General features: G+C 38.3%; 4 protein-coding genes across 10 annotated transcripts; 2 read left to right on the top strand and 2 right to left on the bottom strand.

The window, feature by feature from the left end:
- Window positions 1-3779: 3779 nt before the first annotated feature.
- Window positions 3780-39827, bottom strand: SMC6 (structural maintenance of chromosomes 6). 5 transcript variants are annotated; one of them, XM_068937125.1, is made up of 29 exons: window positions 39645-39827; window positions 36721-36872; window positions 34148-34296; window positions 32893-33010; window positions 32114-32219; window positions 31440-31576; window positions 30825-30886; window positions 29915-29995; window positions 29357-29458; window positions 29043-29162; window positions 28828-28926; window positions 27521-27667; window positions 26998-27086; window positions 26277-26441; window positions 25878-26056; window positions 23873-24074; window positions 23623-23737; window positions 22045-22199; window positions 20233-20368; window positions 19110-19190; window positions 18086-18256; window positions 16367-16504; window positions 15423-15568; window positions 14625-14750; window positions 11266-11371; window positions 9286-9438; window positions 7641-7738; window positions 6112-6230; window positions 3780-5106 (listed from the first exon to the last, which is right to left on the bottom strand). In XM_068937125.1, the coding sequence occupies exons 3-28, from the start codon at window positions 34289-34291 to the stop codon at window positions 6122-6124; spliced, it is 3285 nt and encodes a 1094-aa protein (XP_068793226.1). In that variant the 5' UTR covers window positions 34292-34296; window positions 36721-36872; window positions 39645-39827; the 3' UTR covers window positions 3780-5106; window positions 6112-6121. The 5 variants fall into 5 exon arrangements, 4 of the variants coding, with proteins under 4 accessions (XP_068793226.1, XP_068793227.1, XP_068793228.1 ...); XM_068937126.1 differs by lacking the exon at window positions 3780-5106 and adding an exon at window positions 38747-38977 and having other exon boundaries at window positions 5737-6230; window positions 39645-39812; XM_068937127.1 differs by lacking the exon at window positions 3780-5106 and adding an exon at window positions 38747-38801 and having other exon boundaries at window positions 5737-6230; window positions 39645-39800.
- Window positions 39828-39838: 11 nt separating this feature from the next.
- Window positions 39839-63118, top strand: GEN1 (GEN1 Holliday junction 5' flap endonuclease). Of its 3 annotated transcripts, XM_068937129.1 has the most exons (15): window positions 39929-40155; window positions 43585-43758; window positions 44197-44394; window positions 45904-46090; window positions 48013-48189; window positions 49808-49918; window positions 51731-51804; window positions 52322-52416; window positions 53187-53337; window positions 53454-53490; window positions 53591-53671; window positions 55632-55762; window positions 58575-58636; window positions 59278-59421; window positions 59697-63118. In XM_068937129.1, exons 3-15 carry the CDS (start codon window positions 44234-44236, stop codon window positions 61154-61156), a joined length of 2871 nt encoding a protein of 956 aa, XP_068793230.1. In that variant the 5' UTR covers window positions 39929-40155; window positions 43585-43758; window positions 44197-44233; the 3' UTR covers window positions 61157-63118. The 3 variants fall into 3 exon arrangements, with proteins under 3 accessions (XP_068793229.1, XP_068793231.1, XP_068793230.1); XM_068937128.1 differs by lacking the exon at window positions 43585-43758 and having other exon boundaries at window positions 39839-39945; XM_068937130.1 differs by lacking the exons at window positions 43585-43758; window positions 45904-46090 and having other exon boundaries at window positions 39867-39945.
- A 15557-nt stretch (window positions 63119-78675) lies between these two features.
- On the top strand, window positions 78676-79948 carry MSGN1 (mesogenin 1). The gene has a single exon (XM_009680534.2). It carries the CDS (start codon window positions 78721-78723, stop codon window positions 79240-79242), a length of 522 nt encoding a protein of 173 aa, XP_009678829.2. The 5' UTR covers window positions 78676-78720; the 3' UTR covers window positions 79243-79948.
- A 7137-nt stretch (window positions 79949-87085) lies between these two features.
- On the bottom strand, window positions 87086-100778 carry LOC104147731 (uncharacterized). The gene is made up of 22 exons (XM_009680554.2): window positions 100756-100778; window positions 100448-100500; window positions 98919-99011; window positions 97457-97584; window positions 96620-96763; window positions 95901-95984; window positions 95097-95264; window positions 94932-95028; window positions 94613-94836; window positions 93613-93766; window positions 93329-93537; window positions 93132-93249; window positions 92754-92959; window positions 92196-92313; window positions 91420-91589; window positions 90590-90663; window positions 90378-90505; window positions 89459-89648; window positions 88934-89075; window positions 88562-88658; window positions 88346-88426; window positions 87086-88254 (listed from the first exon to the last, which is right to left on the bottom strand). The coding sequence occupies exons 1-22, from the start codon at window positions 100776-100778 to the stop codon at window positions 88214-88216; spliced, it is 2742 nt and encodes a 913-aa protein (XP_009678849.2). The 3' UTR covers window positions 87086-88213.
- Window positions 100779-113684: the final 12906 nt, after the last annotated feature.

Here is a 113684-nt window from a genome sequence, read left to right as displayed (position 1 = left end):
AGTGTAGATTAAAAAAAAAAAACAAAATCTTTCCTATAGCAGGTTTCCCAGGTGCTTTAAACAAAGTAGAAGGATTACCAAAAAAAAAAAAAAAAAAGCTGAGAGTATCTTACAGTTGCATGTTTGATATTTCTTCTTTGCCTTATGAAGAAATTAGACAGTTCTACTAGCTATAAATAAGACAATAAAGCATGACACAAGTCATTCTGTGTATTCACAAATCTAAAAGTAATACTCGTTTTACACATTTTTGCCAGACACTTCCAAAAGGGGAGAGGGAAGAATTTAAAAAAATACCTTTTCCCTTAATTCTTATTTCATGTCTTTAGCATAGTAATAGAGGAGGAGGAAAAAAAAGAAAAGAAAAAAGATTTCAAGCTCTCTTTTTACCAGAATTTTATTTAGACTAGACAACTAATATTCTTAAGAAGTGTAACACTTAGTTTGGCAAGTCCTACTGTAAATTAGACATGTTCTGAAAAAGCAATATACTTCTGGAATATCTATGCTTTAGGTGCAGATATGTCCAAGGTTTCAATTTAGGCTTAAATTACGAGCTGTAGACAGGATGTTGGATATTCCTGGGATTTTATGCCCCTTTCAGCAAGTGCATGCAGCCAGGAGAGACAGCATGGAACATGGCTATGGAAGGTCCTTTTGCGCCCCTCCTGAGAAACCTGCATACTCAACTGGCTCTCTGAAATGCCTGTACACCAATGCGTGCAGCATGGGGAATAAGCAGGAAGAGTTAGAGATCTGTGTGCGGTCGCAGGGCCATGGTCTCGTTGCAGTTACGGAGACATGGTGGGATAGTTCACATGACTGGGATGCTGTCATGGATGGCTACGTGCTTTTTAGGAAAGACAGGCCAGGAAGGCGAGGTGGTGGAGTTGCCTTTTATGTGAGGGAGCAACTGGAATGTGTGGAGCTCTGCCTCGGGGTGGATGAAGAGCAAGTGGAGAGGCTGTGGGTAAGGATGAAAGGGCAGGCTAACATGGGTGACACTGTTGTGGGGGTCTACCACAGGCCACCTGATCAGGAGGAAGTCGTCGATGAGGCCTTCTACAGACAGCTGGAAGTCGCATCACAATCACAGGCCCTGGTTCTCACGGGGGACTTCCACCACCCTGACATCTGTTGGGAAGACAGCACAGCTAGGCACAAAGAGTCGAGGAGGTTCCTGCAGAGCATTGAGGATAACTTCTTGACCTAGGTGGTGGAGACGCCAACGAGGAGAGGTGTGCTGCTGGACCTTGTACTAACAAACAACGAAGGTCTGGTTGGAGATGTGAAGGTTGGGGGCAGCCTTGCCTGTAGTGACCATGAGATGGTGGAGTGACCATGAGACAAGGAGGAAGCAGGGCAGTAAGTAGGATTGCAACCCTGAACTTCAGGAGAGCTAACTTGGGCCTCTTGAGGGACCTACTTAGGGGAATCTCATGGGTTAGGGCCCTAGAAGGAAGAGGGGTCCAAGAAAGCTGGTTAATATTCAAGTATCACCTCCTCCAGGCTCAAGATGGGTGCATCCCCCTGAGGAAGAAGTCCAGCAAAGCGGGCAGGAGACCTGCATGGATGAGCAAGGAACTGCTGGCAAAACTCCAGCAGAAGAAGGAAGTACACAGAATGTGGAAAAGGGCACAGGCCACTTGGGAGGAATGCAGGGACATTGTCAGAGTGTGCAGGGATGCGACAAGGAAGGCTAAGGCCCATTTGGAATTAAATGTGGCAAGGGATGTCAAGGACAAGAAGAAGGGCTTCTTCAAATACATCAGTAGCAAAAGGAAGACTAGGGAAAACGTGGGCCCACTGCTGAATGGGGCGGGTGCCCTGGTAACAAAGGATACAGAGAAGACAGAGTTATTGAATGCTGCCTTTGCTTCCGTCTTCACTGCTAAGGCCAGTCCTCAGGAATTCCAGACCCTGGGGACAAGAGAGGAAGGCTGGAGAAAGGAAGACTCTCCCATGGTCGAGGACTATTGGGTTAGAGATCTTTTGTCCAAACTCGACATCCACAAATCCGTGGGCCCCGATGGGATGCACCCACGAGTGCTGAGGGAGCTGGCGGATGTTGTTGCTAGGCCACTCTCCATCCTCTTGGAAAGGTCCTGGAGATCAGGAGAGGTGCCTGAGGACTGGAAGAAAGCCAATGTCACGGCAGTCTTCCAAAAGGGCAAGAAGGAGGAGCCAGGAAACTCCAGGCCTGTCAGCCTCACCTCCATCCCGGGAAAGCTGATGGAACAGCTCATCCTGGAGGTCCTCCCTAAGCATGTGGAGGACAAGAAGGGGATCAGGAGTAGTCAGCATGGATTCACCAGAGGGAAATCATGCTTGGCCAATCTGATAGCCTTTTCTGATTGGAATGCGTGGCTGGGTAGATGAGGGCAGAGCAGTGGATGTTGTCTCCCTGGACTTCAGCCAGGCTTTGGACACTGTCTCCCATCACATCCTCCTAGGTAAGCTCAGGAAGCATGGGCTAGATGAGTGGACGGTGAGGTGTCTTGAGAACTGTCTAGATGGCTGAGCTCCGAGGGTTGTGGTGAATGGCGCAGAGTCAAGTTGGAGGCCTGTAGTTAGCAGTGTCCCCCAGGGGTCAGTCCTGGGTCCAGTCTTGTTCAACGTATTCATCACTGACCTGGAGGAAGGGACAGAGTGAACCCTCAGCAAGTTTGCTGGTGAGACTAAACTGGGAGGAGAGGCTGACACACCAGAAGACTGTGCTGCCATTCCGAGGGACGTGGACAGGCTGGAGAGGTGGGCGGAGAGGAACCTCGTGAAGTTCAACCAAGGCAAGTGCAAGGTCCTGCACCTGGGGAAGGAATAACCCCATGCAGCAGTACAGGTTGGGGGTTGACCTGCTGGAAAGTAGCTCTGCCGAGAAGGCCCTGGGAGTGCTGGTGGACAACAAGTGGAGCATGAGGCAGCAGTGTGCCCTTGTGGCCAAGAAGGCCAGTGGGATCCTGGGGTGCATTAGGCAGAGTGTTGCCAGCAGGTGGAGGCAGGTGATCCTGCCCCTCTCCTCAGCCCTGGGGAGGCCTCACCTGGAGTAGTGTCCAATTCTGGGCTCCCCAGCGAGACATAGCACTGCTGGAGAGAGTCCAGCAGAGGGCTCCAAAGATGAAGAGGGGACTGGAGCATCTCTCCTCTGAAGAAAGACTGCGAGAGCTGGGCCTGTTGAGCCTGGAGAAGAGAAGACTGAGAGGTGATCTGATCAATGTGTACAAGTATCTGAGGATGAGGCCAGACTCTTCTCCGTGGTGCCCAGCAACAGGACAAGAAGCAACAGGCACAAACTGAACCACAGGAAGTTCCACCTGAACATGAGGAAAAACGTCTTTACTGTGAGGGTGACTGAGCACTGGAATAGACTACCCAGAGAGGTAGTGGAGTCTCCTTCTCTGGAGATATCTCCAGATATACGGACACGATCCTGTGCAACATGCTCTAGATGACGCTGCTTGAGCAGGGGTGTTGGACTAGATGATCTCCGTAGGTCCCTTCCAACGCTATTCTGTGATTCACTTACACATGCTTATTAGAGAAGCAGTACATCTTTCTACATTTCCTCAAAGTTAAATACCTCTAAATACCTTAATGCAACATTAAGCAATCCACTGCCATCTTAAATGGTCAACAGTCACAAATGTAACATCATGATCACAACTGTTTCTGTCTAGGTAGCTGGTATAAACAAACTCCTTATCTAAAGTACCAAGAATAGGACAGCTTTGAGACCTTAGTAGAATCACTGCAAAAATAAATGTATCCAAGCAACTGCTTCAGTAACTGTTTATTCAGAAGTAATCCTCTACCATGAAAACAGTTGCTTATCATAATCACAGTCAGGCACACATTTTCATTAAGTACAGTGATAGATTAGAATAAATACATCATATGATTTGGGATCAGACTAAAAGATCAGAAGTGCTGCTAACTGCTCCAATATTTCAAGTAGGACTTATTCCAGCAGTCTGTGGAAAGCTTGGGAGAAAGTTAAAGTGTTAGTCCAGTAGGAAAGTGATTTTTCCTTCTTTTCTCCACACAACTATGAAAGTACTAATGGAGATAAAAACACTTTTCTCTCCCCTGCCTCTGCACTCTTGCTTTAATTTCTTGGATGCTGAACAAAATAGGAGAAACTGATACTACATCATTGTATAAATTCATATATGGTAAATTCATATTCTAGTTTTACCAAACTTAAAATGTGGTTGAAGATCATGTAACAGTACCCAGAAAAACAAGCTAAATTGAATTTTGCATTCCAGAAAAGTTTTGCAAAGTATGCAGTTTGCATGTTCCCTCCCCACCCCAATACTTCACATAACCCTAAAAAATTTGCAAGTTTCTTTAGTATATACTTCACAAAAACCATAGGAGTACAGAATTGTTTAGTTTGGTAGAGACTTCCGGAGGTCTCTAGTCCAACCTCCTGCTCAAAGCAGGAGCAACCCTGAATCCTCCAAGGACAGATTCTACAGCCTCTGCGGGCAAACTGCTCTGATATTTACGATACTCATCATGAACTCTTCTTCCTCCCTCCCCTCCATCCTTTCAAAACTTACCCACTTCATTTTATGACCACTGTCTCTTGTTCTCCTGCCACGTGCTTCAGTAAAAAACCTGGCTCTATTTTCCAAGTAACCTCTTCTCAGACACGGGGAGGCTGCTATGAGTTTGTTGGCCATTACTCTAGCCTTTCGGAAGTAAACTTCTGAAGTCTTTAAAAAAGTCACTAGATGCAATTCCTAAAGTTAGAATACAGTAAGGAATCTACGGCAGTGCTACTGTATTTCTTTCAATTCTTCACTAACTTCTGTATCTTAAAAACACCTACAAACTTAATACATGCTTGTGTAAAAACTAAATGTTAACACATATCACCATGCAATGGCAAAAAAAAAAGTAGCTATCACGACAATTTAGAATTTGAACTGTAAAGAAATTTTATTGAGGAACTGCTATTTGGTAAATAACTGTAGCAATTTTAGAACTGTTCTCTGAAAAGTCTTAATTGTTCCTGAGACCCTGTAATGTCAAGAAAATGTATGCCTAATGGCTGAACTTTAAACTGATTGTTTTTGAAGAGCTCCCAACAATTTCAAGTTCCTGGAGGGAGAAGAACAGGAGAGAAGAAAGTTAATATGGAGCAATTTGAAAGACCTACTTTTTCTTTCTCCCTCCATCCCCGATAAATGTTTGCATTTTTTAATAAATGCAAAGGTCACTCTTATTTTAACTGCCTTTACTGTGGTTTAGCCCCGGAACAAAAACAGAAAGCCTTCAATGCTATAAAAAAACTTACTGTATCATTTCTCAAAATTCTATTCTACTCCATTCCTATATATTGAACATCTCTACTTCAATAAGGACTTTTGTCACTTTCATTTATTTTAGTTTATATTAAAAAAAAAAACCAACATGATTCGCTATAGTTTTTGTAAGCTCATGTCCAAAGACACTCAAACTCTTCTCTACAAACTCTTTAGGAAGGAAGACAAGACATTCTCCCCTACCCAGGGAACATACTGCAAGGGAATTTTCACTTTTCTAATAATGCAAGTATACACTGTAAGTAAAAATTAGTTGTGTTCAGCAGCTGTAGTTCCATGGGAAAAATGAAAACACATTTACTGCACATGTTAATTAGCGTATGTTCAACAAATAAAGCAAGAGTTAGGAAGACATACCTTAAGATCAGTTTTTAAGTGTGTAGGGACACTAAAGCATTACTACAAGTGTCAGTTCTCAGAGTTTATTAAAATATTACGTCACAGTTATACAAAATATATTTCATATTTTTAGGAAAAAACAGAACAATTGATTAAAAGATCTAATAATTAGGAGTTAAAAATATCCATCAGCTGAACAGTTAGGATTTTCCCATCATCAAAACTGTGTATTAAGTTTACACATTGTGCTTAAATCCTTTGTCTGTACAAACACATACAGTAGTTCTAAAAAAAAAAATATTTATATATATATAAAAGAACCTTTTCTTTTCCTGCAGGTATCTAATGAAAGGTCCTCCTATCCAGCAACAGGAAGTAATAACCTTGTATACATCAATACACATTTATACTGTAACAATCCTCAAAACTGTTACATTCATACACAGATATACTTATTGATTTTCCTCCTCTTCATTCCTATTTCGGAAATTCAGTGTTGTTTGGCCTCTTTCAGGGTCTTGCAGTCGGAGGATTCGAATAAGGGTACTTGTAGGTAGAGAACTAAAAATAAAACATACATCATTTAAATAGTGTTTTCCTCTACACAAATTTCAGTATTTCTTCTTTCCACTGTATATTTGCCTTTACATAATTCTATCTTTTTTCTTAGACAGTTTTAAACAGTAACATGGGGCGAAGTTTTGGCTTCATTGAACTATACCACAGCAAGATTTAGGCCAAAGCTTGAGGTAAAGACAACAACTGATTTCATTCACATGACTTCTAACAATTAGACTGCCAGAATTATGAAAAGGGTACTTTGAAGTGAAATTGCAAAAGAAATAGTTATCAAATATGGTTCATATTTGCCTTATAGACCCTGAAGCGGCACATGCTTTATATACGCATAATCACTCACATCATACATATGAACACAGTTACTAAAGATATACTTAGGTTAGAGTTTTTCCATTGATTGCTCTACCTGTACTTTCACTGAGGCTGCCTTTGTGCTTTTGTTTCTGTTACACTGTTTGCATATTATTACTGAACATGCGATATGGTAACAGGATACAACAAAATCAAAACCAAATTACACTTCAATATTTAAACTTTTAAACAGTTACCATTCAGGAAATTCCTACATCTCTATTAAATAGAGTTGCAGAAATTTATCCAAAAGCACTTCCACTTACATAACAGAATACTCTTCTACTTTTTTAAATTTTAGGAAGGCAAGACAGTTATACAAAATGAACCTCATCTTAAAGACTGCTTAAACTTCCTGTATAGTCAGCTGAGAGAAGAAAGTTCTTAGGTGATGTGAATTATCCTCCGCAGGTTTCACTGATTATATTTGGCTAGAGAAAACAGTTGCATGCATAAGGTTTGACAGTGACTGTACCCTTGGCTGGGCATAGTTTTACCAGGGAATTATACGGAACTTTAAGAACAGTGGACTACTTGATCAAAACAAGGAAACAAGGGGTAAGTTACCCCTAGTAAGTTCTAGCTTAGTGAGTGAAAAAAAAAAAAAAAAAAGTCTACTCAGATAACACAAACCACTTAAAAGTTCATTAGTATTAAAGGGGAAAAAAGGGGAAAAAAATGCAGTATCTTTTGTCAATTTTGGGAGGGGGGGGTGGGGAAGGTGACTCTGGTAACTACTGGGCTAAAAGCTTCTGGAGCCAACTTTCAACAAAGAAAAATTTCAAAAAGCTGATGCACTAGAGATGATATTCTGATTCAAGTCCCACTGATTTACCATAGTAAGAAACATTTCTTAAGAAAGAGTGAAAAAATCCTGCTATTAACTTATAGAATCACAGTGATGAACTGCTTAGGTGTTGATATTATACCACTACAAATAGCCAAGTTTCTTTCCCCTCACATTTACTTTTTTTCAGATTATACTCCTTGCAATACAACTTCCTTGTACTTCTTGTACTAGGAAATATAACACATCATTACCTCATACTTTGTGGGGTGAGCAAAATGAACTGTCGATGACGCTGAGAGTCAGCCACCTTGAGCATCATATCCATTGCAATTCTTCTGTTAACCATATCCTAAAGACAGAAGATTCATCATACTCATACTGACCCTCTACTTTACTAACTTACTATTATACAAATTAAGATAACTACCCGAGGGGAAAAAAAAAAAAACAATTAGAAAATATCTTAATAGGAAAACCTGCCAAAATTACCAAAGTTTTACTGTATATGAACTAAAGAGAAGTCCTGTAAAAACTGTGCTGGAGAATATTACAGTTAAATTCTAAAAAGCTGCAAACTACAGTCAAGGACAGATTCAGAATAAAAGTTTAAGAATAAATTCCTTTCAGTATATGTGCACTATGGAAAGCTTCTATCTGAAGAACCACACACACTTACGCCAATCTTTTTTTCTACCAACTTTAATATAGCCATGTAGTATCTTTTACTTAATTGGTATGCTAAGATGCATTGTATTTTAGTAAAATGATGTTTCCTATAAAACCCTGTCTCAACTTTACATGAAAGCATTGAAGGGTTGCATAAGACATACATATGTATGTACCTGATTTAAAAAAGATTAATGTATAAGATGGTATAAAACATGTAGAATGGGATACTATTATTAGCAGGGTTAAACAAAGCTCTGCTTCCACATACTATTATGCATGAGTCTATGCATCTCCGTTGCAAATAGGCTGACAGAGTCCTCTTGTGGTAGGTCTCCAGGATTACAGTCAAAGTAGCTACAGAACTTAAGAACTGTGTCATTGATTTATGACATATATATCTTAACGCACACTGAAAAATGGCTGCTTGACCAGGTTAGATGCACCCTTTCCTCCAAAATTCTTTATGTGTACAGTATATTCTCTTTTTCCTTTCCAGGTCTGCAATTTGCAGTCAATAGATCACTGATAGTGGAGAGACACTGAAGGCAAGATAAAAAACAAAATCTAGTATCTACTTATTATTTCTGTCACCTGGAATTAATTCTTCTCCCAAATCATACCACACTGATTAGTAGTAAGTAGGAAAGTAAAAGAGATTTTTGAATTGGTTAATCGCCCATCCAGAGAAGCCATGTACAAAGAGGAGCTTTGTCAGTTTTAGCTGACATTGGTATTTGCTGTTCATTATTCTGCATTTCAGTCTCTTTGAAAGGAGCTACTGAGTGAAGGTACAAGGCTTGGTCTACCTTCAAGTTTCTGAACAGCAACACTGAACTCAACTGCTAGACTAGCCCGGGGGGGGGGGGGGCGCCGCGGAATCAATCCTGAATTTGGTAAAAGTCAACATGTGGGCCAAGCCCAGGACTGTCACAGTATTCTATAAAGGCAATTTGTGATAGGCAGAATAGCAACTGCTTGAGGAAGTAACAGAAACTTCCATTTCATGAATCGCGTGCTTAACTAAGGTTTAAGCATGCAGTTTAAACAGATACACTCAGAACTCTTGGTACCAACTTCAAAAACAGAGTGAGCTTCAAAAACCACTAAGCTAAGTGAACAAGCTCCCTGGTAAGTATTATTTACAGTTACTATAATATTTTAAATTCTAACTGCTTCACTAATCTATACAAATCAGAAAGGAAAATACAATGTAAGTTTAAACTATACCATGTAGACATCAAATTCATCCAAGCATCTGAAAGGAGATTCAGTAATGGACCACAGAGAAAGAATGAAACAAACTGTTGAGAAGGAACGTTCACCTCCTGACAACGATCTCACATCATTAAGGGAAGCTTTGTCTCCCTCTCCAGGCTGGACCTTGAAATAAAATGGAGCAATTTTTAAACTTAGGATGGAGACTTACTAACAGAATCATAGTTTTAACTGGAAACACATTACACACATGTACAGATACAGATCACTTGAGAACAAGCTTATGTATTTCAGTGCTATGTATCTGAAATGAAACTAAAACAGAATGGCTCCTAAACTTTTTAAAATATATTTCCAGAATCATTGCAATCTTCCCCCTCACTAGAAAACAAATAGAACAGAGTAAACAAATGACTTTGCCAGTATTTTCTTAGCTGATTCTCTATTTTTTATAGCCATTAAACAATGTTTAACAGCTGTCAACCAGGATTCTTTTATTATTGTAAAATCCCAAATGTTAACAACTATAATAGAATAGCAGGTAATTGAATCACGCCAGTATTTTAAAGGAACAGTTTCTGTGGAAAAAATAAGTGAAGTGTTGTAAACAGTCCTTTGTTCCATGGATTATGATGACACTTTGTGGCACTCACTAAGATTAAATTTAAGCATTTTGGCCTGTCAATTATAGTACATTTAAACTAAGCAAGAAAATTAAAATTATTTTGTAAACTTTTTTTTTTTCCAGTTTACCTTCCTTGATTAAATTTAGATCTCTTGTATGATATTAACTCTTGCAAGGAAAAGACAAAACATCAGCTATAAATATTAAACTGATAATGCCAGGTAATGACTAGACTTGCTGATTGAGCTGGAAGTTACTTCTCCCAATTAATTAGCACTATATCAAAGAATATTTACGCTGTCACTACATATTTTTTCCCCTAAATTCCTAAAACCCAAGTCTCCTACAGAAACAAAAGCAAGTACTCTGTGACTGGAGAGAAATTTTAGCATTAATACGCTAGCTATCTCTGGGACTCTTGAAATTCAAGAGCATGACTCAAGGAGATGTAGTGTACTAAGATGAAACCCATAAACACTAAATATGAAAGTTATCAGGGAATATAGGCCAAGAATCTTGCAGGGTTCAGATTTATGCACGGATCTCTTTAGGCCCTTTCTTTTTGCTGAAACTACTGCATCTACTGCACTACTAGTAGTAGTACTGCACTACTACTGCACTACTACTGGTGTTAACAAATAGAATTCATTACTATATCTGAAGAAATCTCAAAGTATTATCTAATGAATTTTAGCTTATTTCAAAGCTCACAACTTGAAGCTCTAAACTTTGGGTAGCATAGTCGTGTTTTACTGTGAACTGACAGAAGTCTATAATACTTAACTATTTAAAGAGAAGGAAAATTTAAAAAAAAAAAAGAAAAAACCTATTAGGAACATTTCATAACAAAGGTGAAAGTAATAAAGCATCAAAACTGCAACTGAGCAGAAAAAATGTTCTTGCAATGTTTTTAAAAGCACCTACTAACATTTTTGGGGAGGCACATTAAAAGATAAACTTACAGAACGCACAGAAAATGCATAATATTGAAGCTATCAGCCTTTAAAAGGAAATAGCTAACAAAATAATACTGATATCCATTAAATAATCACACGAATAAAATAAAGCCTCCTGTAACTGAAATAGGAACTGAAATAACCTTGAAAGACTAGGAATTTGTCCACTGTGCAGGAAAAAAAATCCAAATTTATTCCATGCTTTCTAGCAGCCCAATCATAAGATGAGGATATGGTTTGTTTTTGTTGTTGCTTGTTTTCAACTGATGCGCTACAATTGAGGACACTGTATTTTGTGGAGGGGAGAGTGATTCATTATCCTTTGCAACGCATGCTCCAGCGACTGATATAAAGAAATCTATCTATTTATATTCAATATTATGATAATTGAAGAAACAGAAAATAACTTACTGTTATTGAAAGTGTCTCATTCTTATGATCAAAAAGTATTTTTCCACAATAAGCTCGAATACGTAATAAATGGTCAAAGTAGAGCTTGCATCGTAAAGAAAGGAGCCTTAAATCAGTTAAATTATGCAAATAAATATTAGGTCAGTGAGTTTTAAAACATGCAAATAAGTGACAGCAGATTTTTTTTTTTTTTTTTTTTTTTTAAATCAGCAGTACCACATCATAATCTCAAACATTAAGCACTACACCATTAATAACACTTCCCCAAATCAAGTACACTCTGCAGGAGTTAGCGTTAGAAACCCAACATATTCAAGAGAATCATACAAGTACAGTAACAAAATAATAAACCTAGAAGTATATGCTTGGTATTTCTCAATCAAGACTAATTTCTAGAAGTCTGTGCTTCAATCAGCTGGAAACAACAACTCTCTCCTCTCTCTCTCTCTCTTTTTCTCTCTCTTTTTTTTTTTTTTTTTTTTTTAAATACCCTCTTTTTCCACAGCTTGAGCAGAAAAATAACCAGACTCCATTTCCTTTTTACCATCCAGTATTCACACTGTACAGTAAGCATAGGAAAGAACTTGTGAACTCTGTTAGACTGCAGGAATTGGACAGTGTTGAATACTCCTTTCTTACCCCTTTTATCCCCCATCCCACTATATAATTCCCCAGTGGACAACACATCACAGTTCCTTCAAGGAAGGACTACAGAACTTTAAGATATACTATACTTGAACTCAAATTTGTACTCTAGAAACAAGTTTCAGTTTGAGATCAAAAGATTCAAAGTATACACCCAGAGATAAGACAACTAAGTATCCATTATAGTCAGTGGAGATCTACAAAAGAAGAGCCAACAGAGGGCAAATCAACACATCTTTAAGTAGACACTTAGCAGCTGGTCTACAGAATCACTCTATAGGCTGTAAAGATGATATCAATTTAGGACTAATGGGAGCTAAATAACCTACTGTGCCTACAGACATACCTATAGGCACCAAAAGGCAAGTATCTGATTGTGCATGTAAATTTTATCCACTAGTATTTCTGCATCTCCACTGCACAGAATACGGCTCTAATAGATAATAATGATCAGGAGAACCTATTGACATCCACTTAAAAAACACAGACTGAAAAGTATGAAGAAGAGGGCCAACACTACTGTCCCTCAATTTTTCCTGAAGAGAACGATAAAGGGGAAGGACTGCATTGGAGAAGAGCAGAACATCAGTCACAATTTAGTGCAGTGCTTAAAAGGCAGCACAACTAGAACCGCAGATACAGCATGGTAATTATTCCAAGTTATTCCTCGCATCTAACACTAGCTTTACAGCAGCTTAAGTGTCCAAATCTAAGATCATCACCTATGCTCCCTCGGTAGCCCGTCAAGAGCAAGAAATTAATCTGATTCTAAGATAGCATATTAACCTACTTAAAAAAAATCTCTCAATCTACTGAGCTTCACTAGCTACAAAAGGAACCAAGATATTTAACTTAAAGCAGATCCCTAATTTTTCTAAGTATCCAAGAGGTAAAAGAAAATTACCTCCCACCAACAATAAGGATTTGGGATTTCAAGTGAGATCCATCACAGACATTTTTCAAACAGGCAGATGAGATCTCAGAGTTTTGCGAGTAGCAGTTTCATGAATTGTTGGATATAATCCAACTATTATAGTCTAAAATCCTTGTAGAGAGGTTTATTGTTACAAGCACCATAGCTTCATTTCCCAAATCACCTTTCGATCTTTGAGGAACTCGGGACTTTCGAACTTGGGATGAGGCCAAGGAATGATCGCACACCCTTATGAAACGCTCCACAGGGTAATCTGCTGTATCTTTTGAAGAGAGGCCACCAAAACTAATCTTCATTGATAGGTAGAGGATACTAAGGGATTGAAACAAGAAGAAGGGGTGCCTTCCTAATAAAACAGAGGTTCTGTGAGACAGGAAGCTTTCAAATTGCAAAATCTGAACAAAGATCTGAAAACTTTTTCAGTATAGGGCAGAGGAAAGAAGTGCTTGGCCCATTATGAAATTATGTGAGGATATTTCAGCTAATTTGACTCAATGAAAAAATCAATGGAAGTCCAGATTATTTCAATACTAGTATGGTGAGGACATTTTGCTGTCTAAAACAAGTATTGAAACAGAACCGTCTTTGATTAAGTCAGGACAGTTGAGACCTTTCCTGGTGTGGAAGCGTGGCGCTCCCACTGATCACATTCTTTTTGCAAATGTCAGTCCAGGCTGCGCTAAACCATTAGACATTATGGTATTGGATCTGGGAGCAAGATGAAGTTAAACAGCTATGCAAGACGAAAGTGAGGTAAGGATTGGAAGTTATGTTGAAACACTAATCACAAGAACTGTCTGGAATTAAAATAATCAATCGTGCCATTGTCTCACTCGAGAAGTATCACAGGATTCAACAGAAACGTGTACCAGTTTTGTCGAAGCTTTGTTCAATATCAGGTAATCTAAAAGACAAAATAAAATCAAGTGCAACAGGGCACTCGCTAGACCTTATCCAAATTCTCTCATACCTGCTGGTTTAGTTCACAGCAAACATGAACTAGAGTCTACTTTGGAGACTCTTTAATGAAAAATCCACATAAAAACATACCGTCAAAATGAATCTCAAGTATACTTAGACAGATGTTTGTCAGGCATAGTCTACCACCTTTTTAAGAGCTTCCAGTGATAGGGATCTACAACTTTAACCTATTTCAGGACCTAACTGTTAATTGCTTACCCCTCATTTTTAAATCCCCAGCTGAGGGAGCCATTGCTGCGAGTGCCACCCATCAAAACCTCATTCTCTTGCATCTGCTCTATAATTTAGACCTTAAAGTACAGGTACAATCCACACATCACCCTAGTATATTTCGCTGGCCAAAGAAAGCAGTCTCCCACATCAAGGAAGCAGCAAAGAACTATGTACCTCTGCCAGTAAACCTCAAGAGTTGCCAAAATCCAACAGTTTAATTATTTATAATGTTATAATCACAGCGTTTGTGGAATAGCTGCATTGTATTCTATGAAGTTCTACTCAACACTTGAAAAGCTGTCAGATTTAGGTGATGACGAGGTTTCTTCTGCTCCTATCTACTTAAGTAGAAGCTGTGCAGACCTTTCTCATTAAAAGAAATCCATATAGTCGCTTTAGAAAAGGTAAAATAATGTGCTGCTAGATCAACTGAATTCAGCACATACAGTATGGAGACCTAACAGCCTCATTTGCTGGTATTACTCACAACACTTCCCGGAAACAACTGCATTTTTATATTCTTCAGAAAATACTTATTTGTACATATAAGTTATTTGACAGCTGAAGTTACATAAAAATGACTCACCTTAAGAACTGACGATATATTTTGAATCTTTGTGTCATTATTTCTTCCAGCAGCTTAATAAACTTCTTTAAATTCTTTACTTTACTGTTTGCATCTTCATATTTTTCCTTTGCATCAAAAAATTGCCTGTTTTATCAGAGAGCCTACCATCAACACGCATAAAGACCAAGCAATTGTTTTAACTACTTAAAAACATTTTGATGACTAAAATTCTTCATCCAGATGAAAGCTTTATTTTGAAGCCAAAAGCATTCTGACAAGTAAGGTAAGCCACTAGCTACAAATGAAGAGGTCAAAAAATTAATTTTACTTCTGCTTTTCCCCCTTATAAGGGGAAACCGACACCAAAGAGAACTAACGATTAAGCTGCTCATGTTTAAGAATATCCAAGGTGAGCGACTTTTAAAAATACATTGCAGTCAAAACCTCAAATAATTGCCTAACTTCTACGTTAGTTTTTTCAGACTAGAATTACACCTCATGCTCAATGGATCCCACAGCATCTGGGGTCCATTCACACCACTTGGTCACCATGGGGTTACCTCGAAACATTACGAGCGGTTGACCACTGATAATTTCAGAGTACAGAACCAATCTAAAAATCACTAGAGGGCAGTTCAACACACACAAGTCTGTTTAGTATTGACTGACTGAGCAATCGGCACAGCATGTTTTCATACTGTCATATATAGTTGAAGTATTAAAACCGCATATCCTCATCATGAGCCAATAAGAAAACTATCCTTTGCTTACCTCTTCCGTCATACCTGAACTACGCAGGCATGAAAAGTTACTCACTGTATGATTTCTTCTCTGTTTCCATGGCGATCTTTTTCTGAGTTTATCCTCTCTCTCAAGCGATTCATTTCTGCATCAAGACTCTTAACAGTTCTGCTAACTTCAATGCGCTCCGAGTATATTTGCCTAGCCTGTGCAATTTTTTCCTAAAGTTTGAAATTAAATAAACTGTTAGATTTTCAAAAGTTTGTTAGTCCTTGCAACGAATGTTTTATGCTATGCAAAATCAAGGTCTCTAAGCAAGAATAAAGTCTTTGTTTTGTTGTGCATCACTCCTTACAGCAAAATTACTGGCATCATCAACAATTTTACTAAAAACAGTTAGAAGCAGGTCATCATCCCAGCAATAAGAACTGTATCCATCCATGAACTCTAACGTATTTACAGTTATTTATCTAATTAGACAAATGAGGGACCAAATTCACCATAGCTCGATAGGACTAAGTCTCTCAAAAGCCTCTGTGAATATGATTTCAGAGTTATTTAATCAAGTCCAATCAGATAAGCCTCTGACAGACCAGGTATGAAATCTGCACAGGGGAGGAAAAAAGAACCTTACCGTCTAAAAACCAAAGCAATATTAAATGTATGCAATTTAACCTAAAATACAAGTTTTCGGGTTAAGTCGTTCCAATCTTCTCATTGCATAAATCCCGAAGAGTCCTAGCTGGATAACACTGAAGAATTATGTTATCTGTCAAGACTAAAAGGTGCTATGCCAGACAATGAAAAGTCTCTATTTATACGTACAAAGTTACTTGTATTTGATTTACACATGAACAGCTTAGAATAAGTTAAAAATCTGAATATTAACGTGGTCTATATGTCATATAAGCAGAACAACTGAGTATCTAAGTACTAAAAGGATCCTGATTATTTGATTTGAACTGCTAAAAATCAACCAACCAACCAACCAAAAAAGAGAAAGGAAAAAGAGATACTACCTCTAATTCTTTTTCTTTGGCAGCTAGTAATTCTTTACGTCTTTGTATACAAGCCAAGTGTTCTTTCTTTTTGTCTTCATAATGCTGCAAACGGCGTTTACTATTTTCTACTTCTGAGTCAGCTTGGTTTAATTCATCCTGTTTGGAATAAACGAGGATACGAAGAGTGAACTGTTTGTGGTAGATTCCAAAGCACCTCTCTACCACAGGTAGCTTTGTTGTTTTCAATACCATCTACTTGTTTGCATTTAGCGTGATCGTTCTTTCTAAAGTCCAGGTGGTTTAACAGCAATTGATCAAAAAGTCTTACTCATTCCCAACAAGAACATAGTAAGTGTTTACACTGCTTCCCAAACTTGAATTGATAACGATTAGGTATCGTATCCTGAGGGGAGTATTATGTTTTAATCTTTAAAAACAGATATCTGTTCTCTTAAAAACTACCTTTATTTTGTACACTACACTCCAGTCAGAATGTTTGATGACTGGAATGTAGTTTCCATAAGAAAACTGAGTGTCCTACTACATCCCATTATAATTATAGATATAGGAACTTCTAGACTGTATCAGTGTCTTAATGCAGTGAAAGTGCTATCATAGCTCTGCAAAGATTTTTTTATGTTCAGAAGAGGAAAGAGGTACAATGATGTAAGTTAGCTGGAAGATGACTTTCTTCTTCATTCCTGTCAACTAGTAGCTAGCTTACCAAAAGTTTTATTACATGAATTAAAAAAACCCATCGCCAATAATGGATGCTCTCCCATCCCACCTTTAAACCACAGCTTGATACGTGTGAACAGCTTATTGAAAAACTGCATAGAAGTATCTCCAATCTAAAATACCCTTTCAGAAATGTAAGTCACCTTTCATTGCGCTTAGCCCCCTTACTATCTAGCAATAGCGTTCTAATATTCTGAATACATCTACTCTAGTTAAAAAGAATTTTGTAAGAAAAGAGAACAAATATACCTATTGTGGCAGTACTATAGCTATATCAGTTTTTTTCCTTACCTGTTTCATTCCTCTTTGTTTGCTTTTGCTTTTTTTAAATTGGGCTGACTACACATCACTCTACAGTTCCAGTGAGTCACACAAGAGACCTAGTCACAATGAGTGATAGTTCTGAGTTTTTCTTATTTCATACTTTCACTGTTTTAGAGTACTGTTTATCTGCCCAACTTCATCACTTCCACTTTCAAACCCATTAGTTATTTCTGGCAACATGAGACATCTTCTACTTCTCAATACCAAACTTGGCATGTCACCACACTGCTCTGCCCTTTATCTTCAGTCTTGTTAATTCCCTGTGGTTCCCAGCTGTTTTCTGTAGTCTTGAACAATCAAAAATACGTCTTATCATCTTTTGTGATTATGCCATTTTGCAGAACAGACATTCCATACATAACTCCAAATGCCATTTTGAAAATGGCCACTTATTCATATTTTCAGTCAGGCCTCAGCAGAAGGAAAAAAAGTCCAATTCATGACGCTTGGTAACAAACTAAATTCTCTTCAAACTTAATAGTAGCAGCTATTACGATGAACATCATCTTCCAGGTATTTCCCCTCATGCTTCTTGACATGCTCTGGACAGAACGGCCTATTTCCATTTTCATATGCAAGGATCAAGAGGAGCACACTCTTCTCCTGCCTCCTTCTAACACCATCTCCCTCACCAAAGATGAATAAAGGAAAAATACAATATAAAGTCATTGCTACCTTAACAGGACCAGCAATTTCTTCTACTTGGTGAATTTTTTCTTTCATTTCTTCAAATCTTTTTTCAGCTGCCTGTAGAATATTTTTCAGCTCTTCCATTTTCCCACTTTGTTGCAGCATGTCCTGCTTTACAGACTCCATCTTATTCTTGTTTTCTTCAGCTTCATCTTCCTATCAAAATATATCGAAATGATAAAGAAAGAGGATACACATTTGCATATCGTTGTACAAGATTTTTATTTTATTATCACTTCGAAGAGTACAAGATTACACACATTACACTAAGTTCTCTAATAAGAATATAAATGGCTCAACATAATTGCTCGTAAAACCCAGAAGAAGAGCTTGACAGAGCTTGCTGGAGACCACTAAATCAAATCATAAAACAAAAAGAGTAATTTCCCAATTACCTGCCTGAAAGTTAACTGGATTTAATTTGGGAGTTGTGATGAAAGACTTCAGTGACTATAATAGCCAAGTCCAAGCAAAATCCTAATGTTTTACTGCAGTGATTTTCTAAGCAAAGAACAAGGTAACTTCCTCTTGGATCTGTGACAACATATACTCTTCCTCTGTTCTGTTTATACTGAATGTAAGTGGGCCATCTCTGTTCACTAGACAATTACACCAATCCTAAGCGATTATCATCAAACATACTTTCTGTGTTCAAAAAAAAAAAAAAAAAAAAAAAGGACAAAAAAATCCCCAAATTTGAGAAAAAGATGGGAGTGAAAAAGTTCGAAGAAGGGCAAAAGCAACATTGCATGTCCAGGAAAGAAGGTGGAGCTAATGAGGCAACGAAAAGAGAAAAAACAGCAACTAAAAGACACACCAGAAAAAGAAAAAGTGACCATAATTATAGACATTATTCATAAAGTACAGCGTTTTTCACTACTTATGCAACCTGTATCCCAGTTGATACTGTGCATACAGTATTTGTTTATTTCCTGTTTAAAAATACTGCCAACGTGAAAAGAGATAATTTCATATCTTTATTAGAAAGAACTTGATAATCCAATCTTACTAATGTGCGGATGTCCACTGAATGGTGTTCTTCTGTATTTTCAAGATCTGATATTTCTGCATTTGTTGTTCTTATTTTTATCTGGGAAAAAAAAAAAAACATCAAATATTCTTAAGTTTATCTAAAAAGAAAAGTTATCAGTTGTTCAATGAAGTTAACACAGAAGCCAAATATGTTTGGGTTTTTAATTCCATTAATACCTCCAAAAGGGGTCTCATTCCATCCTTCCCAAAATATACTTAACTACGGAGTCTGTTTCCATAACTTGTTCCAAATGCAACATGCACTCTAAACCATTACTGCATTTCCATTCAACATCAAAGGATTTCTATATTTTATTTTCTCCTCAAATATTACTCTTCAGCAATTTAACAGCGGTTCAGTTGTTTGCTGGTCCTAACTCGCAATTCACTGAAACCTTAGCCTTATATAGTCTAAGTTACCTTATACTGTGCAATTGGAACGTTAACCACCATAAACACATACCTGTCTTACTATTACTAGAAATCATGTGGGAAAAGACTAAGCAGTTGTAAAATGATTTATGAAGGAATTCAAGTTAAGTAAAACTTAAAGGAGAAAACAGATCTATTTAGCAACAGATAAAGAACAGAAATGAAAATGATGAATAGAAATAAGATTCTTGGAGCAAACAGGCAAGGCTCAATGGAAAGAGACAGAGAAGAGGAAAAAAAAAAAAAGAGAAAAGAAAAGCAGGGAAAAGACACACACATCAGATATTGCAACAAGTTCCTACACGTGCCACAAAGAAAGCAGTAGAGATTTTACCTGTAAAACTTGCACAAAAAAGGTTGTATTCAGAGTAAAACAAACAACGAACCCCCAACCTAGCAACCACTCACTCTCCAGTCCCCCAAAACACACAGAACAGCAGCAGTATCTTCGGACTACCGTGACTTCTATAGTTCTATCCTAAATGATGAAAGTGTATTATTGACACTAGCACACAGAATCTCTTGTGTTTTATGACAAAGGCCAATACAACAAAAATAAACATAAGTACTAAAAGAAATTATCATTCACTCAAAATATATTGCAGACGTTCAACGAAGTAGGTAACACCTGACCAGGTTCTGTGAATTAACAGCGTATCTCTTTTTACCTGTAATTCTTTTTGGTGTCGTCGATGACGATGAAGATGATCTTCATTCTGCCTGATCTCACTCTCAATGCAATGCAGACGTTGCTGAGATGTTGTCAACTGTGCCTTTTTGTTTTCAATTTCTTTCTCCAAGTGACTTAAAGAAACGTGTTATTTTTACATACATATGCACACACACATTACATATATGCACACAGAAAAAGATACACACAAATAAAAAAATGAAACACATAACAAAACTAAAGGGTACAAAAGGACCAAGAAATGTCTAAAAAAAAAAAATCAGGTACTGTCGTGCACTGGATGGTTTTAATGACCAATAAAGAAATACCAAAGGTACACAGTAGAACTCGTAGTTGATAACCAGCAGATAGTTGTTTGATGGACTCAGTTCAGTCTCTAGTGGGTAAAGCAGTCACAGAATTTCAACCATGTGTGACCTTTGTTAGCAATTTCGCAACCCGCCCAAATATTTGAACTAAATAGTGCTATTACTTTTAAAAATAGTACTGCATGTGGAGGAAAAAATACATACTTTAACTAGAGCAAAATACTTCCCATTAGAGATAAAAATACATTAACAGAGATGTAGAAAATTTTATTTTATTACTTATACTTCTCCTTCAAAAAGGCATTCCGTCTCCGTATTAAATTCTTTCAATTTGTGATATTTTGCATTTCAAATGGATGTAAAGGTATTTATGATTAGTATTATTATTTATAGGCAGCAAAACTCTGATAAAGTCTTTTATTGCTGGGAAAAAAAGAGACTTAACTAATATTACAGTAAAAAGCCTTTAGGTAAGTGTTAAATGCAGTCTGGTACAGATAAGTGAAATGGACTGATTAAGTCTGATCCCCAAAATCAGTGTTTTGTAAATTGCATATATCACTTCAAATAAATATGTCGTTCCTTCAGTTTAAGTTCTGAAAAAAATATTTTTCCCTTTAAACGGACCAACATCATTTTCCCATTCCAATATTGGTAAGGAAATCAGTGTAACACTTTGGAAGTTATCAAAATAATCTTCAAATGACTTCCATTACATACTGACATGAATAAAATACAGCTGGCTGACACATTTAAAGCTTTCAGGTTTACAGAAACAAGGTTTTAACACTCAGTCTACGCTATCAGCTATTAACGTTGAAAACAAAATACTTCCTTGCTGCGTCTGTAATACAAACTGTGCCTCAAAATAAAAGTATTCTAGTGGCATTAATTTGCTTGGTGAAGGCTCAAGTTTCTGTCTTTGAAATCTGCTAGTTTTTTTCAAACTACCATTTTAAAAGTAAGCAGACAAAAACAAACTGGCTTATCAAAGACACTTACCATTAGTGCCAGGGTAATTTGGTTTGAATAAATACGTTCCCTTTGCAGTAAATTAAGGTACCACTCTTCAGTTCTCAGACTTTTAAAGAAATAGCTTTGATTCCACAGCACTCTTAGTAGGTGTAAAATAGATAGCTAGACTTTCTGAGTATTCAGCCCAACAAATCTCAACTCTGGAGAGCATTTACAGGCATTAAGTTGAAACACATCTATGAAAAACTCAGGCTTATACTATCACAGAAAGACATTGAAATAAAGAAGTTTTCCAAAATTCTCAACAGGGGAAAAAAAAAAAAAAAAAAGTAAAACTTAAAGAAAATGGAGACAGAGGAAAGTCCTGTCAATATATAAGATTACAGGGTGGGTGGGTCGGTCTGTGTTTCTCATGCACATATATCCAAACAGACATATAACCTATTCTAATATTAACTTTAACAAACGTATTTTTTTCAAATAAATACAGCATTACAAATGCTAACCTTATTTCTGCTTCAACATCCTTGCTCAGGTACTTGGGTCTGAGGTAGTCAGAGGAGTAATATCGTCTTTCAAATACCTGATCGCCTTCAGCAGTGAAAGCTTCTCTACAATTTTTGGGGGGCCTCCGCATTACTTCACGGGCTTTACAGCTACTCTGAAAAATACAATGACCTTATTATATCTATAGAAAAATAACCATAATTAAAGATTCCCATCAAAAATTTATTTTAAAATGCTCACTTAGAAAATATGTGCATTCCTATTGAAAAATAATAAATACAGCGATGAAAGAGCAATGGGAAACAGCTTAACATGTAAAGAATTTACATTTCTTTGTTGAGTAAGACATTTACGTTCTCAAAAAAACCCACCACTCAGTTTAGCTGCCGTTTTCTTTCATTTTCTTTAAATGTTACAAAACTATATAAATTGTAAATTCCATAGTCTGATCAGACTTTCATAACTTCTCACTGGAAAAACTACCAGCCAAAGGTCACTAAGCACTAGGTACATTTAACTATCAAAAAATGGAATACATGTACAGGAAATACTTCACAGCCTGCTTTTAGAGATTATATCAAACAACATTCAACTAAAGTTTGGGGAAATCTGCTGCTGAAAACCACTGCCAGCGCTGGATCAAGTGGTCACAAGTGCCACTGTCTAAGGAAATTAGTTTTTATACAATCACGCTGCCCATTCAGAAGTCTCATTTCTTCCAGGCAATACTTGTTCCACATTTTTCAGACACGGTTCAAATTGTTATGGTAAGTCGCAAAGATAATTAAAACAGTGAGTGTTATGAAAGTCAGTATATTAGGTAATATAATAGTATGAATACATGTAGTATATAATAATAGAAATATAATAACTAAAGATAATAAATTAGAAGGCAGAGAGGGTATAAACAAAAGTAGCACTGCTACTATGAGAAGAGCATGGGGACGGATCCTGGAAACGGGCACAGATCCTGGAAACGGGGTTCCAGAGAGACAAATTTTGGGGGATACCCAGCGACCTTAGACAGTAACACCCGAAACAAGGAACGGCAAGTAGCTGCACAGCAAGAACCAACGCTTTGCCCCTGACCATCCTGGAACAGCAGCAATCTTTCGCCGGAGAGGGAAGCTGACACCTAGTGAACGCAATGCTGTGGGGAGGGAGCAAGCACTTGTGTGAAATAATCAAAGTAGAATAAAAGCTCTAACCTTGCTGTTTCTTAAATAAACCCCCAAATCCACTGCCGGTTGTCATTTTACTCTATCTTAACTGCGACAGAAGTCAGTATCCTACTTCGGACACTGCTAATTCACTGAATCTCAAGACCATAGCCTCAAACGTAGCCCTCTGGTAGGAGCGTATGTAGCTGTGCGCTCCATTATAATACTGTTACAGTCAGGGTTTATTGAGCCAGTGAGAGTCTCACTTCACCACAGTGTCTAACTATTACTCTTCTGGGGCAAAAACTCTCCTTTACTTCTTTTGTCAATTGCAGGCACTATCAATGAAGGTATTTTATAAGCCTCATACACAAAAACAATATCCTTTAAAGGCCAGTAGGGAGCAGGGAGTCTTACTTTAATTAGCAGGACTGTTTCAATGCTCCTTATGTCGATCAAACAATTGGCAACCACTGCATCATCTATTTCCAATGCTGTGAGAACCGACGGGAATTCTGGATGATGAACTCCTCTGAAGAAAGAAGTAAAAGTAACCATTTATAAAGTTCACGTGAAATTCTTTAAAACAAGATTATAGATATTTCCTTCCAACTGATAATAATTTGAACCACTGTGCCTAAGCAATAAAACTTAAAATATAGCTTACCTGTGTCTAACATCATAAACTTTATCCTGAAATTTATTTACAATTATTTGCGGTCGAAACCCATGTGGATAATATTTTGACATCAGTATCTGAAGATTTCTTTCATCATTATGATTATCACAGCAAAATGCCTGAACTAGGCTCTTTAAACAAGATTCAACAGCCAAAGTAAGTTCAGGATCTTTCAGATGAATGAAAGCACCTGAAGAAACATAAAAGACAAAGCTTTAAGGAGCTGTATTCCATAATATAAGTCCAATAGTCATTTTAACACTTTTTTTTGTTTTGTTTTTTTTTAAATAAAAAAATCCTTAAACAGTCCTTCCTCGCAGAGAGGAAAAATAAAAATTTAAAATTACCTGGCCGGGGGCGGGGGGGCACCTTGCACATTCTCACTACACAGTAAATACATGGTTCTTTGCCTTTTACATTTACATCTACATTATGCTGAAACTCCCATTCCCATCACCAACTGAAAATAGCATTCAGAGCTGGTCAAAGTAGTAATGCAACCAGATTTTCCAGGAAAATTTCAATTTGTTCAGCTGAAGCTGCTCCAGATGAAGCATCTTAAAGTTGACCAGTCCCTAAGACAGCCACTGGATACTTTGAATAAAAGTGTGTCAAAATGCAGGACAGTGCTATCCCACCTAGCAATGATCAGCTAATGCACAGTAGTCTGATGCCCAATTTAAACCTATTACATGTAAGTAACTGTCTATGTACAGATACAGAGCTCTGTTATAACATGCACAGGACGCTTGCATCACAGAATGAATTGTAACTGTTGTGCACTGAAACGATAAAAAAAAATTCACCTTAGATCGTACACAGTCACAGCCACCTACGTGGCCACCTCTTTCAATTGTATTGTTTCAATAACTAAATTGAAATTTGTAACAGTTCTTTGTAGAACACAACAAGCAGAAAACATCAGGATTTTCCGTTTGCCTGATCTGCATCAGAACCATGAACTAGAAACACTGCTTCTTCTAATAACTCTATTTGCCAGTCTCCTGAATCTCTTAGAAGTTCTCTACATTACAATGCTTCACCGCGAGACCCCATACATCCTCTTCATAAACCATTCCCCTACTGCTAAGGGAAATGCTTTTCAGGAAAGAGGCCTTTCTGCATCGTGTCTCACCAAGCAGGTTGCGCCAAGAGCTTACAATCAGATTTGACACGGCAGTCAGTGAAGTAGCACGGCCTAATCAAACAGCAAGATCTTCAGCTATGTAACTTTTCTACGAGAGACTTTACAAACCCTTTCAAGCATCAGAATTCCGTTCAAAGCACTCTTTTTCTGTGGGACCATTTAAAAACATATGTTACGTTATCTCTGGAAAATAGACCACGAGAAAGGTGACTTGAAAGCCATACTATTACTGGAGAATTCTTCAGAAGAAGATTCCTCAGACTCAGAGGAGAATAACTTCTTGAAGATAACACAATCTTCTCCAAGTCCTACAGCCTTCTCCCAGAAGCCATACAAATATCACACACCATTTAGCTACATGCCCTTCCACTAGTATAAGAGTGCCTTTTATGTCGCCTAAATTCAGGAACAGAGAACATTAAATCCCCTAAACTCAGTTTTCCTAAATAGGGGAAAGCCTAGAGGGCTGAAAGAAAGCAAGAACTGTAATGAGTCGTGAAACCACATCAAAGCTGTGAGGAGTGAGGTGCAGGCAGGAAGTTCACTGTTGTGACTACTTAATAAGTAAACACCTGGACAAACAGCTGCAAAAAATGAGGAAGATCAGATGCTAGCTGGTTCACATGATTAAAAAGAACAGAGGCAACGGATAACTTACCTAGATAAAAACTTCAGGCCAGGAAATACAAGAGAAAAGAGCCTGAGATATATTTTTCCTTAAATGACCTCTCTCCCCCTCCACCCCCCCCCACCCGTAAGTTTACTGTTCACTGCAACAAACCTCATGAGGGAGTATTCCAAAAAAAAAAAAAAAAAAAAAAAATCATTTTCAGCTGTCATTCTTACCTAAAGGTCCGACAGGTTTGTATTTAAAGCGCCCTTGCCTATAGGCCATTTCAACTGCTTCAAGAAATGATGGCACATGTGGTCCAAATCTTTTCAAGGTATTTGTTTTACTATCTTTCAGCTCTCTCAGCTGTTTCAGCTTGGCATCCAGTGCTTGTTTCACATCATGTTCTTCTTTCCTAAGAAAAGAGAATGTTCACCACTAGCAACAGCTTATGATGCCTTAATTTAATAGAAATAATTACAGATAAACTATGTTTCTAAATTCAGCCATGCTTTGCCAAAGAGAAAGGGTTATCAAGTCCTAAGATATATTAGAAAAAAAATATATAGAAACTGACGCTCAATACCTCAAGGAATGCAAGGAAATGCATATATACTCAAAAAAATGTAACCTACCTCAGTGTAGCCTGTTCTTCCTTGTACTTGTATATGGCCTGCTGAAACTGATCCATCTGTTGACCAATCATTATTTCTTGATCATGGAACACCTTTAAATGCTCTTTTAACTGTGCAATTTTCCTTTGTCTTTCCAACTTTTCAGGCTCCGAAACCTGATTAGCACTAGAACAGACCACACTTCAGTGTTTTCAAACCACACTGGTGATATTTATAAGTGAGAACTTTGCTTTAGAAACTGTATCATAAAGAGATCTATGCATCAGAAAGTTATATTTAAGATTCAGTGCATTTACAAGCTCTACACAACATAAAGCCTACTGCACCCTACTGCCCTTTTTTTTTTTTATTTTTATTTTTTATTTTTAACCACACATAGCTCTCCCAGTCTAGTATTCTTATCACATATTTAGGTTGAGGAATACTTGTTCTGTAACATCACAGAAGTTAGAAAATGTACACCATCACCAAATGAAATAAAAGCTTTTTTTTTTTTTTTTTTTTTCCTCCCCTGCCCCATCACCTCATCGCCCTCTGGTCAAAATCTTGGCATGCAAAGAAACAGGGCCAGAGATATTTGACGGGACCTTGCTAAAAATTACATAAGTATTTTCTGTTACTGCACAAGTATTGTCAAATTTTCTCATTAATCAGAAGAGCTCAGTTCCTGCATACCTATACCTAAATAAATGTACACAAGAATCACTATATCCATATTCACCTGTTTTTCAGTTCTTCAATTCGTTTACACAGCTGTTCATCATCTCTACCCAGACGTTTTAACTCAGTTCTGAAACGATTATAAAGGGCCTATGAAGGAAGTCGGACATATTAGTTCAATTAACAGAAATAAGAATTATTTCAGAAAAGAACTGATATAACTACAATTTTGAGGAAATAATTGTTGAACTCTATCTGAACAACAAGTAATTTCCTAAATTTAAGAAAAACAGAACCTGAAGTTAACTGTATTGCTTGTTCCTTTTACAATTCTTGAACCATTTATGTTGGCCTAAGCTGTCCTTTGTTTAACACCTGTGTAAAGATGCAAACCCTATGGCCCCAAGGAGAAGCTACTTGCAACTCAAGCAGAAAGTTGCATCTGTTTTGAATTGCACTGAACTGCACAATGCATTCAGGAATCCTAAACACAGATGCAAAAAAAAAAAAAAAAGCATATGGATAAAACACGAACAGAAGTAAGGCTTTAAATCAGTACAATCTTCAAAAGTTCTTTTGCTTACCTCAGCTTCATTGAATGCTTTTCTTCCTGCCTGCACATCATTTTTTGAAGAAATACACTGCGGATGTAGGGCTTGTGCTTCTTCACTTATCTTTACTAACTTGTCTTGTATCGTTTTGTACTTTTCTTCTGCTTCATTTACTTTTACCTTCATAGCAAAAAGATAACAAATCACAAGCAGCAATGAAGCATTTTTTCCCCAAACTTCTTAACGCTAAAGAAGAAAGCTATCATTCAAAATTATCTATCTGCTGATATCTGTCTCTCTCTTTTTTTGTAAAGCATTTCACTACCGTTACGGATCTACAAAGCAAAAAATTAATATAGGAACACATTCAGGAGACTGATGAACTATCAAATCCATAATATAAACAGCAACCTTCTTCACTCTTACTCATAGTTTAATCAAATGCGGGACTCTCACTGCAGTAAGGCCAATTAAGCAACACGGAAAGATGTGAAACCAGTATCTGGACAATGCTGCTTTAACAGACATGTTTTCGCAATACAGTAAATCAATTATAGCGCAAATATACATATTTTATATATATGTATACACACACACACACACATATATATGTATGCACGTACACACATATACTTCAGCGAGAAATGAATACCTCCCTTTGGAGAGGGAGTTTTAATGGACCAAAATTTAGTATTTCTCTGTAAAAAACACATTTCTTAAGTAAATCTGAACACTTAGAAAAATTAACCTACCTGACTACATCCAGAAGTCTTAGTACTATTAAAAGAATCTGTTTTAATTCTAGACGCCTCTTGGAATTAGATATTGATCTTTCCTATGAGTAATGATATCCAAGGAAGCCTACACAGCAGATTTCTGAGAAATGCTTTAATGTTTACAGAAATAGGTATTGCCTAACTACTCTCAACAATAAAACTAAAAGAAATGTTTTAAATGTTCGTTCACCGGTATAGGAAATACTAGCCACCTCAGACTCCCAGTCAACACAAAATAACCCTTACATGAGTCAGAAGTATCAGCACGATAACCACACACACACCACCCCTCTTCTGAACAACAGGAAACAAAACACCCTAACATTATTCTCCAAGGAAATATACAATGCAAGTGTTACAACTAAGTTTTAGATAACTAAAGAAGCGTATAGAAGCTAACCACTAATATTTATAACATTCTTTAGGCTGCACAGCTTGTGAAAAAGCTGACAAGGCCAGTATCAATAGCTTACACACAAAAGGAGAATCAGTTTTAAAAAATATTTTATTCTTGAGTCAAGGAATCAGAACTAAATTGAAATATGGTTTAAAATATGCACGTACCTGACATTCTTCTAGCTTTTGAAGGAACTTTGCTGTACGTTCTTCTTCAACTCTGATGCATTCTCTGATTGGCTGTATTTCTCTTTCCATTTCACTCACCTAAGCATAAGGCATTTTTGAGCATGCATCAGAATGTCCACAACAGATAAAGAACAATTTAAGTGGGTTTCTTATTAGGAAACATATTTTAAGAACATATTAGGAAACAAATTTACCACTGCCCATGCCATTTTATGTTTCAAATCTTCGAGATGCTTTCGCATTTCATTCACAAACCCAATGCTTTTGTAACGTTCCTTTTTCTCGCAATAATGAAGCTTAAGTTCTCGAAGACGCTAACAAAAAAAAAAAAAAAAAAAAAGGTTCAACTGTAAGTGAGCGCACAGAGCTGTGATACAATATGAAATTTTGGAAAGACTTATTTTTTGAAGCCTAATATCACCGAAACTCAGACAAATCAAAACTATGCATACTAACTATTATTCATTCAGTGCTCTGCTGTGTAATACTTACTGAAACTGAAACATACCTCTACTCCTTGCTCTATCTGAAGACGTGTATTTTCTTTTGTTTTCATAATATATGAATAATCTTCTTTCATTTGTTCCAGCTGAGTTGCCTTCATAAAAAACTAAAAAGGAACAGAGGTGCAGACGTCAGATGCTGCAGTTTACCTAAATGAACCCTAATTGATTACAAGAGACAGACCACTCATCCCAACCTCTATGCACGCTAAATTATACCCAAAGTACAGTAAGTGCTGGAATATCTCTGAATGATGAACTAACTCAGCAATATCCTACGTATAAGAATTTAGCAACCTCTTCAGAGAAAGGGGACTTCAAAAAATTCTTTTTGCAAGTACCTGGATGGCTGCTATAATAACATAATTAAAACTAAGGATTCTGATATTTTTTCTCCAAATGCCTCTTACTAAAATTTGAAGCCAAGTATTTTGACTTCAATGATTTTTTTTTCCCCCCCAATTGCTAGGTTTCATTTTTTTAAAAGAATAACTGAAACAAATTGATTAATTCTAAAAATTACATTTCAATACTTAATCAAAATGTCAAATGATTTTTCTTACCTTGTACTTGTCACCTTCATTTTTAGACTGTAAGAAGTGTTTACTCATCTCTTGGGTCAAAACAGACACAGGATTATCTACCTATAATAGTAAAATACTTGCTTGCCAAAAGTGTTTTCACTTAATCCCTGAAAGTGCGCAAACTACCTCCCTGTGCCTTTTCCAGCAATTCAGCAATAAGCAGAGAAAAACAGATCTAGAAATTAAATCACTTCACTTATCTTTTAAATTCTACAAACTTGAATCACAACAAGGACAAACGAAGAAATGATTTTCAGGAGTATAACTGACTCCTAGGAAGAAAGGGCCTGCTTTGTTCGTTTATTTTTAACAAGATTAGGAATTTTGTCCAGTGTAGTTTAATTTCTCTCGACACAATTGATCAAAGTATTACATTCAATTCGATGAACTGCCCAATATATTCTTATGGAAATTTGCATAAAATTAAAATCAGTATTTACTAGCAGAGACTGACACTATTTGACACATTGAATACATTGTTTTAAAGCTTTATGTGCGCTACCTGATCTTTCCTAAATCACTCAAGCAGCGAAACACACACACGCAAACTTAAATTTCTCTAACACAGAAAATTTCTAAGATGAGAATAAGCAGGAGGAAAAAAAAAAAAAAAAAGAGGTCTGAAAGAAATTAAAGTAAGCTAAGACTTCCATTAACAAGATATATGACTCATAGCTCAGAGATTGTATCTTACACTTCATTATTGGGACAGAGCCATATTATGCATTGAGTTGAATTAAAGCTTTCTTTTGTCGTTGTGTGTGCTCACGAAAGAATTAACATGACTTCTCTCATTTAACAAAATGGAGCACTGCTTTTTATTTAAAGAACTGTAACATTATAAGCTATTGTCTTAAATTTCACAGAATTCAATCACTGCAGCAGTTACCTGTATATTAAAATGATCCAGTATTGCTACAAGTTCCTCTTTCTTGGAAGAAATTAAGTTCCCTAATGGTCCAAAAAGGAAAGAAAAAAAAAAAATCAATAGGTCCAAAGTAAAAGCACACACAAAATCCCAGCCTTCGGTCCAATTTAGTGCCTCAAAGTAAACATGCTTTTTTTTTTTTTTTTTTTTTTTTTTTTTTTTTTTTTTTTAAGAGCACTGCCTCTGTCTTGAGCTAGAAACGCCATTTCACGTATTTCCAGTATTGTATTGGCATTTATATAGAAAGATTTAATTAAAAGTTACTCCTTGCCTCTTAAATTCCCTGTGAGAATTTAGGTAAATTAGCAAACTCAGCAAAAATTCAAAGACTAGTAACTACGTTCAGCCTCATCACACAAGCAGACAAAAATAAAGCAAAATAATGCATCAGGTTCTGCATGATGTGAAGCCGTACAACTGCTTAGGAACATGTTAAAGTGTGACATGCTAAGGTAAACGTAAAAAAGCTCACCTTAATAGGAAAAACATCACCCTTTACTAACATCAAGGCAATTAACGCAATATACACATTTTAAGAGCTTTTAAAATTGAGAGCAAAACAAAACTACCACTAACCCGATTTGCTTTTCAGTCTGTAACTTCTGCTTCCATCGAGATTAATGTGCTGATTCACAATAATAGAGTCACCATACACTTCTCGTTTAAATGCATCTCTACCTTGGTTTTGCAACGTTATTGAAATATCTGCAGAACTAAAGAATTCAGACAACTGATATTAATTCCAAAACCAGAAATTCAAAACATTTCAACTTTCCACAAAATTTTTCCAAGTCTTGTCCAGGTCACAAACGTAGGTCAGTCATGATACAAGTCAAAACAAGATACACTGATGTTGTTTGACTCAAACCAGCATCACATATGCCTGGCCAGACAAACTGCCATATACTGGGTGTTTGCTCTTTTTACACTCCAAATAGATCATTAGCTAAAAGTAAGTAGTTGTGACAGCAGGAAGCAGAACACAGATCCTCCTTCCCCTCCCATCTGACTGCCCTCATCTTTAGGCTGCAGAATCTAGTTCCCTCTTGCTTGTTTGTTTCCAGCCTTGGGCCTCTTTGGTAAACAGCTTCTTAACTTCCACAGGCATCCCTAACCAAAGCAATCTATAGCCTGCGGATTAAGATATTCTTCTAGAAAAGACGGGATGTGGTTTGAATTCTGACTTTAAAAAATTCATCAGTTAACCTGAAAAACACAGTCAACCTTAAGACCGAAAAAGTGTTACTTACGACTCTCCATCTTTTACAAACACTTTTAAAGAGGAACCTCTATTAGTTGCAGTAGCTTTTCCACCGAGTCCAACAATAAGAGCTGTTAATACAGAACTCTTTCCACCTGCAATGAGAAGTGCTGAAGTCGTTTAAAAAGAAATTCTCATAGGTCTTTCTACCCAGTTCACTCATGTTTTAGATTTTCAGATGTTTGATTGCTTATGTACTCAAGCACTTAAATTCTACGTTCTGTCTTTACCGGACAGATGCATAAAATAGCAATGGTTCCAGCTCTAGGAAAAATAGGCGTTTCCAAGGTCCTCTCCCCAAAAAAAAGATGCTGAGCCAAAGGTAACATTCAAACTTCTGTTATTTCATCTCAGCATCTTAGGTTCCACGAGATGTTCTAACTCAGGAGGAAAAGTTACCCTCTCCCCACCTAGATCATACAGAAAACATTCAAACAATCAAAGAAATCAAATGTACCTTACTGTTTAAATAAATATCTGAATGTCTTTAAACTCTCAACTTTTTTATTTTATTAAATATAAATCTATGCATGATTTAGCTATGGAAAGATATATATTATCTTTTGCAAGTCTCTGTATAAGACCTAGCTTTTTGACCAGCTTGGAACTACTGGGGTAGACCTGTGCTTACTGAGTCCAAAACTGAATCAGTCCCCATTCCTAAAAGATACAAAGATGAGATAGCTATTCATTTCAAACAAAAATGAGATGTTTTAAGTTATTAACAGAAACGTTATTTGATAGAGAAATGATGCAATTAATACTTACTTCCGTTGTTTCCAACCACAAAATTGAGATTTGATCCAAACTGAAAAGGCCCCAACATTGAATGGCACATAAAGTTCTTCAGCTGGATACTTTCAATTATCCCAACTTCCCCTACAGTCTAAAGAATTAGCTATTAAATTTGGTGCTTATGTGTGCATTTTAATTAAATACAGTTTATTTTAGATGTACAGTTAGGTTAAAAAAACAAAACAAAACAAAACACCAAAACAGTTACCAAGGCTCATCACTCAATGGTAACTTTCATTCCCCCCCATAACTAGCTTATCACTAGTACAGTATACACGATTAAGATTATTATTAATCATACAGAATCTATAATCATTCCAGTAACAAAGAAGTCTTTTTAAGATGCTCTTTATTTATTGATCTATTTTTGCCAAATTCCAAGAACAGGTTAGCAAGAAGGGAATGAAAATAAAAGTTGAAAGGATAGCCCATTGGAAAACCAGTGAGGTACTGAGGTTTTGAAATAGAATTTGAGCTTTATAAAAGCAGGGTTTTCTGGGAAAGCAATGCTCTAAGGAGTACTAAACACAACAATGACAACGTCTGCTGCTCGAGAAAACGAAGCGAGGAATAACGCCTCCAAGTATCGAAGATCAGCTGTAATGTCCTACAACACGTAGTACTGTATTTGCATGCTCAAAAGCTATTTTAATAATTCTAATCATCAAATTGGAATTCAACCATTACAGAAAAGCAGAAAAACATAACATTCTTCCATTTTGTTTTAAGGTTTCAATTACATGAAAATATGAGTTTCAAAGATTAAAACTTATTACAATCATTTGAAAACATTACCTACTGAAAACAAGCAACTAGTTAGTACTTTTTCAGTAATTTACTTCCCCCCCCGCAATATTTTCTCTTTTACCACAACTCTAAGCCAAACACATTAAACTCCTATCAACAAAATTTTTCCTTTTATTTAGTGGATTCCTTATTTTGATTACTTTAACTTCAGTACTACGTATTCTGTAAAATCAGAATGCTGCTGTTAGATGACCAACTGCTGCAGCCATACAATCCAAAAGCACTAAGTTTCAAAGGTAAGAATGCATTCCTGCAAAAGTCCTTATCACAGACACATTACCACTAGCTTTTTTTGTATTGTTCTCGTTGAATCCTACATGCAAAACACTTATTTCAATGTCAACTAAAAATCAGAGACCATTGTTTTGATATCAACTTTTTCTGGTATCTTATTTTCTTCCAGACTTTTCAAATAGCTTACCGATGGGGAAGAGAAATTACTATCAGCCAACAACTGCGAATTTTCCTCTTCGTTGGACTCATCACTAGGTTCACCCGCGTATTCTTGTCTCCGTCTTTTGTGGGACCCAGGCTGTGAAATGCTTTCCTCTTTCCTCTTACCCATGAGTACTTGTAGGGAAGAAGTAGACACAGTTACATATTTATTTAATACTGCAAAAGAAGTATTAAGGATCACAGCAAAATGTTGCAACAAACTGAAATATTTCATTTTTCAGAACTGAAATTTGAGTGAACACAAGCCTAGGCTTAAAATTATAGAAAAAGAAAGAACTTTCATTACTCTATCCAGATGAAATTGCTGATTAATAGAGAAACTAAATATGATTCTATTTTCCTTGTAACATCAGACTTCATGATATTTGCTAGAATTGCTTTCAGTTAGTATTGCAGTTCAAGCTTAAGTTGTAAAAACAGAATCACAGAACGGTTGAGGTTGGAAGGGACCTCTGGAGATCATCTAGTCCAACCCCCCTGCTCAAGCAGGGTCACCTAAAGCACGTTGCCCAGGATCGCGTCCAGACGGGTTTTGAATATCTCCAAGGATGCATATTCCAAACCCTCTCTGGGCAATCTATTCCAGGGTTCAGTCAGCCTCGCAGTAAAAAAATTTCTTCCTTAGATTCAGATGGAACTTCCTGCGTTTCAGTTGGTGCCCACTGCCTCTTGTCTCGTCACTGGGCAACACTGAAAATATACCGGAAGGTGGAGCCAAACTTTAAGTGTTGATACAATTTCAATCAGAGCGATTTGTACAGCCAAAAAGAAAATATTAATTATATATATTTAAGAAATACCTAGAAAACGAATATGCAGAATCAATTAATGCAGAATAAAGGAAAATTTAGATTCGCTATGTCGTTCCTGTGCTGTTTCTGCATACCGCCAACCTGCTTCTGCAAAGTCATGTAATGTAATCAAGGTAAACCAGATGCTTTTATTTTACTAATAAGGGATAACAACATCAACAATTTTGGACGTCCAGACTTGATACCACATACCACAGTTTGAGACTGCACTGATAGTGTGGAAACTAAAGAGGCTTGGATAGCAAAGCACTTCTAGTCCCAGATATTTTAACGTTAACAAGTGATTTGACTTCCCTGTCCTGTGGGAGAGACAGCACAGTCCAGGAGAAAAGCCAGTTGGGTCAAGGTAACAGTTCCTTAAGTGATTTCGCTGTCCTGCACGGTTGGCGACGAGGCCCAGGAGAAATTCAGGCCAGGAGAAAGTTGGAGGAGGGCAGCATAGCTGTTCCAGCTGTGCACCGTGCAGTCCTGGGGCAGGGCCGCAGGGTCACCTCTGTTAGAGCCCTCAGGCACTCCTGGAGCCTCTCTGAGTCTTTGGGGGTGGAGGGGGGGGGGGGGGGCTGTTAGGGCTCTAGCTCCCACAAGGCCTTTGCTGGGTCTCTCCCAGCCAAAGCTTCCAGAAGGAGGTCAGTTAGGGAGGGGGACTTGGTGGAGAACGCCCGATTCCGATTGGCTCAGACTCCCGCAGCACCGACCTGATGATTGGCTGTTGCCAGCACTGGCGGCAACCTGCCCCTCCGCAAAGCTCTGCGCACCTGGGCGGTGGCATAGTTACTAATATGTCGGTTATAGGGGAGCAATCTGAGGGTAAGCAAAGTTTAACTTGGCCCAACCCATGCCAAACTACCACATCACAGCCTTATGGAACAAAGGCAAGTATTTCCAGTAAGTTTTAAAGATTATTTCATCGAGATTCTTTAAATTCATAAATTAATTACAGCTTTAGTAATAAAAGACACTTTAAACTAGCACTACAACTACAAGTATTCTCTCCTGTCTCTGCCTGTTCTGTTCCTGTCTCATCCTTGAGCTCAAACAATTCTTTATGCAGTAAAATAACAAATGGACTCAAGGCACTGAATCTACTGAAAGCTGATACAGAGAGAAAATATATTTCCCGCACATTCACTTTTTCTTTTTTTTTTTTTTTTTAAATGAGATTAGTTCCCCAACTCCGTTCACCATGCAGATCTGCGTGTTTGGGCCAAGGTAGAGAAAGAGTCTGAGCAGAATCTCTCACTTTTGCCATGCGTTTTTTCAAACAAGAGCCTGATTTCAGGAGACAAAAGGTCAGAAAACTCATACTATCAAGGAACACAGACAAAAGCATTTATTATATTAGACACAACATATTAAAATGAGTTACATAATTGCAAATGGTATTTAATTTCTATTTTAGACATTGATTGCTTTATGAAAAATAGGGTCTAGCATTTCCTTCATTAATTCTTTGACGGAGCATGAGAAAGATTAAAAAAAAAAATTATTTCCATTAAATGCAATGAACAAACTTAAATGGAAAGATAGAAGATGGAAAGATAGAAGCGTAATAAACTTTCCATCTATCCTTCTTGGAATAATTTTGTACAGCAGGGATTTCAAAATAAATTATTATTATGTCCATTAAATATTAAAATGAAAATATGGTATTTCCTGTAACATTGTGCAGTTTAACATGATAAACACAAACACACAAGCAGATACATTTCACCCTTTACTTACATACCTTTTTGTTATGCTGCTTGTAGTCTCCTACAGAAACATGCCTTTATAGTTAAATTCCTCAGTTCAGGAAAGTGTCGCTTGTATGCTCTTGGAATTTCTTCATCTCACAAACACGAAGATAGGCATCCATTCAATCTGTTGTTACACTGAAATCTGAGAAGAAAAAATGGAAGATTTAAATGCCTTAATTTCTAAGGTCCAAACTAAAGATCAGGGCTATGACTTCAATTGCTATACCACCTGGACATCCAAGAAAAAGTGAGTAACAGAATGGAAAATGTAACAAAAAATTAAGTAGAAAACTCTTACACCATACTGAAATCAAGTATCAGCAGAGTCTTCAGAATTCTTGAGTAACTTGTACATGAAAGTTCCAATCAACTTTAGCAGAATATCCTCAGAAGTCCTTAGGGTAAGCATCAGCATAGGTGATACCGACACGAAATGCAAAAATACCAGGGAGGTAGTAGAAACTAACTTCAGCAACAAGAAGCACATTCATCAGCTGTCACAATAAACAAAGCTTTAAAAGCTAAAGGGAAAAATACTTTAAAGATTATCAAAAAAAAAAAAAGACAGACAGACAGACATGAGCTATACAGCACCTGAGCTTTACCTTTAAATCATCGTGATACTTTTGACAAAAAGTTATTTTCTACGTTAATCAATCCTAAAAATTTTGCACCAACGTATCCTCCAAAATTTTATTCAAAAGATTTTAACGAAGTAGTAGTAAGTTTCACAGTCTCGGCATAACTTAATCATGACTTTAACAACAACTTGGGAATCACTATTGCAGACAGAGGAAAAACAGCAGGTCTGACCTATTTGAATGTCATTAAGATGTAGAAGTATCATACATGAAACTATTCATTAAACTAGTGAAGGTAAAGATTAAAGTATTTCAAGATATGGAATAGACTAATGGAAATAGACTAATGGAGTTACTATTGAAACTATTAATAGAACTTTGTTTAAAGGCTCAGACATCAAATTTAACATCTGAAGTTTATATTGCAACATAAAGTAGGACCATGTTAAGAGAGGTTTGTCATAACAAAGTCAGGAACATAATATTACGGAGAATCTGACTGTCATTCAGAAAGACAAAAATAAGTGCTGAGTTAACAGAAAAATGACCTTTATTAGCAGAGAATGAACGAACATGTAATTAGGGATAAAAACGGGGAAGAAGTAAAGACACAATAGATCTAATAATGAAAAACATCACAAGATCACTACAAGATATTATTTGTAATTGTTATGCATATTGTGAGGGTGTTAAAAAAACCTAATCTCAATATGTATCACATAACACAGCATTCAAGTATTAGGACTATTATACATTACAAGTAGAAAAGGGTTTACAGTATTAAGATTGAGGTACAGGAAAACAGATGCTGCATCCACTGAAGTGATACTTTATGCGCTGTTGTCCACTGAAGTCCCAACTTAAGCAATAGCATTCATTTCCAGAGTTCTGATTGCAATGTACTTCTGCAATTTCCTTTCTTAACTGGTCACAACTGACCTCATCCAAAGCAGACACAACCTACTGCAACGAAAATCACTTCATTGGCTTTCTAGCAGCCTTACGCTGGGCCTGTCACTCCCATACGCTGTGACCACTCAAACGCTACTACAACTTGCTTTAACCACTCTGCACCCAGACCAGCCGCGGTCTGTGGCTTTTGTTCAATGAGCAAAACAAACACAGATAGATAGAAGACTAAGCTGCAGACCTAGGGTAGGATGAATGACAAACTATGGGAGGAAGTGAGGGCAAAGAGCGGAGGAAGGAGAAGAAGGCAAGAGTTGTGGTTTTCTGTTGATAATCTAAAATCTTTAATAGCTCATGCATGTCTGTGAGCTAAGTATCTCCCTCCGTTTTGGACGAAGGGAACCACAGCACACCACGCTTGTTTTCACAGACACAAAGACACTAATGAATAAGTTACAAATTACCTCTTGCAGCTTATAATAATGAAGAAAGTAAGCATACATAATTTATTTTATTTAAAACATACATGTTTTAGAGAACTGAAGTTATTAGTCCAGTTTCTTCTGCAGCAGTGGGGAGTCCTATTTTTAAGGGATATGCAAGTCAGACGTCCGAGTTGAACTATGCAAATCTCCAGCATTCACATCGATACTCAAACATATTCACAGACTACGCGTAAAAGTCTACGCCATGCCATCTGTACGCCGAAAGACCAGGTACTCGATGAGAGGCAACAGAGAGCGTAGCTCTACCTCGTCTAAGGGGAAGAGCAGAGGAAAGGGCAGAAGTTTCCTCCTCCCATCCCTCCAGTCCTACAACTTATTCCTTGTTTGGCCCAAAGCTCTCTCGGGATGACCTGAAAGAAGGCTTTCGTTTCCCTGCCCGGTTTCTAGGCTTTTGCCGGCTGATGCACCAGACAACTGAGAAATGACATCAATTCTGCGCTTTCCCCACAACTGGAAGACCAGGGAGGAAGGCATTCCCGATCACCCGTTTCTCCCTCTGCCTTTACAACGTCGGCTGCCACCGGCCAAAGCCCGAGCCGTTTTCCTTAAGCGGCCAGCGCCGGCACACAGGCACACAGGCGCCCAGCGAGCAAATCCTCACAGGAGGCGCAGCAGCCATGCCTGGCAGCGAGGGACACACAGGGCGGCTCGGCCCGCCTCGCGCTACTGCTGCGCCCCGCAGTTGCTCCTGCGAAACCATCCCAGTCCTCCCCGCTCGTCCCCCTGAAGGCACCAGTCCCGAACTGGGCAGCAAGAGCTTTAGCAGGGCGCCCTGCTCTCGCCCCGACGCGGAGCCTCACCCCCCTCAGCGCTGCCCTGACAGAGCTTCCCCTCAGCACCGGCGGGAAGCACACAGCTCTGCCGCGCCCGCCACCACCCCTTCCCGGCGCGGAGAGCGGGGCGCGCCCCCCGCCCTACCTCTGCTCAGCGCCGCCCGCCCGGCGGGGCCGTTGCAACCGCCGGCGATTCAAATCCCCCCTCGCAGGTTGCGAGCCCGGCGCGGCGCGGCAAGGCCCCGCCCGACCCACGGCCCCGCGCCCAGCCGGCCGCGAACGGAAGCGCCCCCGCAGGCGCGGCGCTGCGCCTGCGCGCTCCCGCCCTTTCGCCGGAGGGAACCGCTTCCCTGTCGCCCGCCATTTTGGGGAGGGGGGGGCGGAGCCCGGGGAGGTGCGCGGCGAGTCCGGCCGTTGGGGCTGAGGAGCGCGGCGGGGCTGAGCGGGTGAGCGGCCTGGGCTGCGGCGGCGTTTGTTTGTTTGTTTGTTTTTTTACCCCCTCACCCCTTCCTCTACTGCGAGGGCTCTAGGAACTCGTGGCTAGGCCTGGCCGCGTCCTGAGGATCCCGAGGTTCCTACCCTGAAGACGAATTCTCGTTACCGCAGGGCTACAGACCAGCCCTCGGACTCGTGAGCGGGAAGGAGAGATCGTTATGGTGCGGGCTGGGGGGTGGGGGGGGGTCCCTGTCCGAAATCTGGAGTCAGGACGTTAGGTTTGTAGGTGTGCGGTAATTGTTCTGGATATCCCCTTAAGTGGGCTCGAGTGGAGACCTCCAGAAAGTGAGTCGTCTCGCTGCCAGAAAGCAGCTGAGGGAAACGCCTCTTTCCGTGCGCCGCGTTCAGGATCGCTGGTTCGGATCAAGGCGGGAATTTTAAATGTTTAAATTCAAGACGCTCTTGCCTTCGCTTATTCCGCTTTCATGAAACTTTTCGCTTTTGTTTTCGTCTAGGGAACAACAACAACAAAAAAGCTTTTTGGGGGAGGAAAAAAAAACTTCCTGTAGGAAATTGTGGAGGAAATTTCAGATGTGCTAGTGGCGACTGCTGTGCTGCAGGTGCTCGTGGTCATTGGCAAGGCTGTGCGAGGGGCTTGGGTACTGCAGCAGTGAAGTTCCGCAGACTGGTTTAAAAAGCGTCTTGGGCTTTCTTTTGAAAGGGGTCTGCCTTACAAATAAAGCATGTCCCCGGCAGTCTCAGCGAATTACCTTAGCAATCAGTGAAAGTGTGTCTGTATGAATTAAATCTTAGCTTTAAATGTCTTCAGCAGCTATTTTCAAGTAGCTGGCTTACATTAGCAGTGTAAAAACGTTTGTAAGTTAAAATATTCAGTATTAAAGGATGATTTGTCAAGTAGAGTTTGGTTATAGTCCATATTGGCTCAATGAGAAATTGAGAGTTTTGCGGGGGGGAGGGTTATATTTTATTTATTGTGAATGATCTTATAGCAGCACTCTGGGGTCTTCTTCAGTGGTTTGCAAGTGTGTGGAAAAACTCTCTGATTTGAAAGTTAACTACTTTCTAAGAGCATGGGAGACTTGGGATGAACAAACAGCCTTGGTAAAATCTGAATGAACAGACCACTCCTGTTTATAGTAGTAGGTCTATCTGTAAGCAGGATCTAGATCTAAATAACTTACAGAATACACTCAAAAAAGAAAACAAAAATACAAACAAAAAACCTAAAGATATGGTAGGTCTCAGATCTAGTATTGGCTTAGGAAAAGGTATACTTTGACTACCTTGTGGTAAAGTTCTGTCCTCAATAACAGTACTTTATTATCTCATTAAGGACAATGTTGATGCTGGGTTTTCTTTTGTTGTTGTTGTTTCATATTTTTCTTTTTTAGCTCTCCATTTTTAACTGTCTTTTTTTTTAATCTCTTCATTTGTACTCTTACAGTGTTAAGTATTTCTAGTGTATTTGTCTTTCCTGTTTATTAAATACCGTCTGACAGTCCGTAAGAACACTGATAAACCAACTAACAGAGTTCCCAAAACTGTGTATGGATAATGGAGGCTGATAGGTACCAAAGGATAACGTCAAAAAGCCATACTCTCCCCCCACGCACCCTTTTGTGTGTGTGTGTTGCTAGATGTTATCTCATTAAAGCCCTTAAAGCTGAATGTCGTATTTAGCTTTTGAGAGGGTTTGAATGCCCTTTGTAGTCCCTTGCTCTCCCCCGCTTTTCCCCAGTCGTCTTATATTTTATAGATAGAGCTTAGAAAAAGCCTGTTAGTGACAGGAAAGGAAAAAAAAATAATTATTTGCAATTGTAAGGCACGTGTATTGCAAGAATAGAACGACTGGCCATCTTAGATGATGCAGTCGCTCAGCTGCCCGTTGCTAATGTTTTTAGCTGTTGTGGTTTTTTTGATTTGGTTGGGGTGGATTTTTTTCTTTTTTTGGGGGGAGGAGGGGAGACGACTGCACAAACAGTGCCATGACTTCTCTCTTATACTATAGTGGTGTTTAGATATTTATAGGGATATGCAGGTTGAAGCTCTACAGAGTTTCCATAGAATATGTGCACTGTTGCTAGCCAGGAATGCTCCATTTCTCAAGATTTACCTTTAATGACTTGTTTTTCACTGCAGTACACAAGCCTTTGAGAAAAGGAACCCTAGCGTGCTACTAAGGAGAACGCTTGTGGGTTTTTTTGTTTATTTGTTTTGTCTGTGAAATATCGTGCTGTAATCCAGCAGCAGTGTATTCCCTTCCTTCCCTCATCATTAAAATATTCCTATTGCATGGATCTGTGGCACCTATTTGCCTTAAACTTTTATGAAATGAACGGAAATATATTCAACAACAAAAGCTGTTTTGCCCTAAATTGGAATGAAATTCATTTTTATAGGCTGAGCTGGAACACTTCAAATATGGTAGCTTATTTCAAATAGGTTCCCATGTGAACCTTCTCTGGTTCTTCTTCCCCTGCCCCACCAGAAGCACTTCAACCACTGCTGATACCAGTTAATAAGAACCTTAACGTGAAAGAGATCATCATCCTGCACTTTGAGAAATTAGGCCACTTATTTTCATGCTTTAACATAGATCTAGGTAACTCATTTTATGTGCCCGAGACGTAATAACAATAAAATCAATACTTTATTTCATTATGTCCTAAACGTGCAAGACTGAAACCAGGTTGCGTTATTAAAGGAGTTAAAGGAATCTAGAGAAAAGTAATCTCTGTTGAAAGTAAGTTTCCCTGAGAACCAACAGGAAAAAAAAAAAAGTCTTGCTGATTAAAAACAACCTGCAATTCCTGCAATGGCAGAAACGATGTATGTTATTGGTTTAGCTGCATTGTTTTAAAACAGTTCTTGAGTACTGAACATAAAGCACCATGCAAACCCAGGCTGCTGTTCTCTGTGATGGTGTTAGATGTGGAATGTTCATGAGTTTTGCATCGCCATGTTCGCAAGAAGCCGCGAGGTGGCATAGCTCCTCACCTGTCCTAGGCAGATCTCAGAGCACAGGAAGCTCGTCTGGTTGCGATTTCCTCAAAGGAGGAGGGCTTTTTTTGTCTGGAGCATACAGTAATTTCAAATTCAAAGTGCAAGAAATGCAAGAAGTTCCCCGATTTTATTTGATTTTTATCCTCTAATTTTGAGAGGGGAGAGGTAAAAGTCGAGAAATAATCACAAGGCAAGCTTTGTGTAATGAGATAATGTAGGAGTAGAGTTATGGGGGAGAGGGCACACAAAGAACATCAGAAAGAAAGTAGGATATGTTAACACATGTTAACACACATGCTAGAGGCTTTATACAGAAGTGCCAAGGTGTGAAAGCCAGAAGAATAACAGAAAAGGAAAGAGAAGAGAAGGAAGAAAAGCTGATAGTGGGGTAGGCATGGGGAATAAATAAAGTTGCATAAGAGACAAAGAAATATACCATCTAGTGGGTGTACATTATTAGCTGGCATATGTTATAGGCTTTATAGCACAAGTCATGCAGAACCAAAATTAAAAACGGTAAAAACAGATGCACTGGCATGTTTCTGGAATCACACACACTGTTATAAGTATGCAAGTGTTTGTTGGAAGGGTTGTTCAGAGGTCGTCTGTTACGATTTCTTCCTCAGAGTGGGTTAAACTAGCAAGCTAACATCGTGAACCTCCGAGAATGAAGGTTCCACAACCTCTGTGGGCAACAGTGCTGCGCTACCCTCTACCGTTTTTTCTTAATGTCCAACTTGAATTTCCCAGGAGACAATCTGTGGCCGCTGTCCCTTGTTGCATTATTTTGGACTACCAAGGCGAGTTTGATTCTGTCATGTTTGTAAATATCCTTCAAGTAGCTGTAGGCTACTATTATTTGAACAGAAATATTTTTAATGTGAGTCCGATAGCTTCAGAAGGAGGAATAATTCTCTTGAGGTTTTTTTTTTTTTTTTTAATTAAAGACTTGGATTGGGGATATGTATGGAACACAAGAATTTTTTTTTAAATGAATTTGTTTTCATTATTTCTGTTCAGGCTAATTACAATAAAAACATACCCTCCAAAGAGGGTATTCAGTAATAAACCATCTGTGAACTAGAGTCAGTAGATGCTTATAAGGTTTGACTGCAAGTGTTCTTGGCTCTTAAAAGTAAACACAATAGTGAGTGTTTATTTTCAGATTAACATTCATAAATAAATGCCATACTTCATGTTATATTCTGAAACTATTTTATTTTACTTGATCTTTACAGCTAAAACCTTCATGTTGACAACAAAGAAGCTAGAACAATGGGAGTGACAAATCTGTGGCAGATCCTTGAGCCTGTGAAACAACCTGTCAGCTTGAGCAGTCTCAGGGGAAAAACACTTGCTGTTGATTTAAGTCTGTGGGTTTGTGAAGCACAGACTGTTAAAAAGATGGTTGGAGTAGTTACCAAACCTCATCTCAGGTATAGTATCTATACAACTTTGTGTAGCCAAAAATGTTGATGCTGTGCAATTTAGCCTTAACACTTCTTCCAGAGTTATGACCTCATGAGTTAAGACTCTAAAATTCATAAGACTATTTGTTTCGATTCTTTTACATCACTTGTGCCGTTACCTTAAAGGAAGATACTATGGGAATTTCAGCAATGAATTTACTAGGATCCAAACTGCTGTGATACAGAACACATCAATAATCATGCTGTTCTGTAGCCTGATGTGGCTTTTAAATCCAAATTCTAGTTAGACCCTACAATGAAGTCGGTATGTTTAAAGGGTTCTTCAGGCTTATGAATTGAAGAATATACCGTCTTTAATACGTATGTTTTTAATTTAAATGAATCAGATGCTTAAGGATTGAGCCAGTATAAACAGCTGTAAATTCTAAGTACTGGTTTCTGCAAATGATGTTGACAAAAATGAAACTATATGTAAATTGGCAAAAATGAACACTGCATTTTCAAAAATGAACACTAGCTGTTGCTAGATGTTTCTGTGGCTTCATTGATATCAGTTTATGTGGACTATCAGCATCTTCTGAGAATCATCTCTTAAGATGTCGTACCGATGACCCCAGATGGATAACTAACTTACAGTTGAAGCTTAACGTGACCAAAGTCGTTACTTCGCTATGATATGATGTCTTGTGTTCAGTGGACAGCGTCAGTCCAGGTCTCTTATGCAGTCTTTCCAGAGCAAGACACAGGGATGAACAGATTTCTACCAGAAAAACAAATGCTTTCAGGCAGTAGGAGTTTAAATTGTATTGAACTTACTTATCTTTTCTTTTATGAGTAATAAATACACAAAATTCATTCTGGAGTAAATGATCTTTCTGTGCCAGTTGAACCGATCCAAATGTTTGATTCTACTGTTTTTGAAATATTGATCAATGAACTACTGGAAATAGCATGTTTTCTGATCACTTTCAGTATTACTAGTATAGACCAAATATTTGTTGTTCCCTTGTAAAGTTCTCCTTGGCAATGATGCAAACCTTGCATGTGAAATAAATTAGCAAGACAATGGTTTCTGTGAACCTGTCTTATGCTGTAGCATTCACTTCAGCATCCAAAGTAACCCTATTGATAGATTTGGAATTAAAATGTAATATAAAAGAATGACTATTAGTATGGATATATGTTTGGAAGCAGACTTTGAACACAGAATAGTTTTTTTTTTTTTTTCAGCCTTTTAAATGTGTTGATGTTATTACTCTAAAAAAAGTCTTTTTTGTCATCTATGGTATTTTCTTGTGAATTTTGTAAAGCTGTTACAAATCTATAGTACTTCAACATCAAAAGAGGATGGGGAAATAGATAAAAGATTAGTCTGGGGGTGAGGGGCTGATCATAAAAGGTGAAGAGAAAGCTGAGATTGTCTTTGGGATAGTCTTGAGTGATATAAAGAAAACATCTGAAGAAAATCAGGCTTTATTAGTCCTGCGCCTTAAAGAAATGCTTGCTTTATTGCAGAAACCTATTTTTTCGGTTCTCTTTCTTAACCTCAATGGGAATTAAACTAGTATTTGTCATGGAAGGAGAGGCCCCTAAGTTGAAAGCAGACACTATGAGTAAGAGGAACGAGATGCGCTATGGATCTTCCAAGCAACCTAGGGCTTCAAGAACAGGGAGATCCTATTTTAAATCCATTTTAAAAGAGGTGAGTGACTGAGGCGGGTGTTTCAGTATTTTTTTTTTTTTTTCAATTGCGGTAGGAAGAAATTTTAACTAAATTAAAGCCAATAATTTGAAAGAACTAATAGATTTTTTTTTTACACAAAAAAGTTAAACAGTATCCTCAGTTAGAGGAAATACTTACACCCCTTTGAAACTGGGCATTATGTCAACGGTTAACTATTGTGGCAGTAGAGGGACAGTGCCAGTTAATATAAAACTCGCTTGATGTGTTTCTGTGCCTGTTAGGCTGCAGTGAACCACAATCACAGATGAGTGCTTATTACAGAAATTCAAATTTCTCATTCTTTAAAAATGTTAGTATTTGTACCCTCTCTTAGATGGTATATACACTGATGATTAATTTTACTTCTCTGACTAGTTCTAGATTAACAGTAATAGTAGCAGAATCCTTGCTAAATATAGAAAAAGTATAGTCACGTGCTTTTTCCAATAGCATCCTTGACTATTCATTGAATGCACCATAATGAAACCTAAAATGTATTCTCCGTCCTCGATCGTGTGGTGATGATCTATTTTGGCTTTTCGCAGGGACAATCTTTGAAAGTAAACACATCAGAAAGTCATTCGAAAGGAGACACATTTTCACTGCCTAATTATTCCTGCTGCCTTTACTAAGCTCTGGTGGTTGAAGACCAGTGATTATGAATTAAAAGGCTCCGTACTTCGTTATAATCAACTACCTTAAGACTTCTAGCTCCTCTTAAGCTTCAGTCTTCATCAATTGGAGTATTATATGAAAATAGCAATGTGTTGTATACCAGTGTAGGCTAAGCTCATGTGTTTTTCAGAGGTGCACAGATACTGCAGTAGAACTGTTTTGTAACCTAGCTTTATAATTTTGTGAACTAGCTATATCGCTAAGGGGAAATAGTTGTTAGAAATCTACAGAGTTAGGCTGAAACAAAGGTTGTGTAATCCTCTTAATGTGGATGGCTGAGGCCACTCTGGCTGCAAAAAACACCTAATGAGTAATTTAAATTCTCAATCATTGTGGCAGTTATTTTACCAATTCAGTCTATTCAGAATTTTATGAAATAGAACATATAGATGATCGTGGCTTGAGCAGAATGAACGTGTTTTGTGATTCGTGTTTTGTTTTTGAATCTAAAGCCATAATATTTGGAGGGGTAAAGTTACCATTAAAAAAAAAAGAGTTGGAGTTAACATTATTTGCGGTATACAGAGACTCTGAAGCCTAAGAATGCCAGAAAACCGCTCTTAATGAACTAAGTGTTCTGAATTCAGTATCTTTTTTCTTTGTTCCTCTATCGAGGTATGACCTGTAGCCAGATAAAGAAAATAAGAGACTTTTATTATTTCTGACGATTTTGGATCTAGTACTAGAGAAACAATTTACAAGAAGTATGTGTGAGATCTCAGTACGTCTTATAATGGGATCAGGCCGTACTATGCCAACCGTTCTTAAAATGCTGTACTATAGTGCTCGATGTTCTTAGAGAGTCTGGCAGTCTGTTGATAGATCTCTGTACTAGCCCGTTTTTAGTACTTGAGTAAACAATGTTGCTCAGCAAAGATAAATATTCTCTTTTGCTGCTCTCTTTTTGAAAACATCCCACAAGTCTATTTAAAGCACAGAGATTTTTGTGAAGAAATAACCATTAATCATGCTGTATTCAATTCCTGTAACTAATACTTTGCTCTTATTCATAAGACTTTGAGTTGCAGATTTCTTTTGACTATTATTGTATTTGACTGTTACTTTCTTACAAAGCAGTACTTACACTGATATAGTGTTCTGTAGGTGGTACAACAGCAGCTCTTTTCCAGAATCACTGTATATACTTGCATCTGAGAAAACACATGCTAATAAGTTGGCCTTGCTGAATATTAAATCTCTATTTCGTATTGGATTCTTTCTTTCAGTGCCTGGCACTGCTGGAGTGCTTGGGTGTCCCATGGGTTCAAGCAGCTGGGGAAGCAGAGGCAATGTGTGCTTACCTGAATGCAAATGGACATGTTGATGGCTGTATTACCAATGATGGCGATGTCTTTTTATATGGAGCTCAAACAGTTTATAGGAACTTTGCTATGAATGCTAAGGTAGTGTACTTCATTTGGGGGAAGGGGGGAGTTGTTCACCCACTTTTTAGTCTTCCCAAAAATATAAATAGAAAGGACCATAAGGACTTGAAAAAGTGACTTAGGTATTATATTTATACTCTTGTATTTGGATTTCTTTAAAATAGTACATGAAGACGGCATCATTTTGTTTGATTCACTGGCAACGTAAGTGCTAAATGCAAGAGCAAAACACCTTTAAATGAAGAACGTTTGTGGTCCTGTAGCTTGTGTTTGTAGAGTCCTGTGATGTGTAATAAATTATAAGGAGCCAATTTTTTTCTTTCCTCTGCGGTGGACAATTTGCGTAAAATAATTATTTTCCGTAAATTTACAGTTAGGGCATGTGGAAGCGTTGAGCTTCCTGGGTCTCATACTACTCGTCACATACTTGTATCCTACATGTTTATCTTATTATGGATATATTTGCAGTTAGTACTGACTAGTGGTCTCAAATTGAGCGTGAATGGGGCAGGGACTGTACATCTGCATAATAATCTACTGTTGTGATTGTTCGAACAACAAATCAATTCATGACCTTGAGCTGAAAACGTTCATTTGTTAGGAATGTAGTTTTCCAGAACTGGAAGAAGGTAAACCAAATCTCTTTAATTTGTTCCTTCTCTGTAATTAAAAAGATAATTTATCTTCTGCCTAGTGAAAAAATGGAGAGAGGGGAACGGTATTAGGTCTGCAATTTTAACGAATGTTCATCCAAAAAACTTGTTGAGAAAGTACGTCAGTAAGAGGGGAAAATTATTAGAACAACAAAAGAGCTATGAACAACTAAGGATTTGTTTTTAAGCTGATGGAGGATGATTTGCTTTGATGCCACCATCCTTGGGTTTTCTATTTCTATTTTTTTTTTTTTTTCTTTTTCCATTAAATGTACTTGTCACTTATTAGCAAGGGTGAAGGTGAACTCGATTTTTCGGGGAAACTTTATTACATGTCTAAGTCGGCATAAAAAAATAACTAAAGCGAGTGTGTCTGTCAGGGCATCCTTTCCAGAAAACTGGATTTTTTTTTTTTCAGATTATAGATCTTTGAATTCATATTAATCTCAATTTCATATTATATTTGAGTCTCTTTACCTTCTAGCTCTAGGTCTAGGTAGCTCATAAATCTAATATGCCAGGTAACGCTGTAATTGTTTTACTCAAGTAACACATAAAAAATTATTATGTGGTTTTTGAAATCTGCAGTTCCTGAAATCACTTACACAGTAACTAGTAGTAGTAGTTAGTTTCATCACACTTTTTCTACAGATATTAAAGAATAAACAAAGCAACCTTTGGCTTAGCGTTTAATTACTTTAATTACTTTCAGCAGTTGATCCCCATACTGATAACTCAAAATTCCAGAACTGTCATTGCCCACATGGTCTTAATTCAACTTCTGTTTTTAACATCTTGTTTATGCATGATATTTTACATTTTAATTACTGCTTTCTGTTTTTTTGCTCTCGGACTTTTCTCAGGCTCATTCCCTGCAGAGGAGGGTGAATTGTGGTGGGTGAGCAAGGTGATTGTGATTCACTGGGCTGTTTATTCCTTAGTGTAACAGAAATAAAACCGTATGTAATACATTTCTCTTGCAGGAGCCTCATCTTGACTGTTACACAATGTCCTCTATTAAGAAGAAGCTTGGTTGTGATAGAGAGTCTTTGATTGGGCTAGCTGTTCTTCTGGGTTGTGATTATCTTCCAAAAGTAAGCAACGTTTTTTATTAAATACTTGCTTTCAAGACAGAAGGGAGAGATATGCATGCTGACAAAACCGTACACAACGGCCGATTACTGAGATCCAGTTGAAGAGGCTGCTTAATAAGTCACTGCAATTTTTATTTGCAAAGCCCATAATGATAATCAAAATAGTTTGCAGATATTCGTCTTTCTAAAACTGAACCACCTAAGTATTATTCCAGACTTCACATATTGGAGGCGAAGACGAAAATTTAGGTGATGTTGAATACGTTGAGCAACTGCATCTCTATGCTGTTTGGAATAGTTAGCAGTGATGGTTTTGAACTGTAGTTGTTAGTAGCACAGTTCTGAATGGACTTGGGGTATTGTTTTGAACTGCAGTTATTAGTAGCATCAGTTCTCGATGCAGTTTGGATATACAGCTTTTTAGTTCTATCATTTGTAAACGCGTGATTTGTAAAGAAGGAGGAGTCACTTACTGGAGAGTTTGCCTAATGAATGAGGTGGGAGGGAATTTCACTCATTGGTCTCTGCAGTTGGACAACTGGTGGTATTTCTTCTGATATTTCCTTGGAAGACGGTGAGAATGTAAAATGATTTACTTTCTGCTGAGGTCATCAGTATTTGAAAGAAACTGTTACTCTTGACTATGAATAGTCTTTTTTTTTTTTTGAAAGCCGGATTGTTGTTACCGTTTTTGAGACTTTGAGCAGAAGTTGTTTCAAAGGCTATTTGAACTGGAAGGGAAGTGAGATGAAATTTGATTTCTGTACAGTTCACCATACTGTAACCTCAAGCAACTATTGCAAGCCTGAATAAGAGCAGTAGATACTTAGTTACTCTTAAATCTAAATGTTTCAGTTTTGTCAAAACTGTCCTTTTAAACAGCTGATGCTACGCTGGACGACAGAACGAGTAGCTCTTAGTCTTTCTTCCACCGAAACACTTTTTTCTGTTATAGGAATCTTTAATAGTTTCTTATTAAGAAATTTACTGTAGTAGACAAAAATGCACTCTGTTTTTCCTTTCTTTTTTTCCTCCTTTGGTAGTGCTTCGTTTCATTTCAGTAATTTTATGCTATTTCTTCCTCTGCTTTGCTATGAAAATATCTTCTGAAATGCTCTAGATTCACATGAAAGTATGAGTGTACCAACATACAGTGAAAGACATGTACCGTGAAGTATCTTTCAGTCTACCATCTTTCACTATCAGCAGTTACCTTTTTTTTAACTATCAATTTCATGCAAATCTAGGCAAAGTTGTCTCTGTTGGCATAAAGCATCTCCCTTCCCTGTGAGTGAAAGCTTTGTGCCGAGTTTCATCCGTTAAACTCAACCTCCTATGTCCCAGCTTTTAGATTCCAAAAGCCATTTGCATCATCTTTCCAAGAGAATTCTGAAAAGTTTCACCTCTCCAGCAGTTAGCTGTCAAAAATGTTACCAGTGTTTTTTTATACGGTTGTCTTGTTGAAATTGCTGCTTTCGCTATTTCAGTTAGCAAAAAACCAACGAACCAACCAAAAAAACTCACTCTTTTCTTATTGCTTCCTACTACCTTCTCTCTGTTCTTTCCATTATTTGGGCTGCCATTGGGTGTTAGACTATTTTATGTAGTTTATCTGTCACGCTAGTAGCGCAGCTGTAATCTGTCGCCTTCTCTGGCTTCAGAACTCGATTATATATATATATTTTTTCAGTTTAGCTCAATATCTGTATCGTTTCTTTCTGTTATGAAAATCAGTTTTATGAAAATGTGTATGCCTTCAGTGTTTCATTAAATAAATAAGACTTATTGTGTTTCATGTTTCTGTCTCAAAAGGGTATTCCAGGAGTTGGGAAAGAACAAGCTTTAAAGTTAATTGAGACTTTGCAAGGTCAAAACTTACTGCAAAGGTAAAGTTAAAGTTTGCTTTGTATGCTAAAGGACTTTGATTTTATTCAAAGAGTTGTTGCTGCATGCTTCACCTCCAAGTCAACTGTCCTCTAATTTTTTTTGAGAGCGATTCCTTACATTTTTGCTAAATGAATTGTGTTTGCTAGGCAAGCAGCCTCTAATTGCTTTAAACATTATCTACCCCCAAGTGCCTGAGTCAGCAACTGTATGCAGTTGTCCTGGAATGGAAATTACAAGGACTGATGAAAGACACTTGCCCATTTAATTGGGATGTAGCTCAGAACATGAACTACTGAATATTTACTGTATTTGTTATCCTAATGTTAGTGTCAATACTAGAAACCCCAGCAATCACATAATGCACTTAAAAATATATATATATATAATATTTCAAAAAATAGAAAACTCACTTCTCAGGCAGATGGTTAAGGAGTATAGTGGGAATGTGTTTTGATGTTTTACTTTAAGTCTAAAAGTTAAAAATATGTTTTAATCATTTTAATATCTTCATTTTAGGTTTGAGCAGTGGGGAGAACAACTTCAGTATAGTAATACTAGTCCACCTTTAGTAGTTAAGAAGGTAACTCACTGTTCTGAATGCCATCATCCAGGTCAGTGTGAAAAGGGGTAAATTTTTATTTTTGGCCTAGTCATTTGTTTGCTTTTTATTCTGATATAGCTTCAATTTGTTCTATTTCGTTTTTATGACCAGCATTAAAAACTGCTTTTCTGTTATTCAGCTTCTGGAGTATATTCAGATTTTCAACATTGTATGTGTGAATTTTTTTCAGATGTGAAACTTGTTGATAGCAGATGGAATGTTATCAAAGTGCTGTTGTATGATCCAGATATTTATCTTTTTAATAGTATCAGTAAAGAAGGCATAAGCAACTTATTTATTTGCCTGAATGGGCCTTGCATCGAGAAGACTGACTCCATTAGCAGAGGCTTTTTATATTGCTGGATTTTGATGTATCTGTTTCTTTAAAAATAATTAATCTTAAGGAGCCTCATCTTGGTGTCACTTTCAAACAGTGAAGTCATTCAAACCCATCACTCCTAAATGGAAAAACTTTCTTCGAATATCCATTACTTATATATGTTTGTAAAGATGTCAGAAACTGCTGCTGTAGTTTTTTAGGTAATGTTTCTCAGCATAATGTCTGAAACTGCTGGAAGAAAGCTTAAAAAAAAAAAAAAGCAGGGAATGGGGCAGGGAGAAAGCTTGTATTTGTCTGTTTTTTCTGTAGGTATATACAGCTAATACGTTCGGATCTGTTTACAGCTACCATTCATGCCAGATTAATATGTGTTCTGAGCTTTATGTTTGTATAGTGTTGGAAAACTCTTTTCTCCTCACACTATGCATCTTCTTCTGTAGGGTCTTATAAGGAACATGAGCACAATGGATGTAAATTCTGTGAAAGCATTAGGTCCTGCAAACCCCATGACTCCAAATACTGCTGCCCTTGTGAATGGCATCAGTTAGAGCGAGAGAAACAAGCAAGTGCAGTGGAGGACAATATCAGAAAGTAGGAATGTCTTGAAAATGAATTGCTCTTCCCTGCTTTTATGTGCAGGGTGAGCATTTAAATTCTGCATTTTTCCCGTTTGTTTTCGGTTCCTAACTCATTTGTTTTACCTGCAGAAGAGCTAACAGTTGTGAGGGCTTTCCATTCTCTGAGGTAACAAACAAGCCTATCTAAAGATTATTTTTAAATCAATTGAAATTTTAGTTTTCAGCTTTCTGTTAAACTGCCTGTCCTTTTTCTGTTTTATTTCAAGGTTATCCAAGAATTTCTTGTAAACAAGAACAAATTGAACAAGATAATGGAATACCAAAGACCTAGTTTATTGTCCTTTCAGGTATAGAACAAAATACTGGGAATTCAGCTCTGAAGGGTTTTTTTTTTTTTTTTATGTTCTTATTAAGGAAGGCACCTGTGATAATGTTGATCTTCACTCGTAGTTCTACTGGAAATAAGAATTAAAGAACCTTGCTACTTTTTAATATAGCTCATCTCTTGGAAACCTGAAATTAAAGACTCTGAAAAATTAATTGATGTAAATAGACCCGTAGAAAAGAGGAAATAAGAGATCTCAGAAAAGCAGTCACATGCCATTGTTGCATTTTTTATTGCAGCAAGTCATAATTGGAGACTTTTTTTTTTTTTTTTTTACTTTCCGCTGTGGGTTTTTTGGTGTGTGGTGTTTTTTTTTGTTTGTTGTCGGGGTTTTTTTTTGTATCTGTAAAAAACTGGCATCTGTATATAACCAACAAAAGTGGCTTTTAACCTGAATACTGCATATTTTCTGAGCAACAGGTAGCAGACCTTCAGTAATGAGCACAACACTGCCAGCTTCTATGTTCAGAGGCCATTTGATTCCAAGGGTACAAAGCTCATAAGTGGCCTAGTTTATTTCTCCACCGGTATAAGATGAGTATTGTACCCGTATCACATCCTTTGTGTGCATACATGCCTGTGCATTTATTCACATGCTGATGCAAGTTTCATGAGAGTTTTCAGTCAATATAATATGACTTATGCCAGGGAAGCTAGAACCACCTCAGCTGGAGAATGATTGTTTTATGAATTTGCTGAACATCAAACCCTTAGATTTTTGCTACCTTTAGTTTATTCCTACCATTTTCCCCAGAAGGCCAGAAAAATTCAAACTCTGTGTCATTATGCTGCTAACATCACTCTCAGCTTTATTCCCTGATGGTATTTCAGATAAATCTCTTCCTTCTACCTGGCTCCCCTTCATCCCATCTTATATAAAACTGTTCAGTCCCTGCATTGCCATCTTACTATCATCATAAGACGATTGAGACCTTTCACACAGGTTACTGCAGCTTTCAGTTTCCAAAAAATGACATTACTCTTTGTTTACATGGATCAAATACATCTTAATGTTTTTGTGGAGATAGTAGTATTTCTCTGAACTCTGCGGGGAAGAAATCTTGTCATTAAATGCAGTAGATACTCACTGAAGCTTGTCATTATCAACAGATTGTTTCATGAGCAGCATAAAAATTGAAGACCAGTTTTCTGTGCTCTGGTGCTATACATTCATCTAATCACATGCCACTGCACAAACCCTAGTCTTTCATGCTTCCAGTGATTTCCAGCATAAAACTCTTGTGTCACCCTATGTGTTCCTTGACCCACCCTTAGCTTATGCTAAATCCCCCAAATACTATCTGTATAAATAGCTGCACGTTTTGTGACCAGTTCTGATCTGGGCGAACTGGCTAGCGAACATAAACCGTTATACAGGTCATTGGTTTCAAAAGTGATCGGTGAGATCACAGATGTACAGAGTGACAAAATGCGAGTTGTTTTCTAAGAGGTGTTTTATTATATATTTTTACTGGTGACGGCAGCTTTTACGATGTTTCGTTTTCAGGGATTGGTAACGCTGTTGGTGAGGATTACATATAATGTAGTGGACAACTAATGCATAACGTAGCAAGCTGTAGTGAAAATCTGTGTTCATCCTTCCTGGCAAAAGCTATAATTTTCACAGTTCTTTATATAGCAGATCTGAATCTGATAAGGTTTTCAGTAACCTTCTTATTCCAGCTGCTGCCACTACACAACTGTTCCCGTCACTTGCTAGTAAGAGCTGATGAATCTGTTCTGTTATGGATGATTGTGCCTTCTCTTGACAGTGAAACGTCATTAGGAATTACAGTAACGTATGCAACGTTCTGGATATTTTAAGTATTCAGTCCTTTGCCCTTAGTATATAGCTGTCAAAATGTGATTTCTGAGAGAGTAAAAAAAGTATTAAATGTTTGTTTGTTTTTTAATGCTAACAGAGATTTGCTTTTGAGAAGATGGAATGGACCAAACATTATGCTTGTAAGAAACTCTTGGTATTATTGACATGGTATGATATGACCCAGAGAAAATCTGGATACATTGATTCAAAACAACTACAAGCAATACGGTAATGTAGCATGAGTTCTTGAACTTACTATGTTTACCTCCTCTGCTGCTGGGGGAAAAATCTCCTTTCTTTCTCTTTCTTTCTTTCTTTCTTTCTTTCTTTCTTTCTTTCTTTCTTTCTTTCTTTCTTTCTTTCTTTCTTTCTTTCTTTCTTTCTTTCTTTCTTTCTTTCTTTCTTTCTTTCTTTCTTTCTTTCTTTCTTTCTTTCTTTCTTTCTTTCTTTCTTTCTTTCTTTCTTTCTTTCTTTCTTTCTTTCTTTCTTTCTTTCTTTCTTTCTTTCTTTCTTTCTTTCTTTCTTTCTTTCTTTCTTTCTTTCTTTCTTTCTTTCTTTCTTTCTTTCTTTCTTTCTTTCTTTCTTTCTTTCTTTCTTTCTTTCTTTCTTTCTTTCTTTCTTTCTTTCTTTCTTTCTTTCTTTCTTTCTTTCTTTCTTTCTTTCTTTCTTTCTTTCTTTCTTTCTTTCTTTCTTTCTTTCTTTCTTTCTTTCTTTCTTTCTTTCTTTCTTTCTTTCTTTCTTTCTTTCTTTCTTTCTTTCTTTCTTTCTTTCTTTCTTTCTTTCTTTCTTTCTTTCTTTCTTTCTTTCTTTCTTTCTTTCTTTCTTTCTTTCTTTCTTTCTTTCTTTCTTTCTTTCTTTCTTTCTTTCTTTCTTTCTTTCTTTCTTTCTTTCTTTCTTTCTTTCTTTCTTTCTTTCTTTCTTTCTTTCTTTCTTTCTTTCTTTCTTTCTTTCTTTCTTTCTTTCTTTCTTTCTTTCTTTCTTTCTTTCTTTCTTTCTTTCTTTCTTTCTTTCTTTCTTTCTTTCTTTCTTTCTTTCTTTCTTTCTTTCTTTCTTTCTTTCTTTCTTTCTTTCTTTCTTTCTTTCTTTCTTTCTTTCTTTCTTTCTTTCTTTCTTTCTTTCTTTCTTTCTTTCTTTCTTTCTTTCTTTCTTTCTTTCTTTCTTTCTTTCTTTCTTTCTTTCTTTCTTTCTTTCTTTCTTTCTTTCTTTCTTTCTTTCTTTCTTTCTTTCTTTCTTTCTTTCTTTCTTTCTTTCTTTCTTTCTTTCTTTCTTTCTTTCTTTCTTTCTTTCTTTCTTTCTTTCTTTCTTTCTTTCTTTCTTTCTTTCTTTCTTTCTTTCTTTCTTTCTTTCTTTCTTTCAGAAATATAGTAGATTTCTTCTGTGTCTGTTTCAAACCATGTGCTACTTTTGGATAGAACTAAAAATTTAGATCAGTACTCTTAAGTTTATACTGTTGCTGCACAAAGTAAAATAATAGTTTTCTTCAGTCCTAACTAATAGGACCTGCTTTTTCCTATGCTTACTTTCTATCCTATGCTTCCTTTTTATTCTGTTTCCTTGGGGCTGCACATGAGATTTAGCATTACAGGGATGATGTTGTGCTTAAGTTGTTACTGGAAATTTAATGACTTTGGAGATTAAAAATAAGAGCCCACACCTAGAAACGAGCATCTGTAGGTTCACAGTCATGTCTAGAGTATGCAGATTTCTTGTCAGACCTACTGACTTTTTTCATACTGTGGCCAATGAAATCATTAGTTTATGGCTGTATTCTGTTCCCCCTTCTTCTCAAAACAGCTTTTTCATTCAAGACTGCTGCATTTATGAGTACAGAAATGGCCAAACTAGATGCGTATGCTGTCACCAAGAGTAGATATCCAGGAAAAACAAGAAGACGAGCATGCAACTACTGCCCGCTGAATATTTTCCCAGTATCCAGATTTCTCTTACTTAGGGGTTTCCTGAGCCAGAGTTAGTACCTTTTTATTCTAACAGCCCTTAACAGATTTTCTGTGAAGTGGTCTAATCTCTTCTTAAACCTGTGTGGACTTTTATTATCTACGGTGTCCATTGGCAAAGGGTTCCTCAACTTTACTGTATGAAAGCAAACTGTTGACTTATTTTGACTCTGGTATCTGAACATTTCATTTATTTTCCCTGAATCCTTGTATTGCAAGAAGGTTAGTAATTGTTCCCTGTTCCTTTCTTGATGCCATTTAAGATTTTATAGACCTCAGTTTTGGAGTACAGAAGAAGAGACAGTGGCAACATGGTAATCTCTTTTCTGGCATGTTAAATTATTCCTTGCAGGGGAGCTTTCTATTTAGCATTATCTTTCAAAAGGGTGACTGGACAGGGAGTTGTTGAGGGATAGCTATTTAAATGGTTTGGCTAGACAAATTGCTAGTATTTACCTTGATGATGGAATTAATTGACATCCTCCGTTTATACCTTTCTTTAGTGTTCTAAGAGTGTAAAAGACAAATCATGCTCTAGAAGACTTCTTTTGTTAACAAGGATTTAAAAACGATTCAGCAGCAGCCTCATCACGCATAGGAATCTGTTAGCTTGTGTAGACAATTTTTTTTTTTTTAGAAAAATCTTTCATGAAGACTGAGTGTTCCTGTTCAAGCAATGTTTATCTTCCTTCATGCACCCAGGCAAATAAATGAGTTACCCTATCTGGTCGTTCAGAAAATTACTGTCTATGGCAGCAGCCTTCTCTGTGACTTAGCTGAAGACATCAAATATGCTTGTGGAAGTTTGCATTGCAGCTGGCTGTTAGAGAATAGCTTGTTGATTTTCAGTTGTGCTCCTCTGAGCAGTATCACAAAAATGTTTCAGTAATCAAAACCTAGACTCAACACTTTACTGTGTAAGTTATGCAAAGAAGTAGTATATTTTTTAAAGTGTGCATTGAATTCACTGTTACAAAGATAGGTTTTTTCCTCTGATGAGTTGTTACAAATTAGAATACGTTAGAATAGATTTTTCGTTTCCTATTTGAACAAAATCATTTAATGGTCTGCTTTTTTTCTTCTAGGATAGTCAAGACACGTGTTAAAAACGGGATACCTTGTTTTGAAATTCAGTGGCAAAAACCAGGTTGGTCTGATTTCTACATACATTATGGAGCAGTCCAATTAGTAGAACAAGAAAAAAGTACACTTTAAAGAAGAAGTCGTTAGGCAGCCTTATGAGTAAATGAGGTTGGGGTGAGATTGGAAATTTTTCTGTGTCTAGAGGGGAAAAAAAAAGGGAGAGCATAAAAAACATGCATCCAACATCAGATATCCTGAAAATAAAAGCAATGCTCAAAATCAACAACAATCTTAGAAAGCAAAGTACTTCATTTTTCAAGTACTGTTCCTGGTACATCTTAATAAGATTAAAATAGTTACAGCCATTCTGTGCTGCTTAGGTATTGCGCAGAAGCACTGAACTCCGCATGTTTCATATCTTATTCCAGTATGTACCGTAAGCTGTGGCTATTTACCAGCTAGAAATTTTTCCATGCTGACAAGACTTCTGCTACCTTCAGGTTGTCTGTCTCTGCGAAGGAGACTGGCAGAAGAAACCTTTACTGCAGTTAAATCTCCAATCTTATACTATTGCCCTTTTTATTTGAATATAGGAAGATAGGTAAATCTCTTATTCTTTGTTTCTCTTATTCTCTCCTGATGAAATGTATGTGTATGTATTTGTCTAATGTATTATTTATAATGTGTAATGTATTAATTTTTTAGAACATTATGTTGATGCGGAAGATCAGCCTGTGGAGTCCTTTGTAGTCACAGTAGAGGAGGAGTCTTTATTTCAGGCTGCTTATCCTGATGTTGTTGCCCTTTATCAGATGGAAAAAACAGAAATTTTGGAAAAGAAACAGAAAAGTAAGTCCAAAAGCTTATTTCTTATGAATTTATGGGCCTTGCCAGAACACTGGAAGCAAAAGTAGCAAACACCTCTCCCACTGTTGAGCAGTGTCATGTGCTGTGAAGATCAGGACATGCTATCTTACAGCATGGCTCAGTTGTTCTTTGGGCCCAGTTGCCTTTATCTTACCATTTAAAACTTGAATGCTAGAAAATCTGAACTGCCATTAACGCTTTTTTTTACTTGGACAACAACCCATCCTGTTTTCATAATGTCATCTTTACTCTTTCAGGCAGGAAAAACAGACCAAAAGAAAAGGAATTATCAAATGTTTATGGTGAAGTTACTGACCTTCTGTCTCAAATGAATTTAAAATCCACATGTGAAATTCTCCCAGTGCAGGACTCCATGTCAGATGTAAAAATGCTCCGTGAGGATCAGAGATATCAGAGAAGTATTGAATCAAAAGATCCAGCGTTAGCTGCAACTTCCTGCATTACAACTGTTGGAATGCCAGTAGCAGCAGCTGCCCTTTCTCCAACTGCATCACCTTACTCGCTCTTAAAAAGTACGTTAGCTGACTCTTCTGCATCGCCAGCACAACTTACTGAAAATTCAGGGGTATCATCATCTTATACTACCTCTGTAACAGCTGATCTACAACTGAGCAGTACTGATAGGGAAGGAACCTCCTTCAGCACTTTACCAGCCCTTGGTGGCGGTACCCTTGATCCAGTGGCTGGCCTGGCTACATATATACAACATTCAGATCCATTACATCATAAAACAGCAATAAATAGCTCAGAACATTCTGATGCTATGCAGTCTGATCAAGATCATTCGGATAGTGCAGATGACTTGTTTTCAGATGATGCTATGGGACAACTTCAAAAGTTATCTTTAAGTGAGCGGATACTTACGAAGACTTCTGTTCAAGCAAAACCTTCATTATCTGAAGATATAATGGAACTGAAGCCTTTAAAATATTTAAAACAAACAAAAGGAGCATTGAATCCTGACAAAGATTATGCTGCTTCTTCATATCAGTTAAATAAAACAGGGCGGGAAACTAAAAATGTGCTATCGGAAAACTGTATGAGGGAGTCCAGTGTACACATGTATCAAGATCAGTATAAAAATGCTGACAGCCTGGCTCAAATAATGCAAAAACACCATAAAATAAACAGTTCAGCGTTTGTAGCTCTAAGAAGTCAAACAGTAAAGCCGTTACAACCTAGGTGTGAAATACTTCCACTGTCTCAAAAGCCAGCAGATGTTGTAACTGGCTGTCACATTACAGAAGCCTGTACTCAGGCTACTTGGAAAACTTTATTTAAAAGGAGTGTGTGCCAGAACAAATGCTCTTCTAGTGAAGACAGTGATGATGGGAACATGAATAAAAATCTAATTTATGAGCAGCAGAAAAGGCAACAAAACCCAGGTCAGTTAAAAAAAATATATATAAAGAAAAAGAGTAACACTCTCACTAGCAAAAGAACGAACAGTGACTCGGCAATTACAGTTAAAGGGGAGGAAAAGAAGACCAATTTTAAAATAACTAGTAATAATTTGCCAGTGCAAGTATCTCCAAAACCTTCTCCTGTAGTGGAAGTTGATCGTTTCTTAAGTCCGTTTGAGAGGTCGGGTACCTGCACTCTGCAGCGAGCCAAAAGTGATGTTCTGTCTTATGCAATGGCAGATAGTCCCCTTCCCCTGTATGAAAGACTAAAAGAAAGACTCAAAAACAATTAAGTATTCCATAAAATAGATCATGGTAATAATTAACTCTGAACCTTCAGCTCTTAACGTAGTTCTTTTTCAAAGTTTCTGTACTATGCTATGACAATTTGAAGTAGGTACAGTTATATGAAGTGTGAAATACTCCATACCAGTACTGAAGTTTGAAACTAAAATGTTAGCCAAGGTACCCAAGAACTGATTTACAGGCAAGTACAAGTTATTATGGATTTGATTACGTTTTGGACTTGACTCATAAGCATCAGGATATACTACACCAGGGAGTAGGGGAGTTATTTGTGAAATACAGTCTGTTTTCTCCCAGCCAAGTGTAAGTATTTTGAGTACAGCTGTTAGTCCTTCTGCTTATAAAACAGATTTATAATATAAATCCTTAAAAAGATGAAGTGATAAACTCTTACTGACTGAAATTTTCCATTTTGCTCCACTAACTTAATTTTATTAGTTTTAAAATCCTAGAATGCTGGTTGTGTGGATTATCTCTAAATGACCAGATAGAGACACACAGCAGATATATGTTGCAGTGTAGCTAAATTTGTGTCTGTCATGCCCTGTAATAAATTGCTATTTGAATGCGTGTGCGTGCATCTTACAAAGAATGGAATGCACCATCTAAGGATATTTTGTTTGGGTAGCTGTCCGCTCCAGTTCTTAAGTAAATTTGATTAATGTTTTAACTAAATGTTTACGATTCCTGGCATTTTTGTACTTAGAGAAGATACAAAGTCCTGTCTAACGTTCACTTCCAGGTGTAACAGAAAGAAGGTAAAATTATAGCACATTGAAACCTAATAACGATACTGTGAAATATATTTTATTTTTTTTAAAGATGTCATGTATTGTAAATGTTTTTAAAAGGGAATCTTGAACGTAGTCACAATTTTGAAGATGCTCTTCCTTTTTAATGCAGAAGCCATCTCTGTTTGCACAAAAAAATTATTTTCAACAGCATACTAGGAAATTCATCCTTGCCTGCGTTAGGTGTTCAGAAACTTTTCTATACGGCAGCCAGGAAGAAGGCCAGTCTTGCTGAGATATGCTAATCAGTAGATAATCTAATTGGTAATCAGCCAAAATAGTGGTTTCTTAGATTCCCCAAAAGGAGAAAAGGAATTTATAGTTAACTTCCAAATGAGAAATATATTACGAAAATTAAGAAACTAACGCCTGTAAAGTATTTTGAGGTACTTTATTAGAAAGTATTGGAAGCTTATTTTCAATTTTGAGGGTAAATATATTAAATGTAGGAAAATAACTAATTAAAAAAAAAATCTAGGATGATTACTTTTTCCTAGAGAGTTTAGACTCTAACCACCTGTCTGAATGGGATACTTCAAAAAGATGAGAGTTACTAAGAAGAATACAAGTAACAATCACCTGGGAACTCAAAGGCATAAATGTAAAGGCTTATGTAATGGTCAACAGTGGACAGATCACACTATTTTTTTGTGAAAAAAACACTCATTTTTTTATATATGATTCTTTTGTTTCCTTGCTTCTAATTTTGAATACTGAAAGTCAATAGTTTGAATTTTCACAAATAAAAATACCAACATCACGGGAATGCTCTCACTTCTGTTCTCTCCCGGTGTATGAGGACCAGTTCTTTTTTATGAGAGAGAGAGAGATCATGAGATGTCAACCATCTTGCGTGGGTTTCTATGTTGCAAGATTTTGTTTAGAGTTTGGAGGGTTTGAGGGTGGGGGGTTGGTTTCCAGGTCTGGCTGGAATGACTGCATTAATGAGCGGTAATTCTCTGAAAATACTATATCAGAATTATAAGTCTGTATTTCACGGATGATGGAACACAGAAATGTAAAATGTATCCATAAGATAGTACGAATTCCTGGGGAGAAGGAACAGTATATTGCTGATATCACTACAAATGGCATCTGGTTTCATAACTGCAGTTCAAGCATGTAAAACTGAAAAATGTAAATTCTCTTTCACTTGCACTGCGTCTTAATTTTGTGTAAGTTTTCGCCAGTACTTCAGTTGTTTTCAGATCTGTTGCTGCTCCTATATGTTATAGGACGCTGTTCTCTCATTTATACTCTTAGCTGCTCATTGCAGCAAGTCAACACGAGAACATTTATCTTTGGGGATGACAGTTACGCTTGTGATTCACTACAGCAGGAAAATCACAGCGTTAAAAATATTTTGATTTCCCATCTTGCACGTATATACTCAATCTAACTACTAGAGCCAATTGTTCTTCCGTGGATCTTTTTTTACAGGGCTAAAGCTGACTGCTTTGCAACCTCTCACACTTTCTAAGAAAACATTTACATAAATCGAGTAGGCATAACAGATAAAACTTTCCTCTGCAAGAAATATTTCTACAAGATTATATTAGACTGACAGTAGGTATAAGTGAATGTGATGCATGAGTTTTGAATATATTTCCGTTTGTTACCTGTTTTGGTCAGCCCACACAAGCTATATCAAGATGTTTTGTATCAATGAATTAATGAAACTGTACCTGCTAGGGAAACAAGGAAAAGAGACGTCCGTGACCGTGCAGGTCTTGCTGCTGAAACCCTGTCACTCTTGCAGCACTTTTTCTGAAAGTTTTTTTCTATGGAATTACTCTACCAGTCCCAAGTTCTTTAACCAATCTATTGCTCATCCTGACATCGACATCCCTCTAGCTTAAATGGTTCCTGCAAAGATACTGGTCAGAAGTGTAGGCTGTCCTTACCAGTACAAATATTGTTATTTCCACTTAAACAATTTTAAAGAAGTGAGCCACATCTAATTAGATGTAGGTAATTTAAATAGAATTGTTTAATGAAGGGAAATATTTATCTGCCACTCGTCATGTGGTGCTTGGAGCTCACTTCCTATTTGAAATCCATGGCGAATCTACCAGAAAGTTAACCAAATACTTTTTACGTGAAATGTGTACACAAATGACTGTAAGTTACTGCAAAAAATGTAATGTGAAAATCCTTTAGTTGTTCCACCATCAAGTTACACATACCTTTCTGTTACTTTTTCCAATGGAAATTATTACAGAAATATTTAAGTGACACTCATTTTTATTGCATTTTCCATTTTTGCTTTATTAATAGAAGTAATGAACCAAATAAAAACTTTTATGAGAGATCACAGGAAGAATTTCCCGCCTTTGAGGAGGTGAATATTTAATGGAATCTTGCAGACTTTCTGAGGGTGACTGTGTGCTATTAAACTGAGAAAGAAACTTAGAAAATATGGTGGAGCGAGCAACTACTGGCAACTGTTATTTGAGACAAGATAAAGTCTTTTCATGTCTAAAAAGGTGTAAAACCCTGCCATATTACATCAGTAGATAAAAGGGAATTGCAGTGACAATATTACTGGAGTTGTTGCAAACCTAAGTGCTACTGGCAAAACAGTAAAATCAGTGCTAGATTTAACACTTTTTTCCTTCAGGGAAAAAAAAAAAACGCTTTAACTGTTTCAAGAAAACAAAACTAAAATCAGTGATAGAACCACTATTTGCATTGTTCTCTTGCTCTCATACCCTGCATCATAGCTACTGCCACTACCAATCTTCTTAATTTTACTTAAGATTAGTTGCATATAAAACCTTAAAAGTTCCTGAAACCAATGCTAATTGGAGTAGGGGGAAGAAGCTTTGAAGGGGCTTGGGAAGATTTTATCACCTGAAAGACTATGAGCACAGCTGGAAAAAAAGGCACCTTTCCGCTTTTGAAAATTTTGCTCCATGACGCTAGTTAGATATAGTAAAACTCCATTTGATAGATACTTAAAATGAATTAAATGTTTGGCTAGAATGCAATGAATGAAAAGAAGTTAACTTGAGGAATATTCTTAATGCCAGCTTCTTGTAGAAGTAGCTGTACATTAGTATTTATGTTATTTTAAAATGCAATTTGCTCTGCAGGAGCAACTTCCAGGCCAAGCTTGAAGCCAAATTAGTTGTCCTACCGTGAACGTTCTTGAAGGCTGGCTCTGCGGCAAACTCTTCACATACTTTAGGAGATGGTGGAAGATACTGTGGGTGTGACCAGCTTTGAATGAATTAGTAGGCAAACTTACTGGATGAGCCTTCACATGCTGTCTCTTCCTCCATCCCCATGTCCTACTGTGGCCCTGGCAGCGGTATTACACAATGAATGACAGACAGGCAAGATAGCCCAAACTCTATAGACTGTCTAAGGGTTGTCCATGTCTGCTGCAAAGATAGATGAGGTTTGTGGCCTCCTCAGATTGAAACTAGGCTGCCTTCCAGGATGGCATGAATGCCCGGTCTCAGGACAGCTTTCGACTTTAAGTCCCTCTGTAGTTCAGCCTGCTATGATATGCGGTAGACATACCTTTTGCAACTTTTTTTCAAGTTTGATCCGCAACTGAGAGGAAAGGAACCTTGTGCTCAGGTTTAGATTCCCTAAAGCATGGAATTTAATGAAACAAAGGACTCCAGTAGTTTTAACCACCTACACGCTTACTTAAAGTGGACTTGATAAGAGTTTTCATCAAAGCTAAAAACCTGATGCTATTTTTTGTAGTTATTGCATGTCCTCTTTACCAGAGGGGATTTCATTGCCTGTTCTACTAAAGCAGTTATAGGGCTGATGTCTTGGTATGACCTACATACACTGATGAGAGAGATTCTTTCAGATAAGATGCTGTTGAAGGAATGTACAATCAGCAGTTTATAAAAGACAACCCAGCCCTAGGGCAGTTTCATTAACTGTATTTTTCTGTAGCTAAGTTGCATTTGCAGTTTAGCTGCCTAGGAGGTAACTACTTCCACCTCTCTCCAGCAAGCTAGCTTGCTGCTACAGGATGTCTACCTCTATCTCAGTTTATAGAAAACTGAAAAGATTTCTGAGATGGCCAACCAGACTGTTGTTTAGTAGAATTAATCAGATCTCTTTTATACCGTTAAAGAAAGAGACTAGAATGATGCAGGTTGGGGTGCCTTCTTTTTCGTAGAAGTCCCTGATAAGTAGAGAATTTCAGTTGGAAAGGAGATATCCGGTTCAATGCCCTCCTTGGCCGAGATGGGTTCAGATTATCTACTAGGAAAGTAACCACACCACTCAGTTATTAGCATGGAAAGAAAGGAAAGAGGTTTTGTTTGATTAGGCTATGCAACTTCTTCGCTTTCTCCTTCATTGATATTTTTTAACAACTGGCCAATTTCAACCAAATTTGATGGCTTTAAAGGATATAAATTTACTATAAGCTGAAAAATTAATTGTTCAGGGAAGAGAGAGGGAGAGACTTTGTTCATACCTTCCTGAGGGAAAGAAATTAGGAGTAGCTCTGTGTGATGACAGCCAGTTGTCAATCAGTTTACACATATGTCTGTAAACTGAACGTGCTGTCTTTTGCCTAACTGGCAGATCAAAAAAGATGGAGCATGTATGGGATGTAAGGATGTGAAGGTGGTTTTGTTATGAGAGGTTATCAAAGACCTGAGGAAGGTGCTGTTGATATTATAAAGAAGTTCAGGAGAGACAGCAGAGGAACCAGAGATACTGCAATGGGATGGCCTAGGACCCATGGGGATTCATAAGCACTCGTGTTATAAGCTTTGAAACAACTCCCTGAGATATTCCAATGTGTGTAGTTGAGTACCTGTATCTCTGTGTTCGTAAAAACCTATGCAAAACTGCTGTCCTCCCTCTGTCTGAGTTCTACCATATTTTTTAATAATGTGCATATAGTCCATCCTGCCTTCCTGTTACCTTTCTAAACTGAAAATGCTAGCTTTTACAGCACATGTTCAGATAGTAGTGTGCATTCTCTATCCATTTTTTTTTGAGCATCATGAGATGCATGGTATTTCTATGTGTTTCTACCCTCAAGTCCAAGTGAAGTTGACGAGACTGTCCCTGTGCATCTCCAAGTACAAATATACTTTTGTTTTGGTGTCTATTGATATGCCATGCTGGTTAAAGATGATAGCACTGTTTTCTTGAGTTTTCTTTGGCTACTTGCCTAAAAATCTCAACTCTTCTTGTTCACTGTCTCCTTAGAATTTGCAAGACAGATATTTGGGAAAAATTGCAGCCATATAACTTTTGTCTATGATTTCTAAGAAAATACTTTTTTCAGTTAATAGTATGTTTCTATTTTTCCCTATTACTGCTATCGAGAAATTTGAACTGTTATAGTTGTTAGTACGCTAATCATAAAAGCTCATAGTATGTGTTATTCTGCTGTCCTGTTTTATGAATATTCCTTTGCGCAGTGCCATAGGAAAATAGTAAGATAATCATATAGCAGATTTTGAGGTAAGAAAAGTCAGATTTACAATAATATTTTCCATTTTGTTTTGTTTTATTTTTATTTTTATTTTTCAACTGCAAAGACCAAGATTAGTTTTATTTTCCACAAAACCTCATACAGCACCACTCTACCAGCACCTGTTATGTTACAATCTCTGGTGTCAGTGGTTTGGAATTATGAGCTGTAAGGTATCCCATAACAACTGATTAATTTCCATATAGCAACCTATTAGGTTTCATAAAAGAAAGCTAATTCTTTGCTTGTTCTGTTATCTGTGGCCCACCACTAAGTCCTTAAAGAGACACCCTTCCTCTCCCTATATTGGTAATCTGAAGAAGATAACCATATAAAATGGATCTGGCACTGATGGTATTCACATTTGTAAAGAGAGTTGAAAAATTCCTTCAAAAGAATTATATTCCCTCAAATAACACTAATATGTATCTTACAAGAATTTCTGTGTGATAAGGTATTTATCTTGTAAAATGTCAGGGGTAATGAGTAAGACAGGTGCATCTCTGGTGCAGATAAAAGTTACTAGCATTTGTGTTTTGGGGAGTCTCGCCTGACCCCCACCGAAGACATCTTCCTGAAGATATCTGAGAGGACTTCCATCAGCTACCTTCAGACAGCCCCTCGGCCATCCTGTCCAAGCGCTTTCTGATCAAGGCATATCCTCTTTCAAAGATCCCAATAAAGCTTGCTTAATAAGCTGTTTGTTTAACAAAAGCAGAGTGCTAGAATTTCCCCTTATAAAATAAGGATTGGACACAATGCAATTTTTTTTTTTTAACTCTTGCTCTTCTAGTCAATGAAATCAATCAAATAGTTAAACAGCATGCCTTGGCAACTTCTGTCATATTACTTAAACCACCTATAAAAAATATTCCCAGACTCCCATATTAACTGCTCTCCGTTAAGAACGTTGTTGTACGAACTTGAATTATATGAATTTCCTCTGAACATAAGGAAAAATTTCTTTACGATGAGAGTGGCTGAGCACAGGAGCAGGTTGCCCAGAGAAGTTGTGGAGTCTCTGTCCTTGGAGATATTCAAAAGCTGTCTGGACACAATACTGGGCAATATGCCCTGTTGAGCAGGAGGGTTGGACTAAATGATCTCTAGAGGTCCCTTCCAACCTCAGCCTTTCTGTGATTTTACAATATGTTCAGAATAGTGGTAACCTAAAGTAGGGATGGGTACTACATCTATCTAGAAAACATACAGTTTAGGAAGTGCACGTTAAAAAGGTCCCCTAAATGTAATCCAATCCCATACCTAAGAAGCCAGTTGACAACTGTTAATACATAAATCATAACAGCTCAGAGTTTGACAATTACAAAAAGAAAGACTTATTGTGAAGAGCCTTTTGACTAGTAATAACCCATTGTCACAGATCTAGGCTTAATTTTAATAGCAACATGATATGATCACGTATTTTATTTATGGATCATTTGAGGAATTTGTTATGGAGATATTCTGATTAGTCAGCTATTACACCGTTAGCCAAATAAATCTAAAAGGTAATAAAACTCACAGGAAGATAAATGGCTTTCTTTTTCTTGTTCTTTTCAGTCAATTCAGGCTAATTTAAGCCTTTCACAGAATGGTGATAATGAAGGATTTGTTCTCAGCAGCATTATGGCAGGTGATTTGCATTTGAAAGTTTGACACATTTATAGGCCTTTGATCTTTTCCCTCCACTGCTAGCACCCCTGGCCAGACACCTACATGCATGTTTTACCAGGTGGAATATCTAGGAGCATTAACAGTTCTGGGAGTTGCTCTGAGGAGGTATTCTAGAAAAATAGTTATATACTTTGTGGCCAGAAAATACCATTCTATTGCTGAATTTGAGTGACCTTTATATAATGCAGGGTGAAGCATGTATGAATTTCTTTTTTGAGATTTTTCTTTTAAGCTAGAGAAAGTCCTCATGAAATATTTTAAAGAAATACGGAGTCTGATGTCATGTCCACTGAACTGTAAAGACTGGCTTATGGGATAGTTTTGAATTCACTGGCAAAAAAGCAAAAAGTATAGGTCCGTCCAAGAGTTTTGGCATATGTAGCAAACTCAAGAAGAGACTGTGACAACCATGAAGCTTTTTCTTTAACATTATTTACATTTTTACTTTATTACTTTAAAGCAGTTAGGGTAATTTACGGGTAAGAGAATTATCTCTGGGCTGGAAGAGGAAGCCTTGAAGAAAGTTAGGCCTTTACTAGCACCATCAGCAAAAATCAAGCATATAACCTGGGATATATAAAGGAAGTTCTTAATGTTTACTCTCTTACTCCAAAATGAGTAGGGAGTCACAGGATTCAGAAGCGGAATATTTGAAACAGGAGCTTGGATCTTTCGTGATTGTCCAAAATTTGCTGCCGTCAGCTAGCTTCTCTGCAGCATCATAACGGTTAATTCCAGGTCTATGTGCTTCATCTCATTCTCATCTTAAAGCTGATTCTCCAGGTAGACCGGGTTAACTAATTCAAAACTGCCTGCATGAAATTCCTTCCTGTGACACGAACAAATGATGTTTCTACGAACTGAGCTTTTACTCTGAAGGAAGATGAGGCTTGTAGGGGCAAAACCTGTTTGAGCTCTCAGGGAAACTCCAAGGATGTAGGTGGCTGGCCAAACAGCTGGCTTTAGGCTGTGTGTTGCAGTTGGGAGGATGTGGCTGCCCCCAGGAATAGTCAGCCTTTTTAAAGCTGTATAATGAGTATTGATTAGTCATTGTCTGAGGTACATTGCAAGTAGCAGGGACTATGTAAATGTTAGCTGACTTTATATATGCACTAATATGGACTCCCCAGTAGCCCTTTTGACCTCTTTTTCTTCCTCCTTCTTCTTTAAAAGAAATTCTAAGAGCTAACTCTTAGAAGAGTATGTTCTAAGAGTTAACTTCAAGTTGAATGTACTTGAAAAATCAGTTACTGGTACATTTTGGTCTTCAAAAGAGTGAGCTATCCATCTGTGTTACTTTGCTTTCAACTCATCAGAGAATGTCAGATATCAGATAAGAGCAAAAGACTGATGAACATGCATCAGCCTGACAGGTCAGGTCAATGTCAGGGAAATTTAAGATTCCTTCCTTTTTTTTTTTTTTTTTTTTTCCTTTTTCCTGATTACGTCCCATTTGCCAGTTAGTATTTACTTTAGAAAACTGCTTCTCTAGGAGCTTAAGTGTTTTAAAGCAGTATTGTCAGGAGAATCTGAATTTAATTGTTGTCTGATACTGTCTCAATTTTATACAGTAATTTATAATAGGACAGCGTCACAAGCTTTAAGTTGTCCACTGTAGTAGCCATCAAGTAGAAGACCTCTTCAGAAAGATAATCCATACCCTGGCACGGTCAGTCTTTAAGGCAGGGAGAGATTTAGGGGAGCGGGAGCAGAAGACAGGGTCTTTTTAAAATCATGCAGGACTGAGAACAGAACCTTTGTGCCTTGATTACATGTCTATTTGATTGTTCTGCCAGTGCTTTCTTGTTCTCTCATTTACAGCAAACTGGGCCCTGAAGAAGCAGAATTTTAGCCAGCGCCAGCTGCCCTCGAGATTTGCATACCTGCTTTTGTAAAATCTACCTGCTTATTCATGCAAGCCCCTATTTTACACATCCCAATTACCATTAACTAAGCAGGAACTTAACCAGGGTGCAAAACAGATGTCTGTGTCTCGTCATAGTGAAGGGGAAACCAGCAGCATGCAGTCAAATGGGCTCTCAGAGTGAAGGCAAGCTAAGAATTTAATCTAGTAATCCCTTTTTCCCACTAGTTCTCCGTTTTACCTTCTCTTCATTTTATCTTCTCTTTATTTGACCTAATAGATTAATAACCTTAATTCAGTGGCCTATACATAAGTTCTTCTGTAAGAATTTAGTTTTTTATTTTCTCCTGTGGTTTAAAAATACAAATGAAAATAATTGCTTCTTGCAACTTTAGAACCTTAACTGAGCCCCTGTCTGTAACTACTGCAACTATTTATTCTATAACTTGGGCTTTGGACTTCCTCAAAAGCCTGTTTCAAGGGGATAATTGAATGCTCCCTGCTTCTTACAGTAGATTTACCCTTGCCACTGAGCAGATGAACAGAGATATATGGTTTATATGGGCAGGGCATGTTAAAAAAAGACATAACATTCAACTTTCGGTATCAAGAAGTATAAAGGAAATAATTAGAGGATGAAAAAGCAAATGCATCAAACCTCTTGCTAACGCAGGCCATGATGCACTTGGCCTGCTTTGCTATGAGGACATGCTATTCTTAATTGACTTGCTGGCCACCAGACTCCCGGGCCTTTTTCTGCAAAGCTGCTTCCTAGCCAGTAACCCCAAGCCTGTTCTGTTGCATAGCGTTATCCTGTTCAGTGTAGGAGTTTTCATTTCCGCTTGGTGAACTTTGTGTGATTCCTGTCACCTCATTTCTCAAGGCCATCCAGGTGCCTCTGAATGGCAGTACTGCTCTCCAACATATTAATGACTTCCCCCAATCTGATCTAGTCTGAAAACTTGCTGAGCGTGCAAAGTTTACCTGTATACAAAGAGGAACAATTTTACTCAGATACATGCAGGGAACAGTTATAACATTGAGTTTAATTTGTTAGGCAAAATTCATGGAAGTATTTAGAGATATGCAGAAAAATATACTTAATATTACATTTCTGTTCATCAGTAGACTGAAAGATAAACTTATTCTTTTGTGGAATTTAGTGCGATTAAAATTAAGATTTAGAAGCTTACTAAAAAGTTTGTGCTTGCTGTTTAAAATCAATGGTCCTCACCCACCAGTTAAGCACATGTTTGTGAGCGATAGCTTGGAACAGACATGCAGCATTGTATTTCAACAGGAAAAATATGTAACAACTAAATAACATTTGTAACCCAACATTTGTGCGTTGTCTCTTACCCTAGAATATTGATCCATTTTACAATTATCAAATGGAGCTGCAAGCTGTGCCGAGAGCATAACCTCATTTAACACTGAAATGAAACAGTTTCTGTTAGTGGCATGCAGCAATTCCGCACATCAGTGCTTGGACATGGAAGAAGAAATGAACAGACAGTGATGAGGGAGTTAGCTGAGTGAAAAGGAACAGACTGAGCTGAAATGTAATTAGAGCAATTGAAAAATAGCCCCCTTTACGAACATTCAGCTTCAGATATGCAACGTGACTAGAAATAATCACCGCTGAGCTTTTAATGCTATTGGAGTTTCTTGTAAGATTAAGACTGTTTTTGAAAATCATCACGCTGCAAAAGGAACTATTATTTATTGCACAGGGCACAAAAGATCACACTAATGGCAGGAAAACAAGAGTATCAACCTTGAACTCTGACTGGGACCCTTAGGTGCTCTCACAGTTCTAAAAAATGCCCTTTGAAACCACTGTCAGGCATGGCAAAAATAGTCATCCAGGTGCTCATGAAAAGAGTATAAGACACACTTGGAAATAAACTATACTGTAGTTTATCATTTATTAAACTTGAACTTATGTATTTGGATAGCAAATGAGTCATTGTTGATGGTCATGAAATATTTGCAATAGATAACCTTCCACCTACCCCCCAAAAAGCTTTGAAATATATCAGCTTAAATTACAAGAGACCATCATTTTTAAAAACAAATCTGAAAGCTGATATAAAGAAGCTTCACTATCAGATGATGAAGTTATTCTTTCTAAAAAGTTTATATTATTTTGATAGGATCTTTTACTTTTCATTTTCTGAGCAAAATAAGCCACACTAGACTTCCTCCTCCAACTTTACCCTTTCCTTCTTGCTGAAATAGCTCGTAGACATTAAAGACCAACCACATAGTCTAACCTCCTTTCAACTTCTGTTAACAGGGGTATTAAAAAGACATTCCTAAATATCAGCTGAAAAACACTAGGTAGTAAACTCCCTACTTAAAAGGTGAATAGGTGTAAATTCCACACATAGGCCTTTTCATCTAGGAAGCCAGTTGCTTGGAGATCACATGTTTTAAATAAATTGCAGAGTGATGTCACTTTTCAGTCAGTAGAGACTGCCACTATTTGGAGGATCAAATACCCTACATTTGAGGATGTAAAGCAAATACATAGGTCCTGATTCTGTAAATGAAACTCTAGAGAGATGCTTGTGACTGCTGAAAGCCCCAGTGTAATCGATGATACTTACTTGAAATTTCTTTTCTGTGAGCAGGGTTTTAATCTGTTATTTTGGAGTTATGGCCCTAAGAACCTTAAAGGGTTGTACTGTTTCAGCTGGGATCTTTAACTGTGCTAGAACTGGCCTATATCTGTTCCCACTGCAAATGAATAATAGCGTTTTCCCTCATCCTATTTACAGTATTTGAGGTTGTTTGGCCAAAGATGATGATAACAATTGGGGATCCAATTCACACATGGTTTTCACCGATTGCAGTAAGGGCTACGGGCTTTCTTTCACAGCTCTGGACTCAGGATCAGTTCTGGTTCTCTTACTGCTTTCTTTCCCTCTAGGAATTGTTTACTAGCTGTTCATCCATGTTTTTTTGGCGTACTGACCTTAAAAAAAAAACAAAAAGAAAAAGAAAAAATGTATTTGCTGACACAATATCTGCCGGCACAGCCCAGCTTGCTCACCTAGAAATTTTATTTGTGTCAACTGAGATCAGACCCACACTGGACCCTCTTTCACAAGCAGGAAACGAAAAAGAAGCAACAAAGTCTACTGAATAAATAAATAAATGAATAAAAGCCCAAATGAAGGGGAAGCATTTCAAGGCAGAGAAGCATAGCCTAGTGGCTAAGGTGACTCTGGATAACAAAACGTGGCAGATTCTTTTCTTCCCTTATTGCCAGCTTGGGCATAAAGTGAGGCGTTCAAAACTACTTTTCAGAAGTGTTGAACACCTGCTGCGTTTGTGGAAGTAAATGAGACCTGCAGCTGCTGGCTCGACATCGGGTGTACGGGTGACTCACTCGCTCGTCCGCTCCTCTGTAAAGCAAGTTTTGTAACACCCACCTCCACAACGAGTGTGAGGGGCAGCAGCTAACACTTCAGATACCTCCTGTTGAATAAGAGGCAAAGTGTCTTTAAAAGCTTTCGGGATGTAGATTTTTTTTTCATGGTACAAATTATAAAACAAGACCTTGTCACCTAAGTGATCTACAAGGATATTTGCATGACCTGCTTCTTGTCAATAAAATAAGACTGGACTTTTGTCCTAATTCTAATGAGATCTATTAAGGAATTAGTGTTGTACAAATGCATTTATCTTGTTTATTCAGTCTCAGCTTGCTTATACCATTTTTCTTATCTGATATGTTTTTTTCATTGTTTAATGTCTGTTCCCCCTACTATTCTCAAAGCTTTCAGAAAATATACTCTAGAATACTTACAGAAAAAAGGGTAATTGAATTTTAAATAGCTATACATAAGTAACTATACTATATTCATGGATGACAGTGATTACCTGGACAACTTGAAATTTAAATCCTACACCAGACACCTATGGAACCTATGGAAGCTCTAAACATTTTCTGTTTTATGATTTTTTTTTTTTTAATAGAAAAGTTTTTGCTCCATCCATGCATATTTTTGCTTCTCCTCCTTTCTGTACTATAGTCAGAAAAATGAGTAAGGAACCTTCATTTTAAAGGAGATGACGATTAAAGTGTTAGCCTTTATATTGCAGAATAAATTACTGAGATGGAAACCAAAACTATCAGTCAAGCAGAAAATACCTTATCATTTTTTAAGTGTCAGTGAGTATTTTGTTGGTGTTAGTCTTGTATCTCACTACCCTTCAGTGTGTTGACATTACTGACAGACAAAAAGGGAATCCCTGCAGTTTGTGAGAAGTGGATCTATCTAAAATATAGATCGCAAACACTTTTTTTTGCATGTATTTGCATTCTAGGAAGGTGCCACCTGAAATACTAGATACGCTTGGCTCTTTAGTGAAAGAATATCACACAGTTGTAGTGTATAGAAAATAAACCTGGTATCCAGACTTCAGCCATGACTTCTTCCCTACGGTACTGTTCAAGGCCCTACTGTAAAACAACACTGTGAACTGCTCTACAATTTCCAGTAATTTTTCCCTATTGTAATTCTCTGTAGTTTGGGAGGTATTTTCCTAACTCAGGATCCTCATGCTCACAAGTAGAAACTTAACAGCTGTCCAAATGAACTAATCCAAAAGCAGCTAAATAACATGAGACTCTATTGGCTTAAATAGGCTGTGGATCATACTGCGATGGCAGAGAGACCTCACATAGCTTCCTGACTTAACCAAAACTGTAACACACCTAATATGAGCGAATTTGGGGAACCTAGGTGCTGTGGATAAAAAAGGCAGGTTACTATTCGAAATCGAACCTCTGGTTAAATCTATACTTACAGACTAAATGAGGTCATGGCCCATTCTCTAGCTCTGAAGACAAGGGCTATGGCCAAGCTGGCTTTGATATGGGCAAAGTCCCTTTCCTTACCACACACCTGGGTGGCCTATGCCATCCTCTGCACCATAGTCAGGCAACCAGTTGGTCCAAACTAAAATAGTGCCAAGTGTTAACAGTCAAGCCAGCTGGACAACTGTGAGTCAATTTTCCGGCACAAGCACTAGCCCTGCATTATTTATTAATATAGACAAGCCTGTATTTTTTTCTTGCCTGTGTCACTTTATAAGAGCATATAGGTTTGTAGGAGGCAGAGATTTTTCATGCAACCAGATCCATTGTCTACATGCTCTAATATCCTGCCTTGATAGCTTTAAATGCTTACCCTTAAGATATAAGAAAATAACAGTAAATAGCTATATCACTGTAATTTACATTACTTTCCCTTGCCTAATCGCATCGCAATCTCTGCATATTGGTATACAGAGATGAAAGTTGGAAGTGTTCACTTGCCATTTACAGCAATGGCATCTTGAACATGCACAAAATCTTTTTGCTTTTGGCGTCTGAACAATATTTCCTATGATTTACCCACAAACTGAGGGTAAATTCACCGTCAACATGCACTGTTTATAGTCAGCGAACAAGTGACTTTGTGACATTTTTTCTTCTAAGTTTGGCTGCGTTTAAGGGCTTAACATTTGATTCTCTAATCAAAACTATTGAGCAGAACAGTTTATATATATATTTATCTAAAAGATAAATATATTTGGAATCTCTTTCTTCTTGGCTCACCCTGTTGGCAGTTCCTGCTCTGCCCCCTTCAGATTTTTCCTCCCTTTGTGGTCTTTTAATTATTGCATTTACCAAGGAAGAAAAAGACATAAAATAAAAGCAGGGCAGAGGTGAAATAGAAACGGCACCATGAAACACATATATTGGGAGAAAAAGAGGAAAAATAGAATGGGGGAGAGATTCGAATTGGGACAAAAATGAGTCACCTATTTATGCTGAATTGGACTTTGTGCCTAACATGTGACCTTGTGACCATTGCTTGATAGTCACACAATTCTCCGGAAGTCACAAAAAATACCTGTTGTTCATACGATCTTAATTTTAATTTGTAGCAGGTGTTTGTGATTCTTATGATTATTTCAGCTCATTTTCCTTAAAGAAAGAGTAAATGAGAGTTCAGAATACAATAGGCTAACTATAAAACCCAAAGAAATCCTGACTGCAGTAAGCTGTGCTCTGAATTTCTACAGAGGATATATATATATATTTAACCTGTCTCGGGCATGGTTAGACCGCTGAAACCCTTTGCCTTCGCCTTGTGGTTCTCTCAGCATAAAAACAGTAATTCTCCCACTAGCTACTTCCCAACATATTGATCTAAAACTCAAGAATCTATGAGGGTCTTCCTAAGGACTTCAGAGAATATTGAATTGGCCCCTAATTGGAATACACTTTTTTTTCCCTTAATGATTGTAGTTAGGATTTCACAAACATAAAGAAATGACTTATTGCAAGAAGTTTCAGCTTTCCTTGGCTATATGAGTTTCAGAGGCATCTCATCACCTTTTTCAGACTGGGTGACAGTGCATACAGAAATAGTTACAGAGAAGGAATCTCTGAAACAAATCCTAATTTCCTTTCTTTCTTCCAGATTAACACTCTTTCTCGACTTCTTTTCCTTTTCTTGTATTTTACTTCCATAACAATGGGCTGATATGGAGTCATGGCTGGCAGTGGAGTTGCTCAGCGGCTGCACAGCCCAGTAGTTCTGGAGAGTTTTCCTAGCTCTCCTAATGACTTACTGTGTGATTCTGTGCAAGTTACTTCTTGCCTCTGCTTGTCCGTTTCCCCAGAGTGATAGGGATCATTAATCATCTGTAAACCGTTCTGAGACCTAGAGACAAGAAGTGTTCCTTATTAATGCTATTAATTTATAGGACATAGACTTCCACTTAAACTTACTAAGATATATCTTCACTGTTGCTTTCAGTATTGGCTAGAAAAGACTTTTTTTGGTAGAAGAAAGGATTTCTAGAGGTAGAGAATTTTACGTAATTAGTTTTTAGTTCTCTTTTATAAGTCTGATGTATTTGCTAGAACTTTGAATAAATTTCTGGGTAAAACACGTTTCTGGGCCCAACGTTTATGCATCGTGCATTTCTTAGCCAATTTTTTTTAATATATTTTTTCTGCATCTTTCTTATGTAGGACTTACTTTGGCTTTGATTTTCTGTTTTTCAGCTCATGATTTAAAATGGTGAATGAACTTACAGACTACAGGGAATGAACTGCTTTTCCTTTCTCCTGTTGAAAACCAAAGAGAAATTGTAATCTAATGAGGGGAAAGCCCCAGAGCTAGAGCACACAGAAATGCAAGCAATCTATCACTGACTTTCATTTTTAAGACACAGATAATGAGAGAATACCTTCTAAGCAGCCAGTATGGATCAACTTATCGCTGCAGTAGTGCCATTACTTTGAGTTACACAGAAAATGGGCTCTTGTTTTAATCCAGAGTTTGTGTTAGCTTTAAATTCTGTGTTTGCAAACTGTTTTTAAAAATTGATAGCTTGCTTTTTCCTCTCCCCTGCTCATCCCCCCAGCGCAATGTTAAATGGAGATGTGCAGCCTTAATTGGTTTAGTTACAAGAAGATAATGTTTTTTCCTCCTTTCTCACTGTTGCCTGTTAGCTTAAAGGCTTTTTAGCTGAAGGTTGATAATTATCACTGAGAAGAAACTAGCACATCAGGAGTTCATTTTCCATCCTAGCACTTGTGGCTCTCCTTTGAACTCCTCTCACCAAAGCCGCGTTCCCACTTTGTCACTTTCCTCCCGCTATCATAAAAAGGTCCCCGCAGCTGGAGGCTTCATCCTTTGCCGGCCGGCAGAGGGAATTGCTTCTCCCAGGCGCTCCTCCACAATGGACAAATTGCACGAGACTTTGATAAATATGGAAGATGGTTTGGGTTCGGAGCATCCTGTCTGCTTAACTCCCTGGGACTGGAAAAACAATACAGGGGCTTTTGAGCTGAACCAGATCTCGTCTCCTCACAGCTTATCTCCAGCTCCTTCCTTCGAGTCCTACTCTCCATCCCCTTGCCCGACGGCGATCGAGACCCCCTACCACAGCAGCAGCAGCAGCAGCAGCTTGGTAGGATACAGCCTGGAGGATTTCCCTGCCGCCTACCTGCCAAGCCCCGGACAGGCCCGGCTCCCCAAGGGCAGCAAGGTTCGCATGTCAGCCCAGCGCAGAAGAAAAGCCAGCGAGAGGGAGAAGCTGAGAATGAGGACTCTAGCAGAGGCTTTGCACACTCTGCGCAATTACCTGCCTCCTGTCTACAGCCAGAGAGGCCAGCCTCTCACCAAAATACAGACCCTGAAATACACCATCAAGTATATCAGTGAACTGACGGATCTTCTGAACAGCGTGAAACGGGCATAGGCCCCGACTTGAAGAACCTGTCCCTGGAAAGCTGTGATTCTCTGTCTTTACAAAAAAATCCAGCGAAAATTCTTCCTCGCAAGAATATCATGGTGTGGCGTAGGGGAGGAGGATGGAGAGAGGGAGCACAAGGGTCATTGTACATAGGATGGAGTGCTGGAAGGTGATGTAGGATTACCTAAACCTGAGCTGCAGGTTGCTGTCATGCAAGTCTTGCTTTTTGCTTTTTTATGTCTTGCTTTTTAATAATGAGCGTTTGAGAAATATTAAATGTAGTCTAATATAAAAGTCAAAAAAACCCAACTGATCCTACCAGGATGTACGTATCACTCTTCTGACTGATCTTCTGTTTAGTAAGGACAGTGGTAAAGTGAATTTTAAAAAAGTATATACCAACAACACTATAGGAATACTAAGTGTATTGATTTGTAGGCACTTTAATATTAGGACAAGGAAGAATATGCATAGTTAGTTCAAACTTTGTCTATTTATCCACATTTCTACTGTATCTAAAATCAAGAAATTAAGTAATATTAAGAAAATCTTTACTCATAATCGAATAAATAACTCTCATGCTCTGTATCTTGCATTATATATCTGATAAATAAGTATAATCTAATAACTGATGACCACAAAATGTTGGAAATGAAATATGAACAAACTGACATTTTGTATAGATGTTTGCTGATAAAGTCTATCTTCTTTTTTAATATATGCAGAAACATATCATATTTCAGTATTTAATGTATAACCCCTCTCCTTGCTTCAGTGTCCGCTAAATTTTCACATTTCATACTTTTTCACATCAGACTGCTACAAGAAATAAGACTAGATTTAGTTCTATTTCTCCTCTTCCTTCTCTTTGGTTGACTTGAAACGATCAGGTATCAGAAAGATGCAAAGTTTACCATCAAAGTGTATTGAAACCTAGAAGGTCTCCAGTAACCATAAGGTTTCCTCTACTAAAAGCTGTCAGATCAGCTGCTTGCCGTGGTGAACAACAATCCTTTAAAACAGAAGAAAGAAACATAAAACCCCCCAAATTCCAACAAACCGGGAAATAGTCCAAATCTTTATTACTTTGACCTTCATCTGATAAATGTCATGCAGGTCTCACTGCACTACACAAAAATGGGTTGCTTTGTAGATCTCATTGCAGATTGGTTTGAAAGACTTTGCGCTCTGCTGAAAGACTCTACTCTCTGAGGCCAGAAATGCATGGAGAGGAGCAAAACCTGGAGAAGAGGTGGTGCATTACTGCATTGCAGGGCTGGGTTGTGTGGAGCTGATTAAGGTCTTTCCTCCACAGAGAGCTGTAAGGCATAGGGAGCAGCAGCTGGGAGGGAACAGGCTTCTCTCACCAAGATGGATAGATCAGCACATTGGTGTTGGGCAGATGGTTTGTTTATGGATATATCCTGTCACAGAGCACTACAAAGCTAAAATTTTTTGCATCTTTCTCTTTTTTCTTTTCCTCTTTCTGTTCACGTTCTCTATTTGTTTGTTTGCAATGAAATGTAATGGTCTTCGTACATTTTTTTTCTCTAAGGCTCAGCGTAAGCTGACTCAATACTCTTCTCACATGATACGTGCATATTGCAGTACTCAGTCTGAATTTCGTCAGTATCTGAAAAAAGCAGCTAAGTTCAAATTTATGCAGGTAATTCTGTCAGTCCAAGAAGCTACTACATTTAAGGGTATCCCCATACACTTCTGTTTTGCTTTAACCCATCTTAGATTTCTCACAAGCTTTAATGTTTCAGCAAGGGTGTAGCATTTGTTACTATAAGCCTGTACAAGTGATCCAGATTTGAGCAGATGCAAAGCCTCACAGATACTGAAGCCTATCTATCTGGATTGTTTTGGATGCAGTCCTCACGCATTTCAAGGAATTGAAATAGTAACGTGGCCATGGAACCTTGCTGCAGAACCAGACCTGAAAGTCTGATCTTAAGTACATTCTTTTAGAGAAGACTTTCACTGCAGCTGATAGCTATAAAGGAGCACGTGCTCACTAGGGCTGGCAAATCACCAGCAGATGCATGTGAAGACAGTTCCATTATTCCTGGTGATGTTGTTTATAGAGCATCATCATACACAGGTATATCAATCTATGCTTGGAAAGGCTTTTAACCTTGCTCTTTAAATCTTCCACACCTGAAACTGCAAGTAATGACTATGCTTTTCAGCTTTTCAGGTAAGGAAGATGATATGAGCTAATGACTTCAGGAGGCTGTTGTCCAGGACCCAGTTAAGTAACCCTGAAGCTTGATAGGGCTGTATGCAGAATTGCCCAAGCAGCAGGTACCTTGTAGACCTGAGGAGTGGCTCAGGTTCAGCATCTCCAGCCACCCCAGAGAAAGCAGAAGCCAAAGTCCTTGCAAGCTTGTTGGTTTCCTGCAGATTCCCTCTTCCTGTCTTCCTATTGCTTCTAAGATGGAGCAACACCTCTAACTAACTGCAAAGGATTAGAGTTTCAGAAGGACCCATTTACTATTTCTGTACAAGTAAACTACACTGTGCCAGAGGCTACTCTGTAGTCCTGAAAAGCCAGTGGCCATTGGTGTGGCTTTAGAGTTCTTTGAACTCCAATAGATCATCTTTTCCCTTTCCTTTATCCCCAGGACTTCAGGTTATTTACTTGATGTGAAAGAGACGGAGATTAAGTCCCCTTCTCCAGCAGAGGAGATCTAACCATATGACCATAGGCAAGAATGTCAAGGCTAGTTTGTTCTAAATGGCACTGCTGGCAGCTGCTTTTAAACCATGGTGCTAACAACTACAGAAGAGAATATATATATATTATTTATATATAAATATAAAAAATATTTAAGTGGAAAGCTCATAGTTTTTCAGTTGGTTAGATGCTAGTTTTCACTTTTTTTTTTTTACTATTCTTACCTGCTTTTTACTATAAACATGCTTTTTTTTCCTCCTGGGGAAATGAAACTTCTTCCTACACCAGCACCATTTCTAGTCTACTGAATGAGGCATGTGAATTTTTCAGGAAGGCCTGTTTCCAATAATAGGTACAGCACTGAAGCAGGAGCTATTGTCTCTACTTGGGATTGAAAAATCCAAAAACACTGTTTTCGTATCCATGACATAAAATCAGAAATAATCAAACATTCAATATTTACATTCCCATTTTAGATCCCATGACCTTTGTAGACTGCATTTTGCCAAGTAGTAGATTTCAGTAAGTTCTACTAACAGAGGTCAGTGCCTTTATTTTGAATATATGGGTCCATAAAGCCTTGTTCAAATCCAATAACAACTTTATATTAATCCATAAAACAAAGACTGAAGAGCAGAACCTCACAGAAAGTCTAACAGTTGCATAAGTCACAGAAATATAAAATCTCTTTCATATATAGGTATCTTTTCTTAACATATGAACATTTCAAATAGCAGTAAAGCTAAGAATAGCCCAACGGTCATCGAAAGCCCGGGGCTAAGGAATTAAATTCTGTTCTGCCTAAGGGTTGGAATTATTTGCCATCCCAAAAAAAGAGAGATTTATGAAAGAGAACTGAGGGCAGTCCAGTACAATGACAGGAACTCTCACGGCTTTAAGACTTCTCCCAAATCATATTACTACCTTTTCCATATCAGTCAAATTGCTTCGCTGACATGAAGAGGGAGCACAGAGAATAAAGAATGGAAAATCAAAGCATGATCTTCTAATGCGTTCAAAATTTTCTCATGCAAGAAACTGATATTTCAGATCACGCTTTAAGAGTGATAATAGCCATGAAAGTACAGCAAGTAAGTGCTCAAATACAATACGGAGGAGGGACAAAGACAGTAGGAAGAACAGAGCAGAACTTTACAAGATCTTCTGCAGAGATGCACAAAAACATTTTAGAATCATAGAAAAAGCCTGGAGATCTGGAAACCTGGCCATCTGGTTGAACTACATACAGCTCCTTCATTTCCAGTTTACTGATCAGACCATTATTCCATCTGATGTTCCCAAAACTGGTTGCTGCACACTAGCTGTAGGTATTTTGACTCTTAACAAGTGCTCCCAGACATTACAAACATGCTTTTGTTTTAAGCCAGAGACAAACAGTATAGACTCTGCACAGGCTATGCCTGTCCGAAAACACAGAAGATCAATGTAGTAGAACAGCTTGCAGGCTGAAGGCAGAAGTAGCCCTCAGGCAGAAAAGATGGAGGGGAACACCCCTACTCCCCACCAACCAAAAAAAAAAAAAACACACACCACACACACACAGAAGAGGAGCACCAAATTAGTAAAAAGCCTGGAAGTCAGTAGCTGCATTGCTGAGTTGCTCTTTTAGTTCAAAGCAGTGCTGCTTTCGTTTTGGATGAATCACGGGGCAGGGACCAGAGGCATCTGAACTGTAGAACCCTTGGAAAGTTTTCCTCATGGTTCTGGCTTGTCACTTTTCCCTGCTTTTTATTGCAACGGAATTAGGCAGGGAAGAGCAGATAGCTATGTAGAAAGGATGTTATACAAAATAATTCCTTTGTGCTGAAGGCCATTCACCTGGCGCTGCTGAAGGGGATCATTGCTGCTTTCGTAGGACAATAGGCTTTCAGTTTCTTCTTTTACCTCACAGAGACCAACGGCTGCTCTGATGAAGCTAGAAATACGTGATGCTACTTTATTTAGGAGAGAGCACGCCTCTGGAAGAGAGGGAGTCTGGTAGTTAGGACATTAGCCCAGCATTTGGGAGACCTGTACAGCTCTCATCTCCAGGGCAGGCCTTCCTTTTGAATTCAGGCAAGCGACAGCTTTGCTGTACTCTCTGTAAAACGGGTACAACAGCCTGGATAGACATGGAAGATGGTAAGGTGGTCACGTACTATTCCCCATTCAGATTCTGTTCTATTCTGCCTCCGAGGGAATATTCTTCAGTCATTAAAAGATAGCATTTGGAACATGCTCTCCTGGTGACCCCTCACTGTATGTCTATGGAGCTGCAGAGCTCACCCCCTCACGAAAGCAGGGGGAGCCTGGCCTGCATAAAGTGCTTTGAAATTCTAAACTGAGAAGCACCACATAGGTGCCAAGAAGTTTTATGGTTACACATTTGGGCTGCACATAGGTGTGCTTTGAGGGAAGATAGCCTCCCTCTAACAGGCCTTGGCAGATTCCTTGGGGGAAAGCTGCTAACGCATAAGATAGAAGGCTTGTGGAGCTGCCCTACCTAGGGAGGTCAAAGGCCTTCCCTATAAGGCAGCAGGGTAGTAGTTTGCAAGATGATGTATGTCTACAGACACACATATGTACGTATAGCCCCAGCTTCTGATGGGCCGACATCTGACTTCCTCTAATGCCTTATCGTGTCTATCATCCAACAACAAATGCTATTGCCACGTTTTAGAGATGGAAAATGAGTCATAGGGAGAAGTCCTAGCTCCTAATATTCCAGCTTGTTTTCAGTGAGTTAGATCCATCTGGACCTCCTCCTTCACTAAGCGTCTGACTTCGTTTCTGTTGCACAGAAACATCAGCCTAGGTTTGCCCTTATCACTATGCAGATTGGGGTAAGGAGACTGATTCAGCCCGCTTATGTTTTAAAGTATTGATTTTGAAGTACTTGTCAGTCTTAGATTTGGGAATCTGGTCATCCTAGCTTTACGTTTTTTTACTTAAAGAAATGACACGGATGGAATAAACTAGCAGAAGGCTATTAAACTTATTTGTGATAGAAGCCAGAACTTGAACCCAGACTTCCCAAATCATTAGCTTACTGCTGGACCATGTTTTCATGTGAATGTAGGTACATGGTACTTACTCTTCTACTGCAGATATTGAGGTTTAAAACAGAAAGCACTACAACATACCAAAATAAAAAAAGTAAATTGGTCTAGAAAATAGATTCTCATTCTTAGTTTTTTCAGCATTCAGCTAAAAGTTTCTGCTGTTTTAAAGGACCAAAGTAGCCTACACTTAAAATATATATATTAGCCATGTTGCCTAATGCAGACTATAGCAAAAATGAACTCTATGTCTATCAGTGACCAAACATAATGAGGCTATTTGTATCACTGATTTACCACCATTTATTGCAAGTGGAAGTAACTGTCTGCAGTACACTTTTGTTATTGTTTCTATTTTCCTATAAAAACAAATCACACCAGACTTTTCCCCCTTAGACTTTTATCATTCACCTGTTGAAAGTGCAGAAGACATTAAGCATAAACAAAGAAGATTGATCTCCTTTCAACTTGTTAACAGAGGTATAAAAATAACATCCCAAATACCAGGGGGAAAAGCATGTGGTCATAAAATATCCACTTAAAAGGCAGAGAGGTGTTGAATCGACACTTGAAGAGGATTTTCCCCCCCTTTTTATATATAAAACCAGGAAAGCAGTTCCTGAATTTTAGTATAAACAGATACCTTTGAGGTGGAGAGAGAACTACTAGTGTCGTGTCTCCTTTAAAAGATTTTGCTGATTTTCAAATGAGATTGTGTGTTTTACATGCAGTTGGAAAGCCTGGGAAAAAGGTTAATGCAAATCCTCGTCCAATCGTGGAGCAGAATCTCCTTGAATGTTCCAAAACACTAAAAAGTGGTATTAATAGCTAGTATGGCCATTTTACACTTTGCAAAATGATGCTAAACAGAGCTTTCATAAAAGTAAAAGAGTAATTCAAATAAGATTTATTCTTCCTTTCAACAGCTCTTAAATCCCTGTCAACAAACAAAGGATCTCAAGATATTGACTAATCTCATGAAAGAAGTGAGGATGCCTTAGAGACAAGATGGTAAACAGCATATTTCTATTCCTAAGCTACTTTGCCCTTGAGTCTCTGTTTGGAAAAGGAACAAAACACCCATAACAGAGGATGAGTTAACAGCATAAAATAGGTTGTCTAACCTCATGCTCCCGTTCTTGTGCCAGCTTCTAGGCTGCTGTGTTCTTTCTGTGCAGCTTTAGGAGGGAAGAAGGCAGCTCAGTCTACCCAAAGTAGCCCATGTCGTGTTGTTAGAGCACTCTCACGGCAGGTGAAACTTGGAGCTCGCCCACCCGGAGGAAGCGTTGCATATAGGTCTCATTTCTTAGCAGACAATCAGCATAATGTAAAGCATATGAGGAAATCACCATTCCACTTAAAGTGCTTCCATTTGTACTATGTTAGGGACAAAACTGGCAGCATATTAGAGGTATGCCACCAGTCAGAGGCATACCTAGCGTTTAACCCATTGGGGTTAGTATAGGAGAAAGCACTGGGCACATTGACCTGTCAAAGCTTGTTTTGAACTTTTATTTTATTCCCCTTTCTAACATACCTGCACCTCATAGCTCCATGGCTTTAATCTGTACCTGCTACTGGAGTAATAAAATAAGACTCAGCATGATAGCCTTCTCTTTTGGAAAACTCCTTCTGGAGGCACAGCTACAGATGTGATATTGCCTTCTTCATGAAGCTCATACACTCAAGGTCACACCTATCCTTAGGCTAGGCATATCCTGCTAGAGGGAAATGGGGTGAAGGCTCATTTTCTAGCCCTATAGCTAGGCTGGCTGGCAGTTTGGCTACATCCATGCTACTGCATGCACACACCTCTACACGCACTTCATTGTCCCAGGGTAGGCAGGGAAGGTCCTGGCATATGCAAACACACTGAAGAAGCTCAGAGGGTTGGATCTAAGGAAACAAACTTAAACAGATATCAATTCTTACCTCTGTAAGAAAAGGCAAGATGAAGGTGTTTTTTCAAGCAATAATTATGGAATCAAAACACATATTAGAGCACATGCAAAGCTGAACAATTTTTTCTAGAAAGGACGATAAGGAAGATCTACTGCAGGTATGTTTAGCAGGCAACTGGAAGACACAAGACAAACACGAGCAGATAATTATAGCACAAACTGTTTAGTGAGATCTCTGTACAGGTATTATAGCAACAGAAGTACAATCTTATAGACACAATGTTTTCCCCAAAGCGAAATTAGATCCATGAAATATTTTTACTCAATGCATCCTTCACAGAAATCCCCTATTGTATAATTTTGTTCAATATAAAGTTAAAAAGTAGACAGCACCGTACACCCATTATTGCATTTTTAACCCTAAGGGATAGTGTTTCATGCTAAGCGATAGCTTTCCTTAGAACAGGAATGTATAGTATTGAATCTAAACTGTTTTCACATCACTGTTTGGATGCGAAGAAACCAAAACTAGAGTTTTTCCTCTCAGATACATAAAAACACAAAATCAGAAAACACCGTAGTCTGACAGGTGCTGCTAGGCATCACTTTTACTAGGAAGGGAGCATCCTTTAACACTTTGTGGGTAGGGCCTGTCTGTTATTAGCGTAACAAGTCACCGCTAAAAGCATTTTTTCCTTTAGGCCGACAGTCTAGTCAACGAAGCAAAGTCACTAATGCTACCTGTGACTGATCACCTCCCCACCCAGGGTGAACAGCTTTACTTTCCAGAGCTGCAACACCACAGCGAGATCCACAGCTTACAACTTTCCTGTCAATATCCACTATATGATTAAGTATGTTCACTCCTATCTTGCTTTGAAAAGGGCTGTCTTACTGATGTTGAGCTGCCTGGAACACTTTATCCATATTGAAGCTGAGGAAAACAGAGATGGGAGGGGGAAAAAAAAAACACACAGGAGACTTATCAGGTTCCAACAAATTTCACTCCTTCCATTGCCTTCCTCCCCCCCTCCTGAAACATATGTTTCCAACTGCAAAATGACTAGCCATGATATTTTCAGACACTGTAGCTGAGCAAACTACTTCAGATACTAGTTACAGATTAAGACTTCTACCTTTTAGAGAAGCATAAAGCAACACAGTACGTTGATTAAATAAAGACAGAGATATATCCGCATTAGTTAGTTGACCCTTTTCTTCGGGAACACTGTCAATTTTTTCCCCCCAGTGGATATTTTCAAGATGTAAGCATTTGTAAGCGTTCTCTGGGCAGACTGCACTTGCTTAGCTTTAAGAAATTGCATTTAGGTGGTCTAACAGTTCTTGTCAGTCTGTCGAAAGTCCATGTATTCACCTATAGGGAAAAGAAACAGATTTACAGGAGCCTGTTGCCACAGTAGTAGTCACTTAGTCCCTCAATAACGTAACTTAAGAGTGACACCAACCTCTTCCAGTCACCATTTCCTTCTTAAAAAGTACTGCTCCAGAGGATGCTTGCCCATATAGATGGGATTCTGCACTGCGGTCTAGTGAGACATTTCAGCATTTAATATTCTCATTAGCGTTGACCAGGAGTCTGTCATCTGACAAAGCTCCGGATAGCATATACCACATTGCTGAGTGAACTTCAAGGGTGACTTGACAAGTGCCTATTTTCTTACCAAGTCTGTGTTTCCGAGGATTACATCTCCTTGGACAAAGAGAGTCTGAAGACTGTTGTGTAGTACTGCAGATCACCACACTGCAGTGGAAATACAGCTACAAAATAAAAAAAATTTTTTTATAGTGCAAGGCAGTCATATTTGGCAAACTTCTGATACACATACTGTCCACAGAGGAGAACTGAGCACTACTGAACGGCTAGTCTGTATTTGCTTTGTATAGAGCAGTATGCCTTCATGAAGGAGGCTAATACCTCCAAGTCAGCATTTGGCCAGCATAGGTTTTTGACAGTGTTTGCTGCCTGCAGAAGTTCAACTTTGGGGATGCATGTCCCATTTTGGAGAGCACACAACAAACTGGAGATGTCTCACCTGCTCTTGTAGCAGAGTTGTGCCTTGAACAAAAGTGAACATCTTCACTTCAAATCTCTTAACGTGCTGAGGAAATTTTACTCTTAGGCTATAATTAACCTGGTGGAAAATGGTTCTGTGAGAGTCTTCACTATTTTCACACCTTTTTGATAAGGAGAAAGAGTTACTTAATTTAAATGTTCATCATTTCAACAAGATCTTTAAACAAGACAAAGAGGTGAAGTGTACAGGAGCTTTATTTTCCTCATACTATGGTGGTATGGATAGAGCCTCTCCCCTGTTCGTGTTCCCCATCTTTGGCCACAGCTATGGTTGCTTCTTATTCTTTCTAGCTGGAAGTACTTCCGGCCACACCGGTGACCTGCTGTCACAAGGAGGCATAACCAGCATGCAAATATCAGTGTGCTTTACAACACTTGTACAGTCAGGACAAAATAATCCTTCCATATCCTTTCTCTTTTCTTCCAGCTAGGAAAAGAGGCCTTGTGTTGAACAGTTACCAAACAAGATGAAAATTCTCCTTACCCGTTTATAAGGATAGGCCACTGGGGATGGCTATCACTACTTTGGGAGTTTGTAGCCCAACAATCTTGTAAATTTAATTCTAGTCTCGCATCTTCAGACTGGAGCAATTCAACTTCAAAATACAGTGCCTCCTTCAAGTATTTTACCACAGGATATTCTGATTCCGTATAGGAGTCAGAAAAGGACTTCTCTACAAGACAGAGCATTCACATTAGAGGGTAGATTTTTTTTTTTTTAAATTTTATCCCCCTCCCTCCACGCTAAGCATTCACTAAGTCTTTTCTTCATTCTTTTTTTCCATCACCATTTACTTGGATACAGTAATACAAAATCTGGTAGAGCATATGGATGTCAACTGATGGGGTTAGGATGGTAGAAAGATGAGAACTGGTAAGGAAAGGAAAGGAAAGGAAAGGTGTGAAGTACATTCTCAGGTTTGGAGGATCCAGAAGAGAGCTTGTTCTTTCTGCAGAAGAATAAAACATTCATTCAAAACTATCTCTGAACAGGTACTGAAAAAAATGCAGCGGGACCACTTCCCTCAAGGAAAGGGTATGGCTCAGGCTTCAGTTAGCCCTTTCTGACAGTGTCAATTCCCTTTTACAGCGGTATTGCACATAGCTTCCTTCTCCGACACAGGCTATAGTTATTTTGGTCAGTGCTAGCCCCTCTGCTTAGCAAGATTTTGGGGACTGGTTGGGGAGAAAGGCTGACCTCAAATCCACTGCACATAGTTTAGCATAGTCCAAGCAGGAGATGGAAACAAACCATCCAACCAAGCAAAAAAAACCCACATAAACAAGGAGCGTATAAGTGGCATAAGGGTCTGATCAACCGTAGACCTTTTGTAGACAGTTTGTATTGCATCCTGGAGTGAAAATCCCTGCTAGAGTCCTTGAAATCTGGTCATAAGCATTACCTTTGAAAAGCTTCAATGATAGAGCAAGAGAGCCAAACCCTGGCATAATACTGGGTGCTGGGTTGTTTTTGGATTCGTACTGGACATCAACAGTCTGCTTGATTGTGTACCAGCATACACACTTTAATCTGAGGGGGGCGAAAAAAAAGTAGCATTAGATTTTAAGGTACTAAAATACCTTGGACAACCTCCTTCTAGGAAACGATACTTACTGGTATACTGGCGTATCATTGCCAGGTCTGAAATAGAGTACGTCATTTTCATATGTCATGGTTGTGCTGTTGAACTGAAAGATACAGATACTCTTATGAGGGAGACAACTACATTAGAATTGAGTTTGGTTTTGGCAATATTCATTCTCTCCACTCAACTGGTAGATTACGCTGACGTGAACACATTTGGAATAGCCCCATGTTTACTGAACTAAAGCTGACTAGAGCTAACAGTTATATTGTAGTAAGAAGAAATAGCTTATCAACTAACAATACCTTGAATATGGCATAATACCCCAGAAAAAATTGCACTGTGCCTGAGAAAGGTGACCAGTTGATTCTATTAACAGATTCAGAGGCCATCATGAGAAGAAAAATTCATAGAAATAAGCTGCATTTGGTGTGATCTGCATTTGAGTCTGATCTGATCCTTTGTTATTTTACCTCTATTTTCTACTCAGGTAGGAGGCAGGAGCAGGAAAAACACTCCAGTCTTGGGTCAAGTGTTAATTAGTGACACGTAACCAACTCCTATAAGGCATATAGGTACGTAACATGAGTTTGCGAGCTGGCAAAGTCTAGCAATAGAAAATTCAGAGATGTCAAACTGAAGGCTAATTTCGACAAACACCTTCAAGATGCTTTCACCAAATGAGAACTTCTGCCTAGCTGAATTTAGTAGCCACAGAAGGAAGAGGGATGCAAATGTATCACTTATCACAAGGTCAGCTATGACCTTCTTGCAGCTTCTGCCCAGCTCTGAACTTCCACCAGTTCCAGTAATAACCTTACTCCAATACAGAACAAACTTCATGTCATTAAGCCATTACCTTTCTACTTGTTCCACAAGTGTTTGCATTAAACGTGAAAGTTGCCGTTTTCTCTGTCACTAGAATGGGTTTGCATCGTCTGTCTCTCAAGGTAAGCAGACTGGTGTCCATGTCTTCAATTCCTACCAATGTCACTGCAGTAATAACCACAGTTCCATTGGGCAGGCACTCTGGAAAAGAAAAATGCTTTTTCCATACAAATCAGGACTCATATTGCTAGAATCTGTAGCCTAGAGCAATAAGAAATTTTATTTGGATTGCTAGCAAGGTTTTGGTAGCTCGTGAGTATTAGAAATTGAAGACGACTCTTTTCTGCACTAACACTTACTATGTATACCAGCTTCTTCAAGCTGACTGATGTTAAAGCATGCACTACACCAGGTGAAGGTGACCTCCTTCCTTACAGTTTGTCTCACCTTCTCCTAAAGAGATTTTTGTAGCCCAGGTATTCAGTACATCCAATCCAGATGAGTAGTTTTGGAACAACATGTTTATAAGCTGATCCTTCCCCCCCACCTCCCCAATATAAAACTCCCAAAATAGAGTGGTGGATGATGGTGGGGAGGTCACTTCCATCTGCACCTTGACTTGCCTTATAGTGTATTAGCTTATATGAAAGTTGACAAGCAGATAGGGTATTACATAAGCATAAATTCTAGGAACATTTAATTATTCAGACTTTTAGAAGTGCGCTCATCTGTGTGACTTAATAATGAGGTTCAAGGAAAAGTATGACCAGAAACCAGAAACAACTTAGTGACAGTTAACATTATTACGCATTAGCTCAGAAGGTGAAAATCTGCAGGAAATTGAGAAGTTTCTCCTATTAGCCAGGGTGATGCCATCCTTCAAGGTTAAGTGGAACGAAGCCATTACTCCAGAGGGATGAAAATCCTAGAGGTGATCACAGGTTAAAAGAGAGATTGAAGACACTGTTCAACTAGAACTGCTCAAGAACTAAGAAGGCAAATTATCACAGTGAAGGATAATGGTGCTTGATCAAAATTCAAATTTACAGGAGAGATTTTGTAATCTAGAGACAGCCACATCAACCTTTTGCTGTGGTTTTTCAATACAAACTCTGTTGCATGTGCAATTGCCACTAAAGGTAGCTCAGCCTCAAAGTGCTTATGAAATGCTTTTTTTCTTCACTACTTTCACCTGCATTAACCAAGGGAAGTCAAAATATTCTTCCAAGGGCAGAAAATAGTTCTCCACTAATCCCTACAAGCCTGTACCAAAGGAAAGTTTTACTTCCGCTACAAGGACATCTTGTTCAAATTTTATAGCTAGAGCATGCCTTTTAATTGCTTCATATGTACTGACATCCTTACTTCATAGTCCACATGAGGAGAAAGGAAAGGGACACCAATTGCCAAGTGAGTGCCATTGTCACTCAGGCTATAGCTGTACTTCTGTGCAGCCTCTGGCGTCAGGCGCTGATCTGAGAGGAAAGGCAACCAGTTTTGGTCCACACTCCCGTGAGGGACTATTAGATAGAGATTCTTCTCATCACAGAATCCTCTTGCGCTAGGCAGCACTGCAATAAAACTCAGAGTTAGCTAGTGTGCTAGCTGCCATCAGAATTTAAAAGAGCTATTTAGGACCGAGAGCACCTCTGGTTGAAGTTAGCCCAGTTAATGGCTGAGTTCACCACCAGATTAGTTGCAGCCAAACTGATGCACAGTTTTGTCCAAGTTTCACTTGCTTACCTGTATCTTTAACAGCAGACACTGTTACGACCGGGATTATGAAGGTCTCACTTGTTGGATGGATTATGAACTCCAGTGTAACATTCAGGGTGTACGTTACAACATCCTCTCTTGTGTACTAGAGAGATCATATTTAGAAATAAAATGAATTGATATAGTCAGCTCTGTACTATATGTTACAGTATCTTAGTACATACCTCTTTCTTAATACTTGCCGCATCAAATGGGACTTCTATTGCATAGGTTTTGCTTCTATTAGCATATCTATTTTCGTGTGTTAGATACCCATGCTGAGTAGCTTCAAGTGCAGTTACAGTTGCCCCCTCAAAAGTTAAGCTCATAAGCTCCACATCAGGGAGGAATGTTCCCACTGTCACATTTATTAGCCTAGCACTCAGATTTGTATCTGAAAAGAAACAGGTTAACATTAAGCTCTTACCACTACCAATACCTTCGGTAAATTCATCATTAAGCTACTTACTGTTGGTTATAGTGAGTTCCACTTGTTCAAATGGTGTTTCTATTTCCTTGATGATAGTATGTTTGGTTAGTCCCCATTTGTTATCTTCCCACTGATGTTCCAAGAACAGGTTGATGTTGTATTTTGTCCCATGCTGTCTATTGCTCACAGAAGTCTAGAATTTCAAATCAATATCCTTTAATATACCATGACTTTACATTAGGTAGAAATTGTATTGTAGCTTCCCAGGGTCAGCTAGAGTTACAGCTCAGAACAATTGTCGTCCTCAGTTCTGTGGCCCTGCTTTTGTACTGGGAAAGAAGTCTGCAAAAAGCAACACTTGCGACCAATCTTGAACTCTTAAGTAATACTTGCTGTAGCCCTATTATCAGCTCTCTTTTTCAGAGTTAGATTATCTCAGGACACCCAGGAGACTTTCTTCTGCAAATCTGCCTCCTAACCCTCCCCCTTGCTCTCTCCACCCCTGAAAGCAGCAGACAGCTATTTTGTCACTTAAAGGGCTTCTGCTGCCATTTCCCTCAGAGTTCAGTTGTTGTAGCATTTGTCCAGGATCTTGTTCACTCCAAGAGGCTAAATTTAGTATCATATGGCCTAGAGAACATCTGGGATGGCTATAGGTTTATATGAGTAGACTGTTCATATTCTCCTATATGGTTATGTAACATACAACAGAACCCATGCACATTTTATAGTTCAGTTAGGGCCGTCTCAAAGGGGTATAACATTAGGACTAAAAGCTGGTAGCTCTTCCTCAGTTAGAGGAAGGAGATAAGTTAACAGTTCTATATATTCTGTAAATCTGGTACCGTCCGTCCCTGCTCGTAAGAAAAGAATTTCTGCACAAAGTGATACTTCCAAGAACCATCTTTGGTCATACTTCTGGGATTTTTTTCCTTTCCCCTTCTCCCTCAGTTTTCATTTAAAAGGAAAAGGATGAAGAACTCATCCTCCCCGTAGAGAAACGGGGTACTTAGCCTGCAGTCTAACTCAAGTGACTAACCTTATAATAGCCACCTTCTGCACCTATTGGTATCTTGATTGTAATTGTATCTAAGTCATTAGATAATGAGTATTTCCTGGAAATCATTTCCTTAGCGGAGAGTCTGTGTAGATCCACACCAACTTCAACAAGCACATCCTTAAAGCTAGTTGCTCCAGCAGAGAGTGGTTGAATATATTTTGGAATAGTCCAGATGATTGTTTTGTTGATGTAGTCCACGCCATCTTAAGGACAAGATATAAAAGCTGTAAGCTCATGACTATAGCTGAAAGTTGTCTGTGTATATTTCAGCATTGGAGTAGGTTACCAAATTTCTCACCTACAGGACACGCCACAGCAGTATCCACCATCAGGATCATCCATCGCTGTTTGTAAAATGTACTTGATCTCACTGCAGAAAAGGTAATTCCCTGAGCCTGCAAGAATAGATCTTGTTAGACCAGTGCCGTCCAACAGCTTCTTGGGTCTGAATGACCATGCTAACCTTGACCAGCTGAATTTGTGCAGCGCTGTACGGTATTCGCAACAGTATCCTGGTATCTGTTGTGTTGAGCCCATAGCCAGCATGCCAAGCATCGGTCACTAGCAGGGCCTTTTTTTCTTCTGGTTGATGAAACACTATTTGCCATACTGAGGATTCTCCTGCTTTTGCCTAATCAGAGAAATTTATTAACAACTTAAACATGCTGCTCAACATTTATTAACAACTTAAACATGCCTTATTTACTGTATTGAATGATTTCACTAGCTTGTAATTTCTGGGCAGTTTTATTGCCTTATCGTAAATACAGCTAGTTTGACACCCCATCATCATTCCCTGGTGACCCTCTTGCATAGGAAAAATTTCTCCATATTAAAAGCACTAGATTAATGGGGCACTGAAGAAACTTAGACATCCCATTCTCTATGGGGATAATGCAGTATGGGTCAGGAAGTTAACTGCACTCCTGTGTTGCAAATAAAAGATCCAAGAAAAAGACAAAAAACAAACTTTATCTATAGTTCACCCCCGGTCTCACAGTCCTTAGAGACAGTTCTTGTTGCGCAGGGTCTTGTCTTAAGAAGATTTCACTTTTAAGATATTTGAGATACCACTCTCCATATCTTCCTTGGACATGTGGCTGTCAATTTCTAATGTATAAAATGTTTATGTTAAAACCCCTTGGTACAGAAGTTCTGCTCTTCATACTGAAGTGCTTTTTGAAATCTACTGCGTAGGCTTAGAATAGAAGGACAATAGCACCAGAAGTAGAACTAGCTTTTATTAGAAGAAAAGCTGTAGTTTTACCTCTGGGAAAGCAAGAGCCCAGTCCTCAGGTTCATCTTGAATGAAGTCCTGTACTATTTGTGGAACCTCCCTTCTGACAGAAACCTGGATGGAAAAAGCCACTGTAAGCAGTTTGTTAGTGACACCTGTTTACTTGTCCCCAGCACCCTAGAAGTCTTTCAGTACTTTCACAACAGTATGAGATTACTGAGGAGACCCTAGCACTTTCCAAACAGAGGATCAAAAATGTTTTTATTCTAGTCAAAAATTATAGAATAAAATGCCAAGACATGGTGCGTTACCTACGGTCTGCTTGATTTCAGCTTTTTAATCCTAGCATGTCTTCGCAGTCCTACTTCAAGCTGAGGATAGGAATTAGTTCTAGACTTCCATGTCCTCTTCAGAAATAACTTTTTCTCTCTAAGTTTCTCCCCACCAAATTCAGCCGGTATCTTTTGAAGGAACTTTCCAATCCATTATTCTCTCAAAGAACAGTTGAGGTAACACTAAGCTTAATCCATTAGAGTACATTTTTTAATAGTATCTCACAACTGTATTGCCTATTAACACTGTTCAATAGGCTTTATAAATGCATCACTAGCATTTAGGCACTAGCACTAGGCTTTAGGATGCATGCTGCACGTTCACCAGTGAATTGTTCACGGTGCGGCATTCGGATTTTACCTCTAAGACATTTCTAGCACCTAACATCCTTCCAGGGACCCTTTCCCAGTACTTACCTCCATGTAAGTATTTTCACATACTAACTCTCTTGGACTCCATGGACCATAACGGCAACTTGCACTTTTCAGATGAGTTGAAGCATTTTTCATGTCATGAGCATGAGATGCTTTGATTTGTATAGTTACTGTGAACACATCTTTCTACACGGACAGAGGGAACACTTATTTGTTAGACTGATCTTTCTTCAAGTAGATACACCCTATCCTGATGAACTAAGTAACTTACAAAATCCACCAACCCACCAGTCTGTACATGGAAAAGCAATTCCTGTTGAAGCATTACTGGTTTCTGTTTGGTTAACTACAAAGGCTACATATATATCTAGATATGTATCTACACAAACACAAATACCTTTGGGAGCTCCTTCAATCATTCGTATAACCCCAGAGCCACACAGAGCAACGATATTTTAGGGGCCATTTTGATCTTCTGCTTTATGACATGCTAATAGCAAGTAAGCAACAAAAGCAGCCAAAGCTTCTTAATTTACAAACCAATATCTCTGACTCACTAAATACAGCAGAGTGCAACATAAAGCTAGCAGTCGGAATTCTCTGTTCTTGTAGATGAAAAAGCAGTTGCCGTTCAAGGGCACGTGTGATATGCTTATTCATACGCTCAGCTGTGCTTTGTTATAGGACATTCAAATGTCAATGCCAGTTAGTATTCCTCAAGCCTCTGGATACATTTGAGAATTGAATGGCTTTCTGCTAATAGACTTTCAACACATTACCGAGTTATTCATAGGTATTAACTAAGAGGGTCATAGTCTTTTGCATAAAAGTGATATATAGCAGTGTTGCCCTGTAGTCAAAATACCGTATTAGACTTACCTCCAACCAAGAATGGCAGCTTAGTGCAGAAGCACGAAATTCAGTATTACCCCAATAGCTGTAAGTTACTGTATAGCCGCATTGTGATGCCATGGCCTCATCTATCTCCCAGGCTATGCCAAATTGATCTATAGGTAATTAGTTAAGAGCAATATTAATAAGTATAATATCCACTCTCTCTAAATCCCTCCGCAAGCTTTCCTTGCCCCTCAGGTTCCCTGTCCTTGTTCCAAGGACCTACAGCCCAGCTCTGATATGGCCCAGCTCCACAACCTTTGCTCAGACTTCAGAGGGAATTGCAAAGTGGCCAGAAAGATCTGCAAGAAAGTCTGCAGAAAAATAAGAAAGGTAGAATTACAGATATATTGAGACAGGGTTCATTAGCAGCTCAGCAATTTAAGAGAAACAAAACAGAAGTAAAAGAAAAAAACAGAAAGGTGTGAAATCCTCAGGGTGCATGGTAGTGGGGAAAACAGTAAGAATACAACAGTCAGCAATTGGGTCAGAGTTGGTGTTATCAGGGTTGATGGATGATGACAACTTAGCAACAGCAGGGACCTGTTCTGGGGATGGATGGTGCAGGCCAACACTTCCCCTAACTGACATCTGCTTGGCCAACAGAGACTTTCCAGGAGTCCTATAAGGGCTGGCAGGCCCACTAAAGCTTGGATTGTTTTCATAAGCTATTAATCTTTAAGTCAAAAATAATCTTTTTTTTTTAAGCTGTACATATCATACTTACAGGGTCTCTTTGTGCATAGCAAAAATAGTCTGTACACAACAGCCCAAACTGAATAGGTGATGACAAAGTTGATTAATATTCTAGGAAGATGGATGTAGTGTTACAGCCTACATGGAGTTAGGCAATATATCAAGCATGGAGAGCTACATCAGGTATCTTTAGCCCAAAAGTTATCTCACTCCATTCTTCTAGGGCACTTTGTGCTATTCTTCACTTTAATACACCACTTCGTGTTTACTAAGCCTATAGCCAGACAGCCCAATTAGTTTTTCTTATCTTCAGTAAGACTATACTCATATACTAGGTCCCTTAGCAAGCAGAGGAGCGTGGAACAGTTAATATAAAAATAGAAATCTAAGGACAGCTTCAGCCTGTGAGTTTTCAGAATTACATGCTCTTACTGGGAATCATTTTCACCAGGAAGGAAACCCACCAGCATGGACATGGTGAGCAACTACCACGTTTTTCTGTGCAACACATTTCAATTTGAGTACAAAGACAGCCTGGATTGCTGTTGCTACGTTATTACTCTGTAAGACTACAGAATAAGTTATACAGAAGTAAATGTAGCATTTGGTTATTTATAATGAGGTACAACCTACTTTCACAGCTCTATGAGCTTACATTAGGATCCCCTGGATTATATTAAGAGGGCCTCAGAGGGTTTTAAACACTTCACCTTGTGTAATTTCCTCTCCAAGTTCTTCTTTATCAACTTACCAACAGCAGAAAAAGACAAGTATTTGTCCTCAAAGTATTCAGCACTCAGGGTTAAGCGCAAGAAGTTTCCCAAGCACTCTGAACTCACAGATCCTGTATTGAAGTTGTTGAAAGACTAGTAAATAGTGGATTAAAGGTATCATATAAATAGAAACTTGCTATTTTCTAGATTGCTTTATGAAGTCAACATATTCCAGCACCTCTGATCAAGATATGTTAAAGATTCTCTTTTACCCAGCATTACTTCCAGAAGAAAATCCAGTCTAATTCAGTATACTAGTAGTAACTGTGTCTTGTCTGTTGGCAATGCTCCCCAAAGCAGCCTGTGATTGAAAGAGGGTTCTGGAACCAGATCAAGATCATACTACATTGGCTGCCTCAAGCTAAACATCTTATTTGCAATCAAATAGAACAAGAAAGCCCCCACAAAACAAAAACCTGCTCACAAAGAGCCATAAATCCAGTTCCGGGTGGGGAGCAGCCACATCAGCTACCTGCCAACCTCCCCTGCTCACCCACCCGAATACCGACAGCCAGCAGGCTCATGCCAGGGCAGAACTGCATAAGACCGTTGAGGATCACAGGAACAGAAGCCGGAGTCCCAAGCTATCGCAGCAGCATGAAGCTACCAATGGCTACCAAACCTTTCATGAGGCAAAAAGCAGGTACACACTGTTCTAAGTGCACAAAAGGCTTCAGTGGTTTCTATTCCATTTACTGCATTTCCCTACAAAACTAAGATTAGTTGTTTCAGAACATTTTACGGTATTGTGATCTAATTCTAGTCAGGTCTTTAATAGTACAAGTGCATTTCAAGGACTGATAAGCTCTCTTGTTCTAGAGAGGTCATCACTATATCCTTAAATTAAGCAGAACTGTGACTCTGACGATATCAGAGCTAGTCATACTAGGGAACATCAAACAGAGATGCTGATGAACACAACCTTTTTCTGCCCATACTCCAAGCTACAACACGATTTAACTTCAGTGCAGAAGCTATGCGGTGGCTCCAAGATGGGCAAGACCTCCTAAAATATATCTTTCCACCCTGATCTCTGGTAGATGCTACCATGTTTATAAAGCACCCAGCAGGGCAGAGGGTAGCAAGTCCTAGCACCAGCTCTCTACATCTGCTGTTCTAGGATCAGCTCTATTTTATAAGGCTAAGGAAGTTAGTGAAAATAACAGTTTTGATTAAGAAACCCATCTCTTTGCAGGGAAGGCATTAATATCTCAGTGATATTTAAAAGATTTTATATGTTATGAAGTATAACAATTTTTTTGCTGAAGGAAATAAGAGCAACATTTGCTTTCTATAATCGTACATAAACCTAAAGACCGTCAAAGCGTGATTAGCAAGAGATAACCTCTTTAGAGTTTGGAGTGTCTCAGAAAAAACGTGTAAGTATGGCTCCTACAACAGCTTCAAACTCCTCTGAAACACACTCAGAAGATAACTGATTCAGAAGAACACCACCCACAAAAAGGCCTAGAAATCAGTTGGTGAAGGCAGTTTACAGCAACATTACCTGGCCTATCTTGGGTCCATACATCAGAGGCTAGCATCCCTATTAGTAATAACCTGTAAGAGAAAACAGGGAGATTAACAGGAACTCCAGCTGTAACAATAGCTGGATAACAGATTTCTTTACTCAGAGTGAGTTTGAGTTTGGACATTAGACCATACTTAAATTTACAGCTTCAATTCTAGACTTGGAAATTGCAAGATAGGATTTCTGCAATTAGTGCTAGAAAGTTAGGGAAGGTAAATTAGAAAAGTGAACATATCAGATGTTTTATATAAGATAGTTCACGCTAGCAGCACTGAAGTTCTCACCTCAGCATTAGATCCCGCTCCATTGCCCGTTCACTTGGTCTTTGGCTACAGTGCTTTTTCTCTTATTGTCACACACACAAACTAAAATATCAATCATTAACTTTCCATAAAAACTAAAACCTTTCTGTATTCTCAGAGGTCTGAGAAAATGAAAAGGATGCTACCTTTATACTGATGAAACCCATTTTCAGCTGTTTACCCTCCTCACTATAAACCTATAATTTGTGTCACCTGTTCATTTACTTTACTGATCAAATCTACACCTATTCAAATCCCTTCAGAGGTTATGGTTGCTAGCATCCTTACAGCTATTGGGGTTGTTGGGGCAGTGAGGTAATTGGTAGTGTTGCGATAAAGCAAGTGGCAATTCATTGTTTTTCAGTTATCTGTCTTTCATTCCGTCTTTGAAGGTTTGCAGACTTTTCATACGTATTTGTATTTTCTTACTTTATTAGTATTATTTTTATAGGTCTATGTTATCTAGAGTATTGGTGTTGCAAAGTTAAGAAATAAAATTATAAGTAGGATAAAGATAATGCTCATGGATTAAGTTAAATGCAGTTACTCAAAATGAAAATATTAAAGGAAGCTATTAAAAATGAAGCTCTGTGCCCTCTCTACGAAGGGAAGTGACATATGTTTAGGCTTTTCCTATTCATTCTCTCCTCTGTTTCAGGCCTACTGTAGCAAGCATTTCAAACCTGTCCAGTAAAAGAATTAGGTATCTTCAGGGTTAGTATAATACCTCCAGAAAACTGCTAGATTCCCAGAAAGAAGCCCAAAATCTGAAGTTACATTTCTAGGTTCGTTACACGGTTTGGCAACCCAGCAGCTCATGTAGCACCTTTTATGCCTTGAACAGAAAAAGTTGTTACAGATATATATTGAAAACCCTCTACTTTTTCAGCATTTAGGTATCCAGCTCAAGGCTGCAGTTACATGTCCCTATTAACTTGGGACCCCGAGCCCTCCTTGTAGGCACTTACACATACTCCATGGACACAAACAAGGCTTGCTGGTTTTAAAAGAAAGCTGGTGGCAATGCTTGGTGCTTTCATGGTAATCTCATAGCTTCAACATTTTCCCAGGAAGCAGAAAACCTGAGTTTAACTCCTTTTTCTTCTGAGACAGCTCAGACCCACAGACGTCATTTCCCATAAAACAAGACCTGGTCACCACGCAGCAGTGGATGGGGTGCCTTCTATTTTTTAGTCTATTGAAGTTGGAAGGAAATGTCCATTGTAGAGCCCAGAATGCAAGGTTAAGGGATTCCAAACAAGGAATATAATGCCTGATTCGGTGACCTAGTAGCTATTATAATGGGAGTCATACCTGTACACAGAACTAAGCAGGTGCTTGGCATGTCAGAGTAGAAGCACTTTGTTGCAGTATTGTATATATGCAGGAGTGTGTAAATCTAAGAACCAGATATAGTGTTTAGTAGTATGCTCCTATAGAAAGTCCATCATATTGCCTTATAAATACTATTAATGTGTATAAATACGGTCTTCAAAGGACAGAAAAATTCAGGAAAGTGTGGCTTTTGACTTCTATGAATTGCTTTTTCTTCTGTCTTAGAATTTTGTGCTGTCATCAACTTTTCAATGTAGTGAAGTCATATCTGGTCTTTGGGTAGTCATTGGTATGGAGGAGTCTGCATGGCCTTCCCTTGACACCTGAAGTCTACCAGAGACAAACCTATCTACAGCTTCGAGGTAATTGGTTTAACAAAAAAGTAAACTAACTGATGAACTTGAAGGTGGTGGAACAAAATGAGCAGGTATGCTGGAGACTGATGAGTGTCTCACGATGAGGAACTATTTGATTGGGTAACCCATGGGACACCTAGAGCAGTGATTATCCATATGAGACATGGCTAGTCACGTTTGGTTTGGGAAGGTTTTATCACAAGATTGTGGAGGACTGGACTTGACTGCAGATCAGAGAAAAGGAGAAGGGACTCTGCCTTCTTCTTTGCCTTCAGCTCATGGAGTTACACCTGCAGATCCAGGTCTGGATCAGTGATGGTTTACTACCATCAGTAGCATTGGTGCACTTTGGTGAATGCTAGGGTGCAGAAGCGTGACTTCCCTGGGGCTGCTGTGCTCAGATGCTGGTGGCTGGAAAGGTGGTGACTCTGTAGCAACAGGTCACTTAGTGTGCGAAGTGGTTGGTGTGGTCTGTGTCTGCATTAGTTCCAAGCTGAGTCCTGTTAGCATGAGATTATAGCAATATTACTATCACTAACAATACGAGCTGCAATATTGTTTTATTACTTTTATATGTAATAAAGAGTACTATAAATTAGTATTCCTTGTCTTGGTCATCATCCAATTTAGCTGGCAGAGACTCTGTGCAAATAGATCCCTAGGTCCCAGAGCCATAGTTGCCCTGTGACAATTACCCTTTCTTAATTTTCATAGCCAAAATAGTGCTTTGCTTTATTTATTTTCTTTGTGCATGCACATATTTTCTCACAACTTTACTAGGAAGTAAGGAATATTCATGTTGTGCATGTCATTCTGTTCGAAACACTTTTGCCAAGAGGAAAGTTTGGCAGTATTTCCTAATGAACTGCCAGAATTGCCAGCTGCCCTCCATATATTTATTTCATAGCTAATTCCTCATAGGGCGGGTGCTTTGTCCTAGGCTTACGCCTGCAACATTTTGTTTTTGCTCCTTCCTTTACCCCCGTGAAGGCCACAGGAGCAGTAGAGCTGAAAGATTTGTAATTAACCAAAACGTCCTCGAGAGGGAGCCTGAGACTTTCGTATTCCGTTCTTCACCTCTATTCCTTCAGCCTTCGGCACCTTTCGAGAGTACACACTCTGCAGTAACATTTCCTTCAGCGTTTGTTCTTAAATCTAACAAAGATTACACACGGTCATTTTAGATAGACGTACACATTCAGGCTGAAGCTACTTAACACGGCTAACCTCAGGGCAAAACTGTCGTGTCTTCTAGAGCATCAATAAAATGAATCAAATGTGAAAACAAGTTTGCACTGCTACGAGATGCTAGGTTTTCACTTCAGAAACAAGTTCTATCCCCGGCTGGCTTATTTTTATGTTGTTTCCGTTTGAAATTCCCCTATTTGATCAGTTTTTAACCTTAGAGGGAATTTTCCTGAGAAGCACCTTCCACTGAGGATATTGTATAAATAATGGATTATAAAAATGAATAAAACCATGATCAGACAATCAGGGCTTAACTGTTGAATAGTGTGACAATATTTGTTATTGTTAGACTGGAAACTTTGGATTATCGCCTTATTTCTGTCTTCAGTGTATATTTACAATATTGCAAATAGGTTACACTTTTCCGGAGCTTGCTTTTAGGTACCACCAAGGAAGTGCCTGATATTTCTTCTGGTTGCACAAGGTCTACCTAACATTTAAAGCAGATCTGCACTGTTGGCAAGCCCATCACACTAATTCTATGCTAGGTCTTCAGGCTGCTCATGCCTTTTTAACCCAAACAGATGCTAGCCATGTTTCATCATTCCTTCAGCCTCCCAGCGCTCATATGCATGTTGAGGATATGTGGCAAGGCTTATCCTGGAGGTGTTTAATGACAATGTAGATGTCTTACCATGTTCAATTTTTGCAGGTTTAACAGGATCGTGTTGACTAGCAACCAAATTACTGGAAAGGAAGCAGAATTACGGTAGTTCTGTTACTACTCAACCTTACCACAGCTGTACTGAAAGCATTACCCGTCTAGTTTACTCACAATAGGTTGTTGTTTGCTCGTTTCTTCCTTTTTCTGCTTGTTATTTTTATTTTTTCAATTGCAGGTTTTAATTCCTAGCTACTTTTCAATTTTTTTTTTGATTATTTGGTATGTTATCACATGTTGTCTTGGACCATAATTAGGACCCTAGGTGTTATAGTAAAACAAATAAATCTGAAATTATTTGTATCCAGTGAAATCCAAATTATCAGATGACATCAGTAAAAAATAAGCAGAAGTCTTTTCCGGCACAGTTTTAATTTCTAAAGAATACTGAAATCTCAAGGGCTTCACTCAAATTCTATGGCCAAAAAAGTCCAGGAGGACAAATGAAATTTTCATTCAGTGAGTATGATGTCCTCCTATTTGCAAGAATAGGAGGAAATCATGTAACATTATGTGCACGTTAGGGCTAACAACCATGTGGTAGCACGTTTCCTTTAATTTACTGATATCAGCATTTCTTAATGTTACCAGCCTTCCCACAGCAAACAGGGACTGTGCAGTAGGGTTAGGTCAGGTAGTGCCATGATCATTGGATTAAAAAAATCAGGAGATCTCTACCATCTAAAATGACTCTCTGTAAACTGTTCTTTGAAAGCTATTTTGACTGCATATTCTGAAAGCAAAAATCCACAACAAATTAAAGCAAAGTCATAGTTCCTCTAGGATTAGATAATAGATGACTACGATAAAAGGAAATATAAAACCTAGAGACAGATTTTGCAACCTCATCTTTATAAAATGACCCTTATAAAATGTCCACCAGGAAATGTATTACTTATTTTCTTTGTAGGGTTCCAATGTAGAATAATAGACAGTCGATCAGCTACACTATCTGTCTCACTCTGTTTCCTCCTCCTGCCATGAATCTCTTCCTAGACAGTGTGTTTATGTACTAAGCTAATTCAAATATTTTCCATGTAGAAAAATGTGGAGACAGAAAACACACAGTTCTTCTGTAAGTGATATCTGCAACAGCAGACACATTAGATAGAATGAGGCCATTAACTAGAACTCAGCAGCTTAGGCTACGCTGTCTCTGCTGCAAGATATGCCTCCTCTGGGGATACGAACGATTTCCTAAATCATCAGTGACTTGGTTTTCAGTTAGGTGCAGCCCCAACAGGGGGCACAGCAGAACTGACATCCCCAGAGAGTCAGGAAACAATCTGTTTTGGAGTTATTGATGGTTTTCTTGGCGGTCCTCCAAGTTCAGGGCAGTAGGCCTGACATCCCACAGATTAAACCAGGGACTGGCACATTTAAAAGGACAAATGTGTTGAGTTAAAGCCTTACAACTCATGCTATGATATATATGCTTTTTTTCTCTGAATAGGGTATAGCAAGGACCTGAAATAAGCCCCCCAAGAAGGTTTGTACATGACTGTATAGCCTTGTGAAGTGCGTTATGCTTTTGCACACAGAGCTTGCATGAAGCCATGACTCCGCCCTATTTTCTCCTTGCTTATGCTTCGGAGTGTCATCTCTTTCAAAGTGCTGATGGACGAGCAGTGGATGCTCTCCCCTTAACCGGGACGTAGGCATGCAACCTGTGAAGTTATTGATGATAGCACCTATAATTAGGACTACCATTTTGAAAGTTTGCCTGAACCAATTTGGTTCAATCAAACTGAGCCAAATGAAGCTAAAGAGCTACACCAGAAAATAATTTGGCCCTTGAAGTACAGTTAGGAGTTGAGAATAGGAATCTATGTGTGATGGAGAACAGTCTGTGGAAATGTCTGGAATCAAATGCAAAGCAATTTAGACTCCTGTGATAGCATAAAAGGGTTTTGTGTAGACAATTTAAGACATCTGCCCATGGTCCAGACATCTGTGAGCAATGAATGCCATTTCTGAGCTAGCTCTTTATTTATCATTCAGTCATGTCCATTAATAATTGCTGCTCTTGTACTACCCTATCTTTGTCTATATATAGTTATATATGGTTACTTGACAGCTATAACAAACAAGGAAAGAACTGCATGTGCTTGAAACTAAAACGTAATCTGTGATCTGATTCTCTTTCAAATATAGATAACATAGATTTTACTCTTCCCTCCCATTCTCTCTTTTTTCTCTGAATTTAGAAGGTGTTATTGCACATTTATATTCCTCAAAGTAATGGATAGACAAACTAGCTCCTCTTGTGCAAACATGCAGGGTCACGCAGACATAATCCTATTGTATTTTTAGCTGATCTTGAGTTTCAGTCCTTCTGTGATGCTGAAGAGCCTAAACCACTCCGGCCTGTGTTCAAAAGCCAGGCATCTACTCTTCAGACTTACACATTTTTTTTCTTTGGTCACTTTCAGTACAGCTGTGGATTTGTACTCAATATTTTACTGGTCTGTTATCCTATCTTTTCTCTTATTTATACATAGTCTTTGAGTTTTTATGGTATCATCCACCCACCTAGAAAGTAAACCTTTGGTGGTATAAAAAGAAAGGAAATTCTCTCCAGTGCAAGACCATGAGCCAGTACCAATTCATCTTTGTAGCAGCAGAGATAGCAAGTGAAAATAACATGTAATCTCCAGCAAATAAACGGATTAATTCTATTCATTCAAGTAATTCTATACCGCGTCTTATGAGCAGTCAACACAGAGCAATAGAGAACCAAGGGAAGTGCAATCTTCCCAGACTATCTTAATAACATTTAACTGGTAAGTCTAATTGTAATATATCTAAATAGAGGTTATTCTTGTTAACAGAAGCCGCTAAGGTCTAATGCTGCATTTTGGAACTGACTATTATCTGATCCTCTCTGATTTCAGTGGGCTTTGGATTAGGCTCTCAAAGCTTGGAGGCTCTGTATTCCCCGCCCATAGCACATTGTAAACACCGAAAAATGTTTTTTATTGATTGATTTATTTATAAATTTGGAACTGTATTCAATTTCATCAGTATTTGTCTGCTTTACTCTGCTGATAGAGCTCCACTTTGCCTCTGGGGAAGAAGTTCAAGTTCAGATGACACATCTCCTCTCCCCAAAAGTGGCAGTCATCCAATGTTAAGTTAAAGGTCTCACAGCACTTTTCCTAATGGTTAGGGGATAACTGTGGCTTTTCGCCATTCATCCTCCATGGAAACAGACTCTAATCATAAAGAGCCAAATTTTGATTGATCCAAATTCTGATTGATCTGATTGATCATGAAAGACATGGCAGTCACAGGGAAGGTCACAGGATCCCCATCTTGTACAATGGCTTGTGTAAGGAAGTACTAGTCAGTCTCCTGCGTGCAGAGACTGTTCCACGAGTAAGGTCAGAGGGATGAAGCAAAATGGTCTTAGCCTTCAATTCGACTCCACCACAGTCTGTAGAAAAGACCATGCTAAAGAAAATCCGTGCTGACTCTTCCAAACTGCTCTTCCAATTTTTTTCTCTCATCATCTTGTGCAACGAGCCAAAACTGAGATTGTTCCACCGAATTAGAACATTATACAGACTGGGATAGTCTGCTTCAGAGTTTCTATGTGATCCTGGACATTTCATTAAATTTCTATATATATGCCACCCTTTTATAAGGCAGGCATAATAATACTCCACAGTATTGTTAGATAAGATATAAAAAAGAAAAAAAAAGTGAACTGATCATACATAACATAATATGTGTACCAAAAAGGCCATATAGGTATGGAAGATCACTTGTGTTTTACTGTAACTGCATTATCCTAAATACAATCAGTTTAGATTTACATTGCTCTTGGGCACCTTCAAGGAAATTTGGCCCAAGATTAAATACTTTACAGGGAAGAAATAATTCTGTGGTATGAGGATATCTTTCCAGCGTTTCATATAGTCCTGTTGATTCTATGATAAATGTCATCGAACATTCATCAGTTTCAGTCAAGAAAATAAGAGTTCCATCCTAGTAATAAATTTGACATTTGCTTTACTCCCAAACAGAGAGGAAGAGTCTAAATAACGAAGTACTTGGCAGAGGAGAAAGTATTGAAGAAATTCATTATGGAAGTATCTAAGGGTTTTGTTTCATCTTGCTTTGACATGGGGCTGAAACTTCTTGAGGTATCACCTGAAGATTGTAGACTGGATATCTCATTCCGCTGCTCTCTACAATTTCCCCCAGTTTCCCTCATTATAACCCCCGAAACCCCCTGCCAAACTTCACTATCCATGACGCACTCTGGCGTCTTAATGGACAGCAGTCTGCCCCACGTCCTGGAAGATGTTGCATGGCAAGAGGCCATGGAGAAGAGCAGGAGATATCTGGCAACCGAACCACATCTTCCGTGAGGTACCATAACAGCTGACGACACTATGCCAATTCTGCCATCACTTAGAGTTGCACAGCCACCTAATAGTTTGGCAGTAAGTTGTGGCAAGTTTTGATATAAATACCACTGTCATCTAACTGAAAGGAATTTCTTTCCAATAGTTACAATTACAATGGAAAGATTCAGGGTAATGCTGACATCCCATGATGAATCAGGGGTGCAGAAGTTACGTTTACCAATGACAATCAGAACATCTATGAGTCATTTAGGCGTAACAACATATTCTTTCTGAACCCCATTTTGATTTGACCTGCTCATCTTAACTTACACACTAGGTTTTGCTTCTTAATATCACTTTTCTGACAGAAAACTCTTATTCACTAAGATTTCAGGATTTGGGTCTAATAAAAACCTGAAAAATTGATCTTTACTGGTTTCAAGTGAAAATTCAGTATTTTCTACTGAAAATGCCAACACTTCTTCCTGTCTCCACAACAAAAGGAGCTGAAGAAATTGGTTCTTTAAAAAAAAAACTATATAAAAACAATTGGCTTTTTGATTCTGGTCTTACTCTTATCACAGAAAACGAGGAATTGTCATCTTCAAATCAGTGAAGATCAGTTAGGACAAGACTGGTGCAGAATGGCTCACAATTACCTCTGAACGAGTTCTGGCTGCAATTACATTAAGTTAGTTGTAGGAGGAACGTAAAATTAGAGGTTCTTGAAGAGTTCAGGAGTGCTGTTGGTACAGCTTCATGAAAATATTTATTAATCAGTTTGTTGGGCTTCTCTCAGATTATGCTATGGTTTGACTACACATTGCCCACAGTGGCAACATTGCCTTAAAGTCTTCTCTCCCTGGCCTCCATGCCCTGGTAAACCGTCTTCACGCTGCAAGGTGCCACCCCCCATAAGAGCTTCAGTTCAACTAGTTGTGGGGCTATGCTGTGAACTGAATTAGCAGACTGAGCCAGCAGCAGAAAACACATATTTGTGCGGTTCTCCTAAATCAGTGCTGGCACAACTGGAAATGGGGAGAGGAGCTGGGTTGTTCTGAGGTTGTTCTGGGTTGTTCTGTCATGGGTATGGAGATGATGTACTGCTGCTGATAACAGGTTGTCAAACAATGTATTTTCAGCATAGTAGATGTTTTGACTACTTCTGCCAGTTACTGCAGAGACAGAAAGGATCTGGCAACCCTGAATAGTAGGGAATGTACAAGTATCTGAAGGGGGAGTGTCAAGAGGATGAGGCCAGTCTCTTCTCTGTGGTGCCCAGTGACAGGACAAGAGGCAATGGGCACAAACTGAACCACAGGAAGTTCCATCTGAACCCGAGGAAAAACTTCTTCACTGTGAGGGTGACAGAGCATTGGAACAGGTTGCCCAGAGAGGTAGTGGAGTCTCCTTCCCTGGAGATATTCAAAACCCATCTGGATGTGATCCTGGGCAATATGCTCTAGGTGACCCTGCTTGAGTAGGGAGGCTGGACTGGATGATCTCCAGAGGTCCCTTCCAACCTAAACGATTCTGTGATTCTGTGACTCTTTGAGTGTGACTTACGCCTGTCTTGAACTTAATATGACGCGGCTGTAATCAGAATGCCTAAGTTAGGCATATGTAATATGTGACTTGAGAATGACATGTAACTACCAGAGAGGCCCCCTGAAAGTTATAGTTGAGATTCTTCATATGCGTGTCTGTCTATAGAACTACGTTTCTGTGCTAAACATGTTATTATGCAGGTCCACTGGCAAGCCTGAGCTTGTACTTTTTTTTACTCAGCACGACTACTACTGCTTGAAAAGAAAAACATATTAGACTTAGCAATATGATTTAATTTTGCATAAGTTGAAAGAATCCCCTTTTTAACGTTATTTTTAAAGAGCAGCATCCTGTCATCAGTATAAAAGTAATGATGCAGCACTCATAACTGTCTGTCAGCCCAGTAATACAGCAGATTAATCCAATGGATGTCCCAGGACTGCTTTTAGAGCTCCTGTGTGTAACTGGTGAATCCTACATTTCTGCAAAGCAGTTTGTTTTAAACTACTTTGCAGTCTCTTTACAGCATAGGACTGGGAAAAAAAGCAATGCTGATGTTAAGCTGATTTTCTTTTGAGAAAGCACTATGTGCTTTGAATGTCTTCAACTCCTTAAGGCAATGAGTGTTGGTTTTTTCCTCTTGCAAGGCAGTGAGCAGTGGCCTGTGTTCAAGAAAGTATTAATAAAATAGCAGACTGCTGCAACTACCTGAACACAGATATCTGGGAAAATCCAAATAGTATAGGGATCATCCATCAACTTTTCATACACCTGTAGGGGACAAAGAACTCTCATGATTCACCCAGATAAAAATTATACCAAGTCTTTTATTAGTTATTGCATTTATATAAGGAGATGCTATAGTGCCATTAAATCTAAGCTTGCTGTGAGATTCATATATCTTTCCATTAAGCAATCAGGTTGTTCCATAGCTGATTTATAATTGGCCCGTCTGTTTTTACTTTGGTAGTCCCAGTCTCATCAAATGCACTGCTTGCATCCATATTCATCTAGTATTTCCATGTTCAAAATGGACATATAAATAGATGTATGTTTCTAAAGGTGGCAGTTCTTAAAGCACCTGATTCTTATCACTGTAAGATAATGGATACCGCATTAAAAAAGCTTTTGACCAGTGTAGCTACTCACAGCTACCTTGTTACTGCATTGATTTGGTGGTTTTCTACATTTACTTGTAGCGGTATCCGCAAGGACTCAGGACTAGGAAGAAGTTTATGAGTCCATGAGTCCACGCATCCGTGGTATTTCACCCCCAATATTACAGGTAATCCTCTATACAATCATTTTCACGAGCTGATTAAGATCCAGTCCAAAACCAATCCATTTTGTTCTCCCTCGCATCCCTGCCCCGACTGAAAGAATGTTTCTGATGTTCATTGCTCAGATGTTTGGAAAGCTTTTTTTTTTCTTTCCCCATTCATTTTTGTACCAGTGCAGCTCTTGGGTCTAAATTACTCTTTTTCATTTCTATTTCTGACTTCTTAAACATTTTTTAAAGGAAGTAATCATGCTTATTGTCACTCTTCATTTTGTAGTCTGAAGCATCCAAGTCTTTCTAGTCCCATCTCTTAGGCTTGAGTCTCCATTCCTCTGAACATCCTACTAGCATCTATTCCAGTTTGACTTACTTTTTCTGGAATATGGGTGATCAGCATTGAATATAGATGAGGTTTTACTGGTGCTACATATAATGATAGCCATGTTTCTCTATTTCTAGTGAAAATATCTTGCTTTTTCATGGTCTTTTGGTTCTATTGGTGGCTCACAGTCATGCTGTGATCAGTTAACGTAAAGATATCTTTCTCTGTTCTTTCTAGTAATAACTCCCAGCAGATAAATTTAACCAAAGGTATATTTCTTTGGTACATCTGAACTGCTGGATGTGAAATGGCTCCCACCTTTAAGGTGCACAAAGATATATCATGCTGTATGCTCTGCCAAGTTAATACAGATGTATGAAATGGTGTTTGCTTCACGCAGAGAACTTGGAGAAAGGGCAGAAGAGCTCCTCAAAAGTGTATAGGCAGTCTGAAAAGTAAGCCAGCCATACGCAGTATTAACCCCTGGTACAGCCTATGTCCTGCTTAATCATTTTGGCCAGTGGACCAGAGATTAGTCCTAAGATGAGGTTTCAAAGATGTCAATGTTCTAGGTTCAAAGGGATTTTTAGCCAGACGCTGTAGAGGATACTGGGCATAATTCAACAGAGTACATTGTTGTTTGACAGAAAACTAGACGGAAGGCTTTGTTGCATTTGAGCTGATAAGTAAAGCGGGATAAAACACTCCATTTCATCCCTGTTTTCCAGTTAATGTCTGTATTTTCAGATACTTTATAGATGCATTAATAGGATGATTATAAATTATTTTTACGTCAGAACATGCATTTGTTCTCTAACATCAATCTCTCTTCTTGGTTGTGTCCCTAAGAACTGACAATGGGATGTGCAGTCATTTTGGTGGGTGCAGTCATTTCGGTTAGTACTTGTTCAATAGCTGCTATATCACAACAAAAAATCATATGCAAATATCCTCTATCTTCAGAAGAGATCTGTTTCCCTGTTGTTTAGCCAGGTAGAATGGGGTTCACCTTAGGTAACTTCAGTCCTTTGATTTTAGGCTTGTAGTCTAAGTCACTAAGTTGAAGATTTGCTTTAGTAAATCAAGACAAAAAGCAGTTCCTCTCATCCGAATGTTTGTCTAAGACAAATAGAATAAATCATTTCCTCACTGACAAGAGAAGGCACTAAATGACTATGTTAGACTGAAGATCTAACCTGTGGAGGGATGCAACTGGGTGAGCTTCATCTCACTCCACTAAAAAAACAACATATCCAGAGCTGAAAGACTTTGATGTTGACCTTCTTTGGAACTTATATAATAATTGTATCAATGGTCTGCATGCACAAATTCTTTACATTAAAATTTTCCCAAAATGTGGACAAAGTTCTTAGCTTTTAATGCTCTATTTTTTTCCCCAAGTGCATTAAGTAAATACAGGAAAGTAACGAAGACATGGTAGTCCCTTCATATGCTCAAAGATTTTATTTGGCTAACCCAGACCCACAAGAATGATATAGCTCCTTTCATTATTCATGAGAAGAACAGGGTGGAATACTTTCAGATGTAAATACCCTTACTTCTCAATAATCAGTGCTGTGTGCCTATATAGCAATATTGATTCCTGGCCTGTTTTTCTCTTAAGTGTTGAAGGAAATCTTTAAAATTCTCTTTCACCCACGCAGCTGGTGACTGACTGCAATCAGAGAAAGGGACGTATCAAGGACTTGAGAGCTGAACAGAAATACAAAGAAAGGAAAAAAAATCCCAAGATAAGAAAAGAAAGTAGAACTAAAAGTGTCGTGTATATGAAGAGAAATAGAAAAGA

Source organism: Struthio camelus, chromosome 3, assembly GCF_040807025.1.
Source record: "Struthio camelus isolate bStrCam1 chromosome 3, bStrCam1.hap1, whole genome shotgun sequence".
In the NCBI taxonomy this organism is placed as follows: Eukaryota; Metazoa; Chordata; class Aves; order Struthioniformes; family Struthionidae; genus Struthio; species Struthio camelus.
The sequence above is the reverse complement of the archived record's forward strand: the minus strand, read 5'-3'. Positions and strand labels throughout refer to the sequence as shown.

Excerpts from the sequence above, each read along its gene's own strand:
- GEN1 (XM_068937128.1), top strand. The coding sequence starts at position 44,234 with ATGGGAGTGACAAATCTGTGGCAGATCCTTGAGCCTGTGAAACAACCT. Across the intron at positions 46,091-48,012 it reads TTAAATCCATTTTAAAAGAG|TGCCTGGCACTGCTGGAGTG; the intron begins GTGAGTGACTGA and ends TCTTTCTTTCAG. Across the intron at positions 52,417-53,186 it reads TTCTGAATGCCATCATCCAG|GGTCTTATAAGGAACATGAG; the intron begins GTCAGTGTGAAA and ends CTTCTTCTGTAG.
- MSGN1 (XM_009680534.2), top strand. The coding sequence starts at position 78,721 with ATGGACAAATTGCACGAGACTTTGATAAATATGGAAGATGGTTTGGGT.
- SMC6 (XM_068937125.1), bottom strand. The coding sequence starts at position 34,291 with ATGGGTAAGAGGAAAGAGGAAAGCATTTCACAGCCTGGGTCCCACAAA. Across the intron at positions 30,887-31,439 it reads CAGACTGAAAAGCAAATCGG|GGAACTTAATTTCTTCCAAG; the intron begins GTTAGTGGTAGT and ends TTGGACCATTAG. Across the intron at positions 27,087-27,520 it reads AAGCATTCAATGAAGCTGAG|GCCCTTTATAATCGTTTCAG; the intron begins GTAAGCAAAAGA and ends CTTCCTTCATAG.
- LOC104147731 (XM_009680554.2), bottom strand. The coding sequence starts at position 100,778 with ATGGAGCGGGATCTAATGCTGAG. Across the intron at positions 96,764-97,456 it reads GCTGCCATTCTTGGTTGGAG|AAAGATGTGTTCACAGTAAC; the intron begins GTAAGTCTAATA and ends CTGTCCGTGTAG. Across the intron at positions 95,985-96,619 it reads GTGAAAATACTTACATGGAG|GTTTCTGTCAGAAGGGAGGT; the intron begins GTAAGTACTGGG and ends TTTTCCATCCAG.